Source organism: Perissodus microlepis, chromosome 12 (assembly GCF_051167445.1).
Source record: "Perissodus microlepis isolate ML-2025 ecotype Zambia chromosome 12, ASM5116744v1, whole genome shotgun sequence".
NCBI lineage: Eukaryota > Metazoa > Chordata > Actinopteri > Cichliformes > Cichlidae > Perissodus > Perissodus microlepis.
In genome coordinates this window covers 3424962-3551505 of record NC_140472.1, presented here as the reverse complement: position 1 = coordinate 3551505, position 126544 = coordinate 3424962, and the positions used below count along the sequence as shown (strand labels likewise).

At 40.3% G+C, this 126544-nt stretch overlaps 2 protein-coding genes across 3 annotated transcripts; one reads left to right on the top strand and one right to left on the bottom strand.

Annotated features, from left to right (window-relative positions):
* Positions 1–13557: 13557 nt before the first annotated feature.
* On the bottom strand, positions 13558–52010 carry piwil2 (piwi-like RNA-mediated gene silencing 2). Of its 2 annotated transcripts, none has more exons than XM_084946559.1 (24): positions 51926–52010; positions 42217–42663; positions 42022–42127; positions 41721–41835; positions 40044–40219; positions 39615–39705; positions 39164–39274; positions 38316–38433; positions 38064–38188; positions 37799–37879; positions 37597–37710; positions 37160–37348; positions 36883–36967; positions 35563–35655; positions 34992–35132; positions 34544–34657; positions 33582–33770; positions 30711–30812; positions 30452–30568; positions 17946–18034; positions 17203–17308; positions 16745–16998; positions 16060–16167; positions 13558–14051 (listed from the first exon to the last, which is right to left on the bottom strand). In XM_084946559.1, exons 2-24 carry the CDS (start codon positions 42637–42639, stop codon positions 13895–13897), a joined length of 3204 nt encoding a protein of 1067 aa, XP_084802685.1. In that variant the 5' UTR covers positions 42640–42663; positions 51926–52010; the 3' UTR covers positions 13558–13894. The 2 variants fall into 2 exon arrangements, with proteins under 2 accessions (XP_084802685.1, XP_084802686.1); XM_084946560.1 differs by having other exon boundaries at positions 39615–39675.
* An 8519-nt stretch (positions 52011–60529) lies between these two features.
* On the top strand, positions 60530–93214 carry htr7c (5-hydroxytryptamine (serotonin) receptor 7c). Its single transcript, XM_084946370.1, has 2 exons — positions 60530–61361; positions 91015–93214. The coding sequence occupies exons 1-2, from the start codon at positions 60904–60906 to the stop codon at positions 91751–91753; spliced, it is 1197 nt and encodes a 398-aa protein (XP_084802496.1). The 5' UTR covers positions 60530–60903; the 3' UTR covers positions 91754–93214.
* The last annotated feature ends 33330 nt before the right edge of the window (positions 93215–126544 follow it).

The following is a 126544-nucleotide window of genomic DNA, read 5'->3' as shown; positions in this document are numbered from 1 at the left end:
ATGAGTGACGTCTCCTGTGACACTGAGTGCTTCAACACTTTCATCACTCCTGACAACAAGTGATTTCTCTGTGTAAAACCAGGCAGTTATGCAATTGGTCAGAAATGATCTGTCCCATAGACAGGGATGCAGGTGCCCAGCTACGAGCTGGTTTATTAATACTAAGCTAAAGAAGAAAGGAACTCACTGTAGTTCTCACAGCTCAGGACAAGCAGACACCTGATGTTGAGTGACTGAAGGGAACTAAAGCAAGAATTCATGATGATGATAAAACTCTGCATATGCAGTCAGGAGACTGATGACCTGTGAAAGGAACTGTTAGAAATGTGCAGATATGTGTATGTGATGGAGCAAAACTTCTGACCGACATCTATGAGAACCTTTAATCACGTCATCTTTGTAGTGAAATATGACTCATTAAACCTTTCCATGTATTTTATCCACAGTGAAAACTATTCACTTTGCTGGACCCCAAAATCATGTGTTCAATTCATTTCATTAGATACTGGCAATACTATTAAATTGGACCTCATCACTATCATATAGCAATTAATGTGAAACTGAGTCATATCATAACAATCTATATATGTAATATGTGTTTGCCTGAATCTTCCACCACAAACAGAAAGAGGACATGTGAGCTGCTGTCTGAGTAACAATGCAAATACACACCAGAAATTGTTTAGTAAAGACAAATTTAATAAATGAAAGCTGGTGAGAGGGCCTTTACTGCATCCTTCCATCCATCTCTTCTGCTTATCCGGTTCAAGGTTGGAGCCATCCCAGCTGTTATGGGGTCAGAGGCAGGGGCACAACCTGGACAGGTGGCCAGTCTAACACAGAGAAACAGACAACCATTCACACTCACATTCAACTTAACTGCATTGCTCTGGACTGTGGGATGAAGCTGGAGTACCTGGAGGGATCCACAAAGGCACGAGGACTCTCTTGCTCTCAGGTCACTGCCGTTCACGCTGCTCTGAACACTCTGTTGTCTTTGGAACAAATAACACCAAATGAGAGTGAATCACTTCAGAACAACAGGAACACTCCTGGTTATTGTGAGCAAACGTCATAACAAGATGAATATATTTACCATTTTAATGAGGGAGAATCTTCTGTGTGGAGTTTCTTCTCAGCGTGACTCTTTTTCCTGACTTTTAGAAACAAGAGGCAGAAAAGAAAGAATAAAAGTTAAAACCTCAACAATTTTCAAATATTTTAGGACAGAATTTTAGAAACAACCTTAAACACTATTTACTACTTACCACTTTGTTCAGGCTTGCTGGTGTTCGACATGCTTCACTTTATATTAAATCCTGAAGCGCTTCCTCAGTGGAGTCGGGCTCTGGATGCTGTTCTCTTCCTCCGGAGCCTTCCTCTTAGCACCCTTTGCCGACGTCTTCAGAAAACGGCAGAGAACCGACATGAGAACTCTGCCGTCTGCGCTGTAGTCTGTTACTCTCCAGCGGTTCGTCATCTCAGTGTCCTCTGTTCGGTAAACGGTGGAGATGACTCTGGTGGGGAATGTAGTGAAGACAGAGTTTCCAGTTGCTTTATTTTTGTTTCTCACTTTAGTCACAGATCATCTTAGATGAACACTTGGAGCGCCAGGAAAGACATTGCAAGCCGTACCTCCTTGCATCTGGAACCAGCAGGGAGGCCATTAACATATACTACCTTGTGATGGATAAGAAGCTCATCCCCTTCCAGGAAACCACATCACTGGTAGCCATCGATGAACGCTTTAAACATTACTATGTTTTCAGTTTATGAAAACAGATGATGCTCCAACAAACTTTTAGTTGAAGTTAACGCCACTAAAGAAAGTTTTAAAGTGAATGAAAATAATTGTTAAAAATAAATTCTTAAATTAAATTCAAGAACAGCAGCTAAGACCCAAATTAATATGCAGTGTTACTGCCCATTGAGGTCATTGCAGCGTGCACTTTGTGTGGTTTTGACTTTTGTTATGAGTCATTTATGGCTAAAGAATCCTTGTGTAACGCAATCTGTACTTACATCAAAGCTTTAATGCTTGGAAATCAGGACTGTTGACGTTGGGCAATTCACTAAGTGTCTGTATCATCAATTTCACCACAACACAATGTTTTAGGCCCCAAAAAATCAGTTTCTACAGAAAGAGGTTACAAAAATTGAAATGTGTCCCAAATATCTGTAACCCATCAGAGGCTAGTTTTGTAAAGGAGTTTGGTAGTAGCTGCTCCACCATAGGAACAGTAAGACCTCCAGCACACAACGAACACCACACTCACTTAACATAGACACATTTATTAAAACACAATTTTAAACAATAACCCTTTTCTTTTACTGTCTTTCCACTCAGTGTTCCCAAAAAACAAAACAAAACACTTTTCAAGGTCCTTTGGCCAAAAAACAAACAAACAAACAAACAAACACCTGAGCTCAGGGAAAGGTAAAGTGCAACGTTGGGGCCCTCCAATTTGTTCCTACCGCCCTGTTGGAACGGTGTAGTATCCAGTAACAGCATCCAGCAAGCAGAAGCATCCACTTGCAGCAACGACCATCTACCAGGTAGGATATTTCAGTGGAGTCATCAGATGAGGAACATCATCCAGTAGGAACAGGATACCAAAGGAAAAACCAGCCTACACACACCAGGATGCTGGAGAATTAACCAAAGCATATTCATGACTTCCAGTATCACTAACGGCTCATCTAGCAGTCTCAACATCATAAAAAATACAGGCGTGTTCATATAAAAAAAAAAAAAAAAAAAAAAAAAAAAAAAGAAGAAAGAAAGAAAACAAACACTGTTCAACTTTTTTAGGCATGAAAACATCAAGGCCTAGCCCTGGACTAGGCCTATCCGGTCTTTAAATGACGTGATGAATCCTGCTCCTGGGTTCAGACTACTCTGTTTATTAAAGCTGTTGTGTTTTTAACATGTTGTAATGCTTTGTATCTTGTTCTATCTAATCTTAACAAGGCCCTAAAAAGAGTCAGTGATCACTGTGGAAATCTCTCGGGTTTTTATCACCACTTTCAATTTTAAAGCTCAGTTTTTAAAACCTTATGATTTAACTACAACCTAGCTCATGCAGCAGTAAATAATGACTAACCTCGTATTGTGGATGGATTATCTCAGTTGTTCTCCTGACTGAAGTTTGGTCCTTTACAGGATCCTGCCAAGCAACTGCATTTGTCCCTAACCATCGGAAACCCTCGCTTCAACTTTTATTTTTTAATTTTTTCAGATATCTCTCAGTCAGAACATGCTATATTATGTTTGGGTGAAAACTAGCGAGCAAACTCCCTGCTAACTTAAATTTAATAAATTCTGTTTTCATGGATGCCCGGAAATGGCTAATGACGTGCTGTGATGCATTCAATGACTGCCAAATGATCAGAAATCTCAATCTTTGGAAAACCTGAGTTACACTCAACATTTTTGCTTACACAACAGTAGGGAGCCTAATGGTAAAGACCTGTGTTCTTCAGAGCAAGCTGAAAGACAAATACTTGATAGCTTTAAATACTGTTAATTACTTCTTGGACACTGATTACTTTTTGGCACAACATCACAACATTGGCACAACTTTGGTCAGTATCCAAGTGACTTCTTCGAAGAAGTCACTTGGATGAGTGACGAAACGTTTCTCCCACAAAACGCTACGTCCAGATGAACAGAATCAACTTTTGGAGATTTACTTTCCTGGATGATTGAGAATGCATCAAGACATTATGAATAGTCTGAATAGTCGTTATGAATTTCAGTTATTTTTTTATAAAGTGGTGATTTTTTTTTCTTTTTTTTAGCATAGAAAACCACAAAGATTGGCAAAAAAAGAATATGAAATAGTAAAATTAAATGAACAAAATTTTTTTTTTTTTTTTTTTTAAAAAGTGATAATTAGAGTAAATTTCTTTTGAATAAATGAAATTGGTTTTAGGTGACACTGGGAGTCATGGTGATGAGGATGGCGTGTTTGAGCTACGGATATAAAAGCAGAAGGAAAAATTGGAATTCGGTTTCACATTTCAGTGCAAACAGGAGCTTTTTCCTACTAGTGCTGTGAAAACTCGGATTTTCCGAACTCTTCAAGAAACGAATTGCAAAATGATTTCTACCGACTTAGATCGCTAGATGCACCTGCTATCCCTTTTCATTGAGCGTGAGAAAGATCAATGCTATGGTAAGTACAGCAGGCTAAAAGGTATAATATAATATGTCAGACTGCTGTGCGCCTCCAATAAGGAGGTGTGAGGTTTCTCACCTAAATGTAGCTGCTTTATTCTCAACAGATTGTTGCTCAACTAATATGAAAATGTTAGTCCTTAATGTGAATGCGTATTAAAACCTCAATGAGAGTCCATGCAGCCGTACACCACATGAAAACTTTTACCATCTACCACGTGAAAAATGTGAAGGTTTTCATAAACAATGAGTTCTGCTGGGAGCTTCTTACTGTGTGTGGAATAACATATGATGATGTAAAGCCATGTCTTGACAATTTAAATTCAGGCTTTCATTTGTGTGATCACATGATTAATGTAGACGCACGCTTTGTTTCCTCGTAGCTGAGCTGGTGAGTCCAACCATTTCACGTCAGATGGTCGTCATCAACTTGAGGAACCGTCAACTGACCAACAGCAATCTGGACTCCATGTCCCACCTGGTCCTCACTCTATACCATAACCTGGTGACGGGGTCCAAGGACTTTCCTCACATACTGTTTAAAGGATTGCTCCACCAGGACCAGGTGACGACACCATTTGTCCATGTGAGGCTGAGCCAGAGAGAGAACACCACTCCTTCTCCTCCTACGGACTCACCAGCTGGGATGATGCTGCCGCCTGCGGGCTCCAGTTCTCATCCACGCTTCCTGACTCCAGTTCTTCCCGAGAAAGCGGATCTTGCTGTGCTGAAGGCAGACCGGAGGAACTGCGTCCGCACCCTGACTGTCGACGGCCTCCCCGTCACCAGAGTCATCTCCACCGTTTACCGAACAGAGGACACTGAGATGACGAACCGCTGGAGAGTAACAGACTACAGCGCAGACGGCAGAGTTCTCATGTCGGTTCTCTGCCGTTTTCTGAAGACGTCGGCAAAGGGTGCTAAGAGGAAGGCTCCGGAGGAAGAGAACAGCATCCAGAGCCCGACTCCACTGAGGAAGCGCTTCAGGATTTAATATAAAGTGAAGCATGTCGAACACCAGCAAGCCTGAACAAAGTGGTAAGTAGTGTTTAAGGTTGTTTCTAAAATTCTGTCCTAAAATATTTGAAAATTGTTGAGGTTTTAACTTTTATTCTTTCTTTTCTGCCTCTTGTTTCTAAAAGTCAGGAAAAAGAGTCACGCTGAGAAGAAACTCCACACAGAAGATTCTCCCTCATTAAAATGGTAAATATATTCATCTTGTTATGACGTTTGCTCACAATAACCAGGAGTGTTCCTGTTGTTCTGAAGTGATTCACTCTCATTTGGTGTTATTTGTTCCAAAGACAACTGAGAGTGTTCAGAGCAGCGTGAACGGCAGTGACCTGAAAGAGAGTCCTCGTGCCTTTGTGGATCCCTCCAGGTACTCCGGCTTCTTCCCACAGTCCAGAGCAATGCAGTTAAGTTGAATGTGAGTGTGAATGGTTGTCTGTTTCTCTGTGTTAGACTGGCCACCTGTCCAGGTTGTGCCCCTGCCTCTGACCCCATAACAGCTGGGATGGCTCCAACCTTGAACCGGATAAGCAGAAGAGATGGATGGATGGATGGATGGATGGATGGATGATCCAAAGAGAAACATTAAAGGCCCTCTCACCAAAACAAGATAAGAATGCATTTTACATATGAATCTTCATTCATTCATTCAAATGTTGAAACTAGGGCTGCCACAAACGATTATTTTGATAGTCCACTAGTCATCAATTATTTTTGCAATTAGTCGACAGCCTATTGCACCAGCATGCATCTGCTCTAATATAACTATCATTAGCTTACAGCATGAAGTGTTTAAGAGAACCGCATGCTCCTCATCAGATTGATGGGAGGAAAAGAAAATTCTAGAGTTTAACTAGGTGGCTGCTATGCTCACAGAACTGGGATGGTTTCAATGAGCATGTAACCAACATAACCAAGGTAGGTAGTGGACATGCTGTTCACCTGCTCCCTCAATCTCAAACAATGCTTCAATTGGCTGAATGGGGAGATGTGCAAGTTTATCTTTCTGAAACAATTAGCACGTTGTAGTGACTTGTGAACCACAATCTATCATGGAATTGCATTGCACACCCTCACACAAAACAGAAGCTGCACAATGAGGATCTAGCAGACTGGCTGGCAAGCCAGATTTGGAATCAAAATCTTCAACCATTGTCTGGGTTTTTATTTTGCTCTGAAAATGAATGCTTTGGTCAAATAAGGTGGGATTGATGCTGGTCTCAGCTCCTGGGCGTCCCACAAGAGCTGCTACAAGTTTAAAGTAAAAGGCTCAGTAACCTGTTGGGCTTGGAACCTTTCTTGCTTTGCCTTTAACTCAGCATTTTCTGACAGACTAGTGTCTGGTTAGGTTCATTTGGACATTGAGCAGCAGTATGGTCATCTTCACCACATCTAAAGCTGAACCACGCTTTTGGCAGACAGGGAACCTTAACAGGTCTCCTGCCACTGCTGTTTCTTGCCATTAAGTAATCTTTGCCATCACTGTTATTTTCTTTAGGACATTTCTGGTACCGAGCGAGCTCTCTAAGTTTCTTAGACAACTCATCTGTCTTATTTTGAAGTTTAACAGTTAGTTTTCTCTGTTTTAATGCTGCACTAAGCTCACTGTCAAAAGGAGGATTCATGGACCTTTGGCTCAGTTTCTCTACTTGCTTTGCAAGCTTATCCAATCTCCTTTCAAGCTTAGATGCCTCGCTATGTTTTGTAGTCTGTATTGGAACAGGCTCATCATCATAGGAGGGTACATTTAAAATGGAGTGGGCATGTACAGCTGGCTTTTGTAGAACCAAGATATTTTTTCATCCTGTCTAGCTTTGCAGATCTAGCACCTTCCTCGGTTCTGAAAACAAGGAGTATTTCTGAAAATGCTGGTGGACTGTTCTTTTTGTTCTCTAGCTGGAGAGCTATGATGAGACTCATCCCAGCAGCCTCTATTGAACTGTCTGAGCAGGTGTTTCAACAGAGACTCCCCCTCTAGAAATAGCTCAAGTAAGGAGGCTATGGAGTCTGTTCAAATATGCTGAGGGCTTTTCTCTGCTATTCTGACTGGAGCTGAGAAAGGTTGCAAAAATACTCTTCTCCGTTATCTACAAGACTAAAAGCAGAATCAAGCTGCCTAATATAAGCTCTGGGTGGGGAGCTCAAACCAAACAACTTAAAAACATCTGTCGCTGGACTGAGCAAACTTTCAAGAATGTTCCTAACCCTAAAGGAGGAATCACTGAGGGGAAGATCCACTTGTATACCTCTTCCTGAGCAACATCTCAAATGGTTTTAACAAACGAACCAACAGTAGGATTCTTGGGGCTAGGCTAGTCACCAAAGACCTTGGTTGATCTAGGAATGGCTTGATCAGACGAATATTCTACCAGGACTCTACCCTCTGGATGGTTTGGTTCATCAGGAATCCGAACTATCCGAGAAACTTCACCATTAACTGAAAAAACTCTAGTACTGTCATCATCTGTTTAAATCCTTTCAATTCCAGTCACAAAAAGTGAGCATTAGCCATCTACATTAAAGCATCTGCAAAGATACAATGTCCAACTCAATGCGGTTGAGAAAAATGAAAAGGTGGGTGTTGTGAGCTGGAAAGTCAAGGTGCTACTATCGTCCAATCTCCTGGCTGGCTCTCCACTTGTAACTCAATCTGTACTTACACCAAAGCTTTAATGCTTGGAAATCAGGACTGTCTGTATCATCAATTTCACCACAATGTTTTAGCCCCCCCCCCCCCAAGAATGAAATCACAATTTGTATAGAAAGAGGTTACAAGAATTGAAATGTGTCCCAAATATCTGTAACCCATCAGAGGCTAGTTTTGTAAAGGAGTTTGGTAGTAGCTGCTGCACCATAGGAACAGTAAGACCTCCAGCACACAACGAACACCACACTCACTTAACATAGACACATTTATTAAAACACAATTTTAAACAATAACCCTTTTCTTTTACTGTCTTTCCACTCAGTGTTCCCAAAAAAACAAACAAACAAACAAAAAAAAACTTTTCAAGGTCCTTTGGCCAAAAAACAAACAAACAAACAAACACCTGAGCTCAGGGAAAGGTAAAGTGCAACGTTGGGGCCCTCCAATTTGTTCCTACCGCCCTGTTGGAACGGTGTAGTATCCAGTAACAGCATCCAGCAAGCAGAAGCATCCACTTGCAGCAACGACCATCTACCAGGTAGGATATTTCAGTGGAGTCATCAGATGAGGAACATCATCCAGTAGGAACGGGATACCAAAGGAAAAACCAGCCTACACACACCAGGATGCTGGAGAATTAACCAAAGCATATTCATGACTTCCAGTATCACTAACGGCTCATCTAGCAGTCTCAACATCATAAAAAATACAGGCTTGTTCATGTTATGTTATGTTATGTTATGTTATATATATATATATATATATATATATATATATATATAAAAGAATGTAAATGTTGTTAACCAAAATTTCTTAGGCATAAACACATCAACTCGGTAATTGACCTTGTATCGGCCGCCATATTAGGACGGTAGCCAGGCTTGCTTAGCCGCTAGCTTGCTAACATTCAGCTAAGCTCATTCACACATTCTATAACATTTAGCTTTCTTCCTCAACAAAAAAAAAAAAAACACCCTATCGCAGCAGTTAATTTGACACCTGGCTGCAGGATAAAAAGGGACATAATATTCAATGTAAACATGAGCTCCAAGCTAACTCACCAGAGGAGTTGGTGTAATGGCGAATGCTTGTCGGATTCGGCTCAGCTTCAAGTGCGTACCGCTTCATGATTTCTCTCTCTAACAACAAATTAAAGCATCAGTTTTAAGTACAAATGTTTTGTAAACCTATCTACAGTGACTGGTGTTAAATGTACCCAGGTTTCCAGATCGCAGAGGGCACCAGAACAGCATGCATCTCACCAGATCGACGGGAGGAAAAAAGAAATTCTGCAGTTGGACTAGGCCTTTGCTCACGGCACTGTGATGCGTTCAATGACTGCCAAATGATCACAAATTTCATACTTCGGAAAATTACCCGGGTTACATTTGCACTTAAATTTTCTTTACACAACAGTAGGGAGCCTTATGGTAAAAAGCTGTGTTCTTCAAAGCAAGCTAAAAGATAAATATTTAAAAAAATGCACAGTGGTTACATTTGTAGATCCTTGGACAGTACACCAAGTGCGTTAATCCAGCATTTTAGGTTTTTTCATTGATTACACCCTGCAGGCAAAAAAATGTGTTCTCCTTTGATCCTAAGATGAATGTTCACTGCAGTTTACGTTTACGTGACCATGCGTGTGCAGGTTTTAGAATGCATTTAAATTTTTTATCATAGTTCTTCTGGACATGTTACATATAATATTCAAAATCCACATCAGTCAGATATTACTGAACATGGATCCCAGTTTAAATAAATTTGTGAGTGCGATATATTTCAAAGAGAAGCGAATCATCTGCTTTATATAAACAATCTCCAGTAAACAACACTTTCATTTATGTACATCTTTTTAAAACATTAGCTTTGATTTTCAAAAATGCAGAAGTTTCATGACACATGAATAAACCAGCTACTGTATGTGTGAGGATTTTTGTGATGACAGATGTTACAGACATCAACCATTATTCTCAAATGGCACAATGCAAATTTAAGTTTATGATGATGACTGAAACATCAAATTCCCCTAGGGTAGGGGTCAGCAACCTTTAACACCCAAAGAGCCGTTTGGACCCCGTTTCCACGGAAAAGAAAACACTGGGACCCGCAAATACTTTTTGACATCTAAAATAAAGATAACGCTGTAATTGTTCTTTACCTTTATGCATAGGTATTAGAAAACAGTGGTTTCAATAAGTATCATTGACTGAACAATGCACAAGTAAGTAACTGGTGATAATTGAGGTTTGAACTCAGTTCTTAGTTATGTTGAATCGTTCTCTGCAAGCTACGACTGTACAGGGAGTGCAGAATTATTAGGCAAGTTGTATTTTTGAGGAATAATTTTATTATTGAACAACAACCATGTTCTCAATGAACCCAAAAAACTCATTAATATCAAAGCTGAATGTTTTTGGAAGTAGTTTTTAGTTTGTTTTTAGTTTTAGCTATTTTAGGGGGATATCTGTGTGTGCAGGTGACTATTACTGTGCATAATTATTAGGCAACTTAACAAAAAACAAATATATACCCATTTCAATTATTTATTTTTACCAGTGGAACCAATATAACATCTCCACATTCACAAATATACATTTCTGACATTCAAAAACAAAACAAAAACAAATCAGCGACCAATATAGCCACCTTTCTTTGCAAGGACACTCAAAAGCCTGCCATCCATGGATTCTGTCAGTGTTTTGATCTGTTCACCATCAACATTGCGTGCAGCAGCAACCACAGCCTCCCAGACACTGTTCAGAGAGGTGTACTGTTTTCCCTCCTTGTAAATCTCACATTTGATGATGGACCACAGGTTCTCAATGGGGTTCAGATCAGGTGAACAAGGAGGCCATGTCATTAGTTTTTCTTCTTTTATACCCTTTCTTGCCAGCCACGCTGTGGAGTACTTGGACGCGTGTGATGGAGCATTGTCCTGCATGAAAATCATGTTTTTCTTGAAGGATGCAGACTTCTTCCTGTACCACTGCTTGAAGAAGGTGTCTTCCAGAAACTGGCAGTAGGACTGGGAGTTGAGCTTGACTCCATCCTCAACCCGAAAAGGCCCCACAAGCTCATCTTTGATGATACCAGCCCAAACCAGTACTCCACCTCCACCTTGCTGGCGTCTGAGTCGGACTGGAGCTCTCTGCCCTTTACCAATCCAGCCACGGGCCCATCCATCTGGCCCATCAAGACTCACTCTCATTTCATCAGTCCATAAAACCTTAGAAAAATCAGTCTTGAGATATTTCTTGGCCCAGTCTTGACGTTTCAGCTTGTGTGTCTTGTTCAGTGGTGGTCGTCTTTCAGCCTTTCTTACCTTGGCCATGTCTCTGAGTATTGCACACCTTGTGCTTTTGGGCACTCCAGTGATGTTGCAGCTCTGAAATATGGCCAAACTGGTGGCAAGTGGCATCTTGGCAGCTGCACGCTTGACTTTTCTCAGTTCGTGGGCAGTTATTTTGCGCCTTGGTTTTTCCACACGCTTCTTGCGACCCTGTTGACTATTTTGAATGAAACGCTTGATTGTTCGATGATCACGCTTCAGAAGCTTTGCAATTTTGAGACTGCTGCATCCCTCTGCAAGATATCTCACTATTTGTGACTTTTCTGAGCCTGTCAAGTCCTTCTTTTGACCCATTTTGCCAAAGGAAAGGAAGTTGCCTAATAATTATGCACACCTGATATAGGGTGTTGATGTCATTAGACCACACCCCTTCTCATTACAGAGATGCACATCACCTAATATGCTTAATTGGTAGTAGGCTTTCGAGCCTATACAGCTTGGAGTAAGACAACATGCATGAAGAGGATGATGTGGACAAAATACTCATTTGCCTAATAATTCTGCACTCCCTGTAGAATGTGTTTTACTGACAAAGTATTTAGTGAGAAGGTGCTTCATTTCAACTGAAAACATACTCCAGCGTGTTTGTGTATCAGTTTTAGCTTTGTGGCTAAGAAGATACGTCCAACAAACAAAAACTTTTGGCTTTGGTCTTAATGCCAGTCAAACGCTGTGGCTCATTCGGACTATTCCTCTAATTCTTGGTGATGTTGTCCCTAATGGCTCCAACCATGAACTAGATAAGCAGAAGAAAATGGATAGATGGATCGAAGGATGATCCAAAGAAAAACATTAAAGGGCCTCTCACCAGCTTTCATTTATTAAATTTGTCTTCACTAAACAATTTCTGGTGTGTATTTGCATTGATACTCAGACAACAGCTCACATGTCCTCTTTCTGTTTGTGGTGGAAGATTCAGGCAAACACATATAGATTGTTATTTATACGCAGTGTTTTACTTTTCAAACCATTTAGGTGTGCAAATGAGTTTCATGCTTAATCTTATTTCTGTTCTTTGTTTAGAATCGTATTGTTTGGTCTGACCTATTTTTTTTTTTCAATGGTAGAGACTAATGAGGTTCAGGTGTGTGTAAAGTCCTGTATAAAGCAAGTGGGATTTTGCCTACCAGGTTGGTTGTTTTATGGTAGAATGGAGATGCCAGAAATAAAGTATACTTAAAAGGAACTTGACTAGTATGCTGATGCTGTTCACTTATCACCCTCCTTGATGTTTATCTTATGCTACCCCACAAGAGAACATGCTCTAGAAATCAAATCCAAAGTTGAATAATTTGTTCTGAAAAGTATGTAAACATGTGTAAACACTTTGGTAAAAATAAGAAGAACTACATTTGAAAATGAATGATTGGAATCCAGACTTTTGACTTTTTTGGTTTTCCTCAACATTCAATCCTCTTAACATTTTTTGTTTTCCAGCTTTTCTAGAAGGAAAATCATTTATTACATCACTGCAAGAAATCTGATGGCCAACTTTGTTGTTAATACTAATTACTGCCAGTCCACTCAGTCTTTCTTGTGCCGTGGCAGGTCTGTGGTAGTTATTTAAGTACACAGTGAAGGGCAGATGATGCTGCTGTCTCCCTGTCAGCTGTGTCCTCTCATCTTCAGAAGTCTGGACTCGTGAGCCAACGTGCCAAATAAGAACTATCAAGTATGCACGTACAATCTCTTTACTTGGTACTGAGAGATACCATCTAAAGGAATCCACTCTGGACTAAAGCAGTTTTGTTAGCCCCGCCCCCTAACTCTGATGGGTGAGGTTGACAGATGAAATAAATTCATGGTGCAGTGCATCACAGTAACCATGGAAAAAATTAATAATCAGTTGCTTCTAAATAATGAATGAATCAGTTGGTTTGAAATGAATTAAGAGTTTAATTATATACTAAATACATTTATTTCCAATTTAACTCGTGATTTAATGAATTTGACACTCATTTAATAATTGTTTATTTTAATTTTAGCACTCTTGACACTCCATAAATTACAGCTACTTGCTTGGAGGTGTTTTTTTTTTTTTTTTTACAGTTATCTTTAAAGGAGAGTGTTTAGCACAATTTTCCATGTGCCAACCAATTACACATATATACACTGTCACTTTTTTTTCCCATAAAGTCAACATGACTATTGCTAGGATCACCATATCCATTCTTTCCTTTATGAATACTCATATCATATTTTTCATTGAATAATTTTTTTTTTCCACAATTATTCTCTATCTGATAAGAATTTAAAGTGTGAGAGTGATGGGGGCATTTGGCTCTTATGTCTACCAGCAGACAGTTTTGTAAGTGAAGCATTAAAGGCTTAAATAAAAATAAAGAGACCGATCATGATAATGACAGCACCACACAAACAGGCTTGTGTTTTATTTAAAGATTTGAAATACTACAAGCTACAAATCTGTACAGCTGAAAGCTGGATTGGTGCAAACATTAAGAACACTGCTGCAGAAAAAAAAATGTGAAAACCCAGTAAAAACTTCCTAAAACTTAAACCACTTTCTTTCTTTTTTTTTTTAAATAACTGAACTGACCTTGAAATTAAAAAACTCTTAAAATAACACTGATTATAATTATTACAATGTGTGCAACGATATTCTAGGTTATTAATGAATCCCTCATTAAAGTAAATGAGTTGTCATTAAAAACAGGTAACTGCCGTCTGCATCAAGGCAAAGAATAACTCAAAGGAAGAAGAGCTTGTCTGAGAGCTGGATAGCCGGCTCTGAGTGGAGGTACTGGCCAGACAGGAAAGCCAGTTTGTGGGCATATTTGCAGGGTGCTGGAACACGAATGGTGCCGGGCCAGTTCCAGTACAAATGGCACATCTTGAAGGTCAACCTGGCAAGACACCAAATCAACAATGAAGTGTTTTGAACTGTACACACATTCACAATAAATCCCAATTTGTGTGGAAGATACACAAAAAAGAAATCCCAGCAATACTTTGGAAAACAATAGACTCGAGGTAAATACCAGTGAGGCTTAAAATAAAAGGGGGGTGGTGGTTAATTACTTGAAATTGCATCTAGTACAGTTCCAAGATATAAATGTGTACAGAAGCACTCAAACTCCTGACACACAATCTCGACTCACCTCTACTCTATTTGTGTGTTTGCATGTATGGTCTACTACTCTGGCAACAGGAAGGTTTTTTCCTTTTAGCAGGAGGAAACCTTTTGGCAGTACTAGGCTCAGGGAGGCTCAGCCATCTGCCAAGACCAGCTGGGGGATACAGGTCCAGACTAAACAGTAGAAGTTGATGTTTGACTGATTGTGTGTCTTACTGACAACTGGAGGCTGGACAAAATGTTGATATCAAAATGCACGATTTTGCTACATCTTGGGACATGATTGGCACCAAAAATCTCTTTTTATTCAAACATGTATCAGCTCTGAACTGACAAACCAGAGTCACTATTTATGACACCTCATGGTGACGCTATAAACTTATTTGAGATCTTAGGCTACGTTCACACTGCAGGCGAAAGCGCATCAAATCCGACTTTTTTGACCCTATGCGACCCATATCCGATCATGGTGTGACAGTGTGAACGGCACAAATCCGGTATTTTCAAATCCGATCTGGGTCACTTTTGTATGTGGTTCTGAATCCAATACATATCCGATGTTTTAGAAAGCAACTGCTGTTTGAACGGTCAAGTCGCATTAAATCCGTCTTTTACGTCACTGACACAAGACAGACGCCAATTATCAGCTCTGGAGAAGACGTCGTGAACGCTTCCTGGCCGTCCAGTGTAGATGTCAGTGAAACTGTTGGGAAGACAACGTGAACATTTTATTTGTACTGTATAATCTGCAGATTCTGACAGAAATCTGCAGCTATCCTTTGAAGCACCGCTCCTCTAAAACAGCAATAAGGATAATTATTAGGTTATTTACATTATTATGTAAATAACAAAATAACTTAAAGCAAAAATTGGGAAACGTAAAGTCCGAAGTCTTTAAATTAAGGGCCATCAGTCAAACAATATTGTTTGCTCTGGGTCTAAACAGAGCGCGTTGTGTGTGACGTCTTCTTTTGCGCATGCGGCCGCTTTGAGCGTTCACACTAGAGCGCGTTTGCTGTCGCATTTTATTTGTAGTGTGAACAAGCAGACAAAAAAATTTTTGATCAAAAAATCGGAATTGAGCATTAAGACCTGCAGTGTGAAGGTAGCCTTAGACATTCAGACAAATCTGAATGACATGTACACAACATAATACAGTGAATAAACACATACTTTGAGATTTTTACATACATAGGGCTACATTTTTCTTCTTCACTGTGTATCATACACAGCTGTATAACAGAGCATCACAGACTCACTGTGTAGCAGAGTTATTTTGCAAACCATATAAAGATTATGATTATGTACTGAATTATGACAGACCCTATGGCTCTTAGTCAGGTACAATGCTGTTTTGTCATGACAGATGCTCTGCGCAGTTCTGTGCGACTATCTTTACTTTTCTTCATGAGCTGCTCAAACTAAACAGACATTACATCATACAGACGTCAACTTTAATGTTACATCGTATTCAGGAAACACTAACTGGAGATTTGATCATGAAATGTAATATATTTAAAGAAAATGTAAAAAAACAAAACAAAAAACAAGCAGCTTATGGGAGAGGATATATTTACAAAGCTTGTGAGTACTTTTGTGTTTTTTCCCCTTTAGACAGAAGGAAGACTGCCCCGAAGATTTTCAATACTCTGTTTTAGTGGTTTGATAAAGGCTCTTTTTCTTACAGCTACAGTGATGACCTGAAAAACAACCTCAATCTTGTAATTATCAAATATTAAATCCAGATATTGCTTAGTGGAAAGGAAACTGGGTCATACCTTTGCAAATGGTCTGGTGTGAGGTTTGCCGTGTTATATAAAGAGATGTAGTGTGTCGGAAGTCCGCAGCCCTGGCGAATGTGATGTGCCATCAGGTAGAAGTCCACCCTGAGCATGGGGGAAACAATCACTTCGGTTTGGGAAACTTTACAGAATCGAAACATTTCCTCATCAAAGTACTCGTCTGCTACAGCTGCCAGTACATCTGTCGTAGCAGTTTTGCTGTGCACTTGTTTAAATTCACATTTCTCTCTCGTGTATTTTTACAAGATATTTTCATGAAACGCTGTTTACTAGTGCAGCTTCTGGAACAGCACTGAGATTCCCATTAGCATCATCGCCTTTAAACTGAGCTGCCAGTGTAGACTACTGAAGCAGGTCACCTGTGCCCTAAAGCTGGATTCAGACTAAAAAAAAAAAAAAACAGCAACAAAAAACAAAACACACACACACACACACACACACACACACACACACACACACACACACACACACACACACACACACACACACAAAAAGCAGGAAGCAGGCCTCTCATCTTTAACAGCAGCACCGTGTTTACATTTACACATTTTGTAATCATTTCTCACATTTATAAAATGCTGCCTCAGAAACAAACTGACATCCTACAATCCTTCCAATTGGAATCAAACCACTTGCTGTTATCCCCCCGCCCTGGACTAACCAATCTTTCTGAGTGAGGGTGTGATCCACGACAGTTCCAGGAGGGGGGGTGCCAAAGCTGTTTGCAGCCCAGGAGTAGAGAGTGGTGTTAATGCGCTTTTGTACCACGATGAAGACCAGCTTGGGCTCGTAGCTGGGGAAAGTCTCAAAGCATTTGATCAACTGTGGGATCTCGTACTGCTCCACCATTTTAAGCTGGCCGTCTGAGACACCATCTCTGTACACCACAATCTTTTCTGGCAAGTTGTGGTTTACCTGTTAGACATGCGTAATCAAAGTAAAGTTATACAAATTTAATACAGTAAATGAAAATGCATTAAACCCAGCAAAACTTGATAACACCCAGAAACAAACTACACTGTAATTTTTATTGTACTGCGTTCACTGATAGGTGAGAATTAGTGGTGGTTTACAGAGAGGAGTACTGAATCAGAACACATTTCTGAAGTGCATTTGTACCTCATAGTACTTCTGCAGCGCAGCCAGTAAGCAAACCCTGAAGCCATGGATCAGTTCCTCATTGGGGGTCTGGAAAATGACTCTGGAGTACCAGCGGGTCAATGAGCTGTAGGGAACAACACGCTGCTGTTAGGACGCATGCATAGTGCATCTCACCAATTCAAGGTCAAATAATTTCTCGTTTGTGCACTCATATGCAAAGACATGAAAAGGTTTATTTGTCAAGGTGATGCAGAAATGCTTGAAAAAAGTGAGTCACAGCATTGCTTTGCATTGTCTAGTAATGTGAAAATCAGTGTTCTGTGCACACTAACACTTTTTTGTGTGCTTCACATTAAATGTATGTAATAATTCAACTATGGAGAAAATATGAAATCTAAAGAACGACTAGACAAAAAGAGGGAAAAATGGTAATGGCCTGTATTTGTATAGCGCTTTAATTAGTCCCTATGGACCCCAAAGCGCTTTACACTACATTCAGTCATCCACACATTCACACACTGGTGATGACAAGCTACACTGTAGCCACAGCTGCCCTGGGGCGCACTGACGGAGGCGAGGCTGCCGGACACTGGCGCCACCGGGCCCTCTGACCACCACCAGTAGGCAACGGGTGAAGTGTCTTGCCCAAGGACACAACGACCGAGACTGTCAGAGCTGGTGCTCGAACCGGCAACCTTCCGATTACAAGACGAACTGCCAACTCTTGAGCCACGATCGCCCCAATGGGAAGGGAAGTTTACCTGTTCACGCTCGCGACAAACCCCATAACTGACTGATGAGACTTGCTGGGGTCGTGGTGGACATCAACTCCAACTACCATCAGGTTTTTCTGTTCAGGGGAGACAGGTTTATCATGTTAAAAGTTCTGATTTTCACAAACCAAAACAGCTCTGTAATGATGTTAAAATACATATGGCAGGGCAACCACAGACAACATATGATGCCTCAATCTAAAGGAGCTCAAGTGAATGTAACCCACATAAAAAGAACTGCATCTATAACTAAACCGAAATCTTAAATTCCAACCGGAGCGTGTCCGTGAAGGTATCGCGACGCGTCATGACGTACGCCACGCCGCGAGTCTGCACGTGCCTGTTGTGACCAATCACATTCGCGAGGCACCAATATATGCCTTCCGGGTTGTCGCCTCGAAAAGACGCGGGGGAGAGGCGTTAGCGGATGGAAGCAACAGTACTTTGATACCGCCGCGGGTAGATGCGTGGGGGCTCGTATGTGACATCGCACGTAGTGAATGGTGAGTTGGGTCTGAATGTCTGTTTGTATTTGTAACCCGTATCAGTATGCCAGTGCTATTAGCTGATGGGTTAGCTAAGGCTGAGGCCTACTACATTACTACTACTACTCTCACTCTACGTGGCTGTAGTCTTGTTATTAGAGATTGTCATTTATTTTAATTTATTACAATGGTTGGATATGTATTTGTTGTATATTGGTATTTTCTCATGAACTTTATTGTGTACACTGGAACTAAAGCTAGCTTGGGAAATTTAGATGAATTTTGCTAATAGTGGTCCTGTGATTATAGTGCAGGCTAGTGGTGCCCTGGAGAGACCACAGCGATACCACTACTTTGGATGGCGAGCTAGGCCCAACGAGCCAGAACCCCAGCTACAACTTTCTGCGGTCTGGTAGGAGGCTGCTGCAGCCTACACTCTCCCCCCCTGGGTTTCAGTCCCCCAAATCTCACTTCCGAGATCTCAGTCTTGGAATCTCAGTTCTGATCATCACACTTCCAATTTCAACCTGTTACAGACTGTCATACGCGTTGGACTTATATCAATCATGAAATAGCAACTTTATGGACATTGTCTGCCGGGGGTTGGAGGAGGTTGCTGCACCACTGTGCAGCTGGTATTTTACAAGCTTGAATTATGTTTTAATTTTTCCTGTCTGCAGATTTTGTAAATATTGGTATTTGGTAATTGCACTTTATTTTCACTGTAAATAACAACCGTAATCACAATACCTGTGGCTGTACGTTTATTATACTTCACTCACCTCCCAGAGCCGAATCTGACATCTTCTGAATTAGCCCAACCACTCATAACCAACTCAATTTATCTTAGCTTATGTACTTGCTACATAAGACAATTAAGTGGCGAGCCAGCCAGGAGGTTGTGTCAAGTATAATATTGCTGTGTACATTCAGTCTCACCATCTCACCATATTACTATGAACATGGACTTGTTGGAGCCATTAGGTGTTAAAATACCAAACGCGGTGTTGGTCAGTGGCGTCCCCACATATGAGGTTGAGGAGGTTGAAGATTTTCTTCTCCAGTATGGTGCTATTGAACGCTCCGTGCCAATAAACTCACCCGGTTCTGAGTTTAATAATATGCTCGTCGTTGAGTTTAAAACGGGGTCTGCTTTTGATTTATTGGGTCCGATTCTGCCGTATACATTTAAGCCCTTAGATAATGAATATCATATAACAAGCTTGTCTAAAATCTATGCGGCTACTGTCGGGTGCACAAAGACTAAGACCTATTTAGCTGACTTAAAACAAGTAGCAAAACTGTCAGGTCGGGATTTTGCTGAAGTTCTCCAAGAACTAATGACCCAAATAAATGGAGCTGTTTCAGAACTGCGCCCAGGAAAACCAGAAGGGCTCAAGCAGGAATGCACTGTCGCATCTGAACATAAAACGGCTGCCACTCCGGATCAACAAACCCACAACATGGCTATTCCTGTCACTTCTTCAGCTGCCCTACATCCTACAACAACAGAAGGACATTCTATCAGTATGTCTGCAGCTGAGTTGAATCCACCTGAAGTACAGAGGTATGTTGTGGAGCATATAGTAAAGAGCGAAGATGTAACCATACGTTCATCCCATAGGCTGCGCATGTTTTCTGGGAGACTGCCACACCCACAGCATGAGGTGGACTATGATACATGCCGCTCTGGAGTGGATCTCATCTTAAAGGATCCAGCCATTTCAGAACTACGAAGATCCAGACACATCCTCGATAGTCTTTTACCACCTGCAGCGGACATAATTAAGCACCTTAACCCCGACCTACCAGCAGAGACTTACATTCAACATCTTGATTCTGCTTATGGAATTGTACAGGATGGGGAAGAACTTTATGTGAAGTTCATGGACACACTGCAAGACTCTGGTGAGAAACCATCCGGCTACCTACAGCGACTTCAGGTGGCCCTGAGTTTAGCTGTCAAGCGGGGAGGAGTCAAGCAGGGTGAAGTGAACAGGCACCTGCTCAGCCAATTCTGTAGGGGATGTTGGGATAGCAACCTTATCTCTGAGCTCCAGCTGAAGCAGAGAAAATCCAACCCACCTTCTTTTGCAGAACTGTTACTCCTATTAAGAACTGAAGAAGACAGAGTAGCTAGCAAAACTCTGAGGATGAAGCAACATCTGGGAACACCAAGACACAGAGTTGCAGCTCAAGCTCAGTTCGCAGTAGAAGAAGAAAGGGGGGTCTGTGCTGCGTTGTCCACTCTCACCCAGCAGATGGCGGAGATACAAAAGCAACTTGCCGCCTTAACTGCCTCCCAGTCTCACCAGTCCTGTACTCCTGTTCCAAAGCAGCACCAGAAGCAAAGAACGGATACACAGGGGAATATATCACCTAACCCCAAGCCTGGTTTCTGTTTCAGGTGTGGGGAAGATGGACACATTAGACCACAGTGTGAGAATAGACCCAATCCTGCATTGGTCAATGCAAAACGCAAACAGTTCAGTGAAAGGAAACCAAAATGGCAGAAGCGGAATTCATCAACTGGACATTTAAACTAGATACAGTTTCTGTAATGGGACGTACAGGAACTGTGCAGGACCCACATTGTCCCGCGAAGAAGGAAAGGAACAAGGGGGAAATTGTTCACTGTGTAGACCTACACACTCGTCCGAAGGCAACCACAATGTTACCTCATGGGTTAGTTGGGTGAAGGTGCACAACAGAGGTGAATCTAGCAGGCTATCCACAGCAATGCCTGCTTGATACAGGATCACAGGTAACTACAATACCTGTATCCTTTTACAACAATCATCTTCATGAACAACAAATTCAACCACTTCATGATCTTCTCCAAGTGGAAGGTGCTGCGGGTCAAACCATTCCATATCTTGGATACATTGAGATTTCCGTCAAGTTCCCCAGAGACTTTGTTGGTAAAGAATATGAAGTAACAACATTGGCTCTAGTTGTTCCAGACGCACACCCTGACGTCCCCGCTGTTGTGCTAATTGGGATGAATACCCTGGAACCACTGTATGAACAGTATCTTAACCAGCATCCGAGCTATCAGCCTAGCACTCACGGGTACAGAGCGGTGTTGAAAACACTACAGCTGTCACACAAGCAGAAGGAGAATGGCAACATTGGAATTGTGAGGCTACTAAGCAAGGCTCCAGTGCGTGTTCCGGCCGGCCGCAATATTGTCATCCAGGGCTCTGCCAAAGTTTCCACCCCATTGTTTAGCCAGAGTGTTCTCCTACAGCATCCTGCTTCCACCTTACCTGGTGGTTTGTGTGTCAGCAGTTGTCTTATCAACTTCCCAGCTCTTTCCCCATACAAGGTTCCCGTGGTTATTACAAATGAGTCGGAGCAAGATACCTTCATTCCACCTCACAGTGTCATTGCGGATTTGGAAACTTACCACTGTATCTTGTCTGAACACCGCGTGACCCATCTTCCAGTCAGGAACACTATCACCAGCCTGAATTTTGATTTTGGTGATTCTCCACTGTCACCTGAATGGAAGACGCGAGTCATAGGAAAGCTGAATAACATCTCGGAGGTCTTTTCACATCATGACTTGGATTTTGGATGTACATCAGCTGTCAAACATCATATCCCACTCCATGACAATACACCGTTCAAGCAACGTGCCCGGCCAATCCATCCACAAGATTTCGAAGCTGTCCGCCGTCACCTGCGTGAGCTTCTGGAAGCCGGCATTATAAGGGAATCATCGTCTCCCTTTGCTTCGCCTATCGTGGTGGTCAGGAAGAAGAACGGTGAGGTTCGACTGTGCATAGACTACCGGAAACTAAACCTCCAAACCATCAAGGATGCATACCCCTTACCTAATTTGGAAGAATCATTTTCAGCACTCACTGGTTCTAAGTGGTTTTCAGTACTCGACCTGAAGTCCGGTTACAACCAGATCCAGATGGAGGAGGAAGACAAGGCAAAGACTGCTTTTGTGACTCCTCTTGGGTTCTGGGAGTTTAACCAAATGCCTCAAGGTGTCACCAACGCCCCAAGCACATTTCAGCGCTTGATGGAGCGATGCATGGGGGACCTCCACCTAAAGGAAGTGCTCGTTTTCCTCGATGACTTAATCATCTATTCAGACACTCTTGAGGAACACGAACGAAGGCTGCTGAGAGTCCTGAACCGGTTGAAGGAATATGGGCTGAAACTGGCACCGGAGAAATGTCGATTCTTCCAAAAATCTGTTAAATACTTGGGTCATATTGTCTCTGAGGAAGGAGTTCAAACAGATCCAGAGAAGATAGAGACCATCAAGACATGGCCGGTTCCACAAACTCTGAAACAAATGAGATCTTTTCTGGGCTTCGCCGGCTATTACCGCCGGTTTATAAAGGACTATTCCGTCATTGCCAAACCACTCAATGACCTGACTCGTGGATATTCTCCGGTTCAAAGATCAAAGACCCTGAAAGCTCGCAAGACATCCACCTACAGGCCAAATCAACCTTTCGGTGAGAGGTGGAATACTAACTGTCAAGTTGCATTTGAAACCTTGATTGAGAAGTTTACAACTGCCCCGGTCCTTGGGTTTGCAGACCCGTCTTGCTCATACATCCTGCACACCGATGCGAGTGTGACCGGACTTGGAGCTGTGTTGTATCAGGAGCAAGAGGAGAAACTCCGGGTCATAGCCTGTGCTAGCCGCGGATTGTCGCAGAGTGAGAGCCGTTATGCAGCCCACAAGTTGGAATTCCTCGCCCTTAAATGGAGTGTGACTGAGAAATTCCAAGATTACCTGTACGGAGCAGATTTAACAGTGGTTACGGACAGTAATCCACTGACCTACGTTTTGACAACAGCTAAACTGGACGCTACTGGACACCGTTGGTTGGCTGCATTGTCAACGTACTCCTTTAAACTCCTGTACAGAGCTAGCAAACAAAATTGCGACGCTGATGCGCTCTCGCGACGACCCTACCCCTGCTCCAATGATGAAGTTTCCAATGACCATGAACTCATCCGTCAGTTCATTTCTCAACATACAGCTGATTCTGATGTCCTCCCAGAAGAGATTGTGAAGGCAATCTGCCAAAGTCATCTGGTCAGAGCCACACGGCCGGGTGACTGCGGTGAGGTTGGCCTCACACTTGTCGAGTCTTTGTCAGTTCAAGTGGATACCATCTCTGACAGTTACTGTTCCGAGGACCTTCACCAGCTGCCTGTCGTTTCTACTCTTAACATCAAAGAGAAACAACACTCAGATCCCTGTATTCGAGAGCTTATTCACCAGCTTGAGACGGGAGAAAGGATTCCACCAACAGCCAGAGCTGAGCTCCCTGAACTTCCGTTCCTGCTCAGAGAATGGTCTAGGTTGGAGCTGGTGGATGGAGTTCTGTACAGGAGGAGACGGGACAATGAAGACTTTTTATACCAGCTTGTCCTTCCAGAGGAGCTGCGACCATCAGTCCTGAAAAGTCTCCATGAGGACATGGGCCATATGGGGATTGAACGTACACTCGACCTTGTCCGTACGAGATTCTACTGGCCCAAAATGGCAAAGGATGTTGAGCAGAAGATCAAGACTTGTGGCCGCTGTGTGCGCCGAAAAGCCTTGCCAGAAAAAGCTGCTCCACTTGTCAGCATAAAAACATCGCGACCACTGGAGCTCTTGTGTATGGATTTCCTTACTCTTGAACCTGACACCAGTGGCACTCGTGATATCTTAGTCCTGACTGACCATTTCACAAAATTCGCTGTTGCCATTCCAACGTCCAATCAAAAGGCAAGAACTGTGGCGAAGTGTCTATGGGAGAATTATATCATTTACTATGGCATTCCTGAGCGAATTCATACCGACCAAGGGCAAGATTTTGAGTCGAGACTAATAAAAGAATTGTGTGAGTTTGCAGGCATTCGGAAGAGCCGTACAACCCCTTACCATCCAAGGGGAAATCCAGTGGAGCGATTTAACAGGACGTTGCTGGCAATGTTGGGGACTTTGGAAACAAAACAAAAGACAAGATGGAAAGAGCATGTGAAACCGCTGGTTCACGCCTATAATTGCACCAGGAACGAGGTTACAGGGTTTACTCCTTACGAACTCATGTTCGGTAGAACACCTCGTCTACCTGTGGACCTGGTGTTCAATCTGCCACTGCGGGAATCTAAGCAAAAGAGTCACTCACAGTACATTAAATCACTCAAATCAAGATTGGAGGAAAGTTTCAGCATTGCCTCCAGTAACGCTACAAAGGCTGCCGACCGAAATAAAGCACGTTTTGACAACCGTGTGATACCATCAGCACTGGAACCAGGTGATCGTGTGCTTGTGAGGAACGTCCGCCTTCGAGGGAAGCATAAACTTTCAGATAAATGGGAGGAAGAAGTTTATGTGGTTGTCCATCGGGCTGGGGACCTCCCGGTCTATAAGGTAAAACCTGAGAACAGCGATGGACCTATGCGGACCCTTCACCGCGACCTCCTCCTTCCATGCGGTTTCCTCACGGACAGTGAGGTTAACTTGGAATCACCAGAGCAATCACTTCCTCACAGACCAAGAACTCGGCAGCAGAACCCGGATTTAAATTCCTTCACAGAACCTCTGGTTGAGGATGAGGATACAGGAAGCTTGGTTTCATTATATGTTAATCCTCCAACGTTGCACTTCACTGGGGAAAAACAGAATCATTTTCCAGATTCGTCTGACGGTGGGAGCCTAGGACCACTGATTTTGGATCCTTCAGTTGAAGTGGAAGTGCAAGGAGAACCAGCCTCTGTGTCCAGTGTTCTTCCTCCAGCAGTGGAGTCTGGCGGTGGGCAATCTGACTCTGATGTGGAAGACATCCTACTTGAACTTGTTGAAAGTCATCCTGAAAACAGAAATAGCTCACCTGAAAACTTACCTGGAAATGGAGACATACTTGTCAACATTCCTGTCGTTGCTGTTGAAGATTCTCCTGAAGAGTCCAGTGTTATTGAGCAGGACACTGACATAGGTGACGGGCTAAGACGTTCACAACGACAAAGAGCACCACCTGACCGACTTCACTATTTCACTCGTGGCAATCCTCTGATTTCCGTTGTCCAAACGATGTTGCATAGTCTTTCCGATGCATTGGGCCATAATGCTAGCCGTCCTTCGTCTGTTCACGTTGTCTAGCGTTTAACATGGGACGGGACGTGCATGGGTTAAGGCGGGGAGGATGTAACCCACATAAAAAGAACTGCATCTATAACTAAACCGAAATCTTAAATTCCAACCGGAGCGTGTCCGTGAAGGTATCGCGACGCGTCATGACGTACGCCACGCCGCGAGTCTGCACATGCCTGTTGTGACCAATCACATTCGCGAGGCACCAATATATGCCTTCCGGGTTGTCGCCTCGAAAAGACGCGGGGGAGAGGCGTTAGCGGATGGAAGCAACAGTACTTTGATACCGCCGCGGGTAGACGCGTGGGGGCTCGTATGTGACATCGCACGTAGTGAATGGTGAGTTGGGTCTGAATGTCTGTTTGTATTTGTAACCCGTATCAGTATGCCAGTGCTATTAGCTGATGGGTTAGCTAAGGCTGAGGCCTACTACATTACTACTACTACTCTCACTCTACGTGGCTGTAGTCTTGTTATTAGAGATTGTCATTTATTTTAATTTATTACAATGGTTGGATATGTATTTGTTGTATATTGGTATTTTCTCATGAACTTTATTGTGTACACTGGAACTAAAGCTAGCTTGGGAAATTTAGATGAATTTTGCTAATAGTGGTCCTGTGATTATAGTGCAGGCTAGTGGTGCCCTGGAGAGACCACAGCGATACCACTACTTTGGATGGCGAGCTAGGCCCAACGAGCCAGAACCCCAGCTACAACTTTCTGCGGTCTGGTAGGAGGCTGCTGCAGCCTACACTCTCCCCCCCTGGGTTTCAGTCCCCCAAATCTTACTTCCGAGATCTCAGTCTTGGAATCTCAGTTCTGATCATCACACTTCCAATTTCAACCTGTTACAGACTGTCATACGCGTTGGACTTATATCAATCATGAAATAGCAACTTTATGGACATTGTCTGCCGGGGGTTGGAGGAGGTTGCTGCACCACTGTGCAGCTGGTATTTTACAAGCTTGAATTATGTTTTAATTTTTCCTGTCTGCAGATTTTGTAAATATTGGTATTTGGTAATTGCACTTTATTTTCACTGTAAATAACAACCGTAATCACAATACCTGTGACTGTACGTTTATTATACTTCACTCACCTCCCAGAGCCGAATCTGACATCTTCTGAATTAGCCCAACCACTCATAACCAACTCAATTTATCTTAGCTTATGTACTTGCTACATGAACAAGTGAGAAACATAGACGTTGAGATCGATCAGACTGGGTTACAAGGACATTTCAGGACTCTAATTAAACATGCTGAGTGTAAATATGTCAATATACAAATACATAAAAATTGGAAGAGTGATGAACCTTCACAGGAGAGGCCAGCCTACCAAAATTACTCCATAAGCACATCAACAACCTGTCCAGTGGATCACAAAAACAAAAACCCCCAGAATATCATCCAAAGAACTGCAAGCCTCAATCGCCTCAGTTAAAAATCAGTGTTCTCATTCAGTTTCAATTTGCAGGGATCATAAAAACTGGACTCTGGAACAATTTTTCAAAAGTCATGTCTCAGATTTAACCTGCTCATAGTGATAGGCCCATCAGGGTGAGAAGAACGTTAGATGAAGTGATCCCATCACTCCCCTTCACTGAAGCCTTTGATTCTTTTTTGGGTAAAGCCACCTTGAGTCCCTTGAACAGGTATTGTATGAATCTAAGATATTGCCATTATTATGACTAAAGCCCACCATACAACCCTGTGAGAAAAACATTATGACCCGGTGTTGCTTCAGCTGGTAAGATATACAAATTAGCATTCTTTGCCTGAAAACTGAGGTCACCTGAACGAGACATTTCACACGTGGATACTTCACCAGAGTCCAAACTTTGAGCCCACTGAGAATTCAAACAGTATAAATGGCATGTATATCTTGGTCTAGTAGAGTACGCGCAACAGTAATCATGGGAAAGACTGCTGATCTGACAGATGTTCTTTTCTTTAACCTTTATTTAACCAGGAAGATCCCATTGAGATTAAAAACCTCCTGTTCAAGGGAGACCTGGCCAAGATAGGCAGCAGCGGGTGTCTCACAGTTACAGAAATTACTCAATTAAACACAGGCAGCAACAACACACATGCAAAAATAAATAAAAAATTAATAAATAAAATTCAGTAAAATTCAAATAATAATAAAAAAAAAAATCTGTTAAAATGACAATCAATCTAATTGAAACAGTTACATGTTATGGACTTGGCCTCAAGGATTCTTAGTTTAGATTTGAAAGCACTTAATGAAATGAATTCGGTCTTTTTCTAGTCGTTTGTTCCAAGCCAAGGGTGCTAAATGGACAAAAGCTCTTTTACCAAACTCAGTTTGGGCAAATGGAACAGAAAGCAACAAGTAACCATGCGGACCAGCATGCTTCATTGCAAGCAGGGAACATATATAAGAAGGTAGCAACCCAAGTATTGCCTTGTATATAAAACTGTATAAATGAGAGTTCCTCCGACTTACCAAAGCAGGCCATCCTACCTGAGAGTATAACTCACAGTGGTGAGTCTGAGATTTACGGTTAGTGATGAACCTCAGAGAAGCATGATACACAGTATCAACCATTCGAAGACATTGAGCAGAAGCATTCATATATAGAATATCCACATAATCCAGCACAGGCAAAAATGTTGCAGCAACAAGCCGCTTCTTTGTATTGAAAGACAAACACAACTTACTTTGAAAATAAAATCTCAGTTTTAACTTCAGATTTTTCACAAGATTCTCTACATGTGGTTTGAAGGTGAGCGTGTCATCAATCAAGATACCCAGATATTTATACGTGTAAACCAACTAGATTTTATTACCTTCAAGAGTGGTTACTGATGGGATTGTTTGGGCCCATATTTAGAAAACAACATGAGCTTTGTTTTGTCTGCATTGAGAACAAGTTTAAGCTGAAGTAATGAGTGCTGGACAGCAAAAAAGGCTTTCTGCAAGGAGTCAATGGCTTGGACAAGAGTTGAACCACAGCTGTAAATAACTGTGTCATCAGCATAGAAGTGCATGTTTGCATCTGGCACATTTAGACCAAGATTGTTTATGTAAATGATAAATAGAAGGGGGCCTAATACAGAGCCCTGTGGCACTCCGTTGTGCACTGTAACAAATTCGGAACATAGACCGTCGGATTTTATGCACTGAGACCGATTACTGAGGTAGTTTGAGAATAGGGGTGGGTTTTTATAATCGATTTATCGATTAAAATCAATTCTGGCTTGGATAACATGAAATCGATTCATTAAAATCATGAATCGATTTTTTAATATAAATTTATTTTGCCCGAAATGCCAGAATCTCAGGTGAAACCTCACAAATTTTCAACAACCACCAAACAGCTAAGACATTAAATGAGAGCAGGAACACGGATTCTGCACAAAGACGTAAACACAAAGCTCGGACCTGCCGACGGATCAGAATCAGTGAGATGTCGCCTTTCTCACCTGACGGCACGGTCGTGGCTGAAAGCTGACAGCTCGCTGATTCTGATCTGTCGGCAGGTCCGCGCTTTGTGTTCATGCCCTTTTTGCGCCGATTCTAAAGCTCTTAGTTTTATCTCTCTCCAAACAATATTGACCGAACCAGCAGCAAAAGAAGATCCAAACTACGCTTCACATAAACATCGTCAGGAATTCCCTCTGACTTTTACGGTTTTGCTTCCACCAGGATGAAATCACACTTCATGCACAGCTCTCTCTCTCTCTGTACTTCAAGAAGTTTCCCGTCTAAAAATCTGTTTTTTGCATTATTCGCTTGCTCGTTACGCATAAGTCTACCGTTGTTTACAGCGCTGTCGGCCGCTGGTTTTTTTTTTCCTATTACATACTTCCGAAAAGACAACCTAATTTCTGCCGTTCAATACTGAACAAATTTAAACTTTTTAAAATTATGCAAAATGCAAAACGCTTAGCCGTGTCTCTAATAAAACCGCTGTAACTTCAGAGGTAGCGTTCATATGTTGATTAATGGTTTTCTTTCATTTTTGATGTGCTGCAGAATATTTTTTATAAAATCCCAGGCCAGGAAAATCACCTTCATGTTTTTCTGTGTTTTATCTTCAGCTACTTTGACACAAAGGCATCTGCTGTGATGCTTACACCTTTGATAAAGTCTTGCGTGCGTCAGCTTCCTTTTTATAGATACAAAAATATGTAAATGTACTGATCTGAATTATAATATATCTGACTGTCAAAATTTCCCAGAATCAAATCGAATTGAATCGAATCGTGGATCGAATCGATTCTAGAAATCAGTGACGATACCCAGCCCTATTTGAGAACCATGCCACTGCTCTCTCAGAGAGTCCTGACTGGAGGAGTCTAATGGCACAGAAAAAAAAAGTGTCAAATGCTTTTGACAAATCAATAAAAAGGGATGCAGTGTTGTTTCTTATCAAGTGCAACAGTAATATCATTTACTACACTCACTGCAGCTGTGATAGTACTGTGATTTTTCCTAAAGCCTGATTGATATTCAGATGTTACTGACATGCTGTACAAGGAGATTAGGCCACAGGAGGTCACTGCTAAAAAGGCTCGCTTTTGTGCTGACACGACTGAAACCTCACAGAGTATCTATAGGGTATTGTCAAGAAGAAGATGAGAAACACCCAATCCAGAAATAGAGAGGAGCTGAAAACCACTGTCAAAGTAACCTGGGCCTCAATAACACCTCAGCAGGCCCGTGAGCTGATCGCCTCCAAGCCACACCACAACGCTGATGTAGTGATTCATGGTAAAGGAGCCCCAAAATAAATGAAGACTATATCTCTGTTATAAATAATTTTTTAATTGATCTGAGGAAATATTCTAACAATCCAAATGACTCCACTTCTGATATTAAACTGTTCAGCTGTCATCTTGTTTGTCATGACACTTACCAGAGGAACATTGACAGTCCACAGCTCTCCTCCTAACTTGCTGTTCATCTGCAGAAGTATCTTCTGTGCCACACTCTTCAACTTCTGCTGCTGGGAAATTGTGCGGACATTGATGGCCTAATGACAAATAGGCGAGAGTGAAACATACTTTCTTTTTTGGAAGAAAATATTTTCAAAATTACTATTTATGCATTTGTTAAGTTGTAAACATTTCATTCCTTTCCTCTAATGCTGAAAGAAGAGCACAAACATCACAAACCTGGGATGGGATGGGATTTTTAACACAGCACAGCTTCTTGATGGCACTGTAGAGATCATCTCTGTTGCCAAAAATGATGCAAACTACAAGCTGCAAATTGGGCTGCACACAGAAGTGAAAAGCTTGAGTATAGTGATCTTAAACAACATCCACCAAACATCTCAGCATTCACTGGTAATAACAAAGAGGTAAAAAATACAGGAAAGATACATCAGACAAGGCACTGTTCTCTTTGATAAATTTGAACGTTTTAAGGTGGAAGCAGTCATCAAAAGATGGGTGCAGGATGGTCATTAAGGGATGGGAATGAAATGATTCTCAGTTAGAAAGCAGTCCAAACTGTGCAAAGAAAATATCCACCACACTGTTACACCACCATCGCTATTAACAGCTGACACCAGACATGAGGGATGCTGTGCTTTTGCCAAATTTGGACCCTACCATCTCAATGTTGCAGCAGAAACTGATAACAGGCAACATCTTTCCAATCTTCTGTTTTCCAATTTTGGTAAGCCTGTGCAAACTGTAGCTCAAGTTCTTAGCAGACAGGAATGGGACCCAATGTGGTCTTCGGTTGATGCAGCCCATCTACTACAGAGTTCAAAATGTTGTGCATTCAAAGATGCTCTTCTGCACAGCTTGGTTGTAACAAATGGTTATTTAAGTGACTCCTGCATTTTTATCAGCTAGAAGCAGTCAGACAATTCTACTATGGCATTCACCCAGAGAACTGCTGCTCACCAGATATTTTCTCTCCTTCAGACTATTCTCTATAAACACATGAGACGGTTGTGTGGGAAAATCCCGATAGATCAACAGTTTCTCAAATATTCAGACAAGCCTGTCTTGCGCCAACAACAACAACTTTACCATGGTCAAAGTCCCTTAAGTTACCTTTCTTCCGCATTCTAGTGCTCAGTTTGAACTTCAGTAGGCCATTTAAGTATGCAGAGATGATCGAAATGACCATGGACTCAGGTGCTGCCATGTGATTGTTAAAGTAAATAATTAATAAGGCAATCAGCTGAACAGGGGTACTTCACAAAGTGGCTGGTGAGTGTGTGCACTAGGCAAGAAAAAGTTGGTGTTTGACGTATTTGATAAAGACACAAAAAGTACAATTGCTTGTCTGTTACACTCCATTTGTCCATCATATGTAATAACTTCACAAGTTCTGGTAACGCCAAAGGATACACAAACCTTTTCTTTGAACTGGAATAAATTATAAGGGGTTGTCAGTTATTTTATTGACAAAATGTGATACGTTTATAAATGAAAATATATCCAACATTAGTATATGTGATTAGTGTGTGTGTGTGTGTGTATATATATATTAGGGGTGCAACAATACTCGTATCGATATTGAACCGTTCGATACAGTGCTTTCGGTTCGGTACGCATATGTATCGAACAATACAAAATTTTTAATTTCTTTTATCAACTTTCCTTCTGACGATGCTGTCTGTGTCGAGCGCTCAGTGGATCTGCGCTCGACAGTGCAGCCTAGGTGCAGTAGTCGAACGCAGATTCACTGAGCGCAGGGCAAGCTAGCGAGACAGAAGTTAAGCTCTCCTTGCAACATGGCAAATTGAACCTCCCCCACCCTCATTCAGATCTGGCGTTTGGAACTATTTTGGTCTTCATGTGAAGTATGACCCTGAAGGTAAGCGCGTCATGGACTAAAGTAAAACAGTATGTTGGATGCGCCACGCAATGCTCAATTACATGGGTGGGAACTACTGCATTAGTGCAGTTAGCTCGTTAACGTGTTGACGCCGTCCAGCCCCACGCACGGGGCGATCCGCGGCAGCTCGTTAACGGAGATTTGCCGTGTTGTGGCGTTAACGTCATTTCAGATTAACGCTGACAGCACTAGTGGGAACACAACAAATATGACTGCACATTTACTCCGACATCATCCTAGTGCAAAGACAAGTGGAAGCAGACAAAAACAACAAGCACGCAGGCTACAAACTTTACCCGAGTCATTTAGACAGCCGTTAGCACATGATTCTCCTTATGGGGACCTGATATGTTTAATATGCTGCTGAGAATATAGCCCAGAAGAAGCGTATAGTATAGCTTTTATTTTGGAAAGAGCCATTTCTCTGTAATAAACTCTCTTTTCCAAAGATGAGTGATTCCTCAATCAGATAGATTTATTATTTTATTACTTTGTTGTTTCAGCAACATTAAATTTAAAAACTGTACGTTTGAGTTAAAATATATATTTATAATTTTAATAAATGACAAATTAAAAAAGCATGAACATTTTTTTGTATCGAAAAAATATCGAACCGTGACACCAAAGTATCGAACCGAACCGAACCGTGAATTTTGTGTATCGTTGCACCCCTAATAAATATATATATATATATATATATAAATAAAGGCTTGCCATCTGTGGAACACACTCCCAACCGATATCAAATTGATTACAGACATTAGATCCTTTAAATTGAAGGTTAAAGTGTGGTTAAAGGGAAATCAAAGTTGTAGTCATTTTAACTAATGATTTTAATTTTATTTTAAATTATTGTCTATTAATTGTAATTGTATTTATGATGTAATTTGGTTTTATGAAAACGTATGTTTTATTGTAAAATGTATCTATTTAGATTGTAAGCCCAACAAGGGACAATTGTTGAAAATTAGCAGTAGCTATAAACCTGTGCGGTACATCAGTTTCATGTCTTGCACTTGAACTATGTTAAACTGCACTGTCCCTTTTTAAATAAATACATTCAAATAATCTTCACATTACTGTGATGGCATTCATATATTTCTAATGAATATTTCTGTAGTGAACTAAAAACCAGTGAAATGAGATTTATGAAGATTTCGTCAAACTAAATATTTTCTACATCATACCTGACTCGTGAGGTGCGAGTGGATGGTCTTGACATAAGTCTCGGTCCGATCATCCCTCAGCTCCACACAAATGGGTCGACCCATCTGGACCCCAATAGGTGTGGCCACCTTGTTAAAGGTGGAAACAAGCTCTTCAGCCTGTGCTGTACAGCGTCGAGGGTAGAAGACGGCCCAGGTTTTCAAGGGAATCTAAGAGTAACATGGATTGTTTAATGAAAGAAACCAGTGGTGTAAATCAGCCATATTTGTATTATGGTAAAGTAACTTGTTCACACACTGACACTTTAGGAAGCAGTGTATTAACTGTGTATGCCGTTTTGTTCTTTAACTACTTTCAGTTGTTGAGGTTTCGTCTCTTTAGATTTCTTATTCCCCAAGCGTCTCCATTTCCCCCCAATCAGCTGTTTGTGTATAAACAGTCCCATCTTTCTCTTGTCTGTTGTGCATTCAGTGACAAAGGACAATCAGAAGTAGGACTTCATAAACTTTAGCAAACTACTGTCGCTGTTTAACTGTAAAAAGAATATTGCATTGTTTATAAGGCATCCTTAGCCTTATCACATTATGTGGGTACGCAACTCTTAGCAAGCACACATAAAACAAGCTGGCAGAACTACAGATAAAATGTCTTTTTTTAGTTTACATTCTGAGGGACATTTTCATGTCATATTTTAAAAACATAGTGATAACAAAATGACTCACTCATGATTGCCAATGTTTCAAATTCAGTTCCCAACTGAATGTAGCTTCTTTTTTTTGTATTTCCAAATTTTCATCACAGAGAGGAGAACTAACAATGTTTGACCAAACAGTTACATGTCATTATGCTTAAACAATAATGGTTTACAGTTGTTTAATTGTTTAGCTGACTGAACACATCTCTGGTAACCACCAGACAAGATCTGGGATATGAAACAGCACATTTATATAGAGCTCTACAGATAAGCATTCATAACACTTACAGAGCTGATTGAAGCATCCCTCACAACCTCTCTGGACCAAGACACATCAGCACCAGTGGCAAAGGATGAAGACTGCAGGCAGATGGTTTCAAAGGGAAGAGTTCTACCTTTGATCTGCAAAAGAGAAAAATATTCATACTATATTGGGAAAAATAGAGAAAAAGAAACGTCCACAAGGAAAAAGGGCAAACAAGGAAGGAAAACAAAAGGACAAGCTCTTACATCCACTTCAAAAAGAACTGTTTTTGTATGCATTATGTTTACTAACCAAAGAAATGAAACATGGCCTCAAGTCAGTCAGAATTTAGTACCGACATACTGAAAGGCTATAGCATGGCACTGGTTTAACTGTGCATTTCTCAGACAACTCTTGAGGAGAAAATAGCCCACGGGCACTCTGCATCACTGCTTTGAATGAAGGAGTTTTCTAAAGAGACAAAATTCCTACCATCAAGATTTCTGTGCCAACCTCCAGTCCCCAACCACCAAGCTCATTCAGACTTTCAGGATTGGTGTTGATGTTCTTCAGAAGTTGCTTTATTGAGTGGGTATGCTGCTCACCACTCACGTTAATGTGCATTGTCAAGTCCTAGAACATGTTAAAAAGAGCAATATTCTCTTTGAGCAGTCAGGTTTCCACAAGTTATTTTATTCATTACCATTACTTTCATGAAGGTTTTCAGACCAGAATTTCTTCTTGGAAATTTCCATTACTGACAATAATCATAAAACATCTTGGTTCTGACAGTTATGTTAGCAAAGCATTGCACTACCGTGTCGTTGTCAATGTTTACAATGGTCAGGCTCTTTCTCTGCTGTGTAGAAATCAAGTGTTTACACTCGAAGTTTAAACTAGAAAAATTTGAACATTTTAATATTGAACACTCTTAAGACAACTGATTTTTAAAGTGCTATATGTTCTGTTTTCAACCAACATACACAGTGTGTATTAACACTAACATTAAATTAGACAGGCAGCTCCTAAGAGTAAGGAAAGTTTACTGACACATTAAGCTTACTTTCATAGCTCTGAAGTCCTTCCTCATTTTCTCAGGAATTCCTGTCATGAAGGAAAGCTCTGGGACTAAAAGGATCTCACCAGTGATGATTTGCTGCAACAAATGAACAATTAGTTGTTATAAAATCTTTTGAACTTGGCAATTTGGATTATCCAATTAACCTATCCCCACAAACTGCATGTCTTTGGAGGGTGGGAGGAAGCCGGAGTACCCGGAGGGAACCCACGCAGATGGGTTATATTGCAAATGTTTGCAATATAAAAAATAAATGAAAAATGTAAACATCTATGTTTAGTGAACTTTGCAGTGTTGCTCTGTGGTGCAGCTACGACACTGTAGCAAAGTTTACACACTATGTCTACTTGATCCACGTCTGACTCCGCGAACCCATAATGTTTCCACACCACTGAAGTTTTTTTTACCTCTCTTTTCAACCAACGGCAGTCACTCTCCTCTCCAAATAACTTCTGCTTAGCTTTCCGAGCTTCCCTCGGGTCCTCTTAATCAGCGGTCCCCAACCCCCGGGCCTCGGACCGGTACCGGTCCGTGAGTCGTTTGGTACCGGGCCGCGAGAGTTGAGGCTCAGGTGTGAAATGTATAGTTTTCAGGGTTTTTATCGGTTTTCAGCGTTATTTTGTTATCGTTTTTATCATTTACTCGGTTTTCCTGGGTCTTTTCACGTGTGTTATGAATAAATTTTCTTTTTTTCGGTACCGGTACTAGTTTTATTTTGTTGTATTTATCCGCAACACCTTAAAGGCCGGTCCATGAAAATATTGTCGGGCATAAACCGGTCCGTGGCGCAAAAAAGGTTGGAGACCGCTGCTCTTAATTGTTGTGACACGTGTTCGAAATGCAGAGAGGTGCGCTCGATTTGCCACACGGAGCAGCGCGAGAGTCAAGCACGAGGGAGGGGCTAATAATCGGCTCAGTCATTTTTAATGATCGTTGAAAGCCCAGATAGTAATCGTGATTAAAATTCGATTAATTGAGCAGCCCTAATCGATAGTCAATATATTTATCCAATCACCCAACCCTACTAACCCTCTGGTAACTATTTGGACAAACATAAATTAAATGAACGTGAACATGAATGTGAAATGGCATTCTTAGAAAAACATGTCAGATGACTGATCTACTTCATCGAGCCTGCATAAAAATCTGTCTGTGTGTCTTGAGCTTTTATTAATACTAGCATTAGGCATGTGGAAATCTTCATTCCATATTTAGTACTGACTTTAACAATATCTCCCGGAGACACAAATTGTGTTGTTGCACTGAACTGTTGAATAAAACTTTTTTAAAAACATAGGTTTTTACCTTCCCGCCTTGTCTGGACCTCTCCTTTGGCCGATGCAGGAGTAAAGGCTGGTCCATCTCTTTGATTGTAATGCCATAGTTTTTGCTGTTAAACAACAAAAACAAACAAACATGTAATGCAATCACATGAGCATTGGAGAAAACAAAAAAAAAACAGATCCAACTGATCTTTTCATTGTTGGGTTGGTATGAAGACCGAACTGCTGATATTTCACTACACAAACACACACAAAAACAGTTTGCTGTAGTTTTGTTGCGCAGAAAAAAGCAGTCTAACCTGTAATAGTCCACAAAGGTAGTTACAGTGCCATCCATCAAAGTGAAGGTGTCTCTGGGTGATTTGTTCCACTCAATGGCATCAATGCGGTAGGTGCGGTTGTTGTAGCGGGTGATGACAATGCTGCCGACGAGTTCTTTGGTGCATTCATCTTGAAAGTTTTCCTTGCTCTGTTGGTACAACGTGTTCCTGGCAGACAGCCCAACACAAGCACATGTTTTTCTTTTTTCACACTATGGAACGGAGCCTTTATTAGACTGTTCTGCTCAAGCCTAACAGGGAAAGCTTGGTCAAAGTTAATAATGCTCGATAATCACTAAAGGCCATTAGAAATGTTGCAAAATCATCTGTGGCTGGAGATACAGTCACAGACATAAATCTATCTGCAGCAGCTCGAGCATATTTGTATGCTGATGCTTTTTGTTGTGTAAACTCACATGACATCCAGCACAGAGTCATTCCGCAAGACTTTGTGAGAGACATCAATACACAGGTACAGGCCTCCATCTGTGTGCTTGATACCAGTTGAGTAGCCTGGCCAAACCTGGAGTCTAGAAAAACCGGTAGACTAGTGAATGAAACTGCGCTGCCTGATTTTAGCAGGTATCCTTTGATGCTACAACAAATCTCACGACTTACCGGTGTTTTCCAAGAATGACTGCGCTTTCTGGATCATAATGGTTTCTGCCTACCAGCTTTAGTCCAATGATTTTCATCACCCTTGAAAAAACGAGAGGAACACTGTGTCATATCCTGTAATTTAAACTTCCTTTATAACGGAGAAGGCACAAGGTGGAAAACAATCATTGCTGTTTAGGACTAAATGAACAAAGAACTCTTGACAGCAGTCGGGCTTATTGTGTAAAATAGAAAGGATATAATGTGTCTCTGACATAAGAAATACCTCCTGAGCACCACATTGTAGAAGGGAATGCACAAATCTGAGCTCGGTGGTAAAATCTTCGTCATTTGAATTTTGATTTGTATTTCCTGATTATCGGTCCGTCTCAAACTCTTGAGAACAACCACCTGTGCAAAAATAGTATATATATATATATATATATATATATATATGTATATATATATATATTTATTTTAAAAAGAGCGTATTAAGTTTTAAATTTAGCATGGTGACTGTAACAACTGTGATACTCACGTCTTTCAGTTTAACAGGAAGGTACAGTATCGATCCGTCAAATGCCACAACTTCACCTGTGGTTGGACGGTGGTCTTTCATCATGCCAAAACGCATCGCCACTGATTCGACATTAGGACTGGGTAAGAAATTCACATCACAAAATACAGATTAGATATTAACACGAGTAACGATACTGAATGAACAAATTTCAAGTTTCTCTGTGGTTCTTCAGTGTAATTTAAGCTGATTCTACATTTTCATTGTCTGGCAAAATGTTAAATCCTAGTAAACATTAAGATTTTCCCAAAATACCTGCATAATTTTATAGACATGGGAAATAGTGTTGGTAACAGGAGCTCTCTGGGTTTCATTAATTGCTCACTTATAATCAACGGACTAATAAGAGCCGAAAGTAGACTAAAATCTGTAAAGGATCATAGACAGAGAATTAGTCCAAATATCACTTTAGTGTAATTTTCAGTTAGTTTGTTCAGACGGGAATGTTAGGCTGGATGTTGAGCTGGAAACAATGCACTTTTTGTATGTCAAGAATAACAATATACTGAAAATCAAGTATTTAAGATCTTTTGCTCCTGTAATTTTAATTCTACTGTATGTGTGAGGCAGATTTGTATGCAGGTAAACCATCTTTATGGTGAACAAAACAGAGTATTTATTGTGAAAAACTGTCTACTGCCTGTCTGTGTAGGCAGTGACCCAGCTACCAGTGCCTACATTGTATTAGAACCAGTCCCTGTATTACCTGAAACTATGATTAAAGCTTTCCAACATTTCCTACAGTTTTTAGACATAAACTTTGTTTCCTTGTATGCAACAAGTGGTCTTGAATGTTATATGATACTTACGTAAATGTAACATGGTACTGATACACCGCTTCATTCTTGCATTGAATTTGGATGTGGTTTGACCCAATATTTATAGGAGCTCCTTTGGTTCCAGCCTTATTCAGTGGCTCACTGACGAGTGGAGAACATACATGGACAAAAAGATCAGTTTATGACAAGTAAAACAAATGATCAGTTACTGACCCGACTGACTGTCTTGCAAAATGTTAGATTTGATCAATATGGAACCAATACCACTAGATGACCCTTAATAAAATACACCATTATGTGCTCATAAGAGACAATGAGAATGTCAGAAGACATGGATAAGTCAGAGGTAATGATGTTTTAGAATGAACAGCTAACACCAGAACACTCGCTCTGACCGTTAAAAGCCTCCAAACCACAACACACCTCATGTTGGTTTGTTAGGACTCGCTAAGGTAAAGGAAATAGAGAAAAGCACACTCACCGAACTGCCTCCATTGTCAGCCCCGTCTTTGCAGCTGGACCAGTGGAAAGGTCTGTGGCTTCTTGAACGGTGTGCACAGGGGACACAGTTCCTTTACAGTATTATGCATGTCATTACCCAAAATGCATGTTTTCCCCCCACAAATTAATCAAATTAAAATAAAAAACACAATTAAGATTGTATTAGACACATGCAAAAGAAGATGCACATAATAGTTTACTTGGGGTTCCTACACCTTTCTTTCCCTTTCAAAATCACAATCTTCTCCAGTCTCAAGTTTTCAGACAGTTTCCAAATCTAAAGTCTAGAATTCCTGCACAGGAATCCCCGTCATGCTTCTTGTTTTTTCTTTTAAAAAGAGGATTAAAAACAAATTAAGGTGGTAAACTCTCAGTTTTCAATCCCTTTAAAATAATTTTATATAATTACCCGTCAGAGAGGGCTGAGAGTATTCTGTTTGCGGCTCAGACACTGGAGAAACAAACACGTCTTGACCTGCAGGAAATGAAGGAAGCAAAGCACGGCCTCTGCCAACTCCAAGCTGAGGCATAGCTGCTCTTCCGAGGCCCACCATTTTCTGAGGGGACAAACCTCGGCCAAGGAAACTGAAAAAGGCAAAATCCACAGAAGGAAAAGTCATATAATGGTTGTTCAATGCAGATAAAGTAAGTAAGTGTAATTTGGCACTGGCACTACTTTTTCCATCCCAACCTGGATCAAGTCATACCTTCATAAAGGTTAGAACATGTACTTTGTGCTTAACCTGTACAATGATTTAACTTCATGGCCGTTAGGTTTTATATATGGATTTGTTTTTAATTGTCAAAAGTTAGGTGCGACAAAAAACCTAATCCAGCAAATAATTTAATTTCCTGCCTGCAGATATTCATTGCTACATGTGGAATTAAATTCCCTGCGTGCAAATTCTACAACCTGCGTGTGTAAAACTCAGCAGCCACACACGCGTGAGAGTCTGATTTGCAGGCATTGCTGCAGTTTCACACTCTGTGCTCACAGCTGAATCCTACCTGCTCCAATCAACTGACTTTTGACGAAGGATTTAATAGTGTTCATAAAGCAAGAACATTATTAAAGAGATGTTTCTGGGAGGTACTTCGATCTTTCATTATTAGTAAAAAAAAATTGTTACTGTTTCAGTGAACAAATGCTTTGATCAAATCTGATTATCAGCTTTTTACAGTTGTGGAAGAAGTACCCATCCTAAATCCTATACATATATAGAAGTAATAATACTACTGTACATATACATTCTGTAAAAATGAACTTTTACTGACATAAAAGTACAAATGTTATCCATTAAGGTATATTTCAAACTCTATAGAACTGATGAGTTATTGAAGTGTACGCTTCACAAAGTCATTAAAGCTACTAATTCACTGTAGCTAAATCACACCACAATTTATTAGTTAACTTAATAAGTTATTAGTTAACTTATATTTCATATAAATCTAATTCTGCTAAATATGATTATAGCTTTAAAAGGAGGGTATGTGCAGTTACATGTTTGCTGCAGACTAAGCAACTTTTTATTGGCAGATTTAAACGTCTGTATTTTGGTTATAAATGTACACTTCCCTTCCTGATTCTCATGAGTTAGTTTTTTGTTTTTAATTTTTTATTAATGGTATGGAATATTGTACAACAATATGGGACATCAGTGAAGATGCTTCAGAACGCTCTGGTTTTAAAGATTTCTTCATCAGTAAGGTTATTTAGTGACAGCTGTCAGTATTTCCACTGCTACACAGGAAACAGCAACTGCTGATAATTAACTCTGCAAAATTAATTTACAAATATGGTTTAAAAACAGTGCTTATGTTGCTGCCTCAGTGTAACTCGATTTAAGTAAACGAAACTGTCCATCAAAAGTGACCAATCACATTAGGACCCCTCTTCAAGCAGTCAAAAGTCAGTTGATTCAAGCGAGCAGCATTCAGCAGCGAGCACAGAAACTGCAGCAGCACGGACAAAGTAGGCTCTCATTTAGTCTACTGCAGGTTTCATAAACTACATCAGGCTGAATGAAAATATGTCACAAATCCTGTTAGTCGAAACACAACACAGTGTCACTCCTGTGCTGCTTACCTGCTGCCTCTGCCCATCATTTCTCCAGATGGGCCGATACTCTGTGGTGTGCTGATGACACCTGGTGGGGCATCTCGCAGTTTCACCTCTCCCACATCCCCAGCTGCTCCCCTACCTGCAACGAAATGTAACATGAATCCATATGATTCTTCTTCATATACATAAACACCAAAATGAACCAACATCACGCCACTCTGTGGCTTACAAAGCTTTGAGCAGATGAGCACACAATGTGTTGTGCTTAGGGGCACAGAGACTGTTTGTTTTCAGTATCTCTGGATTTCTCAGAATAAATACAGACCCAGTGGTGCTGCTCCTCTTCCCAGTGAAGTCGCTGATGGTTCAATGCCCATTCCTCTAAACATTGAGACCAGTGTTGGTCCTTTAACATGTGGTGGCTTGCCAATCTGTCAGAAGAAAGCAAACCTGTGCAACTCTGTGTGGCAATTTCACCATTAAAATGAAAACATAATTTATTGCATTTTCTGGTTCGCACCTCTTCTTTTGTCAAAGTAGGGCTTTCTCCCATTAGAGCTGGCATCATTGTTTCACTTGGAGGTGTGGGTCCTTCCTGTGGCTCCAGTCTAAGTACACCTGCACTTCTCGCCACTCCTACCTTTGATTCAACTGCTGGGACGAGCAGCCCTCTGGCTCGGCCAACTACTATATCCTGTTGCGCCAACAGTGCTCTACCTCTTCCTACCACAGGTTCAGTAATGGGGACAGCTCCACTTAGTCCCAGTGAGTTATCACTGAAAGTAGGGAAAGCCCTGCCTCGTCCTACAGCAGGTTCTTCTGTAGAGAGCAACAGCCCTCTACCACGTCCTACAGCAGACTCCCCAAGCTGTAATCCTCTTCCTCGTCCCAGCCAATGGGCACCCATCTTCTCAGTGAGATCAGGAGGCTTGCCTGGATCCATCTGATCAACTTTTACCAATATCAGCTGTTAACAGCAGAGGAAAAAAAACAAATAATAAAGTTTTTAGCACAGGAAATGCATGGCCAGGTTCAAATACACTTCAACTTTCCTGAATGCTGAAAAAGTATTTCAGTTAAACTTTGTGATGTCTGTTTAATTCAAAGGAGGGTTTTTTCTTCCGGTGCAAAATTAGATTATTATGCAAATTAATACCGTCCCTGTTATCAGTCTTCTATCAGACTACGACTGAATGGGGTCAAGTTGGCAATAACATGCAATCCATTTTTGACAATACAGCAATGAACTGTGACAACTGTTGAAAATCACATATCTGTTACTATCTGTATACACAGAAATTTCAGGGTTCAGCCACCTTTTTCAGGGTCAAATTCAAGCACTTTTTAAGCACTTTCAAGGTCCCTTTTCAAGCTTTTCCAGCACATCCCCACCCCCGCACCCCCAAAAAGAATGCATGTTTCAATTCGTATCACCTCAGTAAGACCATGTGAAAATTAAAACAAATCATCCTAGGTGAACTTAAACACCTTTGTTCCCCTTTTGTTAAGACATAGAAAAACGCACCACACAAAAATACTGCAAAAGGAAACTGTCGCCTTATATATATAGTGTATAAACTCAAAATGCACATTTCACTTAAAAATTAAGATGTGAAAATGTGAACAAATCAACTTGTTAGAGATATTCTTCTCCTGTTGACCCCCCCCCGTTGAAACAAAAAATAGGAGGCAGATGTTTGTTTGTTTTTTTTTAAGTTAATTCCCAATAAAAATAACTGTTTTTTGCTAACTACATTGCTGTCTGTATTATTGCTGAAGTCCTTAATGATCACCTTTAAAGTGTTTGTGCTAATAACATCATGTACAGTCAGACAGGCATGGAGAACAGCACTGACTGGGAGGCTTTGAACAGATCACATAGTTCAATTCAACATATAAGACTTTAACCCTTTAAAGCCGGTCGGAGCGGACACGCTCCGTTTTGTGTAACTATTTTTAAATCCCGGTAGAACTGCAACCACGTAAGCTAGCGCAATAATTTTTTTTGCATATGAAACCAGAGGAGTTGTAGTTACATCTTATGCCATCAGCTTGTCCTAAGTCACAGTTTCCTTCCACATATAGATTTGCAAAAACTGCATAAAAAGTACTTGCAGCAACAAAAACATAATATTCCAGAAACACGCTTTGGCAATCCGATCAGCTGTTTGTAACACTTCCTACGTCCATCAGCGCGAACTATCGCATGTCCGCCATGACCTGCCCAAAACTGGAAGTGACGTCATTTTGCAGAAATGTAGTTTTTTACTATCAGGGCCTTATGAGCCTATACTGGTGTTTTTAAAAGTTATGTTTGACTTTATGACTTTCTCTGTCATTTCTGGGATGCTTAGGACTCATATTGCACTGCTGGAAATAGTTTATTTTGATGCATATGCTGTTTTTTGGGGGGTTTTTTTGCAAATTTGCACTATAATATTTATTTTCGTTTTTCCTGCAGTATATAAAAATTGGTGTATTTCAAAAATAAAACTATGAAGACACTCAAAATAAATTTCCTGTGGTGGGAAACTATTTTGTGCAACTTTTTTGTATTTACAGTTTTGAGGGATAAGCCTCTTAAATTTCTCTAACTAGAAATATATGTTAAAAAAACAAAAACGATTTTAATTTTTTTTTTGTAGTTTATTGCACTTTTTTGCAATTTATGTAATTACTATGCACTTAATGCAGACATATTATTAAAATTTGGGCTATAATGGTTGTATTGATGTATATCAACTTGAAATGCTCCCAAAAACGGCACTACAACATGTAAAAATATAATATAAGCTCTGGTGGACTTGGTTCTATGGTAGGTCTTAAAGGGTTAAGGATGCACAAGCATCTACTTAAAATCTATTTAATTTATCATCTGTGATATTATTATGTAAAATTCCAATGTATTTTGTTCATCTCCCTTAAATAAACAGGCAGCCTTAAAATATGAAATATTCATATATAAATGCACATATAAATGTGTGTACTGTCTCAGTGGCTGATTATGCCCCACAGGACTCAGTGGGAGCTTGAAGACATTTATAATGTTTATGTAGTTTAATGTGTAGGTGCTGACGATAAACACATTTTGAATGAAAGCCGGGGAACTTTGGTAGCACAGAAACAAGTGGCTATTCTTTGTGACCATATGGATCGGTCCCTCATATTACCATTATTTCACCCAAAGGCACCAAGTTAATGCTCAAAAAAGCTGCAGCAATACACACAAATATAAACAGTACTTGGTGACAACTTTGCTTTTAGCCTCTAACCCTCTGGGGTCCAGGGTACAATTGGCCATTTTTGACTACTTTTGATTTGGCCTCTATATTTCACCTTTAAAAACTGTTTATCTTGCCAATCTGTTATTTTCTCATTTTGACAAACTGTATCAGCACAATTATCCAAATTCAGACAAAATTTAAAATATGAGTAGAAAGTGATATTTTGACTGTAAAAACCACAAGCATGTTTAACGAATCATTTTCATAACTTGAAATGCAAATAGAAATTGTACATTTTTTTAAAAATATGCACAAGTTTTGCAAACAACAAAGTTATTTGGTACTATTTACCTAAAAACGCAGCCAAGGCTCAGACGTTTTTTATATAACCATTTTAAACTATTTACAGAACAATCAGGTGTTCTGCATCAAATAAGAAGACACACAAATTATTTATGCAACTCCAAAAAATAGTTTGTGTCACTATAACACAGATGAGAACAGCACAAGGATAAATCCTGCAGGTCTGACAGCAGGTGTGCCACTCCCGTTTTCCATGTGGAGACAGCGTTTACACTGCAATCTGCCTTTGGTGGCTTTTTTGCAGCAACTGTGACATTCACTAGTAGAACTGACACACAAAACAAAACAACGACTACACTACACATTAACTACACAAGACAACACACTAACTTGAGACTCCAAACACGGTAAACGTCACAAAGCTCTCACGTAGGGGTGGGCGATATAAACGATATACGATAGAAACTATATAAATTTGGCCAACAATAGAGATAATGGCGCTTTCTCAATTCTCAAGTACGGGAGTACGGACTCGCCGAGAACGCGAGCACGGACTTGCAATTTGTACAATTGGAACACCAGCGTACTTGATGATGTCACAGGTCCGGAGTTTTTACTGCCGTCCCCTCTTAATTTAACTGTGAGTAATATGTTATGAAGCTTAACTTTAATCACAGCCAAACCGGTTTACTCAGGAACAAATAAAACACTGAAATAAACCAAACATTAACATTTAGAAGTGATCTAAGTGACTTATATATCATATTTAACGATGTGCCGGGAGTCCGCTGTTCTCGCCGGCTGTAATAATCCTCGACCTCGCTGTCTGCTATGGAACTGGCGGGTCACAGACGTCTCCGAAAACGTCGGAGCCCGTTTGGAAATATATGATATCTTGATAAATCGAGCAGATATTTGAAGTTTACACAGCTACATTCTCGCTTGAAAAGAACTTAAAAGTTTATTTTGTGACCCAGAAAGAGTAATATTTAAAGGTTTTTAGCCCCGCTCGTCCGCCATTGCCGCGTTTGAGTTTTGGACGAAATGCATTCTGGGATATTTAGCTGTACCAAGTCCACACAAGTCACCACCGATGCATGCTCGATAAAACGGGCGGCGCGAGAACACAGCCGGGACTTTTTCGCGTTCTCGGCTTGATGCGTACTTCGAATTGGAACAGTACTTGGTCTCCGACTGATGACGTATCACGAGTACACGAGAAAGCAAGTACGCAGATTGAGAAAGGCCCTTTGACTATACCGCTCTATCGCGATAGCGCATGTTGATGATGTCATCAAGCGCCGCCTGTTTTGGTCGAAAGCATCGCAGTGGCTACAACCATTATCATCTGCAAATTATGCCAACAGTCATAGCAAAGAGATGAAGCACTTTTGAAATATGGGGAAAGCCAAAAACTGCGCTTCCTCCACTTCGGTAACATTGATTCATTAATGTTGAATTCTCTCGCAGCTGCTCTATTCCCATGTTGTTGCAGTATATTAATAACTAACCTTGTATTGTGGATGAATAATCTCAGTTGTTCTCCTAACTGAAGTTTGCCCCGTGTATAGCATCCTGCTATGCGATTGCATTTGTCCCTGACCACCAGAATCCCTCACGTTAACTTATATCGAGTGGAAAAAAGTTGGCGTTCATCCTCCAGCTTCACTGTGCTAATGTTATGCTAACATAGCTGTGTTGCTAGCAATCATGTAGCACAACATTATATACCAGGTAGTCCAACTTCAGTAACCCTGCAAACGCCACTGCTGTTTAGTTTTCTGTCTTCATTTATGTTGGAAGTGATAGCAGAGCTGTACGTTTTAATTAGTTTCAAAAATCTCTCAGTCAGAACATGCTATGTCATGTTTAGGTGTAAACTAGCGAGCTAACTTCCTGCTAACTTCTAACTCCATTAAATTTAATAACTTCTGTTTTCATGGATGCCTGGATGTTAAACTTAATTGTTACACCTGATAAAGCAGCAACGCTGATGATTTTATTAAAGATTAAAGAATTTAGACTGTTTTTAACTCTCAGTGTTCGTTTGACTTTGGGACCTGAAAGGGACGGAGTTTTGGACCCAGATTACTCCGCGAAGCTCCTCACTACAGCAGCCGTAATGCTCTGACAATCCATCAAGCAGTGCGGCTTACCAAAGTTGTACTAAAACATTTTTTAACAGATTTCTGCATGCCAAAATCAGTTCGAGGTCAGTAAGCACAACCAGAATTCATACATAAGGCACACTCTCGATTTTTGAGAAAATTAAAGGATTTTAAGTGTGCCTCATAGTGTGGAAAATACGTTATACAGAAGAAAAGAATATATCGTGATATATATCGTTACCGCAATTATATCGCGATATGAATTTTAGGCCATATCGCCCAGCCCTACTCTCACGTCTCAAAACACTCTCTCTCTTTCGCTCACTCTCACCGCTCACTCCTAAAACTTCCCCCTCTTCCCAAACAACCAAATGCCACATGTTGCCATATCATTTGATTGGTCGACATGGTAAATTTTTCCACCAATAGGGAAGGAGTGTTTTTTCTTTTTTCACTCACAAGCAAAGCGTGTTTGCTAGCGTTCTCCTTAGAAAACACAGTTTTTACCGTTTCTTCCCGGAGTAAACGCCACTGTTTTATTCAGAAAACAAAACATCGGTTTTACGTGGCCTATCAACACAGTTTAAAAACTGGTATATAGTTTGAAGTCCGCACGTTCGGCCCAAGTTGAAATGGAGACTCTGGGTCCGTCGACCCCAGAGGGTTAACCAGAAAGCTAGTTAGCTAGTTATGTATCGGCTAATGTTTAAAGCTTTCACTTGAGTAAATTAACTCATATCACTGCTAAGCAATGTTAGCTAAGTTCACAGCATATTCCATAATAGCGCTGCCATACTGCATCACACTCAGCGAGTTTGATAGCAAAATAATAATCATAATTTTAAAAAAAATAGCATGTGTAACGTACATGTACTGGAAAATTATTTGCTAGGACTCACCTATCATGCGACTGCCGTTTTCCATCAAACACTCATTTAAACAGCAACCTACAGGTATGTTAGCGCACTCATCACCGACTGGCCGAGGGAGGGGCGGGGTCACACGTTGAAACAGGCGCAAGGCAGCCCAGGCAGGGAAATTTTTACTTTTACATTTTGCGACTCATTTTATTTCTCTATCTGATAAGAAAACTATTCAATCAGATAGCTATTTGTGGTGAATGAAATACAGTTACACTTTCAAGCACTTTTAAGCACCACATCTGAAATTCAAGCACTTTTCAAACCTTGAAAAGACAATATTAAAATGCAAGAATTTTCAAGGATTTCAAGCACCCGTACAAACCCTGAAATTTACATTTAACTGTTACATTTGCAGTTAGCAAACCTGCTCAAAATACAATATACAGGCAGTTAAGCAGCGTCCTCTTAGAGACTCTTCACACTGACAATTATTTGGAAACCTTCGGCAATCTCTCTGAGAGTCAGGGAACCTTGCAGCACTCTTGTTCAAAGTATTTTAATTTATTTTATGAAAAATAGGTAATTGGTGTCGCCATAGAAAATACAATGATCTATCGGATTTCCCGCCACCCGTACTGCAGAAGGATTTCAGTAGTGATGTGCGATACCACTGATTTCCTTTCCAATCCGATACCAAGTAAAATCCAGGGTGGTATCGACGATACTGATGCGATACCGATACTCAAAAACTTAATGTTTCATTGTATTTCATAATACAATATAGAATTGCATTATGTAATTGTAATAATAATATAGCTTCACAATGATTACAGGACATCAGACTACTTGTTCTTATTGCTTAATGATGCAGAATAATCATATAGAAATAAAAAACCTGAAGTTGTGCGCTGTTTGAACACCTTGCCTGCCTGCAGCACTAAAGGACTCCGTGAGAGACGTCTGTCTCGCCCTAGCAGCACCTGTCCCTGTCCTCTCCTCCTCTTCAGTTCGCCTCAACATAAGCTCATCATATTCTGTGATATGATTAGGGATGGGTACCGGTATCCGGCACCGGTTCTGACATAAACGGTAGTAACCAGACCGAAAAGCAGCGCACATTTCGGTGCTTTTTTTTTTTCCTGAGATGTGATACACTTCAGATTCTAGCCAATCATTTTACGTTTCCAAGGATAGTAGGCGGGCCCAGGTACGTACGTTCTTTTAGAGCAGAGGCGCTACAGATTAAAAATGCCCAAGGCGAAGCAGTCAAAATTTGGCTGTGCTTCACAGCAAAAGACGCAAACTCAGCAGCCTGCAACAAGTGCTTTAAGATGATACTGTGCAAAGGAGGTAACACCTCGAATCTGATGAAACACCCGGCGACGCATTGCGGGGTTTTTTTAAAGCCGAGAAATGCACCGTACCTACTGCGGGTGTGGTGGCTGTTATCGGACCCGGAGTTAGCAACATCCCCCAAGAACCCGAAGAGGAGAGTCCTGGCCCCTAACCCTGCCAGTGTAGCAGAAATGATGACGGATGATGTTAGCAGCAGCAGCTGTTCTTCTCTGCTGAGTAGCTTAATGTTGTTCGTGTTTAATTTATGTTGAGTAGGCTAACCACGTTATTACATTAATGCATGTAAGGTGAACTAGCAAACACCGTCGTGGATACATGCGGCTGTCTTCTTGTTTGATGGCAGATACTCCCTTCACCTTGGCCAAAAAGGCTAAAATGCCCAAAGAAAAATTGGAAAACAGTTAAACATGAGAGCTTTTTGGACAAAGTTTGTGTTCTCCATTCTTTAAGCACCGGTTCGAGCACCGGTTCGAGCACCGGCACCGTTTCAAAAGTACTGGTTTGGCACTGGTATCAGATAAAACCTAAACAATACCCATCCCTAGATATGATTTACTCTGAGGTGTTTGACGAGGTTAGTGGTGTTGCCACAACACCTCACTGTCTTGCCACATGTATCGCAAACCGCGTCTTGGCTGTTTGTGGAGGTAAAATATGTCCAGGCATGACTCTGTTTACGCTCAGCCATTGTTGTGAGTGCGCACGCCAGGTGCAGTGTTGCAAACTTAGTGGCTTTGTCACTATATTTAGCGAGTTTTCAGAGCCCCTTAGCAACTTTTATTCTAAAAAACGACTAGTGACAAATCTGGTGACTTTTTCTGGTGTTATTGGAGACTTATTTATGACAACTTTTTGACGTGAAAGCGCGTATCTCTCTTCTCAACAAGCAGCGGGTGCTGCTGTGGGCACCTCACCCGTGCCAAAGCGCTCACGGGCAGAGGATAGTCCTCCCCCAGCTGCTATCAGGGCAGGAGATGTTCCCACCTATGCGTCCAAACTGCAAATGAATCGCGTATGAGTGAAGCCTCTGCTCCCGCACTGACTGTAACGCAATCAGTTCTTCTTTTACTGTTATGTTGTTTAGTGGATCACAAGGTTTAAAACTACTTAAACACACACACACAAAGTAACTTCACCAGAGTGCCTATTACGGGTCACTTTTGCCGGTCCAAGCGCAGATAAAGGAATAAGGTTGGAATTGTGACATAAAAAAAACAAAAACAATAATTGCTAAAAAAAATTTTTAATTTGTAATTCTAAATAAATTCTAAATGCATTTAGGACGGGGTTTTTTTTACTCACTTTATGTCTCTTCTTTTTTTCTCTCCTACAACGTGGGTTTCAATGATATTAGCATGACCAATTATGCAAATTAGGCGATGACGTCGTTTAGAGACTTCTAGAGACTTTTAGCATAGCCAATAGCGATTTTCCTTACTGAGGAGTTGGCAACACTGGCCAGGCCAACAGCCGTATTTCGCATATGACTATGGAAGGCGTAAGAGGAAGCAGTTTCTTCCAATTTAGACGATCCGAATGATATAGTTTCTTTCCACTGCGTTCCTGTTAATGAAAAACTACAAATTTAACCCAAAGTACTAAAATATCGATATTTTAATATGAGAATGATTCTAGAACATAAATTACTGGGATCGGAAGACTCGATATTTCAATATCGATCCGCACACCACTAGATTTCAGTGATAAAGAATTCTTAATGGCACAAACACCTTCATACAATACTGTACTTCATACGCTTTTCAAGGTGCAAGGCTGTTGCAAATAGAGTTAGTTTTAACACCAATTGTCCACCATAGATTTATTTAGAAATCCCCACACTAACAGAAACTATAGGCGCGCGATATTTGTGTACTTGTTCTGGCCGTGAACATCGTCTTTACGGATAAAGACAACGCTGACCGTGTTCAACTGACAACTTGTAACAACACTTTAATATAATTTATTTTGGGTGTGTGCTACTTTTATCGAGCCAAAAATAATGGCGCCTCATTTCACTCGCTAGCTTTTTAAAGCAGCACAGGCGCTTATATTATATCATCTGCCTACTCATTTGCTACCGAATTTAGCTGCCAGTGGCTTGAACCGTATAATTGTTTTTTAAAGAGTCATAATATAAACATTTTCCTACGCGCTCCAACAATATTATTGTAAAAAAAAAAACTAACAGCTGCTAGCTAGCAAAATCAAAAACTGCTAGCTAGCTTAAACACGTGTTTAAAACAAGTGCACAGCTGTCAACCACTACAAACTAAATAAGATTAAAAAAATTATCCCAGAAACCCCCCGCTGTATTTCAGTTTCGTAATAAACGGAAATATGGTGTTAGCTCTTAGATTTACAGCAGGAAAACTTACATTTAATTGACGAAAATACTTCTGTCCTCCCTCAGGTATCAGTCTAATTAACCGTCCGACGGAATCCAACAAGTGACAAATGGTGTCCGCCCTGCAGCATCCTGATTGGATAGTCAGTGCTGTCCGGGGCAGGGTATTGGTTTATTGATCCTGTCGATCAAAGGAGCTTGTAAAGAAAAGCGTCTGGACTTCTTTAAGGCTACGTTCACACTGCAGGTCTTAATGCTCAATTCCGATTTTTTGATCAAATCCGATTTTTTTGTCTGCTCGTTCACACTACAAATAAAATGCGACAGCAAACGCGCTCTAGTGTGAACGCTCAAAGCGGCCCGCATGCGCAAAAGAAGATGTCACACACAACGCGCTCTGTTTAGACCCAGAGCAAACAATATTGTTTGACTGATGGCCCTTAATTTAAAGACTTCGGATTTCACGTTTCCCAATTTTTGCTTTAAGTTATTTTGTTTTTTACATAATAATGTAGATAACCTAATAATTATCCTTATTGCTGTTTTAGAGAGGAGTGGTGCTTCAAAGGATAGTTGCAGATTTCTGTCAGAATCTGCAGATTATGCAGTACAAATAAAATGTTAACGTTTCTCCAACGTTGTCTTCCCAGCAGTTTTCACCAGATGGCCAGGAAGCGTTCGCGATGTCTTATCGGGCGCTGATAATTGGCGTCTGTCTTGTGTCAGTGACGTAAAAGAAGGATTTAATGCGACTTGACCGTTCAAACAGCAGTCGCTTTCTGAAACATCGGATATGTATCGGATTCAGTACCACATACGAAAGTGACCCAGATCGGATTTGAAAATATCGGATTTGTGTCGTTCACATTGTCATACCATGATCGGATATGGGTCGCATAGGGTCAAAAAAATCGGATTTGATGCGCTTTCGCCTGCAGTGTGAACGTAGCCTAAGTTGCTTGAAGACGTTTCACCTCTCATTCGAGAAGCTTCTTCAGTTCTAAGGTCAAATGGCAGAGCGTCCCAGATTTAAACCCAGTGGGGGTATCCCCCCCAAAGAGGGACAAAAGGACCCCCTTTGGGGGGGATACCCCCACTGGGTTTAAATCTTTTCTTAACAAGCTCCTTTGACTACGATGACCTGGATGACTGAGAACCTTCACAGACAGATCCTGTCGATCTTTTATTGAAAGGCGACATCATGCAGACAATTAGTCTCCCCCCCCCCCTAGTGGTTACTGTCTGCATACCTCACCTAAGTTGAATTAGAGAAACAATGCCGTTAATGTGATGCAATGAGCAAGTTAAGCTTTCATCTCATTTCGTTTCATCTCATCTCATCTAATCTCTAGTATCCAGAAGGGGACACTGAGAGGCAGACATCTTTCCAAAGTCAGACTTATACTCATTGGCTGTGAAAGCAGGAGCTGTCATCAAGGGTCGAAAAACCACCTTCTACTGCAACTACACTATGTTCAACAGGCAAAAATATCAGTAACCACACACAACACACACTAACAACAACAACAACAACAACAGCAAAAAGCCTATTTCAGCACATATGATGTAACCTACACCAAAGAAAAGGAAATACAGCTCAATACATTTCTCACAACCTTACAACAGTGTGTGAGACCAATAAAAGGAAATTCTCTGAGTTTTTCTCAGCTGTTTTTCAGGCTTGTTGTATTCTCTTAGAGAGGGAGCTGGGGAAATTCTATGGAAATAATACTGCATTACTTTTGCAGTATTTGTGCCAAGTTTGAGACATGCACAATTCATGTCTTTTTAATTTTTTAAAATTCTTTTTATCCGACATCAAAATGTCTTTATGTTATTCTTCTTCTTCTTATTATTATATTTTATAAAATAATGTTTATTTATTTATTTATTATTATTATGGTGTTTTTTGTTTTGTTTTTACAAAAGTCTACCTTGTAATTTCGTTAACAAAAAACCATTTCATTATTTCGTTAACTAAAATATTGTTGTTTCCATCTAGTTTTAGCTCTGAGTTTAGTTTTAGTCAACTTTTTTCAGATGGTAACACAATTTAATCTCTAAGTTAGAGAATGTGGGATCAAATTCTCACACTTCTACTGTTACCACAAACACCAGGATATTTGCATGCATTCTCTCACCCCATTCCTGTTTTCTTATTTTTCTTACTTGTTTTTCAACGTCACTTCTTATTTAAGGAAGGTTAACACTTTGTTGTAAACATCAAGAACCAGGAAATAAATAAATAAATAAACAAGCAAATAATAATAATAATAATAATAATAATAATAATAATAATAATAATAAACCAAAAATACCGGAGACAAATATAATAAATACTTTTTTGCGGCTAAACAGAACTGTCTTAAACTAGACATTTAATTTTAGATTTAAAATGCACATTAAAAGAAGGCGGCTAAGCAGTCTTAAATATATAAAAGCCCACAGAGGTTTAGGTTTTCAGGTCACTGGTCAGACATATTGGCAATTAGTCTTAAACTAAATTGAAATAATCCCAAAAATGCTCCCAGAGAGTGTGAGGTGATGACTTTGTGCTCACACAAATTATTCAGTGTTATAGAAAGTAGCAAGTTTGTCTGCTCCTTATATTTGCTGCTATAATCTTAAAGTAGATAATCACATAGACAGAAAAAAAAACAGACACACATCTTTACGTTTTAAAGGATGTGATGCCATCTATCGACGAATGTAGGAAACTGCAACATAGAAGAAAAGAAGTGACCTTCCCTCATGAATGTAAAAAACCAGCTCCCAGCATTTCCTCCGGTAGGCCAAACTGACAGCTGAATGAAGCAAATCTGACAGCAGGAATTCTCATAGTGTCTGTAATGTTGCAAACATTGCAAAGTAAATGAATGAATGAATAAATAAATGCAACATTCACAGTGCGTGCTGCATATTTACTCGCCTTTTCACTGTTTGCCTCTGAAAAAGAGGCTCAGCAAAATGTCAGCGTGAAAGAAGTGGTGCTTATAGCAGTAAGAGGGCTTTGTTATGTTTGTTTGTTATGTCCTAATTAGAGCAATTCGACCTCTGATGTGGGCTAATCCGTAATTGCTGGCCTTTTGAGAGGAAACTCTCCAACCCAGAGGAGTTTGAGGTACTTTTGGGTTTGTATTCACACTCAGGAGTTGTTATTACTTGATCTACTTTAATTAGATGCACTAAGCAAGCCACCTTCCCTTTTAGCTGTTCAAGAAGTCATAAGCAGAAACATATGGTGGATTGTGGTGTTGCCCAGAAAATAGTACAGATAAATCTTAGGAAAGCTTTCTGCCACGTCCCAGGTGTGGACAAATTGTTGGCATTTTCTCTGTATTGTTGTAAAGCCTTATCTTACAGTATAAAACGCCTCAAGGTGTCCGTTGTTGTGATTTGATGCTAAATACATAAAACTGAACTGAATTAATCTGCTAGACCTTAAATGCTGACACATAAATTGAGCAGAAGTGAATAGCGAGAATGTGTCAGGTGTGTTTTGAGTGTTTCTGTACTAGTGCAGATGCACATTTCTGTCTTTTAAATATGGTCAATATAATTTAATCAGCAGTTAATCCTTTTTTAAAGCCTCACTGGTATTTACCTCAGGTTTATTGCTTTCCTAACTATTACTGTCATTTCATTTCTGCATGTCTTCAAGACAAACTGGGATTTATTGTCAGTGTTTGTACAGTTCAAAAACACTTCATTGTTGATTTGGTGTCTTGCCACGTTGACTTTCGAGATGCGCCATTTGTACTGGAACTGGCCAGGCACCATTCGTGTTCCAGCACCCTGCAAATATGCCCACAAACTGGCTTTCCTGCCTGGCCAGTACCTACACACGGAGCCGCCCATCCAGCTCACAGACAAGCTCTTCTTCCTTTGAGTTATTTAAGCAAACTGCTGAGGTCACAGCAAAACAAGCTGCTTTTAACATTACTGGAAGACCAGAATTAATATACATACATATCTGAATTCAGCCTGCAAGAAGTTTCTTACTGTTAAAAGTGAGTTTTTCCTCCCCACTGTTGCCAAGTGCTTGCTCAATAGCGGTCATTTGATTGTTGGGGTAGGGTCATTACCTTACAATATAAAGCTCCTTGAGGTGACAGCTGTTCTGATTGGGCACTTTGTAAATAAAACTGAACTGAATTGAACTGCTATGAACTGGTCACCTGTCACAGGCTGTTTCACAAGAAGGTCAGGTGCGATAGGCTTCAACCACTCTCTGACGCTAGAAGGATCAGCAGGTAATAAATATGGATCCATTAAGTCCATGAGGCTTGGCATGTCAAAAAAGAAGGGGATCCAGGTGTATTCTGGCACAGCGTTGCATGCTGATTTGCTAGCATTCAACTCCCAGCAACTCTTAACAGCGTTGGCTGCAGATTTGCGCTAGAATGACGAGTAACTAATTTTTCACCAACTGAGAATGAATGTCAGGTCATGAACCTTTTTTTTGTAACTCTCCTTGAGTTATTTTTAAAAATGACTCGCGGAGTAAGCTGCTAATAGCAGCTGAGAGTAAAGGCCACGTTTGAAGAGCAGAACACAAACCCGAGAATCTCCGACTGATGTTTGTTCAGATGAATACAGGGAGTGCAGAATCATTAGGCAAGTTGTATTTTTGAGGAATAATTTTATTATTGAACAACAACCATGTTCTCAATGAACCCAAAAAACTCATTAATATCAAAGCTGAATGTTTTTGGAAGTAGTTTTTAGTTTGTTTTTAGTTTTAGCTATTTTAGGGGGATATCTGTGTGTGCAGGTGACTATTACTGTGCATAATTATTAGGCAACTTAACAAAAAACAAATATATACCCATTTCAATTATTTATTTTTACCAGTGAAACCAATATAACATCTCCACATTCACAAATATACATTTCTGACATTCAAAAACAAAACAAAAACAAATCAGCGACCAATATAGCCACCTTTCTTTGTAAGGACACTCAAAAGCCTGCCATCCATGGATTCTGTCAGTGTTTTGATCTGTTCACCATCAACATTGCGTGCAGCAGCAACCACAGCCTCCCAGACACTGTTCAGAGAGGTGTACTGTTTTCCCTCCTTGTAAATCTCACATTTGATGATGGACCACAGGTTCTCAATGGGGTTCAGATCAGGTGAACAAGGAGGCCATGTCATTAGTTTTTCTTCTTTTATACCCTTTCTTGCCAGCCACGCTGTGGAGTACTTGGACGCGTGTGATGGAGCATTGTCCTGCATGAAAATCATGTTTTTCTTGAAGGATGCAGACTTCTTCCTGTACCACTGCTTGAAGAAGGTGTCTTCCAGAAACTGGCAGTAGGACTGGGAGTTGAGCTTGACTCCATCCTCAACCCGAAAAGGCCCCACAAGCTCATCTTTGATGATACCAGCCCAAACCAGTACTCCACCTCCACCTTGCTGGCGTCTGAGTCGGACTGGAGCTCTCTGCCTTTACCAATCCAGCCACGGGCCCATCCATCTGGCCCATCCAGACTCACTCTCATTTCATCAGTCCATAAAACCTTAGAAAAACCAGTCTTGAGATATTTCTTGGCCCAGTCTTGACGTTTCAGCTTGTGTGTCTTGTTCAGTGGTGGTCGTCTTTCAGCCTTTCTTACCTTGGCCATGTCTCTGAGTATTGCACACCTTGTGCTTTTGGGCACTCCAGTGATGTTGCAGCTCTGAAATATGGCCAAACTGGTGGCAAGTGGCATCATGGCAGCTGCACGCTTGACTTTTCTCAGTTCATGGGCAGTTATTTTGCGCCTTGGTTTTTCCACACGCTTCTTGCAACCCTGTTGACTATTTTGAATGAAACGCTTGATTGTTCGATGATCACGCTTCAGAAGCTTTCCAATTTTGAGACTGCTGCATCCCTCTGCAAGATATCTCACTATTTGTGACTTTTCTGAGCCTGTCAAGTCCTTCTTTTGACCCATTTTGCCAAAGGAAAGGACGTTGCCTAATAATTATGCACACCTGATATAGGGTGTTGATGTCATTAGACCACACCCCTTCTCATTACAGAGATGCACATCACCTAATATGCTTAATTGGTAGTAGGCTTTCGAGCCTATACAGCTTGGAGTAAGACAACATGCATGAAGAGGATGATGTGGACAAAATACTCATTTGCCTAATAATTCTGCACTCCCTGTACATATCAAAGCAGTGATTTTACTTAACGGGCTTTTTAGGATGCTGCTGCAACTCCCTTTTCTTTCTTTGACTGAAATATGCTCTTAAATGCTTATTCTTGCTTTCTAGTAGTGACCTAGATTAGATCCAGATCACAACACACACTGTTAGTGAAGTTCTTTTAGCCATTAAAATCCTGCTCGCAGTGCTGATCAGTTTTTTATGTTTTGCTGTTTCAATTATTCAGATGTAAACGTAGACTGAGCGTAGCTGCTGTATTACTGAGATGACACCGAAACTCATATGCATCTAACGTAGCGGTGCTTACATGTGGGGCCTGCTCAGCAATAAGGACACTCTGTTGTTTGTTGGTAATTCTTTTGGCCTTATTTCTCAAACAAATGTGTTTTCCTGCTCTGCTCCTCGCTTACATTTTCTTGTCGTGATGAAATTACCCGCTTCTTGCCCGCTTTCTGCCCGATTGTCTCAATTTATTAAGGTCATGGTCACAAATCTTCAATTTGCTGCCAGGAAAACCAAGATAAACAATGTCTGACTGATGAAGAGGGACAATCTCCACCTGTCTGCCTTCAGCCATAATCTACATCTGAAGAACAGATGTTGAGCTGACTGGCTGATAGCATTATGCTTGTGCATTTCAGAGGCACAGGTGAATGCCAAGTGCAGTGCGCTTGGACGGGATCGGCGGGGTTACTTTTGGCAGCATGATTTTAAAAATAACTGGCGAGCCGGTGAAATTACAGGTTAAAGTGTAAAAACCTGCCGCCCAGATTTTTGGAGTGAAAGGAGCATGCTTTCTTAATGTTTTGGTTTCATTAAAGTTCTTACAGCACAGCTAGAAGGGATCCAGCAAAAGTCCCATGAGCTCACGTGGGGGTTTGTTTATCGGACAGAGTCTTAGTAATCTGACATCCAAACAGGCCATGGGGGGATTGTTGTCAGGATGAGAGTCACCTTCAAAGTCACCTTCCATAACTGGTGCAAATTATACATTTGCTTTTGCACTTTGAGCTGTTTTAATGTTGTATCCTGTTGCACCAGGTTTACTCTGGACCTAAATATACGTTCAGTTGTTGGAAGTGATGCAGATTTATCCATGCACATAGACTGATGCATGGATCCTTTATTGAAGAAAATAAATCACTTCTTATTTAAGGAAGGTTAACACTTTGTTGTAAACATCAAGAACCAGGAAATAAATAATAATAATAATAAACCAAAAATACCTGAGACAAACATAATAAATATTTTTTGTGGTTAAACAGAACTGTCTTTTACAAACTAGACATTTAATTTTAGATTTAAAATGCACATTAAAAAAAGACCAAAACCTCATTTGGAAATGGCTGTAAATGTTTCTTGTTGGATAGCGAACTGAGCAACTACAAAGTGACAAAAGAAATAAAAAAAATAAAAAATAAATAATAACCCCTCTCAGTGCAGGACCTTGAGAAGGGTTCAGAGAAACAGTGACACATTGACAGCATGCCTTGCATAAGGCGGAAACCCTGACATCTGCACTAATGTCCTAAGCACAAATGGGCCAAATTTCCCTGACAGCAAGAGGTCTAGCAGAAACTGCCAGTGGTCACTGGCAATAATCTGGTGTGACAATCATTCCTGACCTGTCACTCAGGTAATGGTGAGTAAAAGGCCAAGGCTGCGGTGGTCTGCACTAGGCATGAAAGTGGTTGTGGGGAGGGGACAACTATGACAGCACAGGCCCCTGCACAGCCAGCGGGGACAAACACACCACAGCTGCTCCTGCTGCCCGGACGGTGATGCAAGCGGCCAAAAGTCCTGAGAAGCCTTCCCACATCCCCCCAGTGTCTCCCAGCGTCATCAGCATTGCTGGATTTTCTCTTTTGATTTGTCTTTAGTGCGGATGCTTTTCTCGGAGCCATGGCAACCAAGAAAAGCATCAGCACAAAAGCACACTGGGAGAAAATGTACCTTTTGTTAAGTGGTTTTGCATTTTGAGTGTCTAATGTGTCCTACTATTAGAAAACATGTTTTTTTTGCACTGGAAGAATGCCCTTAAGTTCATTTCCTGTTTCTTTTTCAGATTTAAGAGACATGTGGGGATGTCTGTCATGCAAAATTTACTGCAGGTTTTTTTCTCCCTCCATGAAAGACTGGATCGTTAAGAGCTTTAAAATAAGCAGCTGGGTTTCAAGTCAGCTCTTTCTGACAGCAATATTGTTTAGAAGAAAGTAAAGTTGCATCGTTTTCCAAATACGAACTCAAACATATTCTGTTCATAACATTTGTACATCACGTCTTTTTGAGGGGGAGCCCTGTGGCTAGATGCACCAACCACTATTAAACCACTAATAACGGTTTTTCACGCTCTACCCTCTCTCAACCCACCGCGAAACCACTTCTGTAGGCTTATGTCCATATGCGTGAAGTTCTTAGGCAGTCTCTGCGTCCTAGCACATGCGTCACATTGATAGGTGCGGTTTGCGCATCGCAACTCCCCAAAGAGGCAAGTCCATATTTGTCGAGGTGATGCACTGAGCAGCAGGCATTTCTGGAGTAGCTATATTTAGATTCTGCAACTTTTTTTCTGCTCCCTTCCTGATTGATCATTTTGGAGAAGTTATATTTCCCTATAGGAATGTACCACGTGTCCGCATAGCACTTCTTGAGACGAATCATTGATAAACAGAAGCCAGTTAAGAACCCTGCTGAGTTGCTGGCAGCTCCGATGTGGTGCAGCTGCAACACACTCGACGTAAAACCGCTGGATAGGAACCGACAGCAGGGTACACACATCCAAATATGCGCGTAACTGGAGTGCTCTGGCGAGGCCACCCTTGCACCCCTATCCGGATAACATTGTCGTGATGTTCAATATTTCGGGGATTGAGCCCACTTTTAACAAGAAGGAGGACAATTCCGAAGTTATCAATGGCTCTCTGCAGCTTCTCCTCGTCACCATCAGCCCCACAGCCATGTGGAACGAGTCGTGCGGGGAGCAGCTTCTGGATTTCACTCGCCCGGAGAAGATCGTTATCGGGGTGATGCTGGCGATCATCACGGCGGTCACAGTGATGGGAAACACGCTGGTGGTGATCGCGGTGTGCGTGGTGAAGAAACTGAGACAGCCTTCAAACTATCTGCTGGTGTCTTTGGCGGTGGCTGACCTGTCAGTGGCCATAGTAGTTATGCCGTTCGTGATCGTGACAGATCTCACCGGGGGCAAGTGGCTTTTTGGGGAGGTGTTCTGCAACATCTTCATCGGCATGGATGTAATGTGCTGCACTGCCTCCATCATGACCCTGTGTGTGATCAGCGTGGATAGGTAAGTTTCCAAAAGTTTTCAAAGCACCGTATCAGAGCTGCCTTCGTTACTGCTTTGATGACTTTCGCTATGCGCAGGTACCAAAATTACGCACGCAGCGCGCAGCGCGTTAACTGAAGCCAGGAACAGATCAAGCAGCAAATTAAGTAATGATCCGCAAGCGGAGCGAATGAAATAACTGTTGTTCTGTGAGACATTCACACGCATTTGCGTAGTTATTTGTGCGGTTGAAGCCACTGGAGCAGAAGATGAGTTCATAGACTGTGAATGATGTACAGCAGGTTTTATTCATTTGCTTGACCGGACCACGGCAGCAGCATTTCCTGTATGCTTTGAGGATCAGCACCCATTGACCTTACAGAGACTATTTCCTTTATAGATGACTTACCAATATCCTGCAGGTCTGCTCCAGTTCATGTAGGTTGCCCCTTCTCACTGTTAGTCTTAACAACAATAACAAAGCAGCGGGGGAAATTCCCTTTAAGTGCATGCGGCAGTACACAGTGCAAATTTCATATTAGAAATCTGAACTGGGTTTTTTTTGTCACACAAAACACACAAATATGTTCTTTCAAATTTATTTTTTGCCCATTTTCTATTTGTCCCTATTCATGAAACTGAATTTCCAGTTAATTGCTTTACATTCCACTTTCAAAATGGGGAATGTAAGACCCGAGCTCTCATCCCCACACACCAAAATCCCACTGCGCATCTCAGGTATTGGAGTGACTGCTCACAAAACCTGAGCTAACTCTGCTAGTAGAGAGAAATGAGAATTTTCCACTGCTCTCAATACAATCCACACTGTGATAAACATCAGGTGATTGGTGTAACTGATCTGCCTCTGTAACCATAATGAAGGAAGAAGCTCATGGTTGTATTGATTAACTGATTATTTCCCTTGACTTTCCAATCAGATGTTATTACCTCAGGCTATTATGCTCAGAATTACGCATGTTTCCTGTGTGTGAATGAGTGAAGCATGTGGGGCTTAAGTACACTTGATAAGCTAATGATATTATGGGAGGAACTGGCTCACAGATATCACACTGTGATACTGTGATTGCACCAGTCAGCTGTAGTAAAGCTGACAGAAGTATGAATGTGTTTTGGGTTGGTTGATGAGTTTGGATAGAGGCTGAGGGTTATGTTTGGCCACTCAAATCCCATTTAGGGCTTGTGGAGGCCCCCTATGGAACCACGTGGAACCAATAACATGTAATATTGCTCAAAAGTTTGAAGCCACTTTAAATAGTTCTTATTTTTGAAAAAAAAAAAAGAACTATTGAATGGATCAAGGCATTCCAGTTTCTTTTTGAAATGTAAGTTCTAAAAAAATGTAGGCCTTTGCCAAAAACCTAAAAATTTGATGCAAGATTGCATCCAGTGGTGTAAAGTACTCCCCTGACAGAACTGCCAACCTGCACAGCTGAGCAACAAGAGACGTAAAGCATATCTCTGGTTTAAGAAACAGATGCCTCATAGATTCTCAGAGGCCTCTCTTGGATGCTAAGTTTGACTGCAGAGCAGTGAAAACTGGAAAACAAAAAAAAAAGTGCCACAAAGAGGAAATATTTCAAACATGTCAAAGAACACGGATATGGGACAGGTGGTGAATGGAGGTTTCAGTTTTTAGACCAGGAAGAAGAACATCTGTGAGATGCAGAACCAATGAAAGGTTTGTTGGAGGTGCTTGATGGGATTTGTCATGTCCGCTGGAAAAAATGGGATGCCTTGGTGGCACATATTTTCTCCATTACTTTGCCATACTCTACGAACATGGCCCGATAAGAGCCGATCTCTCCCAACAGTACAACAGTACGCTCGTGCAAAGCACAGCTCTAAATATGAAGAACGTTTGGTGCATATGAACTGCTCAGGAAACCAATTCAGCAAGTAGGAGGTACATCAGGAAGCATGGGGTTAATGTCTCTAGATGACCTCAATGAAGACAGAATGCCAAATGTCTGCTGGACTGTGGTTTCTGCAAATGGAATGGAAATCCTTTGAAAAAAGCAAAATTTGAAGGACAAAAAAGAATGGTATTAGAAATCATAACTGCCTTTTACAAATCATTTAATGACTAAAAGTATGATTAAGAAATTTTCTGTGTGAATCCAAACTTGTACACCACACAAGCTGAACTCGTCGGAGCCAGTCTGAAAAGGATCAGAGAGACTGTGGCTAAAAGGCTTTGCTGATCTTAGCCACTTGCTGTGATTATAAATGTGGCATGCTCATACTATACACTCAAAAAGGACAGCTGGAGCCACCTTTGAGCAAGCGTGTGTGTAAAAACACAGCGTCTAATTGAATCGGTAGCCGTGAAATCAAAACCAAGTCACAGAGCCACCAAGACTGCTTTCTGCATCTGTCTGACCTTCCCCAAGCAAACGACTGAAAGAGAATTTCAGCTGACATTGTATCAGTTTAGGTTTGTTTTCATCCCTAACACCAGCTCTACAGGCAGTTCCCCCAAAGTGTTTGTGTCGATCTCCATGAAAACAGAGTCAGTTTAATTAAACAATGCAGTGTGTGTTGGGCATATGATTCACAACAGGAAGTGTAGAGATCACTCATTAGGATGAGACTTACCAATTAGACGCATGATTAGCTGTAATTAAGGGTCTCTCGCAGTCGTCTCAGAGTCCCAAGGACATGCTTTCTAAAAAAAAGAGAAGCTCAAGAGCAGTGCTGCAAATTGACCAGATGTGTCTGCAGCGATTATATGCTCCCTGAAGCCTAGGTGTTCCACAACAGAGAGGACTATTGATTTTCTCTCAGAGCTCATTTAGATTTAAAGGGGAGAACGTGCAATGTATATGCCAACATAGAAGGACAGTCTCTAGTGTAAGTGGTTGATTCATTTATGATCCTGGATTTGACAGAGTTTGACAGTGGTGTTTCAGTGTGATCGCTGTCATCCTGGTGGAAAACAGTATCTCCGTAAGGTCTTATCATTCATCCTGTTAGAAACGTGGCACAGGAATGAAGCTGGGCTGAAAGAAGAATCAGACAGTCCTTGAAGCAAACGTAATGTCACGTATAAAACAAAAGTGTGTCCCTTTAATAATTCTTAGCCTGATCAAAGGCCCATGCTATTGTATTTTTAGTCAGTAAGGCAATTTACTGGTGCACATTCATAAAGAAATATGTAATTAACTAAACTACCAGCCAGCAAATTAAGCCTCGGTCTAACTCTAAGGTCTCAGTCTCTTACCTCTGCAATTTGTGCCTTCTAAAAATGACTTGACAGATTGAGACTTGAGCAGGAAGCATTTCCTGTTTCAGCGAAGAAGGGAGAGAAAACTCACTGTGACTTCAAAGGGTTTCAGTCTTCTCACATTAGCACAACAACATCATGGTGTTAATAAAATGACCAGATAGGAACTTTGTGTGTTTCTCATCTAATCCAGCAAGTTAAAAAAAAAAAAAAAAAATCAAACTACTAGAAAAGTTTTAGCAGGAAACAATCTGGCAATCAGAATTGCAGTTTCAAGGCAGAGGGCCAGTAAGAGACAAATAAGGGTTATTTTGAGTTGTGGCTCATGCAAAGCTACGTTAACAGAGTCCAATAACAAAAATAGAGAGCTGGAAACGAGCACAATAAAACTACATCCATGATGTGTCACTTCAAATAATTAGCTCTGATCTTCTTTGTTTTTTCTTTGCTATTTTTCTCCTTTGAGTCTCTGCTTCACCACAAGTGACTTATGTTTAGATAAAACTCATTTACATTTCTTCAGGTACATCAGTTCAACTGCTCGCTAGTACAAATATTTAATCAGCCAATCACACGGCAGCAACTCAGTTCATTTAGGCATGTAGATGCAAGTCGACCACATCTACATACCACTTTGACGATCAAATTGAGCATCAGAATGGGGAAAAATGATGATTTAATTACTTTAAATGTGGCATGGCTGTTGGGGCCACACGGCCAGAAACTGCTGAGCTGTTTGGATTTTTCACATCTTACAGAGAATCTGAGAAAGAAAATCAAACATCCAGTGAGCATCAGTTCTCAAGGCAAAAACACCTTCTATGATGTCAGATATCAGAGGAGAGGTCAGACTGCTTTGAGCTGATAGGAAGGTAATAGTAACTTAAATAACTAATAGTGACAAACAAGATATGCAGAAGAGCATCTCTGAATGCACAGCACGTCAAACTGTGATGGGCTACAGCAGCAGAAGACCACACCGGGTGCCACTCCTCTGAGTTAAGAACAGGAAACTGAGGCTATAATTCACACAGACCCAGCAAAATACAACAACAGAAGATTGGAAAAACGTCATCATAAACAACATGAAAGCATGGATCCATCCTGCCTTGTATCAACAGTTCAGGCTGCTGGTGGTGCAACAGTGTGGGGATATTTTCTTGGCACACTTTGAGTTCCCTCCCTCCCCCCTCATCCTTTCATGACCACAGTGTACTCATGATGATGGTTAACACATGTCCAGCAGGATAACAACATGTCACAAAGCTCAAATCATTTCAGAGCAGTTTCTTGAACACAGCAGTGAGTTCGCTGTACTCAAATGTCCTCAACAGTCACCAGATATCAATCCAGCAGAGCATCTTTGGGATGTGGTGGAACAGGAGGTTCACATCATGTATGTGAATCTGACAAATCTGCAGCAACTGTGTGACGATGTCACTATGGACCAAAATCTCACAGGAATGTTTCCTGTGTCTTGTTCAGGCTGTGCCACAAATAATGAAGGCAGTTCTGAAACTGAAAGCTGTCCAACCCAGTACTATCAAGGTGTAACTAATACATGAACTGGTGAGTGTATTTGATTAGTGCCACCACGAGGAGTCATGTTTTAGAGACTCTGGTGAATCAGGTATGTGGTACAATCCTTTAGCAGCAACTATATACAACAGTGTAATAAAACATATTGATATTTGGTGCTAAAGTAACAATAATTGTGTGTATATTGCTCTATCAATATCAAAACCCTCATTATTCCATTGACTGCACTGAATTACTATAATTTAATTAAGAAATTATTATTAAACTTTCTAGAAAGATTTGACTTTCATTTAAAAAAAGCACCGTCCTATGTTAATATTTCTGTTCTAAATATGTATATTATAAACAAACAACCTGCTGCTCTACTCCCAAAATACCCAGTAATATAAAAAGCTTCAGTTAGTTTGTACTGTTTGTGCAAATGGAGACTTAGAGTTTCACTGTAAAAGCCCGTTAATCACCTCCAGCCTCTTTAAATGGAGATTCAGTAGTGCAAATCGAAGCTAACACACCAAAGCATGACCCAGTCACAGCAGAAGAGTCAGTCTCTTGATGTGTTGTGAAGTGAAGAAAAGTGAAGTTACATACCCAAGGCCTCCTGCCCGAACTAATGCAGGCCTGCTCCTTCATACAGCGTTCCAGCATGCACTTTCAGGAGCAGCCTTCATGCCCACTTCCCTAAAAAGTTAGTATCGCTTTAGGCTACATTCAGTTTTTACCTTCACTGAGAGTAATATGTTGTACGCTCAATAATTCAAAAGTCAAAGATGAATGATTTATTCACAACAGTGGGAAGCGAGGAAAGTCCTTTTTTCTGTATAGTTCCCCAGAAGTCTAAGAAAAGACGACTCTGAAGGAACGGAGGAGTGGGGCTTGTTAAATTTGCAAATCAAATGGCTTAACTGTCAGTGAACTTGTCTAAGACGGAGGGGGATGTAGGTCAAGAAAAAAAATATCACAGGAATGCAGCGAAGTAAACTTTTCCATCAAGGTTCAGTCTTAGTGCAACATAGGTGTGATCACACCTGTAAGCTCCTGCAGGGAGTGCGATGGAAGTATGTCAACCGGTTCTCCACAACTGATAATATTTTTTGTGAAGGAGGCGTGCACTTTTGTCCCAGGAGAGACTTTCTTTGCTTAGAGCAGCTGGGAAATGTCCACCTGCAGCACCACGCACAGATGACTTGACCTCTGTGATGTTTCCTGTGGTAATAAGCCACTTTCCTGGGCGCTATCCGCTCCCCGCTTGTTGGCCACCTCTCCAAAATCTGAAGGAACAGACATCTCAGACGAAGCCTGTGCAATCAGATCATGCCCATAAAGACTTGCTTAATAAGTAAAGAAAGTGTGTTTTGGGATTAAACAGGATGTCACAGTGAATTTTTAATTCCTGTGGACCCAACCAGGTTAGAGAAAGTGCTAAATTTGAGAGGTTTTAGAGACCACACGAGACCCACTTCCTGTTACAAACCTCTACAAACCTTTTACTCCGAGAAGAGAAACCACTCTTGTGTTTAAGAGGAAACAGTATTTACTTTTAAAATGCATCACTGTTCCTGCCCTGTAAACAAACACTTCTTCTTCTAAAGCAAACTGCTGTCAGTGAAAAACATTTCAGAGCAGCATTAAACAAAAATACTGGGAGCAGCATTTTTTCTTTTTTTTAGATCAAGTTAATCATTGATAAATCCTGCTTACACAACGCACCATAACCATCCTGTTTGATGGTCTGTTTGAGTTTTATTAGAGGGGCAAAGACAAATTGCACATTGATCATGTGACGGGTGAGGTGTGTGTGGGAACGGACCTGTAGGGGTTTAAAATAACTGAGAACAAAAAAAAAATCAAAGAGAAGAGAGTGAAATTATAAAAATGATCGCATTGTTGTATTGCTGTTTGCTATTTTTCAGCACATGATGCAGGCAAACATGATCATTATTCTTCTTGTTAGTTATATGCTTTCCACAGCATGTGTTTTAGCCTGTCTTCCTTCTCTCATGGCCTGTGAAAAGAGAGTTTTTCCTCCCCACTGCCGCCAAACTCCTTGCTCATAGGTGGTCATATGATTGTTGGGTTTCTCCGTATGTATTATTGTAGGGTCATAAAGCCCCTGTGGGACTGTTGTTGTGATTTGGAGCTGCATAAAACTGAATTGAATTATAGCTAAGTCAGGTCCAGTACGCGTCAGTGTCATGTGCATTCATAACATTTGGAAGTTACATTAATGAAGAGATTTCAGTTTGTTGATTGAGATTTGTCATTAAATGCACTTAAAAGGACTGATTTCAGCATTGTTTCAGGATTGATATGAATTCATAAATGAAGAAATTAAAACTCAAAACAGTGGTCCAATACGAGAATATAAGGGAGACTATTGCAGTGACAGTGTCTAATTTTACTGTATATACTGTTGAAAACTGCACAAGCCACAAATATGAAAAGATGTGAAACATGAGTGGTGGTTGAGGTTGAGGCAAACCTAACCTCAAAATCTGGGTCTTTACAATCTGCACGGTAGCGTGCGCTCTGTGCTTTACCCCGATCAATCAGATCAACCTGCAAGCAAACAAGCTTGTTAACAGAGAATGCCACTAAAAGAAAGTGACACAGATTATAGCAACCTGACCTCGTCACTGTCATCTGACAGTTTTTGTATATTCTTTGATTTTTGCATAATACATTTAGCACATTTAATACTATATGAATTAGTTAAGTATAGAAAATAAATTCAATCAAAAGTTTTTCTGGTCATGGGCCTTAACGCACATAGAAGTTTCAAATTCTCCGTTTGTGTTAATTTTCCCAGCATTTTTCAGCCCTTGTAACGTCATACTTACAGCAAATAGCCTCAGAACATTTAAGCTTTGTTAAAAAGTCCAACTCAGACCACTTTTATGTCAACTCCATGTGTCACAATCTAAAGCCAAACTCTTGTTTATGTTCTGTGCAAGTTTTTTGGAAAACCAAATCTAGGTCACAATATAGTTGTGACCTATATGATGGTTTGAACACATCATGCAGATTTAGTTGATACAGCAAGGTTTTTTTTTTTTTTTTTTTAAATCCCCTTAAAAATAACTTAGCATGCAAAAGGGATCACAGAAAGCTTCTGAATGATCTGCATAGCTTATTTCTTATTTTAGGTCTACATTTCAAAGTATGTATTTATTGCATAATTTGTCCTTATTTTTAATCAAATCTTTATGTAATTTTTATGTATTTCAAAGAGATCAGTACTGGAGTTTAGCTCATAAAGGCTGTGGTATGTGTCACGGTTTAGATTACATAAATAAAACGGGATAAATAAAAGACAGACATGTTCCACAGCCAGTGGATATTACTGAAATGTAAGATGGACTCGGTCAGGGCCAGTAAAAGTGGTTCCAGAAAAAAAAATCAAACACACATTGACTGAGGAATGACCACAGAGACACACATGGTGCAGAATCTTCTTACCCCTGTCCTGCAGCCTGCACGCTGACTCTTCTCGCTGGTGTGAACAAAATGTGTGGGCTGAGTGTAATTACAACTCTGTCAAATAACTGATACTCTGAAGTTGTTGACATGAAAGTTAAAAGGAACTTGTAAATTTGAAAAATCCTTCCAGTTCACAAATAACTCAAGAGCAATAAGCAAATGGGATCTATGTAAGAATGAACTAAATGTATGCTTAAATAGAAATAAAAAACATCAATTGAGGTCAATAATTTTCAGATTTTGATGTATGTTCTGTTGGCTACATGACTATGTTTTTATTGGAGTGAAACTACTAGGTTATAGCTAAGACACAGGAAAGTGCTGGAGTCTTTAAGATACCGATACCAGAGGTAAAGCAAAGCACAGAAATGTTTTTCATGTCCTCTAAGGTCAACCATATGGAAAATCGAATTTTGCAAAAAAAACCTATTTTATTGCTAAACTGATTAAATTAACAGATATTGTGGCATACTCGCTAAACAAAAGGAGCTAAATTATTCCCATTGCAAACTATGATTCATCTGAAACTGTGTGTGTGTGTCTTTGGGCAAGTGCTTCTTAAATGCCTGAAAAAGCACACGTGGAAGCTTTGTGATTTACTGTTGGGTAGCTTCGGTTAGAATAGTCCCAGAAACACGAATCAGACTTTGCCACATTTAAAAATGAATGACATGTTCTGAAAAAAAATTCAAACTGCCCTAAATAGTTTGTCTGAAGTCAATCTGGAGACTAAAGAAACACTTCGATTCAGGGAGAAAGTGGAACAAACCACTTAATAAAAGTTTTGTATCAACCTAAATACGTGCTCTGGATCTCAGAATTATGGGTTCCTTTCCAAAAGCTCATAACTTGTCCAAAGCTTCATTTCTTCAGTTCTTTATTCACTTTAACACCTACATTGAAAAAAACCTTCAATGCACGCGCTCTCATTCCTGTCTTTCATGAAAATGCTGCACGAGTTTGAAAAGCACAAAGATTCATGCTTCACGAACATGATCGCGTGATGTGTCTGTTTGATTTATTGTGTCGATTTGGAGGTTTTCTATGTTGGAGCCTCCTAATCAGTGAGCTTTAAAACCAGATTCGATCTCGACCACCGGCGTTAATACAAAGCAGCAGTGCAGGATGATAGATCGCTAACCAGACCACGGATAGAGATGTGAGTTTATTTTGCTATTCTTGGTCTGTCACCTTATTTACCCAGCAAACTCTGGGGACCGGATGCAGAAAAGGGCAAAGTGCTGAGTGAATTTAGTGTGGTATAAATCATGCTTTGTGTTATTTGGTATAACAAAGGTGGAGTCCATTACTCATCAAGGCCGAACAAACCACCAACAAGAATTTACTAAGCAGTGAGATAATGGGTTTCTTGTTGATGGAGCTGAGAGACTGCAAACACACACACACACACACACACACACTGTAGATTGCAGATAATATACTCAGGACATTTAGCATATTGTTGCTCTTGCAGAATAACTCAAGCTGACATTCAGTTCATTTGTGCACATGAACTGAATATTTATACGGTCCACTAAATGCAGCAGTATTAAAGATCCTACAAACAGTGATTGAGAAGTTATCTCTGATAATTCAGTGAGCAGTCGTGTGCATTACTCTGTGTATAGTATGTTGCATGTCTAAACGTACTGTCTGCATTGGAGCATATACTGTAACGCAGGGCTCTAGACTAACTTTTTGCCATGGGCGTACCGGTACGCCTAACTTTAAAAAGTTAGGCGTACCGGCACAAAAGTTAGGCGCACACAAATTTTATAATAATTTATATAATATAATGTGTTTTTCTGGATACACTGTGCTTTTTCAGCATTCAAAGATTGATGACACCGTGTCAGAGCACTGGCTATGAATTTCAGAAGGATCAGGCCTTAACTTAACAGAAAAGTTAGCAATAGTTCTTTTCCTATTACAGCTACATCCACTTCTGTCGTGCCTAGGCTGCTCACTAGGGCTGGGCATCATCACTGATTTCTATAATCCATTCGATTCCGGTTTTCAAAGTCCCGATTCGATTCAACTTAGCCTCAGACAGTCAGAAATATTATAATTCTGATCATTTATCAGTACTGACTTCATCAGAATTGTGAACATCACAGCAGATGCCTTTGTGTGAAAGTAACTGAGAATAAAACACAGAAAAACATGAAGGAGATTTTCCTGGTCTGGCTTTTTATAGCAGATAACCTTAAAAATATTCTACAATGTTCTGCATATAAAGTTTAAATTTCTTCAGTATTCAAAGGAGCTTGCAAAGAAAAGCGTCTGGACTTCTTTAAGTTACTTGAAGACGTTTCACCTCTCATCCGAGAAGCTTCTTCAGTTCTAAGGTCAAATGGTGGAGAGTCCCAGATATAAACCTAGTGGGAGTATCCCCCCACAGAGGGACAAAAGGACCCCCTGATGATCCTCTAATCGCCTGAGCCAAGGTGTGAAACTGGGTGTGGGTCCCAATCAGCCAGAGTTTCGGGTGTGTTCATTGTGAAACCTGGACTCTCCACCATTTGACCTTAGAACTGAAGAAGCTTCTCGGATGAGAGGTGAAACGTCTTCAAGTAACTTAAAGAAGTCCAGACGCTTTTCTTTGCAAGCTCCTTTGACTACGATGACCTGGATGACTGAGAACCTTCACAGACATATTCTTCAGTATTGAACAACAGAAAAAATAGGCTTTCTTGTCCGAGGTCATTTAAGTGAAAAAAAGAAAAGAAAAAGACAGCAGCCGACAGCGCTGTAAACAACGGTAGACTGGTGGGTAATAAGCGACTGAATAATACAGAAACCAGAGATTGGAGACGGGAAACTGTTCTTGAAGTACAGAGAGAGATAGAGAGAGAGCTAGCTGTGCATGAAGTGTGATTTTAATAGTCGTGGAAGCAAAACAGCAAAATTCATGACGACATTGATCAAATGTGAAGCACAGTTTGCTGCTTCTTTTGCTGCTGGCTCGGCGAATTTTGGTTGGAGAGAGACAAAACCTGCAGCTCAGAATCAGCGCAAAAAGACGTAATCACAGCGCGGACCCGACGCATCAGAATCGCTAAGCTCCGACAGCGTGTCCGTCTACGGGCCGTCGGGTGAGAAAGCCGAGAAAGACAAAGCTGATTCTGATGCGTCGGTTCTGCTCCGTGTTTACGTCTTTGTGTGGAATCCGTGTACCTGCTCTCATCTGCTGTTTGGTTGTTGTTGAAATGGTTTTGTGAGCTTTATTCTGAGAATCTGGTGTTTCTGGCAAAACACAGTTATATTTAAAAGTCGATTCAGGATTTAATGAATTGATATCGCTTTATTCAAGCTACTCACCTCCCACTTCCACCTGTACTTTCAACTGGACCACGGCCAATCAGAGAGGTCCCGCCCCTTACTATCTCTGATTGGTTTAGTCCACGATAGGGGCAAAATGTGTGTCTGTTGTTGACCACAGGGAAGGTTGCAGATTTTTTTTTTTTTTTTGCTACCCGAACAGTTGGTCGCACAGGTGCAACCAAATATTTTTTTTTAGTCGCACCACTGAAAAATTTGGTCGCATTTGCGACCAAATTGGTCGCACTCTAGAGCCCTGCTGTAACGCTGCTGCAGGTGACAGCTTTTAGCGGCAATGTCTTCAGACATGCAGACTTTAATTAACTCCTGCATGTTACTTTAACTGATACATCGTTCTTCATACATGCTCACTGCTGTGCATCATTAAGATATACTTGTCAGCTAACAATCCAAGAATGTTTTATGATGGATGTGCTCATTGGCTATAGTTCAATGTGACTTTACAGCAGATTTGTTTTTCCTGTTATTTGGGTCAGGTAAATGCTGGGAAGTTAGTGATTTAACTCCCGGCACTCCACAGAGTTTGTATTCCAGCTGTGAAATAGCAAACTGAGTTATGGCACACCCATCACTGCCAAACTGCCCTTCAGCAAGACACTGAACTTTAGAACTGACAACTAACTGGGTCAGTGCACTGTGTGCTGAACTTCACTATTTGAAATGTCTAGTGTGGGAAAGGGAAAATTCTAGCAAGAAGCAACTGCACAAGTTTAAAAACAGCAGTAAACAGAAACATTACCAATACAATGTTGCGCTCTTAGCTGATTTTGAGTATTCAGGATTGCTCAGAAAAAGGAGAATCTCAACACTGACAGATTAGCCTGGCATACAGAATAGAAAGCTCCTGTAAGCTGACAATCAGAAGGCATTTCAACATTCAGCGAGACAGATGTGCTGACCACATACATTCTTGATTCAACTCTCTCTAGATCTGTAGCTTCAAATCTTGCAGAAAAACACACTGATTCTGAGTACTGACAGTTTAGTCTACACACAACAACAACAAAAAAAATAAAATGTAATTATACAGTCCCGAACAAAAGTTTAAGACCACTTGAAAATAGTTTGCATGGTTGGATCTTAACAAAGTTCCAAGTAGAGCTTCACCAAACAACAAAAAGAAATGGGACTGAGACAAAACATTTTTTTGAGCATGCAATTTATTGAAAAAAACACTTAAACTCAAGCAGGCTGTTTTACAGCTGATCAAAAGTTTAGGATCACACCTCCAAAAAACCCGTAAACCACCCCCAAAACAGAAATCAAAATTTCAAACATGAACTCAGTAATGAGTAGCTATACTATTGTCCATTTTTGTAAATATCGCTTGCCATCGTTCCCAAAAGGTTCTCATTTGGATTTGGATCAGGGGAGCATGCAGGATGGTCCAAAAGAATGATGTTATTCTCCTGGAAGAAGTCCCTCGTCCTGCGGGCATTGTGTACTGTAGCGTTGTCCTGTTGATAAAGCCAGTCGTTACCACACAGATAACAACCCTCTGTCGTAAGGAATGCTCTCTGCAACATCTGGACATAGCCAGCAGCCGTTTGACGCCCCGGCACTTCCTTCCACTGAAGGAAAAAGCAACCCAGACCATTATGGCTCCCCCTCCACTGTGGCACACAGAAAACATCTCAGGTGGGATCTGCTTGTCATGCCAGTAATGTTGTAAACCATCAGGACCATCAAGGTTGCATTTTTTCTCATGAGAGAATAAAACTTTCTTCCACCTTTCAATGTCCCATGTTTGGTGCTCTCTTGCAAAGTCCAAACGGTCAGTTCTGTGGCGTTTAAGGAGATGAGGCCTTTGAAGATGTTTTTTGTTTTTGAATCTCTTCAGTGTCAGATGCCGTCTGATGGTTACGGGGCTGCAGTCAGCACCAGTAACGGCCTTAATTTGGGTGGAGCATCATCCAGTGTCTTGATGGACAGCCAATTGGATCCTCTGGCTCAGTGCTGGAAAATTCTTTTGGGTCTTCCACTGGACATTTTTGTTCCATAACCCTTAGGATCATTTAAAAAATTCTAAATTATGCTTATGCAGTTCAACAACCCGACCACATTCAAAAAGGGAATGTTTTTTTTCCTTTGCCATCATGACATCATGACAGTGTGACTACCTGATAGAAAATGACAATGAATCCACATTTTTACACAGATTTGGCCTTTTAAAGGCGTGTGGTCTTAAACTTTTGATCAGCTGTAAAACAGCCTGTTTCAGTTTAAGCATTGTTTTCAATAAATTACATGCTCAAAAAATGTTTTGTCTCAGTCCCATTTCTTTTTGTTGCATGTTGAAGCTCTACTTAGAACCTTGTTAAGATCCAACCATACAAAATATGATTTTTTGGCCATTTTTCAAGTGGTCTTAAACTCTTGTTCGGGACTGTATAAATAGGGTCACGCCTCACTCTGCCTTGTTCCCAAACAGTAGCAGCGTCAGTATAATATAGCTGTCAGGTAATTATCAGAGAATGTTGTATGATGGATGTCCTCAATGGCTGTGACTTTATAGCAGATTTGTTTTCCTTGTTATTTGGGTCAGGTGTCATTAGCTGGTTATGGTCCGGTACTATAAATCAAGTTCGACGCACCCCGGATAGTTTTTTAAACTTTAGCTTATTCAGTTAAGATATGTACACACATACACGGGTGTTTTTTATATCAGCGATTTTCTGCTTTAATTAAAACAAAACAACTTAAAAATTGGAAACCAAAAAAAAAAAAAAGGCAGGTGAACAGGCAGGCATAAAGCAGATAAAGGCCCACACTGCTTTTTCTTGTTGATGCTGATAGTAATGGTATTCGTGGGAGCCAGAAGCTGTTTACGATGAAACATTTGAAACATTTGTTTGTGTCTTTCAACATGGTTTGCTTCAAAGAGGTAAAAGACCATATTTATCTCACATTTGTGAGGAAAACTTTTTAAAAAATTATATCATAATCATCAGTGAGTAAGAAATGTGCCCCTGATTGTATTGACTCACGAGCTTGTAGGTGCTCAGATCAGCGGTTCCAGTGTTCATGGATTGAGTGGGCGTGTCTGTGAGAGCACAAAAATATACATCACCTGTAAGAAAACAGATTGTGTGCTATATTTATTGCTGCTCTATGCTTAAGTTCAAAACTGCATATGCTTTGTGGAAGTTGGAGACACCTCTTAGAAAGAACCACAGTTTTCCTCCTTTAGCTCAAATGATGGAGCTTAAGCTCGGTATAACACAGGAAGGATTTCGCTGCCACTCAGTTTCCCAAATCTGATTGAATAAAACCCCAATATGAATAATTTCATGATGTAAATGAACAGGACGCTGGTGCATATGCAGTCAGTCTACATAATAAGTCAGTCTGAATATGCCAGCTTCATTGTTCGCACACATTCCTCGCTGCACAGCACTTTTTCTTAGAGTGACAGTTTTTCACCTATAATTATGCGCACTGCTTCTGCAACACAATGCTAACCTCTATTTTGCCAGATCACTATTATCACTGTTATTACCTTGTTGTCGCTGCTGTGTTTGCGCACCTGCAATGGCATTTTGTCTGTCTGTCTTTGAAATTAGGCCGCGCTGAGACTGGGGATGTACATGGATATGTACAACTGTGATTAAATATGGGTTTTCAGCAAAAAGTTAAGACAGCTCCTGGCTCCATAATTGCAGGTAAAAGAAGAAAAACAAAAACATGAATAAGTGAGACGTTGAAAAGAGGATCATTTTTCAAAAACTAATGTAAATTTATGAGGAAAACAAAGCTGTGAGGTTGATTGTTAAGCTCCTAATCAGAGTAGAGCTTATGTTGCGCTTCTTTTTTTTTGCATTAAAAAATAGTGCAGTGTATCTAGACAAAAAGAAGTGAGGATGAGGTGACAGCTTTTGTGCATTCAACACAATGGACCCATGCAAGTACATTACTGGTTAAATCATCAATATGGCTCCGTACTCAGCTGTCACAACAATTTGATCCAGTCTTGCAAAGTGAATCGGTGGCAAAACTCTCCACATTTTTGGGAGTTAATTTGTGCTTTTATAACATCAAATACTATTCAACATTTTGTCATAATGTACCACTTTGTTCCCAGAAAGCATCTAGTTCTTTAATATAAATGTAAATATGTGACATTATGAGTTTTTCCTTGGAGTACGTATAATTAATTCATTTTATTACATTTTTATTTTGTTTTACCCTAAATTTCCCCAAAAAGTGCCATCACACGCAGGTGAATAATTGATATTTTTCCCCCTGGCTTGCCTTAGATGAGATTAGCAAAATTCTTGCTATAATGAATATTCCTATCATTAGTCATTTCTTCATCTCTGGGTAGTGCACTGAATTTGACCTCCACGTTTGATGTTCTGATGTGTGTCATCCAGTACAAAATCAAATTTAATTCATTGCTTTCTTCTGCTGGAAATTATTAATATCAATCTTGCTGAACTCATGTCCTATCTTTGCTTATGTCATTACCTCTGGCTGAACATACTTTTGTCATTTATTTGATCAAAATCTTTCTGTATAGAATACAGCTTAATTGATTTATACTTCAGTAGATTTTCCAATTAAAGTGACAAATCCAACAAGATAGAAGACATGCTGTAGAGCCACCGAATCATTTAAAAGATTACAATCCCCCCTCAGATCTCCTGTGCTCCTGATTGGGATGAGAAGATGATCACATGAATAAATGAGCAACGTTTGCACATAAGAGTCTAAAAAAGAGAACACCTGCACATTTTTTCTTTACCAATCATGCTTCGTGCACACAGATGAGCTATTGTTCTATATAGATAAAAATAAAGGGAGAAGCCTTTAGTGAATGTACTTGTATAGCTCCTTTTAACAGCAAGGTCATTTGAATTTTATTATATGAGACAAAGGAACAATAACAACACAGGACTGCAGAAAATACATATAAAAGACGTTATATAGCTTACAATATATATATATATATATATATATATATATATATATATATAAAGTTTGATTTGGTACAGTGATGATAAAGAGAAAGTACACGCTGTCAGTTCTGAAGTTTTACATATCAGGAAATAGAATCATTTACCAGGTTGTAACCTTATTTAAATACAACCTCAGATAAATGTTTTTACTTTATCAGTGTCTCACATTGTTGTGGAAGACTTTGGCCCACTCTTCTTTACAATGCTGTTTCAGGTGAGGTTTGCAGACATTCATTTATGGACAGACCTCTTGAGGTCCCACCGCAACATTTCAATCAGGTTGAGGTCTGGACTTTGACTGGGCCAGCACAGTGATACTTTCTTTTTCAGTCATTCTGCTGTTTATTTGCTGCTGTGCTTGTGATCATTGTCTTGTTGCATGACCCAGTTTAGTCCAAGCTTCAGCTGTCAGACAGATGGCCTGACATACAGAGGGGTTCATGTTTGACTCGATTACTGCAAAGTGCCCAGATCCAATATCTGCAAAACAAGCTCAAATCATCACCCCTGCACCAACATGCGGACAGCTGGTGTGACGTATTTGTGCTGGTTTCTTGTGTTTAGTCTTCGCCAAATGTAGCACTTTGCATTGTGGCCAAACGCTGATTTGGATTCGCTCTAGTCTGTCCAGAGGACATTGTTCCAGATGTCTTCTGGTTTGTTCAGATGCAGTTTTGTAAACCTAAGCCATGCCATGCCATGCTATCTATCTATCTATCTATCTATCTATCTATCTATCTATCTATCTATCTATCTATCTATATATATATATATATGTATTTTAGAGAAACAAGACTTTTCTTCTTGCAACCCATCCAAACAAACCCATATGTGTTCAGTCTCCTTATAATTGTACTATGATGAACATTAACATTTCATATACTAATCGAGGCCTGAGGAGGCTGAAATGTAGCACTTGAGTTTTTTGCATAGCATTCATAGCACAGTCTGACCTTGGGTTAAATCTGCTGGGAAAATAGACAACTGTCTTGAATGTTTCCACTTGTAAAAATCTAAGCTCATTGCTGTTGTCTTTCCTCCTTGGCATTGTGTTAACACATCTGAATGCTCCAGACCAGAAAAGTGCCAGAACTTGTGCTTTTATAAAAGTGCTCACACATGCATTTGATCATTATACCTGGCTGCTGCTTACCCTCGTAATCCTTATGGAAGTGATAAGACTGTACTTGATCTGTTTTTTTTAAAATAAATGACACAGTGTAATACGTCATGTTCTGTTGCTCATCTGAGATTGTATTTACCCAAGAACCAGATTATTTTTTAATATATGTAAAATCTTATAATTGAAAGAGGGCGTACTTTATTTTTACAACAACTTTATGATGTCTTGTTTTGCCCTCACATGGGTTACAGCCTTTAAATATATCCTCTTGCTCTTAGCCAAGCTTTTTAATATCTCTGATATTTTCATCTGCCCAAAATAAAAGGTCAGTAAGAGGATAAGAGATTGAAAAAAGAACAGCACTCAACAGTTGCCTTTATGTTGCACGGTAGTGTTGTGACTCTGGAACAAGTTGGCTACAGCTCCTCCTCGATGTCCTTTTCCATTTGCAGAGGCATGAAATGATGGCGTGTAATGGGGCGCGCAGCTACTTCAGCTATACCAACTGCTGGCTAGATGCCAAATTGGAAAAAAGTGAGTCGGTTCAAAAGAGGAGCTGTCTGTGGTATCCTTGGTAACTAAAATTGCTTAACATTTTTTCTCAAAGGTCAGAAGAAAAACGGGAAGAAGTGGAGACTTGGATTCCTCCCCCACATCTGAGACTTCCTTTAAGCTTATTTAGTTTTCAAGGTGTCCTTTGAGAGGGAGAGCGACAGAACCAAAGGGAAGGTGACAAAGATGGAGGGGCTCTTCACCCTGGCTCTCTCTCATCATCATGACAGGGAAAAAAACGGAAAGGAAGACGGATTTGCTGGCACATACTTATTCACCTCCCAGTACCAGACTTCACTCGTTGTATAATAATGAAGAGAAAATGAGTACACTCTTTAATATTTAACGTAACATTTTGGGAGCTCGCATTTGAGACTATTAGTGAGATGCTACTCACAGCTGAAAGTGTATATTTAGGTGGCCAGTAAGCGCAGCACAATGACAAGCATGCACATGTACAAATGTAATTTCCTTTGGAGAGCCAAAAGCCTCTCGAGGCTTTGTAGCTGCATTACAAATCAGGTCGCCATGGCTGCCACCATAAAGGAACTCCATTAAATAATTGACAGGGAGCAGAAAATGGCTAAATGCATAACAAGCAGGCATAAATCCATTCAGGAAAGAAAAGTAGATTGTGTGACAAGATGGAGCGATTTACTAATGTGACAGAGAAGAGAGAATGGTCTCATTTCTAACAAAAAAACACAACATTGAGGTAACTGAGAAAAAGTTTTTGTGGACTGAGGAGCTTCCTAACAGTGCTGGTCCAAATCAAAAGGCTCCATGCATACATAAATTCTGTCTTAACCTCATTATTTTTTACTTACATAATAGTTATTTATAGGTGAGGCTGTGCAGCTGAAACAAATTGAGACCAGTTTGCCTCTGTTACATGAACATTAATTAAAAACAGAAGAAAGACATATGATCTGAACCAAAAATTTATGAGACTGCAAAACAAGTCACTTAACAGCGATCACTTGGAGAGCAAGCACAAGGATCAGAAGGTAATGTCATAACAAATACCGCGATTGTGAAGTTCTAACGCCAGGCAACAAAGTAATCACTAAATTGCTTCTGAGCTGTTAAAATGCAATTGCCATGGTATTAACAAAACAGCAATAACTAAAACATTGCTACAAAGGTAAGCCTATTAGCTGCTTAACACCCAAATGTTGTTAAACAGCTAATAGGCTGCTAGCTATGTCAGCGGTCAGCTAGCATCTATTAGCTAACAGAGGTCACACGTGCCGCAAACTGTCTCATATGTGTATCAAAGTCACAATTATTGCAGACATGCTGAACACGTAATTCTAAATGTTACAAATGATACCAAAAGGAACCAAAAACTGAAAGATAAGGAGGACTTTCTGCTTATTAAACAGCTAAAGGACTAATTGAACCTCGATGCAACCAAACCTTAGATGTAATTTGTCTAACCTCTACCAGAGATTTTAAGTAAATGCGGCACGACAGATAGATTACATGGACATAAGTACAGGGCCACTTAAACATTACACTGACAGGAGCTGTTTAGCCTTGGAAGCTTACAGCATGAAGCTCTTGGTACACAGTTTCTGTGCTGATGTTAATGTGAGACAAGTTACTGAGTCGAGAGAGTTGGACACTTTTACACATTATGCACATTAGCACGAGGCAAGCCCGTTCTGTAACTGTATATGGTCTGTTGCTGAGTTGCTGTGGTCCCTAAACTCTTCCATCCATCCATCCATCTTCTTCCGCTTATCTGGGGCAGATAAGCAGGGGCAGCAGCCTAAGCAGAGAAGCTCAGACCTCCCTCTCCCCAACCACCTCCTCCAGCTTGTCCGGGGGAACACCAGGCGTTCCCAGGCCAGCCGAGAGATATAATCTCTCCAGTGTGTCCTGGGCCTGCTCCGGGGCCTCCTCCCAGTGGGACATGCCCGGAACATCTCACCTAGGAGGCTCCCAGGAGGAATCCTTATTAGATGCCTGAACCACCTAAAATGGCTCCTTTCGATGTGGAGGACCAGCGGCTCTACTCTGAGCCCCTCCCAGATGGCTGAACTTCTCACCTCATCTCTAAGGGAGAGTCCAGCCACCCTTCGGAGGTGCTGATTCTCATTCCCACTGCTTCACACTCGGCTGCGAAGCCCCCTAAATTCTTCAACTTTGTGAAATTACAGCTCACAGTTTATTTGGTTTATCTATTTGCTTGATTTTGTTTAGTATACACCTGATATCAAAGATTAAGAGGTCTGGCCCACTTTTTTCCATATAGTGAAAAACCTGTGCTGTGTGTTGTTCGAAAAAAAAAAAAAAAAAGCTATTTGTATTTTTTTTTTCAAATCAGCTTCTTTACCCAACAGCCAAACAACCAGCAATAGAAATAACTGAGCCATACATAAAATGTCTAGTGTGTGATAGATTGACCAACAAGCCATGATGCACAGAAAGATGTGACTTAGTGCTTGGGAACTAGCCCGAGGAGCAGAAGAGCAGAATAAAGTCCTCTTGGGGCTCCATTGTCAGGATGAAGAGATCAGAAACACTGGCAGGAGGTCGGAGTCGTATGATGTTGTCGGGGTCTGATGGGACAAAGAGTCGGAGGAGCATGGCGAAAACAGAACAGTGTTAAATAATGTGTGTGATGGGAATTGCTTGGTTCAAATAAACTGCAAAGACTGCACTATGGCAGTAGAGTAATGTAACAGTATAGATAAAGGCATGATGTAAGTGGTGCGTTATTGCTTGTGATGCAGCGCTGACCAGAAATAGCAGACAGCAACAACATCAGCGGCAACAGAAAATGGTGGCAGCAGTGGTTTAAATCAAATAACGTGACATGACAGGAGCAGCAGCAGTGAGAGACACACGAGGAAAGACATAAATGGTATTATTGACCTTGAAAATGGTGCTTTAGAAAAAAAAAACGAAAGGAAGTGGAGCTTGTTGGTTATTTGTTATGTAGCCCTAGCGGCAGGTGTTGGTGAATTAGTCGAAACAGTCTGACTTTTATTCATTTATTTTTAAAATTTTACCCAAGTAGGTCCGCTGGACTAGAAATTTGCAACATTTTGCTCTGAAGGCCTTTGAAGAAGTTAAGAGTTACTTTTCCGTACTTTAGTTTTATGTATGTTTTGTTGCCACGTGTTTCTGCATGTAGAGCAACACTGATGTTGGATTTAGGGGCCATGCAGTGCCTCCTACATTATCCACATTTTTGTATGGTCACTGACTCTCACGCCCTCATTATAAAGGGAAGATCATCAAACTGACTTTGACTGAGACTAGCTGGAACACCAGTAAAACTTTAGTTGGGATGCGTATATTCCACCCTTGAGTCTCATTGGTGCACTTTCCTCAGATACTTTAATCCCAGCTGTTTTGTTTTGTCTCCGTTCTGGTTTAACTCAATGCTTTTGTGTTCCAGATTTTTTTTGCCCAGCTTTTTAATTCTCCTTTATTCCTGTACCCTATTATCTACCCCGCTCAGCTCTCTTCTGTTCTCTGCTGTTTTTCCTTTGTTGTCCAAGGACACCCAGCTCTGACTGGGATGGACACAATGACTGTTGGAAGTGGATTTCATTTATCACTGTGGCACTAAGAGCTGCCCATCATCCCTATTGCCGTGAGAGCCCTTAAACCTCCAATAGTGACAGGTGGTGAGTTGTGTAGGAAAGGCCATAAAATATCCACCCAGAGGGTTTACAACAATTAGGAGGAAGTAAAACAGACATAAAGGATTTAAAGTCTGATGAGGGGAAGTGCTTTGTGAAGCTAGGTGTGTCTTGTAAGTATACAGGATGACTCTGTAAATAGGTCACCAATAGAAAATGGTTTTCATTGCTACATAATTAACAAAATAGAACAAATCCAACAGATTTTAAAGGGTCAGGGATGTTATCGGTGAGCACTGAAAACCAGGATTGTTTTGGGACCCCAAAGCAGGTTGAGAATGTTGAGAAGGATTATAGATAACTTTTGTCTCAGATCTGTCCTTGAGCTGTGTTCAGCATGCTCACATTTCCCCGTGGTGCCACATGGATAGTTAAGTGCTTACAGGACAATACAGTAGTAATCAATCTCTGTTAAAATCTCCCTTATTCTGTGGAAGGTGGTTCCAAAATAATATTTTCCAGACTTGCCTACACAGAATAATTCAACTTTATTCCCGCTTTATTCTGTATTTACTGTGCTTTTTCAAAGTTGGCGTTTTAATGATAACATAACTTTGTGCTATAGATAGCAGTACCAGTCACAAGTCTGGACATGGGTGGTACTGTATACACATGTGGGTAACAGTTTGATTGCAGCTGTTGCAATATTATAACATGGGTCAGTGTGGCTACCATGGTATACACCTTTTAATGCAGCTGAACTGGAGAAAAAAAAATGAACGCTAGAGGGGTATAAGTTTAACATTCAGTCAGATTAAAAGAAGTTATATAGACTCACTGACCACTTTATTAGGTACACCTGTTCAATTGCCCCTTAACACAAATATCACAGATACCTATTAGCAACTTGATGCATTTAGGCATCTAGACTTGGTCAAGAGGACCTGCTGAGTTCAAACTGAGCATTAGAATAGGGAAGAAAGGTGATTTAAGTGACTCTGAACATGGCATGGTTGTTGGTGCCAGATGGGCTGGTTCGAGTATTTCAGAAACTGCTGATCTGGTGAGATTTTCCCACACAACTATCTCTAGGGTTCACAGAGAACGGTCCACAAAAGAAAAACTAACCAGCAAGAAAAAGTTCTCAGGGATAAAATGCGTTGTTGTTGCCAGAGTGGTCAGACTGCTTCAAGCTGATAGAAAGGCAACAACAACTCAAATGACCACTTGTTACAATGCAGAAGAGGAATGCAGAACAGCATCTCTGAGGAATGCAGAAGAGCATCTCTGAATGCACAACATGTTGAATCTAGGCTACAGCAACAGAAGAGCCAACACGTTCTCACTCCCAAAGCGTAATATTTTACGCTAGGTGACAAATCGTCAACATATTACACTTCCGGGCACGCAACATGTCCATAAGTGACGAGATCGGAAAAATTAGGAAACATGAGAACTGTTTGGAATCAATCTACACATGTTTGTTCATTTTACTTAAATCACTTTGGAAAACACTATTTAATGTCATTAAATTGCTGGGTAACGCTAGGGATAAGGTTATGGTTAGGGATAAGGTTATGGTTAGGGATAAGGTTATGGTTAGGGATAAGGTTAGGGTTAGGGCTGGAATACATGGCTGGAATGTGTATTACTGCGGGACCATCATTCTACTGGATTTCACCAATAACCCGGCGTGTAGCATAATCACCTTTAAGTCACCTTTCGCGTTCCTCAGGAACACCGCGGGACGTGAAACATCGTTGGGATGTTACTCGAGAGTGAGAATGGGCTGGAAGACCACATTGGGTGCCGCTCCTGTCAGCTAAGAATAGGCTACAACACAGGCTCACCAAAACTGGACAAAAAAAAACAAAGACTGGTAAAACAGTGCCTGGTCTGATGAGTCAACTGAGATGGGGTCCGAATTATATCAACAGTTCAGGCTGGTGGTGATGGTATAATAGTGTAAGGGATGTACTTTAGAACCAACTGAGCATGGTTTAAGTCCTACATCCATCTCTTTAAGACCACAGTGGGCCCAGCTCCTGATGGCTGCTTCCATGAGGATAACGCACCATGTTACAGAGTTCAGATCATCTTAAACTAGTTTCTTGAATATGGCAGTGAGTTCACTCAAATGGCCTCCACTGTCACCAATCCAGCACAGCATCTTTGGCATGCAGTGGAGGTTCACATCATGGATGTGGATGAACTGTGAGATGCAATCATGGTATTATGGAAAAAAAACCTCTGAGGAATGTTTCCAGCACCTTGAAGATTGCAAAGTGTTAGCTTAGATAAGATCAAAATGCAGATTATTGTCAAAATGTTGTGGTCGCAAAGAAACTATTAATGTGTAAAAGTTGTCTAAATGTTTCAGGTTGGACTAAAGCTTCGGTCCAGCATTGCCATCTTGTGTGTGTGTGTGAAATGCAAAAACACAAAACAAAACTGCAGTCACCCCCTCAACACTTTTTTGTCTTATTAGTTTAAGAAAAGGAAAATTAAGGTGTTATGTTTGCTGTCAGTAACTATAAAGTTTGCATAAATTTGGCTTATCAACTTTTTTTTCTCTTAAAAAAAATCATTGCCTTAAGTAGCAATTCCCTCCTCGACACATTGGCTGAAATAAAATAATAGTTATTCACAGACTGGCTGGAGGTAATACACAAATCTGAGGGAAGAAGTGTGTCTGTCCAGGGATGACTCAGTTTAGCTTATGTAAGAGTCTAAATGTGATTAAAGAAACAGCTCTATTATTATTTTACTCACTCATTCTCACCTCACCATGAGCAGAAATCAGGCAAGAGAACAGAACCTGACCTAAACAGGTATAAGTGAGTTAGAACAAAAATGCTTAATTGTGTGTAAAACCCGGAAAAAGACGAAGCTGCTCCTTTGCTTTCTTGTTGAAAATTCACGTCGTGCTCTGTCAGAAGAAAAGCAGCTCAATTTCTGTCTTATGGTGCTTCCTCAAATAGAGCTGAAGCGCTCCTTGAGGACTTGACTCGTTGTCAGATGTCGGAGAAATGTTCCAGAGCTCTCACTGAACACATCCGTTGTGCTTCAGCTGAAGAAAGCTCAGAATAAATAAATGCATGTGTTGAACAACTGTACTCTTTATTTTATTTTTAAATTATCATTATTTTTTATCCAGAGGTCAAACCTTACATTTGTTTAGAGCTAGTCCAGCTCATAATACCTTTATTACAACACGGTGTACTTAACAAATCAATAAGCAAACAAGCTTTTCTACGGTATATCTTGCACACAGCTGACACTCGAGTGGACACTGAACTGTGTTTTCTGAGATCTTCCCATTTTCAGCACTCTCGTTCACTTTAGATAAATGAAACCAAGTGTGAAAGCGGCCAGTACTCACAAAGCAATGAAGCTGCATTTCTCAAAAATCGGTTTGATTTCAGGTGACGTCTGCACCGCTCTGTCCGCTCGCTTAAATCACACGCAGACGAATACAGAGATCTTCCAAAAACGGGCAACACTTAAAATTTTTAAACTCATGTTGACCCCCTCCCTGCACATTTGTGCTTGATATAAGAATTATAAATGGCTTAGTGAAGGGACTTCAGTGGAAAGTTTCTGTGGGAAAAAAGGTATTCTAACAGACACAGAGCTCCAAATTTACCACCCTGTGTCTCAGCCAATGGCTTGGATAAATATTTCACCATGTTTCCCCTCTCAGAAGTAAAAGGTTTGTGAGGTTCTCCTGGAGATGACTGACGACTGTTGCACAAGAGGGCCAGTTACAGTGTTTCAGAGCAGAAAATAGCACACTATATTGTGCTCTATGGGGTAGCCTAGTGGAGGTAATGGAATTCTCCATTAGCTTGGACATTCTGGTTGCCTATGGACAGGTAATTCCTGAGGGCTGCTGTATCTACCAGAGATGTGAATAAAAAAATATATTAAACATCACTGATTGTGTTCAGGTCACACTGTGTTATAGGAGGTGATTATAATCCACTGCCACTGTGTATTTAGCTTGCGCTTTCATCATAATGCAAGGTTCAAATATGGTATGCATTTTGAAAAATGCTCTAGATTTCTATTCAGACTTGCAGATGGTCCAGCAATGTGTAAGTCTTGAGCCACCTCTTGTTTATGTTTTCCTATAAACAGGAAATAGATGCAGCAATTTACTTATAACATGCAAATGGCGAGGCTGTTGCTTGGGAGGTAAAGCAGGTCATCGTTTATTCAGAAGTTTGGTGGGTCGAAGTCTGGCTGCTCCAGTTTTCTTTGGGCGAGATCTTGAACCTGGAGTTCAAGATTGGACTGTGAATGTTTTATAGAAAACACTTATATGAAGTAAAAAGCATGAATGAGACATGTTGTACAAAGTGCATTGAAAGCTTGAGTAGAAAAAGCACTATATAAGAACCCTTTTAAATAACTGGAAATACAGTTCAATTCTAACTTGAAAGTCAATATTTGCTATGACCACCGTTATTCTTCAACACAGTCTGAACTCTCTGGGGAAAGCTTTCTTGTCATTTCTAGTCTTCTGGAATAGTTCTCCAGGCTTCTTGAAGGACATTTAAAGCTCTTCTTTGGATGTTTCTGCCTTTTGTTCCCTTTTCTGTTAAGATGATCAGGCACAGCTTCAGTAACGTCGGGCTCTGGCTTCTAGGGAGGTCAGAAGTGTGTGTGCGTGTTTTTTCTTTTAGTGCATTCACAGTGTGTTTGGAGTCATTGTCATGCTGAAAAAATCGATCTGTTCTTGTGTTATTAAGCATACCTTAGCCTTTCTCAATGCCTCCCTTGCTTAAGAACTGGACAGACATCCTTTCACTCTGACCATTTCTGATGAGGCTTCAGTGAACAGTAGCTGGATCAACTGTAGGGCCACATATATCTCTCAGGTCATGTGTCAGGTCTTTGCTGGGTTTTTTCCTATTTCTTGAAGACATGACTTTCAGATACTGTTCATCTACTGTAGATAGTTTTATAGGCCCTCCATCTCTCCAGTTTGTTGAGATAAACTGCACACCATGGTGAGATATACCAGGTTTTTTGATAATAGCTCATTGGGAATCACCTTGCTGGTGCAAAAATACAATTTTGTGCCTGTCAAACTATGTCTGTCTTTGGCATTTTTTTATAGATTCAGCTAAAGAAACGAGAACATATGATATATTTTTAAGACAATGTGATTTATTTTTAATTTTTAGTAACCAAGTGCATAAAATGCTATTTGGTTCTTGTCTGTCTAGAGACAACACAGGTTTATCCCTTTAGTTAGGTAACTTTTTGATGCTTGAATGAGTGACAGGTCAGTGTTAAGTAGCTTAATAAAAAAACAAAACAAATTCCAATATATTGACTGTAAATTTGTTAAAAAGAAGCCAGTGTCTAAGGAAGCTTGCAAAAAAATAAAAATAAAAATGAAAGTCTGGGTCCTTGGTTCAAGACTTTTGCACATCCCTGTGTATGAAAATAAAATTTCTGTATTTTAATATCAACATTGGATTAAGTGACTGTGTGTAATGTGGGAGACATCCCTTGTAGCGATCCTGCTTGGTTTCTCAGCTCAGTTCTGTGGCGCACTTATGTTTTTTGTCTCACTCTGACAGTGCTCATAATGTGGCAGCGTGTCAGTGCTGGAGACTAACTGTGTTCACCTGGTGAACACAGGAGTTAGTGGAGAGAGGGAGAAAGAACAGTATACTTTTATTTCTGAGCTGAATGCATGTTTCTGCCATATTAACCTATCACTGTTACGTCGTACGCGGCAAAGGGAACTACACGTACATGTTTTTTGCCGCTGTTATTGTTTCTTGTTACCCTGCCTCTCCAGGGTTAGTAAAGTTCAATTTTTAGAATGCAAAAATAAGAATGATTAAACCCACAGATGTTTGCATCAGCTCATTCTGCTGCAAGATATGCAAGAAGCTGTGTAATGAAGTGTTAAAATGCGTGCTCTCTTAGCCAAACCAGCAGTCATTTGTCTCCAGAAGGACGATGAGAGGACTGTGTGTCCAATGAGAGTGTGTCTGGAAACAGCTCTGCCTTCTAAAGGTCTGAAGATGAGTCATGGTGGCAGAGAACTGCCCTCCACCCCCCACTGACAAACAAATATCCCCCCAAATAAGCACCACAAACACCATCTTCATTACTGAGTAATGGATTCAGAGAGGAGTGTTGCATTACTGCGTATCTATTATGAATTCCGTAGAAGCATGGCACGTACTCATCTTGGCTCTGTTTCATACTCATTTGACATTGTTGTCTGTGTGTTTAGTCTCCCCTGTGAAACTTAAGTACATTTTAAGTGAGGGGTGTAAACTACTCAGATTAGTGGAGGGATTAGAAGAATGAACACAAAGTAGTTGTTATATAACGTCCACTGAGGACGGATAACCTGAGCTGAAGGATCTTGGAGTCTGACAGTGTGATGGTGTGCGGCACATGAGTTTACATGGAAACTGAAAAGTTACTGTCTCGTATAACCAATGACAAAAGTAACCTACACCAACGCAACTATCAGTCGCCAGTTGTAGCTGTATCTTTTTCTTTCTTTCTTTAGTGTCGCAGTATTTTCTGCCACCGTCAGCCCACAAGACCTGCCATGGGCGACAACATAATGACACCTGTCTCAGATAAACGACTGATGTTTCATTCGGCGTGGCAGTTCTGATACGAGGCGTGAGGCTTTTTAATGCCGATTAAAAAAAATCTGATCTGGGTTAGATGTCTGTGTGTGTGTTGGTGGTGAGGAAAGGATATAATAAAGCGCTCCTAGCAAAGCGCTAGTTGTAGCCCCGGTGTCCATTCAGAGTCATTCTGATTTAGATCAATACCACTTGCATTATGTGTTGACACTAGTTAATAGGCACCAGTGTGCATCAGAGGTGCTGGACTAGAGAGCATTTTGACATTTTGTATACCTTCACTCAGATGTGTCTACAACCAGCATCTCTTAAAAACGCACTAGAAATGATTTCTGAGGAGTGTTATAATGTTATTTGACAGCCAAGTTTGTTAATGTCCCTACTTAATCTGAAGGTAACAGAAAATGAGTTGCAGATGGCAGCGAGCTCTGTAATATTTGTGACTAGCATAATACTAAGCTGTACAACCACTGGAGAAAATGTTTAAAGATGAAGTCATATTTTAAAACTACACCTGACTTGAACAAGCTGAACTTTTAAAAACCTGTCAATAGAGTAAAGACCAAGTCGAAAAGCACTGAATGTAATTTGACAGTGAATCACAGCGATCCTTAACAAGTTTTTTTTATGTTAGAATTAACAGCAAAGCAGAAATCAGATAAATAGCCTGGAGAGTGGAATATAGAGTTTTCATCAATGACGCATCTGGTGCTGATGAGTGCTGCGGGCGTGCCGCCAAAACATGCTGTGTTGTACACACAGATTTATCATTTTGTGTGAATAGTGGCTATTTTCCCAGTTTTGTACAAATTCGAGCCTTTCACACCTCATTTTGTCCTTATTTTTTTCCCCCTGACACCTCCAGCTGCTATTTGAAACCACTGAGCTGCCTGTTTGATTGATAGCTCGTTCTCTACTTACCAAGCTCAAAGAGCCAAAGAAAAAGTAGCAAATAACCCTCCGGGCAATGACAGCGCTTAAGACCTTTCATTCAGATGTCTGTCTTTGAAATGAGGGGACGTTTCTTTGATGCTACCACACTACAAGCCTAAAAGGGTGGATTGTAAATGATAAATGAATAATAAGATTTTGTTTTTGAGATGACAGAGAGAATATATTAGATGAGGAGTTTAAAACAAGATGTCAATGTGACATCAAATGCTTTTAGTACTTGCTAATGATGCTTCATTTGTCTCCTTTTCTCGCAGGTATCTGGGGATCACACGACCTCTCACCTACCCAGCCCGGCAGAACGGTCAGCTGATGGCCAAGATGATCCTGGGAGTCTGGCTGGTGTCAGCATCCATCACACTGCCGCCTTTCTGTGGCTGGGCCAAAAACGTCCACACAGCCGGTGTGTGCCTCATTAGCCAAGACTTTGGCTACACCATCTATTCCACAGCTGTGGCCTTTTATATCCCTATGCTGGTCATGCTGGTCATGTACTACAAGATCTTCAGGGCAGCTCGCAAGAGCGGCGCCAAGCACCGCTTCACCGACCTTTCACGACGTGAGCGTCTCGAAACAGTGGCTAACGAGGCTCTCCGAATGCAGGGCCTGAAGCCGCCCGGCGTGGCAGAGGAGTGTGCCGCATTGTCCCGCCTGCTGACCCGCGAGCGCAGAAACATCTCCATCTTCAAGCGGGAACAAAAAGCGGCCACGACACTGGGGGTGATTGTGGGCGTCTTCGCCGTGTGCTGGCTGCCCTTCTTTATCCTGTCCACCGCCAGGCCCTTTATCTGCGGAGTGGAATGTAGCTGTGTGCCCATCTGGCTGGAGCGCACGCTCCTGTGGTTAGGTTACGCCAACTCCTTAATGAATCCCTTCATCTACGCCTTCTTCAATCGAGACCTGCGCTCCACTTATCGCGACCTTCTCCGGTGTCGCTATCGCAACATCAACCGTCGGCTTTCCGCCGTGGGTGTACACGAAGCTCTCAAGGTGTAAGGCCGAATGGTTAAAGTCGCTGCTCTTGGACACTCGGTGCTTAAAGGGCGACACATAAACAGCCGGCCTGCAGACAGACACGGCCTAACGGGATAAAAGTCAGTGTTAGTGGCTCGCTGCAGACAGCACAATCACTTCAGTGTGTGAGTCAGTCATTCTATTTTTGGAAAGAAAATCACAGAGCGTACTTGATGGACTATTCAAGTCGACACTGCTTTTGTGCATATGCCTCAATTCCATCCTGTTCCAGATTTATGTTGGAATAATGCCGTAACAAAGGAAACGACATATAAACACAATCAATCATTCTAGGGCTTTCAAAGAGACCATAAGGCAAGCAGATTTCTGTATATTAACAAAATTGATGTTTGATAACAAATAACGTTTGTTTTGTGGCTTTCTGAGCATCTCCCTCTCATCGTGTATCCACGCAAATCCCCGATGATTATTTTTCAAACGGGAGGTAAACACTTTGAGGCATATTACAGGACTGAAAGTTATATCACGCCATCTAAAGTCAGATCCTTCAAGCTGGTCCTCCGACTGAATTTATTTTGAGCACCGTAGATGTCACTCAGTTGTTTAAAATCTGGTGATTCTAAGTAGAACAAAGTGGGGTGGAAAATGCTGATTTAACACAACATAGTGAGAACTTCTCAGTGTTTGAAGGTAGTTTGTTTTGTGTCTGCATGAAACATATTTTCTTACATGCCACTGTATACATAAATCAAAACAGAAGTGGTGGCAGCGGTGTTTCATGGGTGACCCAGACACTGCATCGCACAGAAACCATGATACTGTGGAGCTTTTCACTTTTCTCCAGGCTTACTTGGTAAATGGAGCAAACTAAACGTTTCCACTTTAATAATTAGAATTTCCACATTCTTAAGACTCATTTTCCTCACTGGTTGTTGACAGTGTTTTTATCTCTCTTTTCAATCAGGATGTGTGCCCCACCCAGTTCAGTACATTTCCTTTTTATCTCCTCAGTGACTTGTACGAACCCATGTCCGATATCATCAGTCGAGCAGTGTGTGCTTATTTTCTACCTCGATTTTTTGAAATGCTCTACATTTCCTCCCCCCCCAAAAAGGTGTACTGCTGTATCATTTTGTATCGAAATGCTATTTTTTATTGTGTAAAGTCAATCTGTCTACAGCTGTGTGCGAGCGCTTTGAGTGACCACTCTGTTATTACCTTGAGAAAGAAGTTGCGGAAAGGGGTAAAAGTATTTCATCACTTTGTAAATAAAGAAACACCGAAAATGTCACTGTGGCCTAGATTAGTGTGAAAGCCATTCGTGCAAAGTCAGTGAAGTTCTTGTTCTTTGGACTGAGATTGCAGTGATTTAGGAGACAATCAACATGGGTCTTCTTGCTTTCTAGCCCCCATGGAGCATCCTCAAATGCCTGATGCACCCAGTATGTCATGCATAGAAATAAAGACCAACCTTTAAGCCCATTAGAAGTCTTTGATACATTTGTGACCTTTCTTAAAGCAGTATCGCCAAGACTGTTGGGCTACAGCTAGGATTCTTAAGGATGGTTGCCCCTCCCGTCTGCCCCAGAAATGCCTTTGTGTTAAGTCTGCTTTGAGCAAATGCTTTTATTCAGAGTCTGGGTGACAGCTGTCTGCTTACTCCAAGGGAAAAACAGTGACGAAGAAGAGTAAAGTAGGATGTGTCTTGTCTTGTGGTCAGAAGGTATGTCTCAGTACAGACATATTTGGGTTGTGTTTGTAGAGGAGTGTCACTGTATCACACCACTTCAAATATATTTAACACATAAAGATCAACTTAGAAGACCAACAACATGGCTTTCCAATCATATTATTAAGGCTGACACCAAACAAGCCTTTTTATTTTGTGTGTACATACATATTCCTTCACTCACATACACATACAAACTGTTTCATCAAAATTACTTTGCACATCACAGGTATGATACGGCCAAACTCATTTATTTAAAAAAAATATTCCAAGCACTTGCCGATGAACCCCTCCCCCCTATCCAGTGTATAGTGGTGCTCTTTATAGGTGTCTTTTGAATTAAACTTAGCGCTGCCCCTCATGAGCAGTTTGCCTCAGGAGACCATACCAGGGGCAAATGCATCATAGACAACATACTTGAGGGATCACTCAGACAACCCTTCACCTTAAAAAGGTCGGAGAAAGAACATAAAAGTAATACTTTTCATTTTGCAGACAGGTGCTAACTTACTATGGGTTTTTCAGAGCTTTCTTCTCAAAACAGTTACTTGCTTTGGTTGAAGAGCTGTTGTGGTAAACTGTGAATTGTAGCAACTTTGACACTTCCTGTCATTGTCCAATGCAACAAAAGTCATTGCAAGTTTTCCTGAGAAATTAGGCTAGCTTTATTTAATCCAGAAGAATGCTGTTACTGTTCGTCATGACACAACTGCAGCGACATTCAATCCCAACACAAATGTGATTTTTCGAAATGTTTTCAACTGATTCCTGTATAAAATCTCTTGGACAACCCTTTAAATGTGCCGCTTTTAATATTATTACTGTTATTACATGAGTCCAAAAATAAGCCTTGGCGGAACATTTGGCCATTTCCTTGATTTCACCGTCTGTCAAATGGTTTGGTGGGATGGTACCCAAATCTAACATAAGGACATTCCTAATTATACTCTTTCATTTGCACTATGAGTGGCTCTCCAAGTCAGTTGAACAATGTTATGCAATTCAGCCCTGCTGACAATAAGAAAAACCCATATGATGATCACAGGGGATAAAATCTAGTTAACCGGCCCTTTGCAGACTAAAGTCTATTTAGGGTTCAGAGTCCCTGGAGTAAAGAGCAGCAACACAGCCTCAACCCGCACACTGACATTTTGTTTCAGCACACTCAGAGGAGGCAGCGCTGGTGGATCTTGTGCGCTGCCCCTAAGACCTTCAGACTCCCGGCAACCATGTCAACGGGCGTTACTCTCGGGGAGTGAGCACCACTGCGCCTGCGAGGAGCGCCTGCCCTCTCGGTCACCGTGTCTGGCCTCCTGTGCTGGCGCCTGATGTGTGTCATCGCTGTCGGTGAACAGGAGGAACTATTTTCATTTGATGTAGTACATTCATCTAAGGGAGAAGGATAGTAGCTGCGAGTCTTTCACATATGCTGCCCAAAGGCTCAGTTGCCAGCTCTGACAAGCTGTGGGGGTTGATGTGGGGACTATTCACTCATGCTTTGCTATTTTTAATCTGTCCCAGCAATTAAACGAGGAAGCTCTGATTAAGCATGGGGGAAAAGGAATTTAAAGTACTGTGATTTTGCTATCCTTCCATGTACCCTCTGCACATGCAAATAATAATAATTATTATTGATTTGGAGATAGTCTTTGATACTGCATAGGACAATTATGGTGACCAGGAACTTGTAATATTTCTATTCAACTCACTTAATACATGATTAGTCCACATTTATTGTGTTTAAAATACAGTTTGTGTTTCTTTCAGTACATGACAAAGTCAAGTTCATTTATATACAATATGTTTTGTAGCTGAGGACACGTCACATGTTGGTGCAAAAACTTTTGGAAAGTATGAGTCTGGCTTTCAACAAAAAACAAAAAACAAAAAATGTGTGCATTAACATTTACACTGCGTGAACAGAATAAAGTACACGTGGTGGTTTCCAACATGTCAACGGAAGGACTGGATGTCCTGAGACGATTTTAACCAGGTAAGAAATAAGAAATAAAAAATTGTAATAAATTATTATTATTTTGTTTAATTTTGTGAAATGCCACAGTTTCCTTCTTAAAGCCCCTAAAAACGATGCAGGGGGTTCCATTAAGGTTGGAAACACCTGCACCTCATACAAAATTAAAGGAGCCATGTGATATTTTCACTGAATGTGCATTTAGGCTTTCATTTAATATTTCTTAATAAAAGAAAGCATGCATTAAACTATTTTTCTGTTTTTGTAAGGTGAATGTTGGGATTTTCATATTGTACATTGTTTAAGTGTGTGCTTACCTCTAAGCATCATCACAGTGAGCTTAATAGCATCATTGTCATTTGCACTGAAGACTCTATGTAACAAATAGTAAAACAGGGTAATTAGCACAGGCAGCGAGCTTGATTAAAAGATTTATTTTTACAGTTATTCACTGTGGGAACAAAACAATTAATTTAAGAAAATCATACATTATATTTAAAATTATTAAACATTCTCCAATGCTTCCCTTCTCTAACTATAAGATGGATATATGGGTAGTTGCTGAATTTCTACTAGAGTGCATTTACAATTTGCGATTTTTAATGTAACAGACTAGTTATTTCTTTTACCTGTAACTTATCAAAGCCACTCTCAGATTATTCCAAACACACATCGATGTAAATCTGATTTCTAAGATATTTTGGGCACACGTGTACCCGGATGTTACATCCTCAAATATAATCAGGGCCATAAATGTAGCCTCGTTTCCCACCTACTAATTAAAAAGGGAAGCTATAAATACACCAGTAAACATGTCAATTATGTGTTAATCCAATTTATGCGGTGTGTCCTGAAATATCAACTTCCTCCCACGGCCACCACCCATGGCCAATCACAGCATGAGTATCTGTTCATTGTCTATGGGACTTCCTGCGGGGATGGGCCCGTGGCAAATGCAGACAAGTTATCTAAGTGTCACCAAGAAGTTTTCTCCCCTCATTTTATTTTGTGGAGGCAGCAACCTGTAATTAGGTTTTGTCATAGAGCTGGAAGGTAAATGTCTGCTTTTTAAGGTTGCAAGCATCAAAGAACCTGCGTATGAGGGCAGCCTCTCCTGTACACTTCAAAGTGAACGAAGTAGATATAACACTTCTTTTGCATAGCAGTTTTTTTTTTAACTCTGGTATGAGAGCATGGACTTGATGCCTTGTATTTGCACACATGTTCACAGTGCTGGCTGCCAAGAAACCCTCCTACACGGCTTGTATCGGATATGCCTGTCGATTGTTCTGCACTGCATCTTTGAGGCCAATCAGTAAGAGTGTGAATGTGTGTGGAAAGGCCCCCATATGGTCTAATGCTCCACGCTCCCTTAATATGTTAAGCATATCACAATAGTAGCACTTCCTAAAATCATCCGCTGTTTTTTTTGGGATCTTAAAGACTTTGCAGACATTGTGATTAACCTACAAGCCCATTCACACGGAGGTCTGATATTTTTGCATCTTCCCATTTCAGTGCCAGGTTTTGTTTAAATGGATTTTCTTTTATAAATAGGCTACAGTATTTGTGGTGGTAAAAACATATTGCGAGCCACATTTTTCAGACAGACTTGATTTTCCAGAATTAAAACTCCCACTTGGAACAGTGTCACATAAAATAATAATAATTAAAAAAAAGAAAAAAGAATAGAACAGAATCTGCCACATAGAGTTATTATTAGGCTTGCAATCTCATGAAATAACCTATCTAATAAAATATTTTAGGATGCAAAGAAATGTCAGCAATCGATTATTTAGTGGATGGACAGACTTGAAATGATTAGTAAGATTAGAATAAGTTTTTTCTTTTATCAGACTCACTTAAACATATTCACCACACATCAGTTGTCTGTCGTTTTGTTCGTATACATCTCACACAGTGACCAGGACAGGTCAGCTGCTTGTCATCTGCTCAACTAGCTTAATTGCTGTCTCGCTGCCTTTTAAGAACAGTGAAAGAAAACAGCAGTTTGGTGAGATTGAGGATAATGGGCTGCCTTTTGCAACCAGCAGCCTATGAAATGACAGTAAATGCCTCAACCTGCAAAGGCCACCATTTGGTGTGAATTAATTCTTTGTAATTGTGTGCATGACGCAGATTTAAAATGCAGTTCCATTGTCGGACTGAGGAACATTAAGTAGTGGGCTTTTATGCAAGTTAACAAAGCACAAAAAATTAGATATATTAAAGCCACTGTGAGTTGGTTATTATGCGTTCAATCAACTCAGTCGCTTTGCCATTTAGTTTCATTTTGTCATTATGGGAAAGAGGATTTTGGATAAAACTCCTCCATTTATCCAGACTTGGAACCGACATTAGAAGTGCTGGGTTGTGTCTCTTCCTGGAATAAAACCAGAGATCTTTCACGTGCAAAGGTGAAAGTGTTAATCACTATACAATGGAGTGACTAAATAAAGTTTATACACTGTAACAAAGAAAAAATCCATAGAATAGACTGAGGTCTGACCAGAAAATTACCAGTGCAATTTCTATTAACCTTATGGGGAATTCCAGCATTTGTAAAACAGAACAATTTATAATTTTAAAGAACTGTGAAATGTTTTATTAATCATTTCTGTAGTTAATGGGCACTTTCATCTGTTCAGTTTTGTATCCTCTATGTCAATAACGGACGTTTCCTTCACTGGTCAGAAAATTCAGTGTACATCGTTAATCATATAAATTGAATAATTCAGCATATCTTCATCATTTGCCAGAAATGTATTTAGCACTAAAGTTTTATAATGACCTAATCTAGCCATTGTTATGACCCTGAGGCCAGAGGCCGTAACAGCCATTAGTAGCCCACAAATTGTGGTAAAAACGCAGTTAGTTTCCTCACCTTTAAAATGCTATTAAAATAGATATAAATCACTAGACTAATAGAATATAATGCTTCTAATTACTAAACAGAAAGATGATCAAACAAAGTTGGGATATATAAAGACTAAACATGATTTCTGTGTGCATTGTATAGACATTCTCTTGCCTGTGAATATTATAGTTCTGTGCACCTGTGGACCACCTGAAGTAGCGCGTTAGCATAGCATACAGTCGATGGGTTTTTCTTTCATTTTTCTGAAATCTTGAATGGGTCCCGAATATGCTGAGGCATCCGCTGAAAATCACGGGATATAACGGTAGCTTGATGAATGTGACAGTACAAGTTTAATCTGCATTCTGCACTAAGTGCACAAAAGTTGCTCAGTGTGACTATGTGCGAAGGCAGCCTGAGACTTGAGTGAAGTCGTGAAGTGTGGGTGAGGTGGGAACTAAATTGCACAGCTTGCCTATGTCAGTTTGTCAAGTCTCTGGCAGTGCAGCAGGGTGCAAAGTGAAGACTGACAGCAGTTGGTCTGTGAGTGTAGACTCAAGCACAGTCAGGTGTTCCTGTGCTGTCTAAGCCAGTTGGAGCAGCAGTCAATCTCCACCTGCCTCTTGTCACTGCACATTGTTGTTGATCTGTGGGGTTGAGCCCATGCAAGAATTTCTCATCATGACACCTTACCTGACTGCTCTCAAATCTTAGCTCTGTTTTCTGTTGTCAACTCCCCACAGTGTACTGCCCCACAGTCACTTAGATTTGCTGTCAGTGATGAGTAGCACGAACAGGACAAGATGAAGGACTCAAAGGAATTTTTCTAAATTGAGTCTATCAAACGGTTCCGTCCTGCTGGGAAGTAAAATGCCAGATTGAGTCCTTGGCCTGTTTTGTTTCTGAAATCATCCAGATCCATGATCCACAGTCATGATTCCAGTGTTTTGTGTTTGTTTATGAAAGCTACTGTATATTTGTGATATTATCCCAGATCCATACATCCATTTTTTCTGCTCCCATTCGTAGCTACAACCTATTTAGAATCATTAGTTATACTAACAAGAATGTCCTTGGACTGTGGAGGAAGCCATGCATGCACAGGCAGACTGCACACACCAAAATGCCCCAGCGAGCTGGTAGATTCGAATCCAGACCCTTCTTGCTGTGAGGTAATGATGTTGTGCAACCACCAGTCCAGATCTTTTCCAGAAAAAAAGATGCTGTTGCAGAAACAAATATGTTTGAGTGTCTTGGGTGGTGCAATAGGACCATCCATCCATCAGTCTTAACTGCTTATCAACTTCAGGATCACAGAGAGCTGGCAAGGCAAGAGACGAGTCTCCATTCATGTCTTAAGGCCAGGTCACCCCATGCTTTGGCAGCACTCAGATGCCCCCTGTAGACAAGCCATTGCAATGTTTCAACAATAAAATACCTACATTAAGAACTTTATAGGCTAATGTTCAGCAAGTAACATTTACCATAATTTTTGCCATCTTATTTCATCAATTTAGCATGCTAACATTAGCTATTTAGTAAAAAATAAAACAGACATATGAGGTAAAGGGAATTTTGATAGAACAAAGTTAAACTAGTAGAATGTCTGTACAGCATACTGACACTGACTTTATTTTGGACTTGGAGGAAAAGTAATGATATCTGTCCTCTGGGTAACATGAATGAAATATTTGTGCTCAGAGAAAAAAAATCAAATAAAAATGCACAACTGGAATACCATTGGGAGAGATGGTATATAGGAAGCTCTCCATTTACAGTTCTCTAGATAGAAGGTTCTATTTGCGTGTACTCACATTGATGGATTGTAGAGATGGACCTGGTTACAGAATCAGAGCTCCAGTCTTGCTTTTGCAGTATGCACAAGCCGTGCTGTGCCTGGCAGGCTCCAAAAGTTGGGAGGAGCATGACCGATGTGCAGCCGTCCTTGTGCAACAAACAGAAGCATAAGCTAAGAATCAGAGGTAGTAGCCGATGTTATGCATGTATGTAAATATCCTCTAAAACACCAGTTGGGTAGCTGGAGGGATGAGGGGCATTTATATCATTTTACTTTCTTTTGTAAAAGATAATACTCATAATAATACTTATTCACTTATTTTCAGGAGATGGAGAGGAGCTGGGGGATCAGTGCAGTGAGGCAGGGTATTTGAAGATTAATGCTTTCAGATGTGTCATTTAATGCAGACATTTTTCTTTATAGATTTTTTTTTTCCTCTGCGTGGTCCTATTCCATGCTGAGATATCACAGATGACACACTGGCTCTGTGATATTCGTATAGCATTCATGACCTTTATGTGGGCAGCAGTGCTTTGCAGAGGCTGAATGCAACTCAAGCAGCCCAAATGGCCTTCATGACACAAGCTTCAAACAGCAGCACTGGTTGCTGCTCCATCTTGAGATTTCAGCGCTCACTAACTCACTTCAGCCATCGAGTGGCATCTCCCACAACTGTTTCTTCTGCACTTACTAATTTGTAAGCACTATCCACTCAGGATAATGAACATGATCGCCCTTTGTTTGGTATTTTTTTTTTCTTTTGTAAAATAACAGATTGTCATTGATTCACAGTCATGATGGAAAATCACAAATCGTTGCATCAAATAAAATGCAAGGTGACAGTGTTTTTTTTTTCTCAAAATCAATAGAGTTATAAGCCATTATCTGTAACACAGGCTGTATAGTTCTCTTTTTTCTGTGAAGTATTTTTTAACCTTTGAATAATCTTAAAGTAATGCAGACATATATAAATTCTGAGTGCACTTTAGACTCTCATCACAATTCATAAAAAAATTGGGACCTCTTACATAAATTCACTCAAGTATCTCAAATATGTATTTTTTGGATGATGAGGCATTAAAGGTACAAAGTTGTTCTCTGAATCCTGAAGTTTTAATTTGTGGACTGTGTTTAATTATGCCATGAAAGAACACACACACACACACACACACACACACGTATGTGTATATATATATATATATATATATATATATATATATATATATATATATATATATATATATATACACACATACACACACATTTGGGAAATTTGGGAAAAAAGCCATGGGGAAGACATGCCATAAATATCCTTGGGGCAGATTTCTTATCTTTATTGATGTATACTGGGGTGTTAAACTTCTTTGTTAATGCTACAGGAGAGTTCATCAAATGTCATTTTTATAGGGGAAAAAGAGTTCACATTCACTGTGGTGGGGTACAGTGTTACTCTCTAAAAACTGATGGACCTAACTATACACGCTGAACGACAGAGCAAACTCTGCCACTTAAAACCCAAGAGAACAAACACTATTCTTTTAACTGCAATACACAAAAACCCCTCTTTACTAATGAATCATGTACCTCATCTGGGCTGATGACTTGCAGAGGTTCCACTTCCCAAACCTGACAAGTGTGGGGGTCAATCAGCACAGCTGGCAACTCCTATTTTTGTCCAGGTTAAAAAGCCAAAAAGCCCAGCCAAGCCATGCACCACTGTGCATCTTGCAATCAGGATTTATTTAGGTTGGAGTCGTTTCCATTTGCGACCCTGTCTGCATGCAGGCGACGAGTGAGATAGAGCAGATTTAGTAGTTCTCTGCTGATAGCTCCGCTTTTATTACTCATCCTCCAAAGGACAGCAGTACTGCTTGAGTGGGTCAACCGACTTGTGCATAATGCATATTTGATAGACATCAGTGCTTTAAAATCAACGAATGTGAATCCTGTTATGTGGGAGGAATTGAACACAAGATACCATGGATACCACTGTGCATCATTTGATTTTTTGATATCGCATAATCATTTGTTCGTCTTCTTAGAAAACAAGCGTTATTGTGATTATCTTCTAAAATATGACAGGACACGCATGAAAAGCTGGCCTTCTCCCCTTCATTTTGGTCCTTTTTAATATGCAAATAACATACTTACCAAAATATATCGCACAAAGGAAATATGCTAAATATGCACCAAGGGAACACAGATTTGCCTGGGGAAAGTCATGTACTCACACAAACAGGCTATAAAATGCAAAAAGGGAAATATCTGTGATAGGACGCACATACAGGATGAAACTATGAATGTTTGTGATTTATTCTCTGAATAATTCTGTCATTTTGTTATTATTAGTTTCTACTCCTTAACACGTCGGGTTTTTCAATTTTAAAATTGAAATCTACTTTTTCAGTCCCCTTTCTGCAACATAGGCTACCTGAATCTATACTGAAATGTATTAAAATTAATTCATGAAAAATACATGGCCTATAAATTATCATCCATGCTTTAATGTTGATTTATTAAAAAGAAATGATAAACTATCATAGCTTTGGTATAATGTCTAAACAATAGTTTTCAAACTTGTTCAAGCATGTCCCACTTCAGAAGTCAAACAAAGTTCACACCCCGCCCCCTGCAATTTATTATCATTCATGTGAAAGTGTAAAAAATAAAAATCTAAGTTTACCTGTATTTGAATAAAGGTTAATATCAGCAAGCCCTTTTTTTTCCATAAAGAAATCTGATTTATTCTTCTTGGCTTCACTTCCTGTTTGCCCTGATCATCTACGCCTCAGCTGCTCGAAGCCTGACCAGTGGCGTCCACCCAACAGCTTGAGAGTCTTTAAAGGAATCAGGGGTGGGCTTTTTTTCTTTCCTGAGGGTCATATTGGCTTCGATGCAGTAATCCAACGGTCACACCCTGGAAAAGTAATTTGAGACATTACACACACAGTGCTGAGATATGTTAAACTGCATGAGTTTAGCAGCTATGACCGATAATTTGTCATTATTTGATTTCAAAAAGAAAAAACAGTTTTGCAATGATCAAAATGTAATTTAGCCTTTGACCACATGTTTACAGTCAGTGAATGAGGAAATGTCTATTCACAGACACCAAATATGAACACGGCTTTCTGTAAAGGAACTTATTTTCTAATCTGTTATTACTCAATTAGCTGTGTGAGACAGCTTTTTGCTTCTGCCACTGTCATAAAACTGTCATTTATTCTAATAGGAGCTGTTAAAATAGTCACCCCTCCTTGCAGGTTGGTCAAAGTTTGGCTGACGCCCAATGCTGAAGTACAAGGGGCTTATTTCATTATCTGTAAGCTGTCAGTATGACTTGTGGTAGGTCATCCGAGAAAAGGTTTGGTTCACAGATAGAGTCGTATACAACGAGCATCCACTGTCTGTGAAGGCTTGGAAACAGTGTTTCTTCAGGGAGCTGCAGAGTTTGTCTGGTGTTAATGGACTGAAAATTTGTTTGAGAGGAGTGTCACAGTGGATCTCAGTCAGTTGTAGTTACACATCTGGGAGGGGGTGGGGTGGGGTGGGGGGTGCTTTCTGGCCCCTGAGCGCAAAGCTCCAGATCTGCATGAGTTTTTGAAAAGCCAGTGAAATGCCAGCGTGGAGTCCTGGACGAGTAGCGGTATATTTGTGGATGTGACAGGGCGCCACATCGACATGACGTTAGTTTGATTGCATGTGTGAATATCAGCTCATGCACAAATACATTCTTCGCCTGCATCTTCGGATTGAGGTCGTTCACTTGGCCCATTACCTCCACCCTGATTGCCACTTCACACCTCCAGTCTGGGTCTTACAACCTTGTAAACTCATTAGCTTTGTTGACATATTTTGCCACTGTGTGTTCTAGATGATTACCTGCAAGTCGTCCCTGTGCTATGAGAAGAAATCTTCAAAACCACATTTCATTCCATGTTTCATTTATATTCCAAGCTTACTTCTTAATTTTTCTTTTTACAAAGGCCCCTTAGATCTTTAGATAATTAAGCTGTTGTACATATACTCCTCTTTTAAAGTCCAGCCATATATTTGTTATGATAATTAGTTCAGGGGACTGTGAGGGTCACTGTGAAACTTTGAGCTTCTCCTTTTTGAGACAGTGAAGTTTGAAGTCTGTTTTTTAATCCTCCTCCTCTTGTAGTAACTATCCTATTTGCAGTTAATGAGGATAGGTTAATTGGAAACTCTAAATTGCCCATAGGTGTGAATGGGTTTCTGCCTCTGTGTGTTAGCCCTGCGACAGACTGGCGACCTGTCCAGGGTGTACCTGCCTCTCGTCCTAACACAGTTGGGATAGGCTTGAGCTCCCCCGTGACCCTGAGAAGGTCATAAGCAAAAGAGAATGGATGGATTATTTTCAACTATTCCCTAAACTAATGAATTATCCCTGTATCATTATCTGGTTGAAATACCTCCATGCTTAAGAATTACAAACAAACTTTCCACCCCAAAATACCTTTGTACATTCAAAAAGTTTGTTTTCAGCTCCTAAAATCCACCAGGACAATGGCCACTTTATACTGGACACATAACATGTTAGTTTAAATCAGCTGGAAGCTTCACATTTTTACTGTTTATTTTATTTACAGCATGTTTTCACTCTTTTTTCTGCCCGGTGGGCTCACTTTACAAGTGCTCTTTAAATTACAGTAACTGTTACCATTTGTGCAAGAGACAAAATTCAAATGGTTTATTATATTTGACGAGCTTTATGTCGATACTCAGTGTATCACAGTGGCACAAAGGATTTCTCTTATTGGTGTAATTTTATTATGTTCATCTCAAACAGGTCTCTCTTCTAAATAAGACATTGAGTCTTTACCAACCAAATAAAGGCTTGCTGTCTGAACACAGACAAAAAAAATGTGCGCTTCACATTACTGTAACTCCTCAACCTTTTTGGGACAGAGAGAAAATTCCAATGGTTCCTGAAGGATGAGGATTATTTTGTAATTTTACAGCCAAAATTACAAAATAAGTCCAGGCAGCCTGGGGGAATATGTGTACGTTATTAAATCACATGTTATTAAAACCACTGGATGAAGCACCGGATTACCACTGGAACATTCTCATACTTGATTTTAATCTGCTGCTGATTCTCGTTTACACTCTTGTAATTGCAGGAACACAGACACACACCAAACTGAGTTTACTTTGATCAGCCATCGAACCTTAAGTCATTTTCCACTTCTCCTTTATCATGCTGAGAGACAGTAAGCTATAATGTTTAAAGTTTGCAAGTTCTGATGTGCTGCCATCACCTTAGCAATAAACAGCAGCATCGTGAGCGCACTGGGTCATAAACTAATTAACTTAAATTAAAATGTTTATTTTGTGCACTAAATGACCAAATTAATGATTTTCTGCAACATTAATCTCTTGTCTTATTAGAAAGAAAAAAATGCCCCTTTTTATGTGAGTGTTTACCAAAACCGAAGCAGAAAGGCCAACCTGACAGAGGAAGTTGATAACCACTGTTGTGATACCTGTTATTTCTAGCTGGAGTTTTAGGTTTTGTCAAGCGAGCTAATGCGAAGAAAGCCTGGCTGTGTTGAACTCAAAGTACATCCCTCAGGTGGATGTTAACTCCCCAGGCCATATTTCCAAAAGGAATTCAGTTTGTGTGGATGATTATTTGCAAAATGGTTTTTGTTCTGATGACTTTGTCTGTGGTTGAACATATTTGACCTGCTAAATCCTTGCAGTGTTTAATTAGCCTTTATAGTAATCGTATCCTATTCAAAAGTTTACTTGGTCTTTGAGACCTTAATTTGTAATTTCTCACATAAAAAACTAATAAAATGACTATAATAACTATCCTCCTCATGCTTTGGCACAGTAATGATGGTGCTAGGTAGCTGCCTGTGGCTGCTGGACAGACGGCCAAGATTAAAGAAGATGTTTGTAAATGTACTGGCATTCATACATGTATAAACCACTTAAAGTAACTGAACCTACAAACCATATCCATCTTCTTCCTGCTCCCTTAAGGGGACGCCATAGCGGATCATTGGCCTCCATCTCCCCCTATCCCTAGCATCTGCATCTGTCACACCAACCTAATGCACCTGAGTTATGAGTGGTTGAGTGGGTAATCTACTAATTAGAAGGTTGATGGTTAGGATGCTCCACTCTGCATACCAGCTATCCTTGAGCAGGATACTGAACCCGGAATTGGTCTCTGATGCATCCATCGGAGTGTGAATGTTAGATATTAAGCACTAGTACGTAGCAAAAAGTATTTGGGTGAATGAGGCATGTTGCATAAAGCGCTCAGCGCTCTATAAGAACCAGTTCATTTACACTATGTAGTGCTTTATCTCTCCACTTTCAGTGGTTTAATATATTAAGATGTAGATCAAGCAGTAAGGGATCAAACTGCTGACCTCGGGACTAGTTGACAAACTGCTCTACTTTCAGGTCTTGTTCTACTTAATTAACTGCTCACTGCGAAGAACATTTTGAGCACAAGAACTCAGATTTTTGCACTTCACTTCACTTTCCTGAAAAAGTAAACAAAAAGTTAGTCAAAGACAAGTAATCACATTTTAGACTCATGGTTATGTGGCAGGATGAATGTTATTCCTTGGTTCAACCCACTTTCAGCCTGGCGCATTAGGGGGCGCTAGTATAAATAGTGGCCATTTGAGCATTCCTGGATCGCTTACCTGTGATCTCCTTTTTGGTCACCTGACTTCCCTTTGGTGTTGCAGAGATCATTCTGAAGCGTCCATCGCAGCTGGTAGGTGTTTACTCATTGTAGTGTGTACATTACCTTACTTGGTGGTAAACAGATATTGTTTTTAGGTCATAGCTGTAGAAGCCTCCTATGAGCCACTCTGCTCATGTTTCATGACGCGCTTTACTCGGTACGTAATTCAATTTTGTTACGATCTCTGCCTTTTACTGTTCTTTTATAGTAATTACTTATTATGCTTTGCAGGAAGTGTGGGCCTTAGTTTTACGCAACGCCACGCTAACTGAAGTGCTGCTGCTTTGCTTTGCTTTTACCGTCTGTCCCCGTTGTGAGGTTTCTTTTCCTGCTGCTGCCAGCTTTTAAAAGTGGACGTCGGCGTGGACAGCGGCCATATGCATGCCGGTTATGAGAGTCAGCTGGCGTACATATTAATTGACCGGATGATTAACTTATAGTCGGGCAGACGGCAAGTTGGAGCAATAAGGCGATTCCGTTTGCTCCAGGTTTTAAAGTTTTATCCAGATTGTATGTTGTTTTTCTGTTTTGATTTGTAGTTTGGATTTTTGTTACGCCACTGGTGGGAGGCCCTTTTTCTAGCTGCAGATCACCAGTGTGGTCCTACAGTTGGGTTATCCCCCAGCGCTATATTAGTTTTGTTGTAATATATTAAAATTTTCTTTGTTCTTTTATTCAGATGCGGAGCTCTGAATACCTTTTTAAGCATATTTGTACATGGATATTTATGATTGTGCTTTTATACGGTGTTTTAAATAATTATTAATAAATTGTCAACTTGTTTTATCACTGAACCTCGTCTCTGTATGGAGTATAACAAACCTAACTGCCTTCTTGGTGATTAGTGTTACTTCCAGTATTCTCTGGGTGAAATTCCCAGAGTGGCGTTGTCTTTTAAACTGTGAAGAGTATTTACTTTATTCTCACCTCGTGCTGCCACAGTTAGTTTTGGAAAATGCCATCAGCGAGAAAATGTTAAGATTAATCAGCCAAATGCACAAATTTAATCACAGTGCTTAACATTTGTTAAGATCATTTAAATTCACCAAAAAATTAAAGCATATTTGATGCGCGTTTACGTTAAAGAAAAGATAATATCTGTTGCTTCCTGCTTTACACTGCTGAGGTTAATCAGTGGAAAGGACCAAGCAGCAACAAGCGACGTCATATCTTGCCAGCAAAATGATGACATGCAGTCCATGCTTGAGGACGTTCTGCTGGCATGGCAAGGCTGGCTTGCATTGTGTGCTTGTCCACTTAGAGGGACGGGTCACTTCGAATCAATATAAAGTTGTCCTAAGTGACCAGCTAAGCTGAAAGAGAGCAAGAAATGCCTGAGGGTCCCGGACCACTAGGGATACTGAAAGCCTTTGCTGGATATGAAGATGACTTTGCAACATCTGTCTAGCTTCTGGAAACTCAGTGTACTTCCCAGAATTTAAGGAGTCCAGCCCTGGACTAACAAATCCTAAATTTATATTTGTTATGATTGTGTTGGGACTTTATTACACTCAGTTATTTACAGTAGCTGATGCTTCATATCCAGCTGTGTGACTACACAACATCTGGACTGTCTGTTTGTTTTTCTTTCTAGTGACCCATCACAGTAAAGAGGTTCTTTGTGTCATACAACAGCTGTGCACATTTTCCAAATTCTAAATTATCACTGAGCTCAAAGAGAACAAACAAAAACAGTTCTATGCAAAATATCTCAGGTTTCTACAGCCAAAAAAGTAAAAAGATTAAGAAAACAATGAGTTCTTGATGAGTTTGGAAGTCACTCATTGTCACAGCAGACACTTCATGTTACTCTAATTCTCACATTGTGTGCTCTCACTGGATTCACATTACGGTAACAGAAGAATATGAATCCCATTTTTGACTTTAATGGTTTTTACTGTAACTGCTGCCCCAGATTATTTAGTTACACCAATAGTAAACAGTGTGTGACTCACATAAAGTTTCAACTCTTCAACTCTTCAGAAATGCAGAGTAGAAACAAACACTAAGCTCTTCGAGCGAGGGGTCGTTACCTCTCGATGAAACAGGCGAGTTCAGATGTTTGAGTGGAACATGTTGGAGTTACGTCACGAAGAGACTCGGAGTCAGGTTTAAGTACATTTTGCAATAAAGGTGCATTTAAAACCTAACAACAAAAGTGAACAAAAAGAAAGAAAACAACAGCAACAATGTTTTATAAGAGATGCACAAATTCTCTTTTGATAGAGTTTCCCATTCCTGAAAGTGTTCATGGTTTTACCATCTTTGTCAGAGTAGTTTTAATTTAAAAAGCCATTAAATGGGAAAACACAGGTGTCGTTTATTGTGAAGTAGTCACATGAAATACAGTGTGTAGAATTTATAAGTATGGTTAGCGAGCAATAGAGAGAAGACAGTGACACTTCTCACTCTTTCTGCTGTGTTTTCTTGTTAACTGGGAAACTATTGGCTACTTAAATTTGAATTTTGATGTGATCTGTTAATAACAAAAAACCCCATCTATTATTTAGGCAGTCACAGAGCTGTCTAATAGTTGTGTGCATTTGGTCTGAATGGGCTATCTGTCTAATTCTCCATGCCTAACGTGTATGTATTCTGCTTGTACACTTTTTCTTATTCCCAGTTTTATTCTATTGTTTTTGAACAGCAAAGATTTTTTTTTTTTTTTTTTTTTTTTTTCCTGACACGCCTCCCACGTGGGTCAAATTTGGGTAGTTTTTCTGTGATTGTCTGTGAAGGTTCTCAGTCACCCAGGTCATCGTAGTCCAAGGAGCTTGGAAAGAAAAGCGTCTGGACTTAAGTTGCTTGAAGACGTTTCACCTCTCATCCGAGAAGCTTCTTCAGTTCTAAGGTGAAATTGTGGAGAGTCCCAGATTTAAGCCCTATGGGAGTGTCCCCCCAAGAGGGGCATGGACCCCCTAATGATCCTCTACCTAATCACACGAGCCAAGGTTTGAAAACGGGTGTAAGTCAAAATCAGCCAAGGTTTCGGGTAACCCATTGTGGGGCCTTGCCCCACCCTATCATGTGATTTCCTGAGGTCAGATGGCCCAGGATGTGAGTGGGTGTTAAGGTTTTCTTTGATGCAAACAGCTGCAATATTTATCTGCAGATTCTGTGTTGTAAGATTGAAGTTTGAAGACTGTCTGCATGTGGACTGAATCTGAATTTTGGGCAGACAGTCCTATACAAATTGGGAATTGTTTATAATTTTTCAGATTTTTTTTTTTTTTTTTTTTTTTTTTTTTTTTTTTTTTTCCTGTATTGGCAAGATGTATTTCAAATTATCTGAATAACCTTAAATATCTTAGCAGGATAACAGCACACCACTCAGGGACTTAAATGTTAGAGATTTAAATAAGACAGCTCCCATCTGTCATTCTCTATCGGTGTTGTGAACAGTGTTGGTGAAGTTACTTAAAAAAAGTAATCAGTAACTAATCACTGATTACTTCTCCCCAAAAGTAATCCCGTTACTTTACTGATTACTTATTTTCAAAAGTAATTAATTACTTAGTTACTTTTTAAAAACACAATTTACAACCTGAATAGGTGATAAAGCAACAGATCTTTCAGTCCAATTCTATTTTTCTGCATAATCCATCATACAAAATGTAATGAAATGGAAAAGTCTCTTTTTAAAACTTGTTTTATTAGTTTTAATCTTTTTTTATAATTCAAGTATTTATTAGATTTTGCATTTTATAACAGCAAATACAAAAATGCAGCAACCAAAAGCAAGAAGCAAACAAACAAAAAACAAAACAAAACAAAAACAGTGAGGTTTTAACATCTGTTGTATTAAGCTCAAATGTCCAAGTCAGGTAGACATGTAGGTGCAAAAATTGTCCCACTGTTCCACCGCAGCTTCCGTCACATGATGTAACTTTCCCAACATCTTTTTGCACGCAACATTCCCAATCATTCTTTCTTTCCACATTTTAAGCATTGGAGGATGGGAGTCCTTCCAGTGTTCCAAAATGACACAGGCACATGTTACCAATGCAGCACTTAACACTCTAAACTGGTGTTTATTTAATTGCGGCACCTCTCCTTTGTCTCCTAGTAGACATAATTTAGGTGATCTGGGTAGGTTACAAAGTGTTCACACCTGCAAATAATTCAGTACAGTGTTCCAAACTGGAAAAACCAGCGGGCATTCCCAGAGGGCATGTATCAGGGTACCTTTGGCTTGTTGGCATTTCCAACACAAGTCATCTCTACCAATCCCCATGCTGTACAGCCTTGAAGGAGTATAATAGTATCTGTTGAGAATTTTGTATTGAATAAATTTCCCCCTGGCTTCCCTAATGTATAATCCATTGTTCGACAATATAGAGTCCCATGTACCTTCATCCATTGTACGCCCTCGATCCCTTTCCCATGCTTTTTTTCAGGCGCTTATTTATATTATTTTTAATCCATGGGCAAATATTATACCATTTCGTAGCTGTGCATAGAAATGGGGGTAGTAGCATAAAGTTCTCTATCGGGTTACTTTCACGTGTTATTGTAACTCCTCCTTTTAAACAGTTTCTTATTTGCAAATACTTCCAGAACACCCTGATAACGACTGTGTTTAGACTGTTCCTTCCCATTCCATGCAAGGCCACCTGGGTTGGCTGGAAGACTGTTTACTTAGCCTAGCAGGGCGAAGGACACTGTCTCAGCTGAACTCTGGACACGCACACACATACATATACACTGATATGCACACACTCATCCCCCCTCCCTTTCCAAACGCCTTCGACGCTTATTCCCTTCCAATGCTGACGGTGGATCATGGAGACCAGCGCAGAGGCTGCAGGCTCGGATGTACTGTCTAATTCGGCTGTCTCTCACCCTTTACCCACCCCTGTTGCTTGTCATGTGTTTCTTTGGTGTATTAAGAGTTTTTTCATGTGCTTTGTGCAGAGGTGTTTTTTTTCTGTTCTCAAACTGATCTCCCTGTTGGAGCTCAGTCTGGGGGGAGTTATTTTTTCTCCTTATCTTTCCTCATGTGGTGCATTTTCCATTGTTATACCTCTCTGACCCGTCTTCCCCATGTGATGTTTTGTGTAATGTATGTATGGTCGGAGGGTAAGATGGCGCCGCCATTGCATGCAATAGGTTGGCAGCCTTATGAAATTTCCCCTTGTGGGACTAATAAAGGTATATCAGAAATGACTGTTACCCTCTAAACGAAACTTGAAACAACATGAAAACACCCCCTTCAAATAGGTCACTAACAGTTCTGATACCTCTTCTTAGCCACTGTGTCCAGTAAACAGTCTGCTTACCAAATTTAATTTTAGGATTATACCACAAGGGGGCATACTTTTGTACATTTTGTACAAGTTTATATTTCTTATGCACCTCCAACCATTTTCGAAAATTTCAAAATTGGGTTTTGCGTCTTACCGTGATTATTTACTTTTTGTGATTAAAATATCAATTGGTGTGAATGGAGATGCAAGCTCTTGTTCTATTAAAATCCAATCTATATTGTTTTTCCCTGCCCAATGTTTGCCTAATCTAGCCATTTCAAAAGAGATGCTATAATACTCTATATTGGGCAGGGCTAGCCCCCCTTCTTTCTTAGGTTGGCACAGTCGATTAATATTAATACGGGGTTTACCACCCATCCAAAGAAAATCTTTTATCATATTATTGTAGCTTTGCAACATCCGTCGCGGGATACACATAGGCAGCATTCCTGTATAATAGTTGATGAGTGGTGCCACAACCATTTTAACTGTGTTCACTTTTCCCCACAATGTCAAATTTAGTTGCCAATTAATTTTGTACCCTGAAAACACTGAGTATGTATTAATCACCTCTAATAGTTTTGTGATAGAATTAGTTGGGTCTTGGTTTAATACCAGCACATCATTTGCATACAGGAATAATTTGTGTTCTCTGCCTCCCCAAAATACACCTTTAATCTCTGCATTTTCTCTAATTTGCTAAGCTGCTTCTGGACCAGAGTACATGGTTCTAATCCATCTGCAAAAGTTGTCACCTATTCCAAACTTTTCCAGGGCTGTGAACAAAAAGTTCCACTCCACCCTATCAAAAGCTTTCTGTGCATCTAAAGATATAGCCAATACAGGATTTGTGTTATTTCTATTCAGCCACAGCAGGTGTAGTAATCTCCTCATATTATCAGAAGCAGATCTATTCTTGATAAACCCTACTTGATCTTGATGAATAATTTGTGGTATTACAACCTCCAACCTTGTTGCTAAAACTTTGGATAGAATTTTGCAATCCACATTGATTAAACTTATCGGTCTGTAATTACCTGGATCAGTTAAATCCTTGTCGCCTTTTGGAATTAGTGATATTACTGCCTGATTAAAACTTGCAGGCAGTCGTCCAAATTCAAAAGCTTCATGTAATACTTCAGTTAGAAGAGGACATAGCAAATCTATAAATTTATGGTAAAATTCTGCTGGGAATCCATCTATTCCTGGTGACTTCCCAGCTTTCATTGCACGGATAGCTTCCTTTACTTCTACCTCAGTGGAGTTTCCAATTTGTCCCTACCCTCTTGTGAGATTTGTGGTATTTTCATTTTATCAAAGTATGTACTCAGCAGATCCATACTTACTTTGTTATCGGACGTGTATAAATCTTGATAAAATATTTTAAAAATTGTGTTGATCTCTGAAGAGGATGTAACTAATTTATCATCCTTTTTAACTGCAATAATAACATTCTGATTGTCCATTTGCTTAAGTTGTCTGGCTAATAGCCTGCCTGTCTTCTCACCATTCTCATAGAAATTAGTTTTAAGATGAAAGAGGGCACATTTTGCTTTTTTGTTATAAATTTCATGAAGATCATATTTAAGCTGACAAATCTCTTTAAATTTATTATCATCAAATTTTCCTGCTAATTGTTTTTCCAATTTACTTATATTTTCCTCCAAAGTTTTTATCTTTTCCTTATTTTCTCTATTTTTCTTAGAACTATAGCCTATGCACTTTCCACGAATAAATGCCTTCAAAGCATCCCATACAATGGCCAGCCTGTCCGTAGATCCAACATTCGCCTCTAAAAAATATCTTATATCCTCTTTTAGGGTTGATACAAATTTTTCGTCCTGCAATATGCTTGAGTTTAGTCTCCACCTACCCGTTCTGTTCTTTTGTCTGTGAAGGTTCTCAGTCATCCAGGTCATCGTAGTCAAAGGAGCTTGCAAAGAAAAGCGTCTGGACTTCTTTAAGTTGCTTGAAGACGTTTCACCTCTCATCCGAGAAGCTTCTTCAGTTCTAAGGTCAAATGGTGGGGAATCCCAGATTTAAACCTAGTGGGAGTTTCCCCCTGCAGAGGGACAAAAGGATCGGTCCTTTTTCTTTTCTTTGCAAGCTCCTTTGACGTTCTGTTCTTTTCAACATTTAGATTTATGTGCAATTCTACTGGTGCGTGGTCTGTTAAAGCAATCACACCTATGTCACAGTTTACTACTAAATGGACACATGATTTAGAAATCAAAAAATAATCTATTCGGGAATATGTCTTATGCGAATGAGAGTAAAAGGTGTATTCTCTTTCCATAGGGTGAACAAGCCTCCAAATATCTACCACACTGAGATCTTCTTTTAAAGCATCTATCGCTGTCCCAGTTCTAGTACTTGAAGTTGCATTAATGGCACTTCTATCAATATATTCGTCCATCACATTATTAAAGTCTGCACCTAACAAGATCTGGCCCTTCATGTTCCCTAGCATCTTGTTAACCTCATCCATAAAATTAGGTTCATCCCTGTTTGGGGCGTAAATATTGCACAGAACAATCTGAACTTAATGAGAGCCTGCAGAGCCAACACTCGCCCGTCTTCATCCCGGCTTTCCTTCAATAATACAAAGTTTAGTCTTTTATTAATAAGTATCATGACACCACGACTCTTGCTTGATATTGAGTTATGAAATACTTTCCCAACCCAATCCCTATTTAATTTCAATGTTTCACTTTCATTCGCAAAATGCGTCTCCTGGATGTATGCAATATCAGCATTATGAGACTTGAGGTAGCTAAGCACTTGTTTTCTTTGGACTGGTGTGCCACAGCCATTTATATTCCATGACACAATATTAACGTCCACATTCCCCATGACTATGCCATGTTACGGTATCTATAAGCCTTATATCTTCTAACCCATAACCATTAAACCTGTGCTGATAACCCTGCTTGAACCAAAACATAAGTTTAAACAAGAACAGTACCTCACCTATAGAATCTCTACCAAAAAAATAAAAAACAACGAACATAACAAAAGAAATAGCACCGTCCAAAAAAGGAACATGACAGCGCAAAAGCCCCGTGGGCAAAACCGTCTCTGGTCCGTGATGGTCCCGTGGACAGTGAACTGCTGTCCTCCTGCTGTCCCGGCAACACCCCAGGGAGCCCGCCCCGTCTTATGAAATTATTAACGATGCGCTCCCATACATGTATTATAGCTTACTAACCCCTTACTCCACCACTTCCTGAAAGTTCTCACGCACATTTGATTTCCATGTGTGACAACTGCAAGTGTCCAGAGTGAGGACAGACTGAGGGACCCACTGCTGCACATCATCTGTGAGGCTTTGCACCCCTGATGATCCACCAGGACAAACTCAGCAGTGTGTGAGGAAGAGGAGGAGGAAGAGCCAGCAGCAGCTGACAGATGGAGAGAATAGACAGACTGTTCCCTGTTTGTGAAGGACTGCTAGAAAAGTTTAGAATCACTAACTGTCTGTCCTGAATCAGTCTTATTAGGTAATGTTCAAATAATTTTATCATCCCAGTGTTTTCAGTGTGGGAGAAAGTACTCAGGGCCTTCAAGTTACACACTATGAAAGGCAGCAACACGTTTAATATCCAGAAACCTAAAGTATGTATCAGCAGCAGAATGGAGCTAAAAATAAATGTTTGTTTCAGTTCTATGAAGCTTTGAGTATTTTGCATTAGTAGTACTGCTGTGTTTGTTGCATCATATTGCTGTAATTGTTTATATGCTTTATATATTCTAAGGTAAGTTGATCTACAGGGTGGGCCATGGATACACCGTAATAACATGGGAATGGTTGGTGATATTAAAGTCCTGTTTGTGGCACATTAGTATATGTGAGGGGGCAAACTCCTCAAGATGGGTGGTGACTATGGTGGCCATTTAGAAGTCGGCCATCTTGGATACAACTTTTGTTTTTTCAGTAGGAAGAGGGCCATGTGACACATCAAACTTATTGGTAATATCACAAGAAAATTACCAATTACTGGAGTTTGTAAGGGTGCCATTTGTGAGTAGCTAATATCCGCCGAAGGTATGTTCGACTAATGCCACTCTCCAGTGACATGCGGCGAGTGCTACGCTGTGGGCTCTTGCTGAATGAAGCTGGGACAGCCACTGATGTTTCTTCATTAGTGACAGTTTTCTTGCGTCCACATTTTGGCAAATCCAACACTGAACCAGTTTCACGAAACTTAGCAAGCAGTTTGCTAACTGTAGCATGGGAGTGTTAGGATGCCTGGGTCGTTGACCCAGGGTTTTTGAGTTTATTATATTATTTATCATTTCTAGTCTTTGGGTTCTTTATTAGAGTTATGTCTTATGGTTTATGTCTCTGTGTAATCCTTAGTTGCTATATCCCCGTGTCCAGTCAGTGTCTGTCTGCCCTGGTCCCATGTCTTTGTTCCCTTTGTTGCAGTGCCTGCATGTGAGTCTGTCTTTTTAGTTCAGTCTGTGTTATGTTTCCTGTTTTATTTTGAAGGTCCATGTCTGATGTTAATGTATCTGGTTTTGCTTCCCCTTGTCTCGTTAGGCCTGATTTGCCCCAGCTGTATTTCCCTCCTGTTACCTATTCCCTGATTGCTCCCTCTGTGTATTTAAGCCCTGTGTTTCTCTGTGTCCGGGTCGCGATCTACTCTCATCTTGCTGTGGGTTCTGTCTGTTTGCCAGTTCAGGTTATTATTTGTATTCCCAGTTTTCTTAGTTCTGTTTGCCACCAAGCAATAAATCTGAGTTTAAGTTCACCTTTTGTCTAAGACTGTCTGCACTTTGGGTCCTCCTACTACCATTCCTGCCTGCACACAGCCCTCACACGACAGGGAGATGGGTGGTCTCATAGGGTGTCTTGCATTGAAATCTGCTCGTTGCAACATGGCAAATTGAACCTCCCCCACCCTCATTCAGATCTGGCCTTTGGAACTATTTTGGTCTTCATGTGAAGTATGACCCTGAAGGTAAGCGCGTCATGGACAAAAGTAACACAGTATGTTGGATGTGCCACGCAATGCTCAATTACATGGGTGGGAACTACTGCGTTAGCGCAGTTTGCTCGTTAACGTGTTGACGCCGTCCAGCCCCACGCACGGGGCGATCCGCGGTAGCTCGTTAACGGAGATTTGCCGTGTTGTGGCGTTAACGTCATTTCAGATTAACGCTGACAGCGCTGACTCAAGACACTAAAAGACCTTTCACAGCTATAGCTGCTAACTGCGTTTGTTAGGGCAACCTGAATAACAGTTTTCAGTGTGGGGAAGATCTGATTATCCAGAAGATTGTACAATGTTAACATATCTGGAATGGCACCAGCCTCACTCTTGAGCTTCAAAAAGTTTTTGGCAACCGTGACTTCCTCTGACTGAAGTTCAATATGGTAATGCAGTGCCAGGGCTGACAACCCAGTTTGTTTTGCAGACTCTGTATAGAAGCTTTAATATAGGGAGGACACAACTTCCAGATTGTATGAGTAAAATTAGTTGTGTTTTTTTTTTTTTTTTTTTTTTTTTTTTTTTTTGTCAGTTTAACAGTTTCTGTTTTGCCTGTTAGTACTCCCTGTCTGTTTTCTTACCTGGTTCTTCCTGACCTTGTACTTTCTCCTCATGTTCTCCTTTCCTCTCTCCCTCTTTGGACTGACAATCATACACAAATAGATTGTATACAATTAGATTTAAAAAAATTACTACTAAGAGCACTAATAAAAAAAAAAGTCCTCTCTCAGTGTACTTTCAACCAAAAGGCAAATAACCAAACCACATGTACATCTAATAAAGGATATAAATATTGAAACACTGATCCAACATTATTCTTGATTGAGGGATAATTTGATTTTACACTTTTACCTAAATGTGGCTTCTTTTTAAAAAACAAAAAAACAAAAAAAAAACTTCCTCATATCCATTATGAACCTGGCTGTCTCTCTGTACACACACACACACACAACAGGAGTTATAAGGTTAATGGACATCCAGCCAGTTAGCTAGTTAGTACCTTGGGTTCAATATTGGCACATACACATAGGACAAAATAACCAGTTTCTCTCATTACATTTCAAACAGGACGGTGGTAACAACAGTAGGCTACGGATAATGTTAAGTTTTAGATTTTAAATAGGCTATATGCATTTAAATGGGAGCAACAGGACGGTCAAATGTCGCTGATGTTACTACAGAGCAGGACGGATTGTAGGGTAGCAAACATAGTCGGGAAACACGTTTTTAACACTGCAGGTTACCTGGTGTAATGTTTTTCAGCTAAAAAGAAACATGGTCTGAGTCCTACCTAACTATATAAAGCATAACTGAAGGTTAAATGCAGCTAATATGTCCTGTTTTAAGACAGGTGCTTCCACCTCTGCTCCGCTGCGTCTCAGCCACCATCGCTCTGGCAGCAACAGCGCTAGAGCCAGAGCAGGGGAGAGCTGGAACAAACCATTTTGGGAGGGGGGAGGGGTTATCTATACTTTTGTTGTTAAAATGTTCCATCTCAATTACGTACTGTATGCGTTTTATATTTTTATTAGTGTGTCCCACAAACAGCAAATATTGTCAAAAAAAGTAAGAAATCTTTGGGGGTGCTTTGATTCATTTTGCACCTCTCTCTCTCTCTCTGTACATAGATATATGTGTGTGTGTATATACACACACATTACCAAAGTGAGATGATTTTAGTCTCATGAACAACATTACCTAATTGTTATTTACTAACTAATCTTAAAATGACTGTTTAGTACAGAAATGAAGCCCAACAATCATGTTTTACAGTCCTGTGGTCTCAGCCTCAGATACTCAACTAATCAAAGTGATGTCATGACAAAAATGAATGACCAAAAAAACATTTTTTTATGTCACACAAAGCTGTATGAAACGTTTCTCGCGGCTAGTATCATGGTTGCTAGGCAACCTGAGCAGCACGACGAAGGCTAGACCGTCCCATTTCACAAGCCTCTCACTTCCGCACTTCTCGTACTCGTACGTAGTACGTGTAGTGCGCGTGCTTCAAGCATGCGGTCTCTTAATTGGGACACAGCCGATATATTATCCTTTGTTGATCTGCACACAGCTGTTGCCACGAACGTTGCACTCGCTTACGTCATTGTCATGAGACACTCTCGCAAAAAAATCATGGTTTTAGTAACGCAGTAATGCAGCGTTCCTACGGAAAAATAACAGTAATCTAATTACCTGTTTTGCAATAGTAATCGCTTACATTACCCGTTACTTGAAAAAAGTAATCGGATTACAGTTACTGCCCATCTCTGGTTGTGAATTTTAATCAGTGACAAATTTTGGTGTGTACTTACTTTTTGACTTCTACTTGTTTTTAAAAACACAACTTACAACAATGAGAGAAAGCATACGACTTTCACACGACTGTATTTTTAGAAGAGACCCAGTGTAGGCAGTGTCCGAGCCTATGCAGCTGAATTTGTCAATGTAAAATACGTCATTTCGTGTGCATTTATTCCTAAGATAATTAGGGTTCCTCATGCGATGCAACTTGGAATGAAACTTAATGTCTGTGGGTGAAACAGAGTAACAAAAGTAACATTTATTAATAAGCAAAAATGTGCAATTAACACTTTGAAAGAAGGCGCTACAAACCTTGGCCCTTCACTACTAACTGACTGATCCTGGTTCCACTGATTTGGAGCGAATGCAATACACACAATTATCACACAATTTCATGAAAAAAAAAAAAAAAAACAACAACAAAAAAACCCAACACCTCTCCGTTTGACACCCTCAGTTTTCACACTTTGTTGTTTGTAAGATTTGAAAGCAGCATAAAAGCCTCACAGTTGGTTTTCTCATTTGTGCATGAAAATGTTTTCTTCCCCTCACATCCAACAGATATGGATATTGAAAATGTAAAGATCTTAAAACACACAAAGAAGCCATCATGGAGAAAAGAAATCCAGTTACAATGAAGAGTGTAGTGGAAAATACTTATGTTCAAAACACATATGCTAATAATTGATGAATATGAAAAAAATGTGTATAAATGCAATTCAGCTCAGCAGACTATCACAATACAAATACGTGTTAGTTCTATAAAACGAATTAAATGTAGCTAAACTGATGAATTGAAATTTGTTCATTTCTAAGAAAAAAAAATAGTTCATACTGAGAAGAACTAACTATTGGTTAATACATTTGGGCCTTAAAATTAAAATGAAACACACACCACTACTTGACCAAACAAACCAGTTATTACAATCTTACCAAATCACGAATGCGGATGACCCACCACCTAAAAAAGACTTGTGTACATACTCTTCTATAATACGCCTTATATGTTCTTGTGGACAGCTTCCAGCAGCAGGAGCGTACATATTTTTTATGATTGCAATATTAACAATGGAATTTTTGTTATTTTGACATCAGACACCATTTTAACATTGTGTATGATAAGGTTTTCTGTATTTAACAATCTTAAATTGTTATTTATTATTTAGATTATTATCATTTATGTGAGAATGAATTTTAAGTCCTGGTTAATCATGTCAACCATTCTGTTCATTACTCTCTAACTACTCTGTGCTGTACTGTTGCTGGAAATAGTAGACAGAACAATTTAGGGCTGAAAAATGCCACCACATCCTCACTGCCCTGCCAGATGTTTCTTCATGCGGTTTCCACATCTGTTCGTGGAATTCTTAGGCTCAGCAAGATCATGTTGTTTCCCACCAGTACACCAGACGTTTCTCAAGATAACAGCTCAAGATTAGGTTAAAAAAAGCTCTGTCACAACATGTTTCTTCCTCCTCCATGTCCTCCAGTCAGATTTAATGCAGTGACTCTTCAAATGTATGAATAGAGTTAGACTATGACCTCACTTAGTTCTACAACATATTTTCATTGGTCAGCACAACTAAACACTTGTAAGTACTCTGTGTACATGAATGCCTTGAAGATATAAACATAGTGCACATACCATCATACAGCTTGCCTCCTAACATTTACCAGTTAAACCATTTTCTTGGTATAAGTAATAATAATTGATAATGGGATAAATTTGGAGAAACTAATCATTAATCATTATTTGTCCAGCGATTTGTTTGTCCTAAAAAAAACAAATATAACAAAACAAAAAAAATACATTAAAAAAAAAAAAGCAGTTAATTAAAACCCGGGTGGCAGGGTCTATTATAATAGCAGGGGCTTAGGAAACACAAATAACTAAGGCCCTTAATTACATGCCAAAGAAAAACAATCCCGCTGTTGGGCTTGCCAAAGCTGCGAGACTTTCTGATTTCAAACAATCTTTTGTTTGGTTAATTTGATTTAGAATAAGCAATCCAATAACAAGAACTGCTATAGTTTCCTGCTTCATCCCTTACTAGAAAAAAGTTTTAAGAATTAAAAAAAAAGTCGTGACTGCATTAGTTAATCAAACCTAACAATCCTGATTATTTCCATTTCCAGCTGCAGCTGCAGCCTGTAAGCTGCCATCTGTGCAGTGACGCCTCAAATTCCTCCTGCAGTCAGTGTCTAAGAAGCAGTTTGAGGAGACGTTTGAAAGGGGAACAAACTAAAAAATGCTCTTATTAAAAATCTGAAATCCCACCGATTTGAAAAGACAAAACAACACTCATAGTTTCCATGGATCTTTTCCCCATAACCAATAGTGTTACTTTAAGCCCACTGAAAAGCTTAAATATTGTAAACAAAGAATGCTTTCAGAAATATAAATGATTGTTTATTGGCCCCAAAGGTATTCTTGCAGCAGGACAATGGTCCCACATGTCACAGGCCGGGTCTCTGACCCAGCGTTTTGAGTTTTATTTTGTAATTTTGAAGTTTTCATGTCAGTTTGGTGTTTATAAGTTTGTATGTTATTCTTATTTAGGGTTTAGTGGAGGTTTAGGTTAGCAATTATTTATGATCTGTCTCCTTGGTTTCTGTGTTTGGTTCCTTGTCTAGCCTGTCATGTGTTTTAGGTCTGTTAAGCTTGTGTTATGTCCAAGTCTCCATGTTTCCTGTTTTATTTAGAAAGAGTCTGGTGTTCTTTGCTCATTGTATTCAGTTTCACTTCCCCTGTCCCGTCATTAGGTTCATGTGTGTCAGCTGTTTCCCCAGGTGCCTCCACTTCCCCTGATCACCTTGTGTGTATTTAAGTCCTCTGTCTCCCTCTGTCATGTCGTCTGTGTATCTTCCCCTTGTCATAGAGGTCATAGTCAGTTCATAGCCGTCATAGTGTCTTAGTTGATTCATAGTTTTTGTTAGGTCATGGTTTCACAGTCTAGTTTGTTTTTCGCTTCGATTTATGTTCCACGTATATCAGCCATAATAAAGGCTTGTCTTTTGTTTAAAGTTCAGTGCCTGTGTCTGCTCCTGGGTCCACCTCACTCACCCCACCCGGGCTGCCCTGCAGACCACAGTCATTAAGAACTATCTTCAGCATAAAGAAGAACAAGCAGTACTGGAAGTGATGGTATGGCCCCCACAGAGTCCTGATCTCGACAACATTGAGTGTGTCTGGGATTACATGAAGAGGCCAAAGGTTGTGAGGAAGCCACATAAGCTCTGTGGTTAGTTCTCCAAGATGTTTGGAACAACCATCAGCCGAGTTCCTTTAAAAACTGCATGCAAGTGTACCTAGAAGAATTGATGCTGTTTTGAAGGCAAAGAGTGGTCACACCAAATATAGATTTCTTTTGTTCATTCACTGCATTTTGATGATTGATGAAAATAAATGAGTAACACTTCTATTTCTGAAAGCATTCTTTGTTTCCAGCATTTGCTCAGTACTGTAAACCGTACGGTTCATGACCACAAACTGGCATAAATCCCAGATCTGATGAGGACATCAAATCTTTCTTTTAGTGTTTACGTTTTAACATGCAGCTGACAAGTCTAGGTCACAGAACGCTTTATTTCAACATTTTTCTGACAACAGTGATTCTGCTGTAGAAACAGGTGCGTGTAGAAATAGAGGCTACAATGACACGAGGCTGACTGCTTTCCTCTGGTTTTGTTACTAGTTGAAAATCAAGCTTTGGCTACTCGGGTGGTCTGAATACACTCGGCTTTAGTGCGTGTCTGGGTCGCAGGTTATATGCAGCTAGCTTTGTGTTAGCATCTTCTTTGTAGATGGTTTGAAAGAGATGCTGCTGTGTTAGCGGTAATGTTTGCAGCTGCATTCTTGTCCACTTCTCTACTCCTCAAAAGCTGTAGACCTCTCGACACGTTTTTTTTTTCTTCGCAGGAACTAAATTGAGCTGATTTTAATGCAACTGTGCAGGAAAAGTGAATAACTTAAGTAATGCAAGGAATGACATAACTGTTTGATTACTTACTGTAATATTATTAGTGAATTCATCACAGTAAAGGTATAGAAAAATATGTAGGTGATATGTAGGTAGCACTTAACATTTACAACAAATTTTGTGAGAATTTGCATTGTTAGACAACGAGCTGAGGGAGCTGTAAGTAAGTTATACTTACACGATTTGGCTGGAGCTTGAAATTTTATCTACAGTAAGTGGGTTTCAGCTTTGGAGGGAAGGACGTTTATTAAGACTTCTGCTTAAGCTTTACTATTTCCCTTTTCCAAATTCAACATTCAAGCACTTGTCAGGTAAATCCATCTTTAGTTATATATAGTTAAATATTAAAATCCTAATATGTTTTACAATCAACAATATGATAACCAGACGCTGAAAGTTTCTCATTCATAAAAAGGGAGACAAAGGTACTGCACTGCATTTAACAACCAGCACTTCTGTCCTTAAGAAGTAAAGCGTACAAAAAACAGCATTTTTATTGTGTTGACACTTAGCTGACAAGAAGTGTGGGATTCAGACACTTGTTGTGGGTTGATGCTGCGAGCGAGCAGTCAACTTGGTCCACTTCATATACTTCACATCATGATAAATTTATTTCTGTATACACAGCCCTCAGCAGAAGAGTTTGGGTCTAAAATGAGGCATCCTTTACTTTGCATGAAAAACTGACACCTACTCTTGCAAAATTCAGGGTACCAGATCACAACAATTTACTGCATTGTAGAGAAACACTGAACTTCACCAGCCAAATAGATGTACAGTGAAATGTATTGGAAACAAGCATGTCTGTTCCATTTCAGGAGAGAAGCTTTCTCAGTATCTTTAGTCCTCTTGTCGGCATCCTCAACATTGACACTAATTCACACTTACGTCTTAGTCATTTGGCAAGGTTCTTATGCAAAGCAACTTATAATCAGTGGTACTCAACTAGGAGAGCAGCTGTAATCATAATCACTGAAAGCAGTCATTAAAAGATGGGTCCAGGAAAATAATAAAATAACCGTATGGTTAGTGGTTATGATACTACATTTGCAGTAACAGCTGATAGAGCATGTGTGTCAAAAAAATGCAAAGTAGGATCATGCATAAAACAGATAATTCCCTTCAGGGTCCATGCGGCTTTTGTTGCAAAAATTCACATTATTTCCTGACTTAATAAGGGTTAACATCTGAGCGGCGAGATATGCAAATCCTTGCCCCAATTGTCCTATTCATTTCCCAGGCACAATTATATTCAACTTGCACATGAATATTCCGCTAAAGTCCCGAAGCCTAATAAGAAAACATGATTGAGGTGGCCAGGCAAGGTGGCATAAGTGATTGGAGGAACAGCTACTCTGTCACCAATTCAGTTCTGTAATCACTGCTGGATGATGCATTTCAATGCTTCGGGTATTATTTTGTGTAGGCAGAAAGGAAAAGGATTAAGAAGGATTAAGTCTCGATTTGTGAGACAAAAATATCAGTACACTGCATCTCTGTGCGTTTTAGAAAATCAGGGGATTTATATTTAGTCAACAAACTCGTGTAGCTGCTGATTGGTTATGTCTGCTTCACCTTATGCTGTGATACTGTAGCAAACAGGTCACAGGGAGGTAGTAGGGGTTGATGGTGTGAGCGACACAGTTCACTCATGGGCCTTTGACATGCAACATCACACATTATTAGCCAGTGACCATAGCCTGGCTAGTCCTGGTTTATACAACTCCATGCCGAATCCAGTGTAACCTGAAACTATACACCGAGGCTGTAAACATATTAGATAAGAGTTGCAACCAAAGTCACAGAAGAAGTGAGCCGAGGGCAGTTTTCCCATAAACTTCTACACAACCAGAATTGTGTGATACTGTCAGTGATACACCTTCATGCTCCATCTTGGCCTAACGAGAACCCATGAAACCTGAAATTCTTCACTTGCTCTAACGAAATATCCTCTTTGGCAGCTTCCTTCCTTCCTTCCCGTGTTATTTTGTAAAACTACCTGAAACACGTTGTCACATAATTACCATTTAACATAAACCTACAGGCTGCAGTCACACACACCAACACAAATCCCCATCCTAATGGCGACACACATATGACCTTTCTCTTAATAGTTAAGTATGAACACAAAGTCAGCAAAACAAAGCAAAGATGAAAACCAGCAGAAAGAGACTTCAAAGCGATCGCCGCACTTTAGCAACATGAACAGGTAGAATCGGAGGCTGCAGCTGGACTGCTCATTGCTGCTTTTGTTATTTGGTGAAGTTCAGGGTCTGGCGGCTGGGCTTGGGTCGGCACTCACTCAGCTAACATCACTGTAGGTTCTTGGCGAACTTTGAGTTAGGTTGTATAATGCAGTTGTCTCTGTCCTGGATGCAGTTTCCACTTTACCATCACAGTTTTGTTCTCTTGTTCACTATTCTGTGACACTATTTTCCTACTCCAAAACACGAACTGAAATCAGCTGATTGTAGTGGAAGTGGAACCTGTAAGCAGAATCGACAGGCACGTGTGAATAACAAGTGTTGAGACAGTAGCACAAAAAGTGGCTTTAAAAATGCAAAGAAAGATTTGCACATGTGTAACACACCCCAAGCAAGAGGGCGGCTGACAGATTATGTCTGGTTCTGAAAAAAACAGATAAATCATGAGATGGACGACAGGTAGTGTGTTTCCTCTCTCGCTTCTGCCAGATCTTTATTTAAACACATTCATGCGTTCACAACAGGTTGCAAAAACTTCTTAACATCTCTGTCTCACATTCCCAAAGCCCAAAATCAGAATAAACTAAAATAGTATAAACAAAAATCTAAACAGTCATCTCTGTTGTTTGTTACTAAGAGCTATAAATCACTTTTTTCCACACATAGTTTGATAAAGCAAACATTCCAGTACTGTACCATATACTAATGGCGTATCTGTATAGTGGAAATCTCCACATCAACATTGCAGAGCAATCAGAATTATTATAGGTTATTACACTAACTTTAGACAATAACAGTGACAACACATCAAACTGTCTCTGCAAACACATTAACTCAAACATACAGGAGCCGTGGTGTACTTTTGTTACAAGAGGGTGCCTTAAGTTTAGAAAACAACAAAGCTGACAGCTACTCCAGGATGTGGCGAGCTAAGCTAGCTCCTACTCTCGATCGTAACACATTTCAATGAGCAAAACAGACGAATACAGATCTCA

What these genes read in the sequence shown, in the direction of transcription:
- piwil2 (XM_084946559.1), bottom strand. Translation starts at nt 42,639, where the DNA reads ATGGATCCAGGCAAGCCTCCTGATCTCACTGAGAAGATGGGTGCCCAT. An exon ending in CTGACAATGGAGGCAGTTCG is followed by an intron (nt 39,275 to 39,614) that starts GTGAGTGTGCTT and finishes TCCACTCGTCAG; the next exon opens with TGAGCCACTGAATAAGGCTG. An exon ending in GGTCCAGACAAGGCGGGAAG is followed by an intron (nt 35,656 to 36,882) that starts GTAAAAACCTAT and finishes CATTTGTTGCAG; the next exon opens with CAAATCATCACTGGTGAGAT.
- htr7c (XM_084946370.1), top strand. Translation starts at nt 60,904, where the DNA reads ATGTTCAATATTTCGGGGATTGAGCCCACTTTTAACAAGAAGGAGGAC. An exon ending in TGTGTGATCAGCGTGGATAG is followed by an intron (nt 61,362 to 91,014) that starts GTAAGTTTCCAA and finishes CTTTTCTCGCAG; the next exon opens with GTATCTGGGGATCACACGAC.